At 38.0% G+C, this 144,179-nt stretch overlaps 5 protein-coding genes and 1 pseudogene across 5 annotated transcripts; 5 read left to right on the top strand and 1 right to left on the bottom strand.

Moving 5' to 3' along the window:
• Window positions 1–69,172: 69,172 nt before the first annotated feature.
• On the top strand, window positions 69,173–70,247 carry LOC110718064. Its single transcript, XM_021896867.1, has 2 exons — window positions 69,173–69,916; window positions 70,002–70,247. Exons 1-2 carry the CDS (start codon window positions 69,173–69,175, stop codon window positions 70,245–70,247), a joined length of 990 nt encoding a protein of 329 aa, XP_021752559.1.
• A 1,026-nt stretch (window positions 70,248–71,273) lies between these two features.
• On the top strand, window positions 71,274–76,950 carry LOC110718063 (annotated as a pseudogene).
• A 15,538-nt stretch (window positions 76,951–92,488) lies between these two features.
• Window positions 92,489–96,905, top strand: LOC110717914 (wall-associated receptor kinase 5-like). The gene is made up of 3 exons (XM_021896703.1): window positions 92,489–93,475; window positions 94,796–94,963; window positions 95,608–96,905. Exons 1-3 carry the CDS (start codon window positions 92,518–92,520, stop codon window positions 96,828–96,830), a joined length of 2,349 nt encoding a protein of 782 aa, XP_021752395.1. The 5' UTR covers window positions 92,489–92,517; the 3' UTR covers window positions 96,831–96,905.
• Window positions 96,906–102,272: 5,367 nt separating this feature from the next.
• Window positions 102,273–102,842, top strand: LOC110718062 (zinc finger protein ZAT9-like). The gene has a single exon (XM_021896866.1). The coding sequence runs from the start codon at window positions 102,273–102,275 to the stop codon at window positions 102,840–102,842; it is 570 nt and encodes a 189-aa protein (XP_021752558.1).
• A 32,860-nt stretch (window positions 102,843–135,702) lies between these two features.
• On the top strand, window positions 135,703–136,086 carry LOC110718061 (phosphopantothenoylcysteine decarboxylase subunit VHS3-like). Its single transcript, XM_021896865.1, has one exon. The coding sequence runs from the start codon at window positions 135,703–135,705 to the stop codon at window positions 136,084–136,086; it is 384 nt and encodes a 127-aa protein (XP_021752557.1).
• Window positions 136,087–142,188: 6,102 nt separating this feature from the next.
• LOC110718060 lies at window positions 142,189–142,767 on the bottom strand. The gene has a single exon (XM_021896864.1). The coding sequence runs from the start codon at window positions 142,765–142,767 to the stop codon at window positions 142,189–142,191; it is 579 nt and encodes a 192-aa protein (XP_021752556.1).
• Between the last annotated feature and the right edge of the window lie 1,412 nt (window positions 142,768–144,179).

Below are 144,179 nucleotides of genomic sequence, written 5' to 3'. Positions count from 1 at the left end.
AGTAAGTGTTTTATTTATTCATTTATCTTAATATCAAGAGAAGCGTATAACAAATAATATTTCAAACGAATAGTAAGGATATAACAAATATAATTGTGTTAATGTTGGAATCTTCAATCAAGTGCCAAGCTTCGTTATTTGATAGCATTTTTTTTCACACGGTCCAAATCACCGATACAAAAGCCTTGTAATTCTAACACTCATTTTCTCTAGCTATAATCACACAAATTTCTTGAAAAGCTTAGCTTTTTAACAAAACAACAACAACAACAGTAGTAGTAATAATAATAATAATAATAATAATAATAATAATAATAATAATTAATAAAAAATAAAAACCAGAGCTTTTAAAAGAAATACAAAGAAATACCGAATTGACAAGTATCTAAACTCCTAATTATATGAAATAATTATGGGCGATCGATCAATATTTCGGACCAAATATATCATAGATAGAAATATGAGAATATAATTCTTGAATAAAATTAATACAAATATTGTTTCGGGGTTTTTTTGATGTCCTGCAGGAGAGTTACAAATCTAAGACTGACCTCCGGACGCCTGTACCTGCAAAATAACGGAGACTCCTATTGATGGGAGCTCCGCCTCCAACGGTCAAGTTAGAACGCGTTTGAGGAGTTAAATGCGGAAAGTAAAGAGTCTCCCTTGGGTTTCAAGAGAGGATCTGCAATGTATGATTGCTCAGTTTGGGATGTCAGGTAACTGACGAGTTCTCTACTTTGAGAGTGAGAGTAGGTGAGAGCGTCTATCAGATGTGATATGAAGCTCCCTGAATGTGTTTAGAAATTTCTGAATAGGTGTTCCCTTGGAGGAAACACCTTATTTATAGTCTGGGAGACTGTGCCCAATACTAGGTTTCTGGGAAACCTAGGACTGATTGGGCTTGCCTGGGAAGTTGGGCCGTTTGCAGGCTGCTTTTCCTGACAGGTCTTTCTGTCTTCCACGTGTCGTGGCCTGATAGGTCTACTTTGGACCTCTTACGAGGTGACACGTGGCAGACTCTGATTGGTCCACGTGGAGGACACATGGCAACACATAATTGGTCCACGTGGCGGGGAAAAATTCCCTAATCATTTGCCCCTCACAGGGGTGACATGGCGTGCCACGTGGCGCCTGTGACAGGTGTCACTCTTTCGATTGGTTAACGGTTTTTTACCGTTTTTTTTTTTTTACCCTGACCTTTGGAATTCACCCCCCTATAAATAGGGAATGTCCAAATCATTTGCAATGATTACCATCATTTTCAGACAAACAAAAACAGGACGCCTGCTCTCCCTTTAAGACATCCGGCTGTTTTGAAAGAACGACTGTTTTCAGGACCAACCGACCTTCAGGCCGACTGTTTTTGTAACCTTTTTCAGACGCTCCCAGACTTTACCAGGTAACCGCCTGTTTCCTTGCACTTTTTCCTTGTACTTTCTGCTTTTCTATTTTATTTTTTCGAAAATGGTAGCCCCAAAGCACCCGGCACGGCCTAGGTTAGTGATCAGCCGGTCACCGGGGACGGCTGAATCTAGAACTAGGAGTGCCGACTGCCCCTTGATGGACCACCCTTTGCGAACTAGGAGTCCGACTGTCTCTGTGTCTGTGCAGGACACTATGGCCAGGACGAAAAAGACCGCAAGATACTCAAATTCGGACGGCTCTTTTTTCTCTCGGGAGGAGCTCTCGGACCGGCCGCATGGGACCCCAAGTACCCCCAGTGATTCTATTTTAAGAGAATCAGGGGATGAGGTTGAGAATGAACCCTTATCAATAAACATATCTGGGCAGGCGACTGATTTGGCCGAGAGCTCGAGTGACTCGGAAACGAGCACCTCCAGTCGGCATTCTGCCGACTCAGAAGAAAAGCACTCTCGCCTGCATGAGGCGAGAGCCAGTCACGTGACCGAGAAGGGGGACGACTGGGCAAATCCGGCTGCCTCTCGAAGGGAGTCGCACACCCCTTATTACTGCCACGTTCCATCTGGAAGGCGCAAGACCATGCTTGATAAGTTGGCAAGCATCAGGCCGACTACTTTATGGGCGGCGATTACATTTTGTCAGTACCGGACCCAGAAGATACAGTCGTCTGGCCAGAGGCGGCAAGTTACGGGGACGAGTGCTTTGGCTGCTATGAAGCGGCCATCAAAGCTGGCCTAAGGTTTCCTCTACATCCGGCAGTAGAGAGGATTTTAGACGGCTACCAGCTGGGCCTTTGGCAGCTTGCCCCTAATTCATGGTTTAACATTTTAGGGTACGTGGTCGCCTGTGAAATGCATGGGGTGGACGCCAATTTTGAGGCGTTCGCCCATATGAATTACTTGAGCCGGACCCCCAAGGCAAGCGGTACCGGATGGTACCAAATAAATAGCCACAAAGGCTACATGATGACTATGGGGAAAGAAAACAAATGGAAAGACTGGCGCAACACTTTCTTCATAGTCTCAAGCTCCAACAAAATCCAAAATAAAAAGTACAACAGGTGAAACCGGAACCCACCTTATTTAACAGGCGGTGGTTCGGACCTGCCGCCTGTTCCTCAGCAAGCCATGGAAGAGATCCTATACCGAGAATTCTTCAAGGTTTTTATCCAGGCGAACTCTGATACAGGGGTTAGGGAGTTTGTCCCTAAAAATTACATCCCCAAGTACAAATGGTTGTACGATGGGGTTTACCTGGCCGCCTGTGGCTTGAGTGCTGAGATGCCGAGAGGTAGCTGGCCGCTTCCTTTATGTACCCTGCTATACTTGTAATTTTTTGTACAATTCTTAACTATGATCCTTTTTCTTGCAGACCAAGCAATGGACAAAATCTCGGCATCCAAGAAAGCCGCCGCCCTCCTTCGCGCCGCTGTGCTGGGCAAGCGGCCTACTGAGGAGTCGCCTGCTAAACAGGCGTCTAAGGTGAGCATTAATCAAACTAAGCTCTTTTATTGGTTACCGCCTGTATGGAAGCTAATTATGTTCAATGTAATTTGTAGGGAGCCGGTCCTTTTCCTTCTTCCTCATCCCAACCAGCCGCCAAGGTCAGAAAACAGGCGGCTGGAGACGAGGCCTCTCCCGGTGGTTCCAGGCGGCAGGCTGGTGAAAGGCAGGGGCGAGCCCCCTTAATTGGAGGACGGACGCCGTCTACTCCAGGGAGCAGTCGTCCTCCCAGGGAGGGCACCAGAGGTAAGATTAAACTTGTTCCTTTCTTAAGTGTGCCGCCTTCTTTTGAGAATAGTCGTCTGACTTTTCGGTTCTTAACAGGCGCCCTTGAAGAACCAGACTTGGTTCAAATGGCCAGAGCCATGCTGCGAGCCATCCCTACCGAGGAGAAAGACGTCGTCAAGGGAGTCGACACCCTGAACCTTGAGGCTATCCTCGCTCTACTCGCAGAGGTAATACTTGAAACAATTTACCCTTGTTTGACTCCCAGCCGTTTGTTTTTTGACGACTGTTCTTTTGATCGAGTGCAGTCCATGCTGCGAGTATACGGCCTGCGCAAGCCTTTGAACGACAAGAACAAAGAGGTAAAAGCTGCGAAGGCCATGGCCGCCTCTGATTCTGATAAGGCTATGTTTCAAATAGCACAAAATGAAGTCCTGACCACTGACATTCTGTATAATCAGGCGTCAGCCACTTTCAGGTCAAGCGTGACCTAGAGGCGGCCAAGAAGAAGATCCAGGATCTTGAGAAGACCGTCTCTGATCTTAATGAAGAGATGGCGACTCTCAAGCAGGCGGAGCAAGACGCCAAGAATCTCCGAGAGCAAGTTGACAAGCTCAAGGGCCGCCTGACCACCCAAAAGGCAGGCCTCACTCAGCAACTAACTGAGAAGGCCGAGAAAGAGAAGTCGGCTCTCGTCCAAGACATGATGGAGGACAGTGTTGCCATTATGAAGATGACTTGGGCGGCTCTTTTTCCTAACGCCGACTATGAGAAGTGGCACCGCCAATTCGTCGTCTGCTGTGATGATTTTAATAAGCAGATGATGGGGGAAGCAGGTGGCGAAGAGGAGGCAGAGGGCGAGGAGTCCGACTCCACTTCAGGGGAGTCGGACCACGAAGAGGCGGCCGGCGAGGAGGCGCAAGAGCAGGAGGGAGCAAACGCTGGAAGGGAGCCGTCCCGGTCAAGGTCCGAAGGACAGGACCAGGCGGCTAATGATGCGCAGCCTCCTGCTTAAATTTAAGCTTTATAATTCAACTTTTCTCCGGCCTGTGTGCCGCTTGTTTCATTACCCGATCGAGGGGTCAGGGTGTATTGACAATTTACAATCTTCAACTCTTTAGTCGGCCGTTGGCCGTCTGTTTTTATATATATCCGACTATAAACAGTCGGTTTGTTTTGAATTTCGTCGCATACTTATTGTTTTTGCCAAGTACTTTCGCCCTTTCATGAATGTTTTGTATGCCGAATGTTTTGCCCCTGAGCGACTGACGCCTGGTTTTTGAAAGGGAGATAGGTTGACTGGGAATTTTCGATACGTTAATATTTTGAGTCAAAGATATTCCCTGATGCCCCAAACCAGGCGATTAGGCGGTTTAAAACTGTCGTTTGGTTTCGCCCAAAACCAGTTTGACTTGTGTTTATTGAGATCAATCGGCTTGAAGACCATGTACTTATTCTTGGTGCAACTTCCTACTTGGGGTTTGTGTTAAAAAAGCGCCTATTGGGAAAGTTTTTAAACCATCTTAAGCAAGGACGTTCAAATAGGAACAGTGGCCGGCTGCCGCCTGTTCTGGTGAATAGGCGGTAGTTTTGGGCCTTTTATGTTGCATACGGGTTTGAATTAGTCATAAGAGACTTGGTCAATCTTTGCCAATGTTCTGCTTGAACAAGGGAACAAGTCGGTCTGTGCCGCCTGTTTCTAGTTTGCAAATGTTAGGCTGGTTAGTGTCTTCTTGAATAGAAACAAAAACCTAATTGTTGTCGCGGGGGACCGAGCCAACTCTTTATGAAACTGCCGCCCAAAGCCGCCTGTTTCAAAAGACAGTCAGCTAATTAACTGGTAGGGTTCTTGTAAGAGTTGGTAAATTTTTGTTGAGTGAGTAGAAGAAGCAGGTAGCGTAGGCCGCCTGCTCTTCTTTATTCGCCAAGTGTTGCTTGGCTTTTTACTTAACTTAATCCGACTGTATTGTCCTAAGCAATTACGAGTCGGTTTCTGACCTAAGACTTCCCTTCCGCATGTTTTATGTAGCTGGCGGTTCGTCATAGTCTCATAGCAAACGAGTGCGAGATGTCTTGGAGGACACTCGGTAGGGCCGTTTGTTTTAGTTTATAGAGCAATGTGCCACCCAAATGGGAGATGCTCTCTGCGACGAATTTCATCCGGATGGATGTCGCCGGACGCCTGCTTTGTTTTGGGACAGACGTATTTATTTAAATGTTAGGGGATCATTCGGCTATGAGCCTTAGATTGATCATCTGGCCTGTGGCTTCAAAGTGTTGCTAGATTGATCATCTAGTCTTGGGAGTTTTTACTCTTTTGAGTTTGACTGATAAGTTTGCTCGCTAGCAGGCATCTCGTCCCATAGGGAAGAGTAAGAGCCGGCTGTTAGCAGGCGCTTGCCCCATATAAGGGTCTTGAAAAATCCGACTGAAAACAGGCGGCTGTCCCTTAGAAGGGACTTCATGGGCCGACTGTTTGCAGGCGGTTTGTTCTACCAAGGAGACTTGGAAAAAATTAGTAATATAATTGCAAACTTTATTGATGTAAGTAGAATTACAAAATTTACAAATCTTAGAAGTAGTACTTTTTCAAGTTGTCTACGTTCCAAGTTCTGGCTAGCTGCCTGCCGTCTGGTGTTTCCAGACGGTAGGTGCCGCCTCTTATTTCTTCATAGATTCGGTAGGGACCATCCCAGTTAGGGGTCAATTTCCCCAGCTCGTTGGCCCTGCCGACTGCTTCCATTTTTCTAAGTACAAAGTCCCTTACTTTAAGGGGTCGCTTGTGCACCCGCCTGTTATAGACTCTCGTCATTTTCAGACTGTAGATCTCATGGCGCAAGGCTGCATTGCCCCTACGCTCTGGAAGTTCATCCAATGCTAGGCGCATGGCTTCCCAGTTGGCCTCCTCGTCATAAAGCATGACTCGGAGAGTCGGTTCATAGTGCTCTATTGGTAATACAGCTTCTGCTCCATAGACCATGAGAAACGGTGTTTCACCAGTCGCCCCTTTTTCAGTCATCCTGATGGACCACAAAACATGTGGTAGCTCGTCAGCCCATAGACTGCATGCTTTTTCAACTTTCTTTTTTATACCATCAGAGATCAACTTGTTGAAGGCCTCTACCTGGCCGTTTGCTTGGGGACGGCCGACTGATGAAAAGCAACAAGAGATTCCTTGGTCCCCCAACCAATTTTTGAGAGTAGGCGTCTCAAATTGAGGCCCATTGTCAAAGACCATTGACATGGGAACTCCATACCGAGTGATTACATTTCTCCATATAAAGGAGATGACATCTTTGGTCTTGATTCCTTTGACTGCTTCAGCCTCTACCCATTTAGTAAAGTAGTCGACTGCTACCAGTATATATCTTCGGCCGCCTGTAGCAGGCGTATAGGGACCTAGTATGTCCATGCCCCATTTGGCGAATGGTATTGGACTATGGATAGCCGTCAGATCAGTAGCCGGACGATGGATGAGCTTGCCAAACCTTTGGCACTTGTCACAATTTTTAACCATCTCCATGTCGTCTGTTTCTAGGGTAGGCCAGAAGTAGCCTTGCCGCCTGGCTTTCCTTGCAAGTGCCCGTCCGCCTATATGAGAGGCGCAGAAACCAGAATGCAAGTCCTCCAGGACTTCTCGGCCTTTTTCTGGGGTAACACATTTCAAGAGTGGTTGTAGATAGCCCTTTTTGAAGAGTTCCCCTTGATGAATTTCAAAGTTAGATGCACGCTTTTTCATTGCAATCTTTTCTGAGTAGTCGTCCGGTAAAGTGTCGTCGGTTAGGTATGCCCGGATGGGATCCATCCAGGTGGAGCTGCGATCAAAGATTCCAATAGGATCCTCCTCAATGCTTCTTTTTTCAATTGTCTCCCAGAAGACAGCTCTCGGTGCATCACAGGAGGCGGATGATGCAAGTTTGGAGAGGGCATCCGCCTGGTTATTTTCAGACCATGGCACTTGGCTTAGATTAAATTCTTCAAGTGTCCCGGCCTGCAAATACTTGATCATGGCCGGATGGGTGGCTTCATAATCACCGTGGTACTGGCTTACAATCAGCTGTGAGTCAGAACAGGCGTCTACCTTCCTTGCCCCAGCCGCCTTGCACATGCGGATTCCGGCCAATAAGGCTTCATACTCGGCCTCATTGTTTGAGGCTTGGAATTTGAAGCGCAATGCATACTCGAACTTGTCCCCTTCAGGGGACTGGCATATGACGCCTGCACCGCAACCGGTTGTTGTGGAACTTCCGTCCACATAGACCTTCCAGACTTGGTCTGCATTATCAGGAGCAAGCGGCCTGGTCATTTCAACAATGAAGTCGGCTAGCCTGACCCTTCACCGCTTTTCTTGGCTCAAAAGTAATTTCCAAGCTTTGAATTTCAATCGCCCATTTTATCATTCGGCCGGACGACTCCATGGTCGTTAAGGGCCGCTTGATAGGTTGGTCAGTGTATACTACAACCGAATGTGCCAAGAAGTAAGGTTTTAGCTTTTTAACTGCCATGTAGAGGGCCAGGCCAAATTTCTCAACCATGGGATACCGTAATTCGGCATTTTTCAACACATGACTGATGAAGTAGACAGGGATTTGGCAGCCGTCTTTTTCAGCAAGGAGAACAACACTGACCGCATGATCAGAGACGACTAGGTACATGTACAACCATGAGCAACAAGCCTTGGCAAAGAATGCAAATGTTCTTTCAGTCTTTGGAAGGCCGCCTCTGCATCCGGCCCCCATTTGAACATAGCTTTCTTTTTTATTGCCTGGAAGAAATAAAGGCATTTGTCGCCTGATCGGCTGAGAAATCTTCCCAAGGCCGCCAGGCAACCTATTAACTTCTGGACTTCCTTTACAGTACGGGGCGACTGCATGTCTATGACCGCCTGTATTTTTTTAGGGTTCGCCTCTATCCCCCTTTGGTCAATCAGAAATCCGAGGAACTTTCCAGACTCGACACCGAAAACACATTTTTTAGGATTAAGCATGACATGGTGCCGCCTGAGTGTGGAAAATGTTTCTCGGAGGTCTGCCAGGTGATCCGACTGAAGCTTGGACTTAACTATCATATCATCGATATACGCCTCCACATTTCTTCCAATTTGATTAAAAAAGACAGCATTGATCATTCTTTGGAAGGTAGCAGGCGCATTCTTCAGACCAAACGGCATCACCGTATAACAAAATAGCCCCTGATCAGTTACAAAAGCCGTTTTCTCTTGATCCTTCTTCCATAGGGGTATCTGGTGGAACCCTGAATAGGCGTCCATAAAACTCATCAAGGCATGGCCAGCTGTAGAGTCGACCAGGCTATCAATCTTTGGGAGAGGATAGCTATCTTTTGGACATGCCTTGTTCAAGTCCGTGTAGTCCACACACATGCGCCAAGTTCCATTCGGCTTCTTTACTAGGACAACATTGGCAACCCAGTCCGGAAAGTAGCATTGCCGGATGAATTTAGCTTCTAATAGCTTTTTCACCTCGGCGGCAGCCGCCTGGATTCTTTCCTCACCATGGTTCCTTTTCTTTTGCCTTACAGGCTTCTTTTTGGGATCCACAGCGAGTTTATGTACGGAAAGATCCGGGCTGATGCCTGGCATCTCGTCTACTTTAAAGGCAAAAATGTCTTTGAAGTCCTTCAAGAGTTGGTGCAAATTTGCACCAAGTTCAGCAAAAGCAGTCGTCCCAACCTTAACAGTTCGGTCAGGACGAGAGTCATCTAGGACAATGTCCATGTGTTCTCCAGCCGGCTGGGGACGAAGTTCATCCGGCCTCTGTCCGGGCAGTGACTGCTATATGTCTTTTTTCTCGGCCACCTGTTGGCTGAACTTCCTCTTTTTGCCAGCTGCTGTTGCAGCAGGCGCTGTCTCTTCACTGGTGCCGACGGCCGCAGTAGACTTAACATCAGAGAGATAGCACTCCCTGGCCATTTTTTGGTCTCCCCGTAGGGAGCCGACTGTTCCGTCATCCCTCTCAAACTTGAGAAGCATAAGAGATGGAATGATCACAACCTTGGACTGATTTAGGGTAGGACGCCCCAAGATCATGTTGTAGGCCGTCAGTTATTCAACAACTAAGAACCGGACCACCATATGTCGTCCCTTTCCCTTCTCGCCCAAGCGGACAGGTAAGTCTACCTGTCCTACCGGGTGTACTACACCACCTCTAAATCCCACCAAGGGATGCAAGACCTGGTGCATACTCTCAGATTTGTACCTGAGCTTTGTTAGGCACTTGAGACTGATGAGGTCCGAAGAACTCCCAGTATCAATGAGAATGCGGCCGACTCTTTGGTTGGCCACTTTACATTCGATGACCACGGGGTCATCATGCGGTCTTTTGACCTGTCCTCGGTCCTCTTTAGTAATTATGACTTCGGGGAAGGGGTCCTTGGACGCTTGTCCCTCGTCTACTGAATTAATGTCGAGGCCTCGGATATAGTCCTTGTTACCCCGAATGGTCGGACCACCTCTAGCGAATCCGCTTGCTATAGTGTAGATCGGAGTTTCATCCGTATCCGAACTATTAGTAGGGCTGGGCTTCTTCTTAGGAGGCTCCCTAGAGTTTGTTAGCAAGGTAACCTTGGACCTGAGTACATAGGACTTGAGTACCCCTTTATCGGCCAGTCGGTCCAACAAACGCTTGAGAGTATAGCATTCGTTGGTGTCGAGACCAACATCCTCATGATAATGACAATATTTATTGCGGTTCCGACTTTTAGCAGAACCCTTCATAGGAGCCGGCTTTTCAATGGGAACCCGGTCCTTAATCTCCATGAGGATGGAGTAGCAGTCCTTATTAAATTCGTACTTGGGGGAGTACGTCTTTCCCTCCTTTTTCTTCTGGGATGGCTGTTCAGAAGGCTCTGCCACCCAGACTTGTTTTCTTTTCAACTCTTCTTTTTTAGCCGGCTGCTGAGGCCGACTCTCTTTCTTGTCGGACCTCTTTGAGTCCGACTGTTTTCCGACATTGCAGAGCTCGGTCGCCTGTATATAAGCGTTCGCCTCCATCAATGCCTCTTGGAGGGTAGCAACCCTCTTCCTGACAAGGTCGGCCCTTGAAAAAGTCTGTATAGGCTACCTCATCGGACAACCCTTGAATCTGAATTCTCATCAGATTGAAGCGCCTGATATATGAGCGCAACCCTTCCTTTTCTCCCTGCTGTATGGTGCCTAGATCAAGGCTCGTTTTCTTAGCCGGGATGTTCATTGAGAAATTGGACGCAAACAGATATGCAAGCGTCCTAAAATTGTTAATGCATCCGGCTGGCAAGTTGCCGAACCACTGCTGGGCAACTCCCTTCAATGTGGCCGGGAAGCATTTACACCACGTGGCGTCGTCCAACCCTTGTAAATACATAAGGTTGGTATAAGCCATTAGGTGGTCTTTAGGATTGGTGGTACCGTCGTAGGTGCCTACCAATACATTTTTTACTTTGGCCGGTTGTGCGGCCTCTGTTATTTCCTTGGAGAAAGCCGTAGGCTGTTCCCCAAGTCTCTGCAGCCGAAGCTGCCAGTTCAGAGGCTGGACTGTAGGTGCCGCCTGTCCCCCAAAAGGAGTAGGCTGCACGTAAAATTGTCCACACGGCCCGTATGGCTGGTGAGAGACATACGGGGCTGTCTGGTACATTTGAGGAGTAGATTGGGCGAACGTGCCGCCTGTCTGACCCCCCTGGGGTAGATTGGAATACCTCATTGAGGTATTCTGAAAACTATCATTGAAGTTTGCCGTGGAGGCCGACTCTGATAGTTGCATATTCTTCTTTTGCTGGATTATCATCCGAGCATCGGAATATGTTTTCTTGGAGCCATCCGGCTGAATATGTCGGATAGCTTTTCTGTTTCCTGGCGCAGGAAAGTTGAGTCTGGCCAAGATTGTGGAGGGCTTCGGCCCTACCCTTGGTTTTGGGTAAGGAGTCGGCTCTCGATCCTTGACCAGTTTTCTTCTCCCTGAATGGGAGGCCTTTTTGGCTGACTGCTCCTTGGTAAGAGCAGCCGTCCGCTCAGCAATGAGATCCTTGATTTCCCCTTTGAAACTTGTCATGAGACTCATGAGCTCGTTTCTGGTAATAGGGGTGGATCCCTCGGCCTCCTGGTGATCAGTCGTCGGGACGACTGTTCCACTGGGCCTGGCCTGGCCGACGGTCCGTTCCCTCCTTTCGGTGGGGCGGACACGCCGAGTCCTTAGGGTCCCGTCAGGTGCCGTGTGAGTGACGACATCATAGTCGTCATCGGTGTCCTGGTCGGAGGTGACCAGGACGTCGGCCAAAGGCCGCTTCTCACTTAGACTCGGTACAGGTTCTTGTGAAGTCATCTTAAATGTACTCTCCCCACAGACGGCGCCAAATATTTCGGGGTTTTTTTGATGTCCTGCGGGAGAGTTACAAATCCAAGACTGACCTCCGGACGCCTGTACCTGCAAAATAACGGAGACTCCTGTTGATGGGAGCTCCGCCTCCAACGGTCAAGTTAGAACGCGTTTGAGGAGTTAAATGCGGAAAGTAAAGAGTCTCCCTTGGGTTTCAAGAGAGGATCTGCAATGTATGATTTCTCAGTTTGGGATGTCAGGTAACTGACGAGTTCTCTACTTTGAGAGTGAGAGTAGGTGAGAGCGCCTATCAGATGTAATATGAAGCTCCCTAAATGTGTTTAGAAATTTCTGAATAGGTGTTCCCTTGGAGGAAACACCTTATTTATAGTCTGGGAGACTGTGCCCAATACTAGGTTTCTGGGAAACCTAGGACTGATTGGGCTTGCCTGGGAAGTTGGGCCGTTTGCAGGCTGCTTTTCCTGACAGGTCTTTCTGTCTTCCACGTGTCGTGGCCTGATAGGTCTACTTTGGACCTCTTACGAGGTGACACGTGGCAGACTCTGATTGGTCCACGTGGAGGACACATGGCAACACATAATTGGTCCACGTGGCGGGGAAAAATTCCCTAATCAAATATAATGAGCAAATTTGATTAACAAGAAATAACGGTATGTTTATACACAATCTTATGCCGAAAATATAGGAAATTCTCAACGGCGGCCCCCAACTTCTGTTACGCACGGTAACCCTCTTTTTTTTGGATTATACAAAATGACACTACTTATCTTTTTTCTCCCAATGATGAAATTAATGATGGTGTTTTAACATTAATAAAGTAAATCATGGTTAACTTTTTCCACCCAAAAGTCAAACAACGGTTATAAAAATCCTTTATCCCTTAATTCCCCCAACTTCCTCCATTGTTGTCTTCTTCGTCATCCAAATTTACGCAGCCACCATGGGAAGAGCTCGTACAATCAAGTTTCGCTACTGGAATTGTTCATTTAAGCGATTTCTGGATGTGCGTTTTTCTGACACACGCTTTAATCCAAACAGGCCCTACTACAAATGCAGTAGCTGTCACTTTTTTGCATGGGTTCCTGAGAAAATATTGTGAGGATTGTTGATGAGGTCAACTATGAAGGTTATTTCGATGGCTTTGGCAAGAAGATGATGAAGATTGCAATTGGGATGTTTTTAATTTGGTTTTTCTGTACTTTAATTAAGTGAATGAACTTGTAAACCCTACATTGATAATTTGGGGAAAATTAGTTGAAATTAGGGTTTCATGTAAGGGCAATTGGGATGTTTGTACTTAGTCCTTAACAATCTAGGTAGGTGAATGATGTACTGATCATCCTAATTAAATAAAAACAGAACTTTGTTCAAATTCAATTTCTTTTGTTTTGTTGCTTTGTTATTCAATTGTATCAATGAACTATAACAAATCATGGCTGGACACAATATAAACATAAAGGAACAATACTTGGAGATTAAAACTTAAGCAATTGTTCACAATCCAAACTGATATTTCCCAAAAAAATCAGCTTCTAGTGCTATTTCCATAAGATGCCCTGTTCCTCCCAAAATACCCAAAATAAACTAATTCAAATACCCAAAAAAATCAGGTTGTAGTGTTATTTCCTTAAGATGCCCTGTTCCTCCCAAAATACCCAAAATAAACTGATTCAAATACCCAAAAAAATCAGTTTCCAATGCTATATACTTATGCTATTTATAACCAACACATTCATCTACTAAGGCTGGGTTGAGAACCTAATTCCACTAAGCTTCCTCATTTTTGGAGCAGGCTGTGAATAAGACATGGGTCCTTTGCCTTTAGCCTTTGGAGAAGCTGAAGCAGCAGTGCCTTTATCCTTTGCAGCAGTAGAAGCAACAACAGCTTGTTTCCCTTTACCCTTTGTAGAGGCAGAAGCAGCAACAACTTGTTTTACAGTGGGGCTTCCTTTACATGTTGTTGAGTTATGCCCATAGCATTGAAAGTTGCTACACTTAATGGTTTTGCTTCTCTTGCCCTTCCTTTCTTCATCTTCATCCCTTCTTCTCTCTCTACAAGGCCTGCCAACTCCTCTTTTCATGGCAAGAGGTTCAATTTTAGGCATGTCAAAGTCTAGCCATTGATCACTGTCAGGGATGGAGTTGATTCCATCATTATATGCAACTTTGTACCTTCTCACAGAGTACCATTCATGTACAAACTGTTTTGGATCAAGCCTTGCATGCAAGATGGCTCTCATGCCATGCCTGCAAGGAATTCCAGAAATCTGCCATACCCCACATATGCACCTTTTTTCAGCAAAACTGACAGGGAGCACTGATTTTCCATCAGTGATCTCATACCCATCACCATAGGGTATGCCTTGCAACACTTGGACTCTTGATTTATCACTTTAAGTCTGGCCTTGATTCTTGGACATATATCATCATCTATCTAGTCTGCAGAAGCTTGCTTCCTAGTGCACATCCTGACCATTGTTCGTTGTTCTCTTAATTCCTAATATTAATCACCACAAATGTTCATGATACATTCACCAATATAGACACATTGCATATACATAACAAAGAATATGTTACCTTCTAACAAAGTCAGAACAAGTCTTGCTCTGTCCATACCCAATGTGGCATTAAAGCTTTCCACAAAGTTGCTTTTGTTTACATCACATTTGATAGCCTCATTGAATTTGTGCTTGGTCCATGTTGATTGGTCCCCAACTTTAGACAACCATATCAAAGCTGCTGGATTGACCTTCTACAGCTGTTGCATGGCTTTCTTGAATGTGAACTCAGATTAGGCCCCACAAGCCCTCCACAACAAGCTTAAAATCAAAGGACCAGGGAATGGTTTCTTCCAATTCTTTACCAGGTGCTTGCAACAATATCTTCTTCCAACCTTTGGCCACAACTTAGTTAATGCAGCATCAATACCCTACACAAAAAAAGACAAATGTAAGACAAAGAAATGCTCAAGGAAGTTAACAAAGAAAATTGAGGCTAAGTTTCATACCTTCTGTGTGTCTGAGATAACGCGCCACTCATCACCTCTCCCACTGTCTTTGAGCAAGTTCTTCAAATGCCACACAAAGAACTTCCAATTATCTGTGTCCTCAACTAATACAATTTCCCAAGCAAAGGGGAATAGCTCATTGTTTACATCCAGTGCTACTGCAGATAACAGGACAGCACCATAATTCCCCTTTAAGTGAGCCCCATCCACACCTATGAAGCTCCTACAGCCAGCTAGCAACCCATCTATATAGCCTTTGAATGATATGAAGATACTTAGGAATTGCAGAGGCCTGTCAATATGATCTTCAGGTGTCCAAGCACAAAATGTAGAAGAACCTGGGTTTGTTGTTCTCACCATTTCACAGTATTCAGGAAGCTGGGCATATGAGATGTTATGACCCCCATTAATATCCCTCAGAGCCTTTGACCTCATCCTGTATAGAGTACTTGCAGACATTTGTACTCCATATCTTTGCCAGAGTAACTGGTTTAATGATTTGGCAGGGATATCATTGTTAGCTCTTATATCCTCAAGCAACACTCTTGCAGCTCACTTGGTAGACAACATAGGATTCTTCACCTCTAAACCAGAACAAGTGTGCTCCATGTTCTGAATGGACTTGACTGCCCATGTGACCCCATCAGAAAGCCTAGATGCATGCAGCCTCCACTCACAGTTACTTGCAGAACATTCAACTGTCCAACTCAAATTATATGTCTTGAGCACAACTATAGAAAAACCACTTTGTATGCAGTAATCCCTCACAACATCTCTCAAATGCTGTTTATCTGTGAATAATTTCCATGGTTTGATGACAATTTTGTCAAACTCCTCATCATTGTACAACTCTCCATTTTTTTACAGTTTTGCAAAGTAATCTTCAGCTTCATTGTCAGTCTCCCACATAGGGTCTTCCCAAAGGTCAAAGTTGTCAACAACTGGTTCCATATCATCTTCATCCATATCATCTTCATCTTCATTTCCCTGATCTACATTATCATCTTCCTGATCTTCATCTTCTTTAGAATCTAATTCACCACCATCCCTTCATCCCCTTCATCACTCAGAATAGCTTCATCTCCACCCAAACTCACAGTAAGTTGGTTTGATGGCTCAGATGCTTCATTAGAACTTGTTCTGATAATCAATCCCCTCCTCCTAGCTGTAGTCCCTAGAATTCATTTACCAAATGTGCTAGATGTCTTAGAAGATTTAGAAGATGTCACTATCTCCCTAGAGGGCCCTGAAGCTTGCCTTGTGATAACATTCATCTCAGACAAAGGTGGTCCAATCACATCTATCCTAGCTTCTGTCTGACCCTCACTTTGGAACCTTTTTCTTAGACTTCTTCTAAGTACCTGGACTGGTTTGGCTTGTTCAATAGGTGGTAACCCTAATTCTTTCCTCATCTCCTCTTCTCTATTCTCATACCTCTCCCTAGCTAACCTCTCAGCCTCAGTCTCTATTGCGTTCTCCAGTTGCTTCCTATACCATGCCTTCAAGTCTCTTCCAAGTCCACTATGCCATATCCTACCTCCTGTCAGCTTGACAGGTGGTTCTTCCCCCCTACCTCTCCCTCTAGGTCTTCCCCTTCCTCTTCCTCTCCCCCTACTCATGTATTCTTGTTCTTCCATTTCCCTCATCAAATCAGCCCAGGTATCATCACTAGGTACTGCATTATTTATTTCAACTATAGGGTTTTCAACAGGTTCACCATCACTTTCCTCATCAACTTCATTATCCCCCTCATTAACAAGTTCAGGAATAGTGTTTTTAATAGGTTCACCATCACTTTCATCACCAGCTTCATTATCTCCATCATTAACAGGTTCAGGAATAGGGTATGGAATTGAGTCTATAGGTTCTCTGACATTGGATGAAGTGTTTCTCCTAGGGGTTAGTTTCTTAGGTCTCTCAACATCTATCACAGGTTGACTTGAACTACCCTCTAACTTCCTTAGACTTCTCCTAGGGATTCCCTTTTCAGGATCACATTCTGTCGTACCCAACTGTCCCACACTTTGTTTCAATTCAGCAGCTATCTTACTTGCCCTCAAACGTTATATAAAAATTAGGGTTTTAGATGCATACCTGAACTTCTTTTTGGCAAGATGATGTAGAAAGATTCGACCTTTCACCGAGTACCCCCGATTCTTAGCCTAAACTTGAATACCCTAGTTGCAATTTTTGAACACCACTAGAAATAGGTAGATTTCCGAGGGAATTTTTCTAACGGACACAATTTTCGTCGGAATTTTCGAATTTTCTGGCTGAATTTCGATTTGTCGGCAAATTTCGCCAGAAAAGGTTATTTCCGACGGAAATTCCCTCGAAAAATTTTCGACGGACTTTTATTTCCTCGGAAATTAAAATTTTCGACAGAAATTTTCGCTGGAAAAATATGTCCGACGGAAATTTCCGTCGGAAGGTATGATTTCCGAGGAAATAAATTTCGTCGGAAAGCTTTTGAAAAAGTTAAACAATTTCCCAAGTGATTCTGACGGAATTTTCCGGCGAAAATTCCGTCGGAAATAATTTTCCGGCAGAAAATTCCGTCGGAAATTTTTTTATTCAAATCGTGTTTTTTAGATCCAGAAATCCGCCATTATTCCAAAACTGAAAAACAGAGAGAGAGAAAGAGGAAGAGAGAAAGGAAAGAGAGGGAAGTGCCCTCCCCTGCTGGTCGCCGCCACCGCCAGGTAATTCGCAGTTTCCCCTTTATTTTTTCTTATCAAACCCTAAGCCAATTCTTTCGCAGCCACCACCGCTGGTCAGCCACCTCCAGGAAGCCGACGCACCTGGACCACCTCCACCACCACCGCAACGGTAAGGGTTCTGAATTTGTTTTTTTTTTTTTTTTTTTCTTTTTACAAATTTTCGCAAGCCAATGTAACTTGTTTTCCACCACAGCCACCACCGCCGCCAGCTCCACCACCGCCAGCTCCGTCGCCGCGACTTCATCCACCACCTAATTCCGTTTGTAAGCCCTTCTAACTCCCCTCTTTTTTTATATATACAATGACTAAAATGAATCATTAAACCCATTTATGTTTATTTTAGTTTTAAATTTTGTGTAGGATTTATACAATGCATGTTAGTTTAGTTAGTGTATTTTAATATAATATACTTAATTTAGTTTAGTTTTATGTAATGAATGTTAGTTTAGTTTAATATTATGATATGTGAATTTGGTTTGGTTTAGTTTAATATGATGTATGTTAGATTACTTTAGTTTAATATAATGTAGTTTAATTTAATTTTATTTAGTTTAATATAATGTAGCTTAGTTTAGTTTAGTTTAGTTTAGCTTTATATAATGTATGTTATATTGGTTAACATTATCATGTTTAAGTTTAGTTTGATTGTGTTTGATTTGGTTTATTTGAATATTATGATGTTATGATATGTTAGTGTTGTTAATATAATGTATGTTAGTTTAGTGTTTATATTTTGTTAATGAATCATTTGCATAATCATATGCCTAGATACCCGTTCAAGGCATACACATTAGGAGTATGTCTTGAATAGTCCCTGGTTAGGACTGTCCTTGTACGCTATTTCTCACTTAGGTGATGAATGTATGCCTTGTTATTGATTCCAGGGAATATCTTGCGCTGTCATTTCTCTACAATGTTCTCTGGGTACATATGAAGGTGTGTTTATTCGCCTACATCGTGTACTGCAGGGAAATGCTGGCGGATTTTCCATAGAATTGAAAACTTGGCTTACATTCACTAGTGAGATTAAACGTATAAGGATGGGTTAGGTTGGAGTGATAAGGACCATTTGGAAGCATTTCAAATCTCATTTTCATTTCCATAACACTTTGGTGGAAAATGACATACGCTTTATGACTAATGTGATTATACATATGCGTGAGTTGTGTAGAAGTTGTAATCATGAAACGAACAGAACGTAGCTGGATGTATGAAAGGAGGGTTGGGCAAAGTATTAATCCTGAGTTCGTGAAAGGGGTTGATGAATTCATTCAATACGTCAAAGATAATCTCGAGAGTAGTAACCCGAACCAAGTTAGGTGTCCATGTGCTAAATGTAAGAACAAACGACTTTGGGATCCGGAAACGGTAAAAATCCATCTGTTTCGCACGGGTTTTGTCCCTAATTACTATGAGTGGATGTGTCACGGGGAAGGGTTTCCGAGAGTTCCTGAACGGCGGTCCAACGAACACTGTGACATGGTTTTCGATGCTTTTAATCATAGTCAGGACCAAGGGCATTTAGAGCAAGCTAGTGTTTCATCAGAGGAGGAGCCTAATGCACAAGCTAAGCATTTTCTAGATTTGTTGAAGGCTTCTGAACGGCCATTATACGAAGGGAGTTCGTTGTATGTGCTAGAGATGGCCGCTAGAATCACTAGTCTAAAGTGCGAGTATAACCTGCCCCACAGATGTGTTGATGGGTTTGTTTCTTAGCTCAGTGAAGCAATTCCTAACAACAACCATATGGCCGACACATTCTATGAGGTGAAGAAGATTGTGAAGGGCTTGGAACTGCCTCATGAAAGGATTCACGCATGCCCGAAAGGATGTATGTTGTTTTGGAAGGCTGATGCCCATCTGTCGACATGTAGGGCATGTGGCAGCGACCGATACAAGCAGACTTCCAAGGGTAGTGACGTGCCTTTGAACGTTTTGTTTTACTTCCCGATCACACCCAGGTTGCAAAGGCTCTTTACAACCAAGAACATTTCGGAGGAAATGACATGGCATTCCAAAAATCCCCGAGTTCAAGGCACAATGGCACACCCTAGTGATAGTGAATCTTGGAAACACCTCGATAGTTGCTTTCCGGAGTTTGCCTCCGAGCCTCGTAATGTTCGGCTTGGCTTGTGTACAGATGGTTTTGCTCCCCATGGCAAGTTTGGGGGACAATATTCTTGTTGGCCTGTCATTTTGACCCCTTACAACCTGCCTCCTTCAATGTGTATGAAAAGACAGTTTATGTTCCTTTTGTTTCTCGTTCCTGGTCCTAAAAACTCTAAGGGAAACTTGGATGTGTACATGCAACCGTTGATTGAGGAGTTGAAACAGTTATGGGAAGTAGGCACGCATACGTACGATATAGCAATGAAACAGAATTTCACTCTTCGAGCAGCCATCCTATGGACTATTAGTGACTTCCCAGCTTATGGTATGTTGTCTGGTTGGGCAACATCTGGTAAAAAGGCTTGTCCATATTGCATGGAGAAAAGTAAAGCATTCTGGCTCGAACATGGTTGTAAGGTTTCTTGGTTTGATTGCCACCGCCAGTTCCTTTCGACTGATCACCCATTTCGGAAGAGTAGGACTGCATTCTACAAAAACAAAGTAAAAAAGGGTGCACCTCCACACATTATGTCAGGGGAGGAGTTGTGGGAATGTGTGAAAGAACTTCCGAAGGCTACAGATGGGCCCGAGTCACTTCAACGCCTCAGAAAAGAAAAGAAGGGGTGGTTCAAGCAAAGCATCCTATGGTAGCTTCCGTATTGGAAGCATCTGCGTATTCGTCACAACTTAGATGTCATGCACACTGAAAAGAACTTCTTTTATCAGTTAATTCACACTGTAATGGATGTGAAAAAACATATGTGTGACACGACATCTGCTCGAAATGACATTGCCAGATATTGTAAACGTCCGCAGCTTCATCTTCAGGAGGATGACAGCGGAAAAGAGGTCATGCCTAGGGCTCCATTCGCTCTTGACAAGGCTCAGAGGAAAGTTTTGTGTGAGTGGGTAAAACAGCTGCGATTTTCCGATGGTTATGCCTCCAATCTGACCAGATGCATAGACATGCAAGCATGTAAGCTACACGGAATGAAAAGCCATGACTGTCACGTGTTCATGGGGAGGTTGTTGCCTACTTCTCTAAGGGAATTGCTCCCAAGCCATATTTGGAATGCAATAACAGAGATCAGCCAATTCTTTCGCGATTTTTATTGCTATACAACATCAGTTGGTGACATGGAGCGATTGGAGAAAAACATAGCTGAGATTCTTTGCAAGCTTGAGAAGGTCTTCCCCCCTGCATTCTTTAACTCCATGGAGCATTTACCTATTCAATTTCCATATGAGGGGAAGTTATGTGGTCCTGTTCAGTATAGATGGATGTATCCCTTCAAAAGGTAAATCAAAGATCCATGCTATTCATATTTCTTACATCAAATTCAATGTCATTTCGTCTTTATACAATTACATAACGATGATTGCAGGTTCCTCAATCATTTGAAACGAAAAATTGGAAACAAGGCTCGAGTTGAAGGATTCATTTGCAATGCTTATATCACCGAAGAGATAGCAAACTTCTGCAGTAACTACTTTCAGGCGACGGTTGACACTAAAACACGAGATCTCAGTCGTAATGTGAATGCTGACGTGGACTCCACAGTGGACGACTCTGAAATTCCAGAGTTGTTCACGGAGGATAGCGGTCGTGTGTCTAATGAGGGAAAAACTCGTTTTTTAGATGAAAAAGAACTCGAGTGCGTGTTACGGAACACCGAGATTCTTGGTGAATACGAAAGGTAGAAAATGTTGATCTTTGAACTGTGTTCTGGATTTGTGAACAACATAATAGAAAAACAATGTTGATTTACTTTTTTTGTCCTCGTAGGAAGTTCGAGGACTACATTCTTAGTAGTCGACCTTATATGCGTAGGGAAGAAGTAACGGAGAAATGCAAAGCTGAATTCTTCGATTGGTTTCATCGCAAGGTGATATAAATTGTCTAAATATGACATACATTATGATTTAATATTCCTTGCTATTCAATTTACTCAATTAGGGAATTGTGACTGTTATATTCTAAACGTGGATAGGTTGTTGAGGAGGACACAAATTCTGATGTGCTGCGAGCATTGTGCATGCGCCCTTTCAAGCGTGTTAGAACTTGGAAGCAGATTTTTGTCGGTGGCTTTAATTTCCATACACATGCCCATGGCAAGCACAAATCTATGATGAATTATGGCGTGTGCGTATCAAGTGAAGATGGTGGAGAGTACTTCGGCATTCTAGACGACATTATTGAACTGGTCTACACTGGTCTCGAAAAAGAGTACAAGACTATTTTGTTTAAGTGTAGTTGATTTGATTGTGGTAGGGGAATGAACATACATGAACAGTACAAGCTTGTCGAAGTGAATCATACTAAGAAATACCCCAAGTATGATCCCTTTGTTTTATCTTACCAAGTGACTCAAGTGTACTACGCATCATACCCTAGCCTGAAACAGGATCGAGTTCAATAGTGGGTTGTGTTTAAAACAGAAGCAAGGTCAGTGGTGGATGCTCCGGTGGACTTAGAGTTTATGCAGGCACCATCTCCACGAGTACATGCATCTCTTTGCCCGCCGAATGATATTCTAGACTACGTCGTGGATGACGATGATGAAGATGATGATGTTGGTTTTATTGTCTCAAGCGATGAAGATGATGAATCTAGCATCAACTCTAGTGATAGTGACGAGGATGATGATATCGATGTATTATTAGATGATAGTAGTGACGATTCCAGTAGTGATAGTAGTGATGACATTAATGAATAGGAGCTGGTTATTACTTTCCTTCTTTCAATTTGGTTGTTATTGTAAAATAGACAATGGTCTTTTAATATGATGTCATGTTATCAACAACTATTTCGGTGAACATGGCTAGCAGTACAGACAAAGGTAAACGAGCAATGGAGCCCGACTACTCGGATGAGGACATGGCGAATGCACATGATTTGGGTACTACTCAGGTATGTATGCTTTCTATATTGATTATATCTTTAGTTGTATTCAGCCTTATTTCAGCCATAGTCCAATCTCTACATTTATGCACCATTATTTCAAGCTTGTTCCTAGTTAGCTAATGTTTAATAATGATACTCAGGTGCCCACTTCCAGCTCACCACGAGATCAAACGCAGGAGCATTCTACGAAGCCAGTTTTAGACCCACGAGACCAGGGTGGCTGAATGAGGACGTCCACAAGAAAATGATGGAAGTTGTTTCCAGTGATCCTACTTTCAAGAAGCGATCGGCCCAAAACAGGAAGAACAGGAGGGGCGGCTCAATGGAAAATCCGGTTAAAGCTACCCACTATCAAGGGTCGATATCTGCTGTACAACATGCAAAACGGATGGTAAGTTTGTTGAAAAGACAGATAAAATAAAATAGAATTGTGTACTACTGTGTGTAAAGGTGCTTTAACATTGAATCTTAATCATTTTCTGCATGTTCAACCAAAGGTAGCGAAGAACAAAGGCCAGCTCCCGACAGCTCCTGAGCTGTTTCTGAAGACGCACTTCTAGGAAGTGCCCAGGAAAGGCACAGTTCCAGCCAACGCCAAAGCACAACAAATTGCGGTAATAACTTCAATAACACTTTGGATTTCAACTTGTGTGATTTTTTTTGGGTTTTGAATGCATGTACACCTATAACTACCTATAAAAAACATGTTAAGAGAAAGAAATGGTTCATTTGGTAAGAAATGTAGGATATAGGCAAGGAATAGGTCACATAGGCCTCAGTTGGTCCATTTTCGGTCCAAATCGTTCCCAAAACTTTGTTCTGTGATTTTTTTTGTGTTTTCAATGCATGTACCCCTATAAACCTATAATATACATGCTATGAGAAAGAAATGGTTCATTTGGTAAGAAATGTAGGAAATAGGCAAGGAATAGGTCACATAGGCCTCAGTTGGTCCATTTTCGGTCCAACCGTTCCCAAAACTTTGTTGTGTGATTGTTTATGTGTTTTCAATGCATGTACACCTACAACTACCTATAATAGACATGTTAAGAGAAAGAAATGGTTCATTTTGTAAGAAATGTAGGAAATAGGCAAGGAATAGGTCACATAGGCCTTAGTTGGTCCTTTTTCGGTCCAATTCGTTCCCAAAACTTTGTTCTGCGATTGTTTTTGAGTTTTGAATGCATGTACACCGATAACTACCTATAATAGACATGTTATGAGAAAGAAATGGTTTCATTTGGTAAGAAATGTAGGAAATAGGCAAGGAATAGGTCACATAGGCCTCAGTTGGTCCTTTTTCGGTCCAGTTCGTTCCCAAAACTTTGTTTTGTGATTGTTTTTGTATTTTCAATTCATGTACACCTACAACTACCTATAATAGACATGTTATGAGAAAGAAATGGTTCATTTGGTAAGAAATGTAGGAAATAGGCAAGGAGTAGGTCACATAGGCCTCAGTTGGTCTTTTTTCGGTCCAAATCATTCCCAAAACTTTGTTCTGTGATTGTTTTTGTGTTTTCAATGCATGTACCCTACAACTACCTATACTAGACATGTTATGAGAAAGAAATGGTTCATTTGGTAAGAAATGTAGGAATTAGGCAAGTAATAGGTCACATAGGCCTCAGTTGGTCCTTTTTTGGTCCAATTCGTTCCCAAAACTTGGTTCTGTGATTTTTTTTGTGTTTTCAATGCATGTACACCTACAACTACCTATAATTGACATGTTAAGAGAAAGAAATGGTTCATTTGGTAAGAAATGTAGGAAATAGGCAAGGAATAGTTCGTATAGGCATTACTTGGTTCTATTTTGTTCAGAAAGCTGAATTTAACTTACATCTTTGTGCACCTTTTCAAATTTGTATCTTGTAGGAGGCCTTTTAGAAGAAATCCGAAGAAGCAAGCACCCAAGGGATTTAGAAGACTCCAAATGAGCTGTACTGGGAAACTGTAGGTGGTCGCAACAAGAAGGGTCGTGTGAAGGGACTTGGCGAAGGTTCTGAGCTGTATTATGCCAACAGTAAGGGTACATGTTCCAAGTCTTCCAAGCATTACACGCCTTCCCTTCTTTCCCAGATGCAGGAGCAGGTGGAGCAGAGGGTGGAGCAAAGGGTACAAGCTAGGCTCAGTGAAATGGAACTCGAGATGGAGGCTCGATTGGCTGAAATAGAAAGGAAAAACTAAGAGAGGTATGAAGAGATGATACGTCAATTCTCCAACACCGACCAATGTTCCAACATTCCGATAGCGGTGGTGCAGGGCAAGGTACTCCGGCTGTAGCTTAGAATTTGTTTATATTGTATGTAGATTTATTTAGATTATGTTGTATAGTAGGACACTAGGACCCAATGTATATATTATTACAAATTAATATATAAAAGTATTTAGGTAATTAAATTATAAATTCAAATTTATTTTAAATTAGGTGCAGGATTTATAGGCTACGAAATACAAATTAAATCGTTTAATTTGTAAAATAAAACAGGACTAATTCCGATGGAAACAACATACTTTCCGACGGAAAATTTTATCTGAAAAAACCTCTTTCCGACGGAAAATGTCGTCGAAACAGGTCCATTTCAGACGGAATTCTACCGTCGGAAAGTTAGGCTTCGAAAATTTCGTCGAAACGTTATTCGTCCGACGGCATATTCCATCGGAAAGTTATTCTTCCGACGGAATATTCCTTCGGAAATGGGCCTGTTCCGACGGAATCTTCTGTCGGAGATTTAATTTCCGACGAATTATTCCAAGGAAAAATCCGTTGGAAATTTGCGACGGACTGACGTTGAAAGTCAAATCCTTCTACGACGGGTGTAATTCCGTCGGAGATTCCGTCGAAAAAGTGTCTTCCGACGGAATTTTCCTCGGAATTCCCCAAATTTCCTACAAAGGGTTTTGCGAGGGATCGTTTCCGTTGGAAAGGCTGTTTCCGACGGAAATTTCGCTTAATCCGACAGAAAAATTCCCTCGGAAATCTGCCTATTTCTTGTAGTGGAAATCAAAAAAGTTTGAATCCCCTTTTACTTTACCCTAGAAGAAAAATGACTATCACCGTCTATTTTTGATGATATTATAGAGTTTGCATTCAATGCTCTGCGTTTTTTTGTGTCACGATGAAAATTTTGATGGAAAAGGCACCGGAAGGAAAAAGATGAAGAGGGAGAACGAAGGAGAGAGAGAGAGATAAATGGAGGGAATTTAAATCGGGTGGTTGGGTGAAATAAAAGGGGGCATTTTTGTCATTTCGCTATTTTGGTAAACCATGGTTTAATTTTATGTTAAACACCATCATTAATGTCATCATTGGGAGAAAAAAGATAAGTAGTGTCATTTTGTATAATCCAAAATAAAGAGGGTTACCGTTGGTGCGTAGCAGAAGTTAGGGATCGTCGTTGAGAATTTCCCCGAAAATATTGAATTTCTATGTATTGTATGCTAAATTCCAAACTAATTACTAATTAATAGCATACAACAACTCATTTGTATTCTTGATAACCTACTTGTTCCATTTGCTACATTTAAAAAAGAATAATCTCTAAGCTATTATATTATTGTCTCTTCTCAAGAACACTTAGAAGAAGAATTGGAACACGTACTGCGACGGCCTTAGAGAACTAACGACTCCTTTACCTTCGACAACCTTTGCGACAGTTCCTTTAAAAAACCAGCGATGAACTACCGGAAGCCTTGATGGTCAACTGCGTCTTCGTTCTTTGTGAGCACTTCTTTAAAGATTTAAGTTTTTTAACTATGTTTGATTTATGACCGGAAGCCAAGGGTTTGGTAATACTCTTTCGAGTTTTTAGGGTATTTAGATTTTGTGTAGAAGATATCAAGGGTTTAGTTATGTGTTTGGAATCACTAAAGAAAGATTTTGGTATGTTGACAAATTTTGAAGCTCGGATTGTCTTTCCGGGTTCATTCAACGATGGATAAACAATGGTAATTCTTGCTAATTTCAATTCCACGGACTTCATTGTGGTTAGAAGAATTTTGAATCGGGAAACAGAAAGGAAAAAGAAATCAATTATGAATGAAAAAAAATGAAGGTAGGTAAAATGGGAGAAATAAATTGACAGGGGTAAGTTCATTTATAAGGAGAGGTAATACATTACTTGTAGCTAAAGTTACTTTGGGGTTTGCGCCTAATTATGTTAAGTTTTTTTTTTTTTTTTTTTTTTTTTGACACAATATCAAGTTTTTTTTTGACAAGATTATTAAGTTAAGTTGGTGTAACTAGAATTGGATTTTATATGGATAGAATTAGAATTGCTCACTTAATGATTTGTATCAAATCTATTTGGGTGTTTATCTCAAAGTTTTATAAGTTACAAATAATATGGATAATTTAAGTACTACTCGATTTTAGTGTTTTTTTTTTAATTATTTTTTTATTTTTCATGTTATATATGTTTGTCTAATTATTAGCTTTGATTATCATCCAGTTAACCGTTAAAATCTTTGAAGATCATTGACTACCAAGTTAGTTGGCTTTATTTAACAATCTGAGATTATTCCTTGTTCATTACTAGAGCTTGTAAAAACTGACACGACACGACAATATGACACAAACCGAACACAAAAAAAACGGATTAGTGTCAAGGATTTTCGACATGTTTAATTAAACGGGTCAACACGACATGACACGTTTAATTAAACAGGTTAGGTTAGTGCTGAGATTTTCAACACGAAATTAACACGACCCAACCTGTCTAATATAAAAACCCAATAATTTTTATGAAATTTTTGATCAATATTTTGAATAAGACCAATATTTTTCAATTCAACACGACAACACGATACGAACCGAACACGAAAAAAAAGGGGTTAGTGTTAAGGGTTTTCGACACGATTAATGAATTGGGTTAACACGATACGACATGTTTATTAAATGGGTCGGGTTAGTGTTGACCTTTCTTAACCCGTTTAATTTCCGACACGAAAACAAACACGACACGATACGATTGCCCGGTCTATTCATTACTATTAGCTTTTCTTATGGGAAGGATGTGGAGTACAATAAGAATATAAGATGACAGTAAAATAAGTAACTTTACATTTATACTCGCATGGAATACTAACCAGGCTAAAGATATACATTTACATAGGACAATTATCACTGAATAATAATTTTTTTTAAAAAAAGGAGCGAGATAATAACGTATTAGTATATATAAAGCGCGAGCTCAACTGTTTAGAGCTCCCCTCTTGATTTTAGGTAAACCTAGGATTGATTCTCATCACATGTCCCGGCCCGTGGCTCTCTAAACACAAAAACATATATATATATAGCACGAGTAGTTTATAAATTTATAATTTCACCACTTCTACTTTTTATTAAAATATAACATAGTTTATTTTTTTAATTGTAACCGTTTGACGGGACACGCTTGTTAAAACACATAATTGACCAGCAATATCTTTGATTTTATATTAGCCTATACTGTATAAATATAAAATGTTGATGTTATGAAAGTTTATATTGTAACTGATTCAACAACATATTACATGACAATTTTGTTTGTTAGATATTAGTTAAAAATGTAGAATAGTGTAATTCTCCTTGAGTTAGAGTATCCTCATTAATTAATATATATAGGTATTTACAACCTAATTATGAGAACCTTAATTACACAAGATATATCTTTACAGAATATTAACTAGATAATATTAACCTTGATCTCACCGAGGGCTACCTTATTGCGCACAAAATGAATGTCCATCTCAAGATGTGTTTGATACGTTGGTGTTGTACCGGATTGCAAGACAAGTATACTGTAGAGATATTATCACAATAAATCAAGGATGCCCGTCGAATAGGGCAATGTAGCTCGAGAAGTAGTTTCTGGAGCCAACAAATTTCGGCAACAACATTAGCGACACCTCTATATTCTGCTTCGGCATTGGATCGGGACAAAGTGGCATGTCGTTTTGTAGACCATGAGACAAGATTATCACCCAAATAAACACAATACCCTGAAGTGGAGCGCCGTGTTGTCAGGCAGCTGCCCCATTCGGCATCTGTGCAAGAAATAAGTCTCGTACGAGCAGAAAGATATAAATGTAGGCCATGATCCATAGTACCTTTGATATATCAAATAATACGCTTAAGAGCGTTAAAATGAGGTTCCCTAGGAGCATGCATGACTAAACAAACCTGATGTATGGCATAAGCAATATCAGGTCTAGTGAATGTGAGATACTGTAGTGCACCTGCAAGGCTCCTGTAGAGAGAGGGAACCATCATTGGCTCACCATCGTGAGGCCTAAGTTTTGACTTATTGTCGACGGGTGTAATAACCGGTTTGCAATTGTCCATCTTTGCCCTGTGAATAATTTCCTTTGCATACTTACTCTGACAAAGAACCATGGAGTCCTTTGTTCGGCAAACATGAATTCTCAAAAAATAACTCAGCTTTCCCAAGTCAGACATGGAGAATTTGGACTTAAGAAGAGCAATGATATCACACTTAAGTGATTATGAGGAAGCTGTAAGAACAATGTCATCAACATAAAGCAAGAGATATGCAACATTAGCACCATGTTGCAAAATAAAGAGGGAATTATCACTTTTGCTGCACACAATGCAAAACCAATCTGCAAGAGATAATTAGAAAACCGTTGATACGAAGCCCGAGGGGCCTGTTTAAGACCATAGAGAGATTTGCGAAGCCGGCAAACATAGGAAGGAGCATGGGGATTGACAAATTCCGAGGGTTGATGCCAAATACGATCTTCTTGAGGTCACCATGAAGGATTGCATTTTTCACTATAACTGATGAATGGGCCAATCTCTACCCATAGCAATACTCAAAATCATACGAATATTCGCCAGTTTCACCACAAGACTAAAAGTCTCATCATAATCAATACCAACCTGTTGAGACTTGCCATTCACAACAAGTCTCGCCTTGTGTTTTTCCAATTCACCATTTTCCCTGTTCTTGTGTTTAAACAACCACATGCATCGAATAACATTCACCCCCTCCGGTCTTGGAATAAGATCCCAAGTATGTTGTTTAGTAAGAGCACTAAATTCCTCATTCATGGCGGCATTCCTATTATGGTCAAGCATGGCTAATGTCGGGTTTTTGGGTAAAGGTAAAATAGCATGAACCGTGATATGTGTTTGTCTTTCGGATTCGGCTTGAAGATGCTACTCTTGGCTCGTGTGGCCATAGAGTGCATGGGATGATTGAGGAATGGGCCTTGGTTGTGAAGTGTGTTGGACCAGGGTTGGGCTGGGAGGAGTGCCGAACTGTATTGTTGGGCTTGTGGGAGAGTTGGGCGGACTGGTGTGAGATTTAGGAGATGGCAGAAGGGTCCGCAGGTGGGTTGCGGTTTGCAGGCCTTGGCCGCGGCCCACCTGCGGAGTAGGCTGCCCGTTTTTGTAAGAAGGAGATTGGGGGGGGGGGGGAGGGTGAGCTGGTGTGTTTGGGCCGGTAGGTGTGTTTGGGCCAGGAGGGATGTTGGCTTGCATGAACATTGGGGTGATAGCATCAGAACTTTGTGAATCCAAAAAATTATAATTCGATATTTTGATCTTTTGAAGATTAAAGAATGGAAATTGGTCTTCAACAAAGGTGACATGACGCGAAATTATGGTTTTGTTAGATGATAAATCATAACATAGATAACCTCAATGATTAGATGGAAATCCCAAGAAAACACACGGCTTAGATCTAGGAGCAAGCTTATTAGGCGCAATGGCACTAATATTTGGGTAAAATAGGCATGCAACCAAAAATGCGAAGGTGATCGTAAGTGGGTACACAACGATATAAGACTTCGGTTGGAGACCTATTTTGTATGGTTGTGGATAGTAGAATATTAAGGATATAAGCAACCATACAAACGGAATAAACCCAAAAGGAAGGGGGAAGAGAGGCATGGAATAGGATAGTACGAGACATATTGTTTATTGTACGAATAAATCTTTCGGCTTTGCCATTTTGGGAAGAAGTGTTTGGGCAAGAGAAGCGAAAAACCATGCCATTATCTGCACAGAATTTATGAAAAGGGAATTTACCGAATTCACGACCATTATCACATTGAAATGGTTTTTCCAATCAAGTTCGTTTAGACCATTATCAAGTTCTAGAAAATTAGAGCATAAATATTGTGTGAATAATATCAAATGGAGAAAAAGTAACTGAAGTAGAATGCTTAAAAGGATGTCGTACATGTTTTTCTAAAGGACAAGAATAGCAAAAATGAGAACTATTTCTCTTATTACAATGAATGAAATTGTTTTTCCTAAGAAATTCAAAAACTGGGTCGCCGGGATGTCTAAGTGTTTGATGCCAAGTTAAAGGAGAAATTGCAGCTAGGGATAGATGACTATTGTTTAGGGGTAAAAATACCCCTGGCAGATGGGCCTATGCTAAAGCGACACATGTCCCTAAGCCCATCAAGCTCCTCTCCCAAAGCTCTATAAATGCAAATCATTTGCATCAGTTGCAACACAAAAAATTTTGGAGAGAGAGGGAGATTCATTCACAGCGAATTCACATTGGATTCATGATGAATATTCCTCCAATCCTCAAATCAGAGAGTGAAACACTCAAATTTTGAAGTTGCCTCAGGCAGTCCGAAAACATATTTACTCTATCTAAATCAGAGAGAAACCTTTTACTTTCTGCACTATTCACTTCGTACGCATTCCAACTTGATCGTAGGAGGCGGAACTCCCCCGGGAGTTTCGTTTGTTTTGCAGGTACGGATAGCCGGAGGTCAGTCTAGGTGTTGTAACTCTCCCGCAGGACACATAAAAAACCCCGAAACATTTGGCGCCATCTGTGGGGAGAGTACTTCCTAGATGACTTCTGACTCTGTACCGCCTGCTGAAGGCACACAGCCTATGGCCGAGACCGAGGTCCGCACGGACCGAGACTTCGTTTCCCTGAATCAGGGAAAAGGAAGGTCATCCGGCAAGAACTGCCGGATGGGTCAAAAAAGACTACTCTGACTCCCGGATTTTCATCCAAGAGAAGAGAAGTCACTAAATGTCTGGGTCGGCCATTACGTCGATTTACCCAGACAGTTTCCGCAATACTTTAATGAAGTATTCGGAAACAACCCGAGAGAGTCAGTCACGCGGCATTACCGCACGTACTGGCCCACAGATTATCTAGCCGGCATTGTATGTGCCTCAACAACCATACTTGCCTTTTGGAGCGCTATGCATGCGGCCGGCCTTCTTCGGAGGACAGGCGGCACAAAGCGTCCAACATCTGGGCAGGCAGCTTTGTCTGCGGAAACTTGTTGAACAACCCTCGTGTTCTCCAAGGAAGTAACCTTCTGGTGCGAGAGCGCTAGTCGGCCAAATGACAGGCGTCATCGAGCCTGCTGACACGCACAGCAGGCGCCATGAGGCTTAAGGTTCGAGGCTGCAGCCGTCATAAGGTCAAGCTTGCCCCATAACTATACAGGCAGCATCATGCCACCAAGCAGCCTCTTAGTCAGCCGACATGCTCAAGCCTGTTGGCATGCAAGAGATAGCTAAGCTGACTTAAGGAAGTTCGAATACTTTCAAGCCCTGCTATATGCAGGCGACCTTAATGCTAAGTCCAAAGGGCCTTTCCATGTTTGTGGGCAGGGGCTGCTCGATACACAGTCGTCCATAATGTCACGGGTCATCTCCCACACCAAGGATGGGCGTCAAGAGGGTCACTAGGCAGCAAGGCAACAATCGGGGCTAGGGGGCTTGCCTTGGTGCTCAGGTAAGCACTTCCCCCTAAAGAGCTTTATATTGCACCTTGCTTAGAATCCTAGTGAACACCCACTTGACAGTAACACAATAATGGGTCGTTTGGAGACCCAAATGAAGTCCAAATGGGCCCAAATTCGGGGGTCCACAGTATTTTGGGCCAAGGAAGACGATGGTGGTGTCAGTTTTCCAAGACAAGGTCCCGAAATACGAGTTTTGGCAGCAGGTAGTCCGGAAAACGCTAGATGCTTCTAGAAGGTTCCGGAGCTATCTACAAGGTTCTTTTGAAGGAGTATTCTAGAGGGAATGTCTCTAGAATATTCAAGGGTTTTCATGTACATAGTAGGAGTGTCTAGGGTCTTCTATCCATGTGCATAAGTGTTGTACGTTCTAGAATGTTCTAGGGTTGTCTTGAACATTCTAGCTAGGGAAGGATGTAGAAACCTCCATGTAGGTAGTTCCTAAGGAGGTGGGAACACTCTAGATGTTGTAAGTCTAAAACCCTCCATTTGAGGAGGTTAGGAATTTTCTAGAGAAGCATGTAAGTAGGATGGAGCACTATAAATAGGCTCCAAGGCTCATTTGTACATTCAAGTGGAGAGATCAACAAGTTAAGAGCTATAAGTTGTGAGCAATACAAAAAGCCTTTCTTAAGCACTTGTGTTCTCCTGCAACTCAATCCTTTCCTTCCAACACTTAGAGAGTGTGAGGAAAACTAAGGCACGAGGGTGCCAAGTGAGTGATCGGGCATACCAGCAAGGGTGATAGCTTGGGTGCTCAATTGTCTACGACACTTAGTCGTAAATTCGGACTAAGGCACTAAGGGTGAGTGCTTAGTTCAACTGAAGGGGACTTGTTAGCACAAAGGGATCGTGCTAGCAAACTTATACTAGCAGCACAAGGAGTTGTGCTACGCGGGCACAAGGAGTAAGTGCCAAGGAGAAAGCCTGACTCGTCTTACGACGGACTGTAAGCGGGTGGCGCACGGTGCGTGACTAGGGCAAAGAAGTCGGCACGTGACAATAAGCTCCCTTGCAAACAGACCATGCACCTTCATGAGGAGGGCATCCGGCCGCTTCCAGTTGGTGAGGGAAGCTAGCTATAGTCACCCCTTATCATAGGTGAGGGAAGCTATTCTTGAGCAAATAATAAGCATCAAGTAGTACATCCGGTTTTGTACTCAAAGTAGTACATTCGGCCTTGTACTCAATGTAGTACATTCGGCCTTGTACTCAAAGTAGTACAGCCGGCCTTGTACTCAAAATAGTACATCCGACCTTGTACTCAATGGGTACATCGGGCATCCAGCTAATAAACCCAAATGAGCATATAGCCGACACTCTCCCTAACAAGCATGCAATTGCACTCAAAAGGGGCAGTCGGCACACTACATGCCCAAGCTTAAATGTCAGCAACAAGCGGCATCATACGCTCGGCATAATGTGGTATATCATAGAAAGAAGCCGGCCTCATGACTATAAGAGTCGGTCAAGCACCTTGGTTGAGCCAATGGGGTCAGCCGGCACCTTGCTCCAGCTGGCACTTAGAAGGTAGCCGGCTGTGTTTTGATACGTCAAACAAAGTCAACCTTTGAGCATCCGGATATGCCCAGTCTCTGATCAGGCGGCAGCCGGATTACCACTCTAGTAGCACAGTCGGTCTTCTACACAAGTAACACAGCCGGCAATGTATAGTGCCGCCTGGGGTAGATCACGGCATGAGTGTTGTTCAAAGATGTACGCTTGTATAAATGTGCAAGTTATGGGATGCATGTAACAGCCCAATCGCTGAGCAGTGTCATGGGTCCCCTCAGTAAGCATACAGGCGGCATTACTGTAAGCTGATCATCATGTTTATGATTTTGGTATTTAATCATTATTATGATTTTGATATTGTAAAAAAAGGAAAAAAAAAATATATGATGCAAGAGTCAAGCCGCCTAACTACCATTTTGTATATATATACAATGTTGGTAAATAAGGAATCAAGCGCTGACTTTATACTCATTACATGAGTAGTGCTTGCTAGCCACAAGTCACTTTGTCCGACTAGGTGGCGAATCTCCATGTGAATAACCCAACTCACCGCATCCAGCACGAAGAGGTCCGGCTGTGGGTGAGTGAGCTGCTGCTACTCCATGTTATTACCAATTCTCAAAGCATCCGGCATGGATAATCAGCTATGTGCATGCGGCATAACTAGCCGGTTGTATTATCAACAAGCCCAGCTTGCATTATCGTGCATAAGAAACGGTTTTTGCGTGATGAAGATCAAGGAGGGCAGCCGGTGTTTGAGGATGATATCGAAAACCGGCTGCATCCGTGAGTGGTCATGAACAAACGGAAGACTAGAAATCACACAAAGCCTTATGATTATAGTTCTCAAGCGACCATCATGTGTAAGTAAAGACCGAATGGAAGCAAGCTGGCAGCGAGTGTATGCTATGCGTCTTGCGTAATTACTCACCGAGCATCCGGCAGCCCTTTAATCATCAAGCAGCCGGCCAGTTTATATTCGAACAAGCCGGCTGTGTGTGTGTCTGCTACGCAGGCTTTGTGAGCTTCAAAAGCAGGTGGCACCCCTTATGATTAAGTTTAATCCGGCTGTGTGCATGCGAGATAAGCAACGTGTGGCTGGAATTATCATACATGAGCACCACGGTTCTAATGCTGTTGCTATCAATAGTCACAGCCGGTTCTAGCCCAACCACCATGCATCCGACCAAGAGGCGATGACCGGTTGTATATATGCGAGGAGAGCCCTGAGATGTCCGAATGAGTGGCGCATGTGTCACACCAATCTCACCGGCTGTGTATACATGGGATAAGCTACATATAATCGACGTTATCATGCGTGAGCATCGCGGTTTTTGCGATGTTGTTATCAATAGGCCCAGGCGGTCTTATTTCAGCCCCAAAGGAGTCGGCCATCTTGTATAATCAAATGACTGTAGGAGTGGCGCATAGGTTGCAATAATGAAACTGGTTGCAAGTTCAATACAAGCGGCATTATACATGATCGACTCTTAGCTTAAAAGCCGAGAGGTCGAGATGCGAGTAAGACATCCGGCCAAGGTGCCAATTATCATGCCGAGAGCTCATGTGAAAATGGCTGGACAGCTACTTGGTCGAAAGGCCGCATGGATGTTGTTCAAGCCAACAATTATCATTATTATGATTGTATATATAAGAATATAATTTTGATACCAAAAAAAATATTAATAGTGAGTCGGCCAAATTGGCCAACTACACTTATATAATCCTTTAGTGATGAGCCGACTCATCATTACCTAAGGGTGCCCCCATATTTGTATGTACATGGCAGCTAGAAAATTTTATTCACAAAAGTCCACTAGTTCATTAACTAGTGGAGTGAGATTTTCCATCATCTTCATTTGTAAAATATAGCTGCTAGCTTGCTTTTTACTGTGGTGGCCGACACTATGCAAGTGACATTTGACTTTGCTTGCATTAGGATAGCCGGCACTTTCAAGCTACTCCACTGTTTCTTTAATAAGCTTCTCCCTATTAACATAGGCGGCAAAGCTCCATTTGAGGGAATCTGCGAGCTCCATGTTAGCAATAACTCGAGTAAAATATCATGCTTGAGCATTTTAATTATTGAAGTTGGACGGCATCAAGTGTTCCACCTATGAGAGCCTCTTGTAGTAGGGGTTTGGCGGCAAAGAAGGGTGTGGGGTATTAGTGCCGTCTCTAGTTCTATGCTATTTAAAAGAAACCAACAAGCCTCCAACTCCACATATACAAGCGGCAATGCAACGTACTATGCGCCGAGGTCGATATGAGGAATTGAAGCCCCAACCTTGCATATACAAGCGGCAAATATGCCGACTCAAGTTCAGCCCGAGAGCATAATGAGAATGGTGGCATTATGATTGATACTATCATAAACAGTAATAATGCAATTATTTCTCAAAAATACACTCATGTAATCAGTGAGATACGTGCGTCAAGAGTGTACTCATGCACTTCCTACATTTGGCTGACAAGGGTGTGAAGCTCTTAAGAAATGCCAAGCCCGTTTGCTTGGTAGGCCGCATGAGTGTTGTTCAAGCCAACAAATATCATTATTATGATTATTAAAAAAAAAAATGTTGGAAAAGCCGCCTAACTGCTCTACCTTTTTTTATGTACATACGTTTTGTTGGAAAAAGAAAGCATGCAGCACTACTTAAGCATATATTATACATGTGAGTAGCATATTACTTAAGTATATATTATACAGTTGACATATGACATGCAGAAAGTACTCAATGTTGTCCAAGCTAGCAAGAGAGCTCGATTAGGAGCTTAGTTAAACGGCATACCAGCACTTTAAATGTAGGGGCTGTCTATAATAAGTTGGGTGGCGCATGAGCCACGCCATTGAAGCCGGATGTGCTAGTTTACTATGCAACGTCGCATTCACATCTAGCTATGCACTCGGCAAGAATAATACAGGCTGTACGTGGTCGCGATGAGGGGTGATGGTCAAACGGTCACCTTTGGTCTTCCAAAGGGCAGGCGGCAAAGATACCACCTGGTACTTAGTAGAGACTCGGCATTATCCCAGCCATGCAGCAGCCAGCCACCTCTAACCCACGTATCCAGCTGTTTAGTTCAAACGCCCAAGCAATGGGAGTTTAACACGGCTGGCTAATAGCCGAGCAACCGGTTGTTGATGGGTCCTTGCTTAGTGTCACGGTCCGGGAGTTTGGACCCCGAAACGTGCGGCGCGCTCTAGCCTTTTGGCGGCAAGAACGGCTAGCCTTGAGCGGAAGAGGGGCTTGTGAGCACAAATCAACACAAGCGAGCAATAGAATCTCAGGAGCACTCACGTCTATCTGGGCGACGGAGTGCGGGTGGTCGGGGCTTGTGACGGCCGGTACTTCAAAGCGGGCACAAGCGGGTCCGAACCACGAGTTCTTAGCGCATCAAGTTGGGTTGGAGGGGAGCTAATATGCAAGTAAGACACAATATTTATAAAGGTCTAACAACAAACAAGCATAAAAGCAAGGCAACACTTGGTAGAAGGCTTTAAGATTTCATTAATCATTCGCCCTCTAAAGAGCTTTAAATGACATACAAGGAGAATCCTTAGTGAACACTGATCTGACAGTAACACAATAATGGGACCTCAAGCTAAGAAAACATAATCTAAACTCTAGGAAAGCACTTAAATGGAATCTAATACATCAAAAGGAGTTGGATTCTAACATCCTCCCCCACTTAAGCTGTCGACGACCTCGTCGACTTACAAAAGTTACAATCAAAATTAGAAAACCCTAAACTATCTCAAGTTTCGGATGCGCCGTTGGTGCGGCTATCTTCTGGAATCTTATCTGACTCTTGAGCTGGATCTTCTTTGTTGACGAGGAGCTTGTCTCTGGAGTCGCTCGGCTCGAACATCTTGTTGAGAGCTTCATCTCTAAATTTCCTCCTGGTAGTGGAATCTGTTGAATGAAGGGGGACAGCTGCTTCCACCATCATCTGTTGGGGAGCTGCTTCCTTGAGACTGTGGTGGAGAGCTTCAAGTTGTGGCTGGTGCCTCTTGGGTGACCATTTTCTTTGTAATCCCTTGCGCGCGCCCTGCGTTGTTTGCTCAACCACTGTTTTTCCTCCCTCTTGGGAGGTTCTTCTTTGGTGTCTCTTTGGTGTCTCTGGGCTCGTCGCTCTTTGCTTCAAACCTTGTGACTGATTCTGGTTTTGGCGGGTGTGTATCTGGGATGTTGCCAACTCCATGGGCTTCATCTCCCGCTTCTATGGGTTTTTGGTGCGAGCTTGTTTCTTCGATGTTGCCTTCTTCTCAGGCTCCATCACTCGCATTGCCGAAAGATATCGGACTTCTGGTTCTTCTTGAGGTGCTATCATTCTCATAGCACTCAGGCGTCGTATGGAACCCATCCTATATGTGGGCTCCTCATCGCTGCTAGTCTCTTTTGTGGCCTCCTGAACGGACATTGATGACAATCTCTTTTGGATCTTGTCAAGTTCTTCTTTATGCTCGCAATCCCACCATTTGTGTGGACCTCGACAAAGTATGCAGTTTATTGTCCTTGTGTTTTCCGAGGATGCGCCGGCCCTCGAGTTTCCTGAGTTGTGGGAGGGGGTAGATGTTTGTCTCTGGGCATCACCTCCTCCACTTCTTCTATGATATGTATTAATGGTGTTGGACGATACTCGTGAGTCGTTCTCTGTACCCTTTGGAGAGCTTGGAGACAGACTGTTAGAGTGTGTTGACGTCCCACTTGAATCCTTCTCGGATTGACGACCCTTCCCGACTGAGTAGTCCATCAATCTCTCAGCAGCACACATAGCAGCAGCGAGGGTATTAATATTCTGCCTCAAAATCTCTCGCTGCGCCCATTCCTGTAACCCGTTGACAAAGTTAAACACACGATATTTCTCATTCATGTCTGTGATGTCCAACATTATCGCCGAGTATTCCTTAACATAGTTGCGAAGAGAACCCTTCTGGCGGCACTCTTGCAACTTCATCCGTGCAACAAACGTTGTGTTGACGGGGTAGAATTGTTCTTTGAGTTCCTCTTTGAACTCCGCCCATGTATCAATCTTGATCCTTCCTGCTTCGATGTCTGCGTGCTTGGTGCGCCACCACAGCTTAGCATCTTCGGACAAGTACATGATGGCAGTATCCACCTTCTGATCGCCACTTAGTTGACATATTCGGAAGTACTGCTCCATGTCGAAGAGGAAGTTATCAACTTCTTTCGCATCTCTAGCGCCACTGTAGTCGCGAGGTTTGGGCGGCTTTATCTTCGCCGCACCAACACCCAGTGCGTCTCTGCCCACGCGCGTTAAGGTAGCACATTTCTCAAGTGCTTCGTCGGCTTTTCCTTGAACAAATTGCAATTGTTCGCGGAGGGCATCTCTGTCAGCCATCAGTTTCACAATTTTGCTCGGCTTGCTCGTGTACAATGACTTGGAGCTCAGCCCATTTGTCCGCCTTCTCCTCGAGCCAAGCGAGCCTTTCTTCTACGAATTCCATCTTCGTGTAGCCCTCCTTGGTGCCTACACGGGTTGCTTGCGACGAGGTTTGAGCCTCGGCTCTGATACCAACTGTCACGGTCCGGGAGTTTGGACCCCGAAACGTGCGGCGCGCTCTAGCCTTTTGGCGGCAAGAACGGCTAGCCTTGAGCGGAAGAGGGGCTTGTGAGCACAAAGCAACACAAGCGAGCAATAGAATCTCAGGAGCACTCACGTCTATCTGGGCGACGGAGTGCGGGTGGTCGGGGCTTGTGACGGCCGGTACTTCAAAGCGGGCACAAGCGGGTCCGAACCACGAGTTCTTAGCGCATCAAGTTGGGTTGGAGGGGAGCTAATATGCAAGTAAGACACAATATATATAAAGGTCTAACAACAAACAAGCATAAAAGCAAGGCAACACTTGGTAGAAGGCTTTAAGATTTCATTAATCATTCGCCCTCTAAAGAGCTTTAAATGACATACAAGGAGAATCCCTAGTGAACACTGATCTGACAGTAACACAATAATGGGACCTCAAGCTAAGAAAACATAACCTAAACTCTAGGAAAGCACTTAAATGGAATCTAATACATCAAAAGGAGTTGGATTCTAACACTTAGCCAGTTGTAGGTATGTGGTTTGAGCCTTGAGCTCTCCGACTGAGTGATCAATGAGCAATGATCAAACCAACGCGGCTATGCATGAGAGTATTCTTTATATTCTTATTATAAGAAGGGTCAAGCGGCATATAGCCGGATGACCATGAAGGTTGAGCAAGCTAGCTCACTTCGTAAATAGCCAAGCGGCATGGGTAGGCATCAATGATCAAGCGCTATGATTGTTGCGAGCCTTCACCATGCATCACCTTTGACGTGTCCAGCCATCACCATGCATCCGGCACAATTGTCGATTGTATGGACGCTCATTTCAACGCAGCCATAGTGCATGGGTTTGTCCGGCTGTGTGTACGAATTATGAGCCATAAGCTATCCGGTTGGGTAATGCTTTTGCCGCAGCCAGCTAAAACCAAGCTCTCGACCAGCTCTCACAAAGTATCCAACATGAATAACCGGTTGTCTATATACGAGGCGCACTACCATGCGTGAGAAGCGACTCACAAGTAACTCCACCATCAATAGGCACCAAGCCGGTTGTATGTGTGTTCTTTGCGTTTGTACTTGAAGCAACCCGAGCAAGATAGTAGCAGCCGGTAATGGCGCATGTACATGGGTTAATAACCTGAATGCAAGAAGCTAGATAAGCTCTTTACTTCGAGTGCATGCAAACCGGCTGATATGATTTATGTAAGCCATGATTTAAGTTAATCATTATCATGATTTTTTAAATCATTATTATGATTTTTTTTTATTATGATTTAAGTATCACTTTCATAATTTATTATTATAAATGTAGTGCTGCATCAAATCATGTACTACTATATCATTATTATGATTATCATTATCAAAAAAAAAAAAAAAAATTATATATTGAGAGCCGGCTGTGGGTGCATCCTTGCTAAGCCGGCTGCATGTATATGGTTTGACCCATGAGCTGTCCGGTTGGGTGATACTCTTGCTACGCCTACCCGCTCGCATATCATTTGAAGTCGGGCTATCATTATTATGATTAAAAAATAAAATAAAAAAACCGCCTGTACATATGCGAGATGAGCCTAGAAATTTCCGAATGAATGGTGCATGTATGCATTACGCCATTAAAGTCGGCTGTGGTTCAATGGTCAGCCGGTGCAAGCATGCATGAGTAAGACGATTTTTTATACTCTCAAGGAAGGGTCAGCCGACCTTTCTGAGATCAGACTGAATGCAATGCCGAAACCGGCTGTGGTGCGATGTTATCAAGCCTCCAACCCTGCATATTCAAGCGGCATTATCATGTGTCACAAACCGGTTGTGGGTGTGTGTATCAACATGATGCCCAGCTAGTAACTTCACATCCAGCTAGAAATGCAAGCGGCATGGTAGCCGCATGGAGCTATGTCAAAGGGAATAGACATCTCCACCTCCGAATAACAAGCTTGAGAGCCCATTAAGCGCTGGAGCAGGATTGGATCTACGCCGGCTGAGCTTAGGCAAAAAAGCCGCGAAGAAAACGGTTGCCCCAGAGCTCTAAGGGCCAGCCGTCATTGAAAGTAGCCGCATGTATATTGCATGAAGTCTTGCCTCATGTATAAATGTTGCCAGCTGTATATATATATATACACCCGAGTCATGCACTGACCGGACAAGTGGCTCCTATCTTATCCCATAAAAGCCGGCTGTATGCATATGGGCTGAAGCCGAGCAAAATTGGGTTAGGGCCTTGCCGGCTGAATAAGCCGTCTGGGGTGTCATCAAGCAAAGCTTCAGGGTGCCGCCTGGGTACCTAGCTAGCAGCTGGCGCGGAAACCCGTCTGTATCATCTGAGATAAAAAATGTTTGAGCTCAATTGCTCGGCGTCTCATGGTCGTCTAACGCCCTCAGGGGCTCGGTATCATAAATCAGCAAGAGGCATCTCAATATCGTCTAGCATATTGACGAAAATCCTCCATCCGAAGGTACCATCCTTATTATTTGATTTTCAAAATCGCCTTCTGAGTAGGCGTAAGCTAAATGCTTTATTTCCATTATAATTTGCAATATCCCGGCCAGGCAACCATTTGTTTTACATAAATTATAATGGAAATAAAGTCCCGTCTGTGCAGTCGGGCACCCATCCGTTTTACATAAATTATAAAACAACAGTCCTATCAGTGCAATGCACAGCCGGGCAGCCGGTTGCCATTAAAAAGCAGACGGTGTTTTCTATCTATTGTGTCCAAGTCCCTATATGAAACATACATTCGGGCCGACGTTTTCAATTGTGCAAAGCACAGCCGGATACCCATCCGATCATTAAAAGTCCCATGCGTAATACGCATCCAGGCACCCATCTAAGTAATACTTAGATTTTTAAAATTAACCGTCTGTCCAAAAAGGCAGGCATCCGACGACTTGAATTTGGCTTCAGTCGTCGAAGAGAACATCTCCCTTCCGGGTGGCACATTGTTCTAGCGATCATAACTCAACGCCGGTTGAATGATCCGTGGAATTCAAGATGCAGACGTCTATTACCCAAAGGTAATACAGACGGCGTCTAAAAACTTAAAGCCCCAAAAGTAGTCGGCTTTCAAGGAAAATCCCTACAGGGGCAAGCACATAATTTGCCCAATTATTTTAAACCGTCTGTCCAAAAAGGCAGACATCCCGCGACTTGCATTTGGCTGCATGCGCGCAATCGTCGAAGAGAACATCTCCCTTTCGGGTGGTACATTGTTCTATCGATCAAAGAGGCCAGTGGCCAGATAACATTGAGCGCTTACCCCCCCTGCTCGAGGGTCGACAGTACGCCTAGTCTGGGGCTATCAGCGGGGCTAAAAGCAATAAGGGTCGACATCAGTCTAGCTCAGCGGCAATCATTATTATGATTTGATTAACTTTGAAAATATCATCCCGATCAAGGTATCAAAATTTTCCAAGTTAACCAAATCCCTCTTTCATTGAACTAGACCAATACCGACCAAAGAGGCTCAAGGAGTCTCATTTTCGAAAGCAGCAATCCCTCTTGCAAGAGAGATTACTCCTTCCAAGGGGCTAATGTTTAGGGGTAAAAATACCCCAGACAGATGGGCCTATGCTAAAGCGACACATGTCCCTAAGCCCATCAAGCTCCTCTCCCAAAGCTCTATAAATGCAAATCATTTGCATCAGTTGCAACACAAAAAAATTTTGGAGAGAGAGGGAGATTCATTCACAACGAATTCACATTGGATTCATGATGAATATTCCTCCAATCCTCAAATCAGAGAGTGAAACACTCAGATTTTGAAGTTGCCTCAGGCAGTCGGAAAACACATTTACTCTCTCTGAATCAGAGAGAAACCTTTTACTTTCTGCACTATTCACTTCGTACGCATTCCAACTTGATCGTAGGAGGCGGAACTCCCCCGGGAGTTTCGTTGTTTTGCAAGTACGGATAGCCGGAGGTCAGTCTAGGTGATGTAACTCTCCCGCAGGACACATAAAAAACCCCGAAACAACTATTGTCATGAGTAGTGGAAGACTTTGAGAATGGATATAACTCCCCCACATTATTGCACCTTGCTAGAGTTGTCCCTGTATGAAGGTCCTTCACAGAAAAACCGAAAAGGTCAAACTCAATAGACAAAGTATTATCACAAGTGAATTTTCTAATAGAAATTAAATTTTTAATTATGTTAGGAAAATATAGGACATTCTTGAGGTGAAAAGAAGGGTTAGGTGGGGGAGGGATGGTAGAATTGCCATAACCATAAATCAGAATGTGTTTGCCATCACTAACTAAAATATATTAAAGCAAACTCAAATTAAACAATTTAAAAATAATATCCGAATTACGAGTCATATGAGTGTCGCCCCCGTGTCCATGTACCATCCATTGTCGGGTGGTTGCAAGCTCATGGAGCTGTATGCTTGGCCCAACTTCGTTGGTGACATAAGCTGGCCATAACTGGACTGCATCTGACTAGCATAGTAAGCCTACTGCTGTGGAGGGCGAGGGCCCAACACAGATGGTTGTGGGCATTGCTGCTGGGTTGGCCCGATTGGGAAGGGGCAGGGTGAAGAGGCCCAGTTGCCTTGCTGCTGAGGTGACCAGGCGGACTGGGCTTCCTACTGAGGGGTCTGCCATGGCGGCCCAGTCCCTTGCTGTTATTGGTTCTGATTATTGTTCTTGCTGTTTTGACCCTTCCCACGGCCCTTGGGTTTGGGATTGGTTTCGCGACCACGGCCGCGTCCCTTGCCACCACCACCACTACCACCGCGTTGCTGGTTGGCCGGCGGTTGGTACGTGGTCTAAGACGGTGCTGACAGGGCTTAGGCTACAAGGGCGTGTTGCCCTTGGTCTTCTTGCTTCTTTTGTCTAGTCTCCTCCAATAAAAACATAGATCGTGCCGTGGTAAAGCTCAGGGTCGGTTTGGATTGGGAAACAATGGCAGCCACGGTACCATATTCACCCTTGGTGAGACCCGCGATCAATTGCATAACCATCTTGCGATCGGAGACAGAACAATCAACATTAGTTAGTTGATCCGCCAGAAGCTTGATTTGCTTACAATAATCAGACATGTTCGCAAAGTGTTCAAGTTTCGTGTTTGAGAATTGCTCCTCCAAATAAACTGCTCTAGTATGCTTATTATCATGAAATAATTCCTCAAGATGGGTCCATAATTTTCACGAGCTGTGGCACCCGATTTCATGATGGATTGGACATGGTCTTTGGAGATGGTTCCATAGATCCATTGCTTCACAATAGCATCCAAACGCTTCTAAGTATCATCATCAATCTCCTTCGAACGAGAAACGGTAGCATCAATATGGTCAAGAACATTAAAAGCACATGCCTGAATTTGAAAAAGCTCAACCCGTGTAGCATATTGAGCATCTTCTTGATCTAAGGTGACACTCATGAGATTTTCGATACGGCAAAGGATGGGTGGAAGGTGTTGATGGAGGAAGGAGGAGGTGGAGGGGGGAGTATCATCGCGTGCCATGGATGAGGAAGGAGCGGTTGGTGATTGGTGATGGACAGCTGTGATTGATCACGGCTAGGTTGAAGGATTGTTTAGGGTTTGCAAAAAGAGAGAAAAGAGAAAACCCTATTTGGAATCTAATACCATGTAAAATAGTGTAATTCTCCTTGAGTTGGAGTGTTCTCATTAATCAATATATATAGGTATTTACAACCTAATTATGAGAACCCTAATTACACAAGATATAATCTTTACAAGAATAATATTATTAAGATAATATTAACCTATTATCTATCAAAAAATACAAGTTAAAGACACTAAATAAAAAGCGAAAAAGTCAAATTATTACAATTTAAAAAAAAAAAAAAAAAAAAAAAAAAAAAAAAAAAAAAAAAAAAAAACAGGAAATATAATTTTACAACTTATCACCTAAAATTCTATCCAAACTCTCATGCGACGGTTATATGGAAATATAATGGGCACGTTGAAAAAGATCTTATGTACAATGAACCACCCAACTATACTTTTACAAATAAAGGAGGTTTAATTTTATGTGATGTAGTTTTATATGTATTAGATTCGAATTCGTCCTATTATATTCTGTAGATATCAATTATTTATTTATTTATTTTTAATTATTTTTATTTGACAATAAGAAGATCAAATGTTTTCTAATTAAAAAATAATAGTTAATATGATTGTTGTTTTGTCTAGACTCTAGATGTATAGTATAGTTGGAGGCAATGGCTTAGAATAATGAACAAAAGTTTAATTATAGTAGTTCGTCTTTGATATAGTTTAGTTTAAGATATTAATGATATAAAATTTACATTGATAAGTGTGAAAATCTTGACGTTAAGTTACGATTAAAGAAAGAACGCAGAAAGTAAGTGTTTTATTATTTTTCATTTGGTACCATTATAGTTTGGGCTTTTTCATTTGGTATCAACTTTTATTTTTATTCCAAATGGCACCACTACACTTTCGATTTATTTTTTACTGTAGCATTCCATCAAATATTTTATGTATTTTTCGATTTAGTTGTCATAAAAATTGATCTGTTAAGGCTTTAAGAGGATGTTTTTTAACCCTTAGCCGCCTTAAGGTTCAAGTTTGAGGTCGAAATTAGCAAAAGACGCTTAAAATTCTTGATTTATGAGCAAGAAAAATGTCTCGCTTTGTATATTTTGATTTGTTTTGCGCAAAAAAAAAAAATGTTCGGTTAAAGTTTAAGGGGTCATTATAACCTTAAAGAATCAAATTTGCATTCGAAATTACCAAAAAAGGACCAAAATCCCCCCAAACTAATGTTATATTAAACGGGATGCTATAGTAAAAATAACTCAAAATTACAATGATACTAAGTAGAATAAAAATAAATTATGAGTACCAAGTGGAAAAACCAAAACTATAATGATATCAAATGGAAAATCCCTTTTTACTAACGATATCCTAATATAGTACAATGGTATCAATTGGAAATTATAGAGTTAATTAACTTTTCTTTTGACTTTTTTAAGTTTTTAAGAATGAATATTTTTATTTCTTGGCTTTGACGGTACTTTGGTGAATTATTGATGAACATTTTGACGGTTTCTTTCTGTCAATATATAGGGAAAAAAATTGAGTAATAACTTCTAATTTTAAGGAGTTCGGTTTAAATTAATCACAAGTAGATTGATCCTAAATGACTTAATTAATTGATCCTAAACTTTAGATTAGTCTAATAAGTTCTCAAATTTATTGATTATAGTTTTTATTAGCTGGTCCTAAGTAACATTATATCATTATTATCTTAAACTAATTAAGCGGTGATTCTATAAAAACATTCCATAGTTAAAGGTGAAATATTCCTAGATCTCTAATACAAAAATTATTTCATACATGAATCTCTACTACATTATTGCATAACTATGGAAAGTATTTCACAGTTATGAATTGCGGCCACCGCTAGTTTCCATAGTTATAAATGTGTTATCCCACATTAATAGAAGGTGAAAATACTTAATTAACTATGGAAAGTTCTCAAAGTGTTAAAGGTGAAATCCGCAATCAAGTGCCAAACTGCGTTATGGGCCTGGATATAGCAATTTTATTTTACACAGTTTAAATGATCAATGCAAAAGCCTTGTAATTCTAACACTCATTTTCAGATTTTCTCTAGCTATAATCACAAAAAAATTTGAAACATTTAGTTTAAAAATAATAATTTAAAAAAAATTAAAAATAAAAAATAAAAGTAAACGCATACTAAAAATTCAAAGAAACCCGGAATTGACTAGTATCTAAACTTCCAAGTATGTCAAATAAATATGGGTGATCAAGCTTTCAGACCAAATATATCATACATGAATAAAATTCATACGTGCACATAAACTTTGATTAATGAATAATTTTGATTAATTAAAAATAGCGGTATGTTTATACAGCATCTTATGCCAAAAATATTGAATTTTTATGTATCTATTGTATGCTAAATTCCAAACTAATTACTAATTAATAACATACAACAACTCATTTGTATTCTTGATGACCTATTTCTTCCATTCGCTACAATTGAAAAGGAGTAATCTCTACTATATTATTGTCTCTTCTCAAGAACACTTAGAAGAAGTATTGGAACACTACGCTCGGCAACGGCCTTAGAGAACGACACCTTTACCTTCGGCAACCTTTGCGACATTTCCTTTAACACAGCAGCGATGAACTACCGGAGGCCTTGACGATCAACTGTGTCTCCGTTCTTTGTGAGCACTTCTTTAAAGATTTAAGTTTCTCAAGTATGTTTGACTTGTGACTAGAAATCAAGGGTTTTGTAGTACTCTTTCGAGTTTTTAGGGTATTTAGATTTTGTCTAGAAGAAATCAAGGGTTTGGTTATGTGTTTGGAATCAATAAAGAAAGATAAGGGTTTGGTTATATGTTTGGAATCAAAAGTATTTGGAAGAACTTTATTATCAGATATGGGTGAAAATAAAAGACAAGTATCTCCCAAGCAATTAGATTAGATGAGCTTGGTGTATCGAGATGGTCAGTATATAAGTAACGTTCGTTGGTTTAGGGTCCTAATTTTGAGTTCATCATCCTCTGTAATATTACATGGTACAATTCCTCCAAAAAAAAAATTACATGGTACAACTCAATATAAGGTCCCGTTTAATTCACTTTATTTTTACTTCATTGAAATTATTTTTATTGAATTAAAATTATTTTTGTTGAACTTAAATTATGTTTACTGAACTTAAATTAATTTTATTGAATTGAAGTTATTTTTGCTGAACTGAAATTTTTTTAATCTTAGATGATTTTTGGCTTTACCACTAGCAAGATTAGGTGATATAATTCTTTAATGTTATTATGTTTGAGCATATTGATGTAGAAATTATTATTATGTACTAATATTTTTTTTTTTTTTTGCACACCCGTTTTTTATTTTCTTATGCAATAATAAATTCAAACATTAGTTCATTAGGGCCCTTTTTTTTATTTTCGCCCAGGCCACCAAAATCTCAGAACTGGGCTTGGGTAGTACTGTTTTTAATTTAACAAGGTGGATATATGATTCAAACAATTAAGGATATAAGGGTGATGAAGTTAGGAATATTAAAAGATAGTGAAGGAAATCATACCAGGCCATAAGCTAGCTAGCTAACTATCATATAATATTAGTCACGACTGGTTGATAAAGATAAAGAGATCTTCCTATAAATATTGGCATAGCAAAATTAGGACGCTTCATGGGTTAAGTCACTAAATAAAATGTTGATCGATGTTGTGAAATTTAGGAAATTTTGCAAAATAACATCATAAAACTGTCACGATTTAGATTATAACACACACACACATGCACACACACACACAAAACTTTTATTATAAGACCACAAAAAAAAAAAAAAAAAAAAAATCGAAAAATTGGATTTCACCACCACCTAACTTTGCCATCCAAAAAACCTGTTAAGTGGGTCCCACACTATATACATGTCAACTATCTATTGGATTAAAAAAAAAGAAAAATTCAAAAAAAAAGAAAAGAAAAACCCAAAAATCCTAACCTAGCCACCACCCCCACCACCGACGCCGGTTCCCACCGCCGTCACCCCTACCCAGCCCCCATCGTCATCACCCCAACTCAGCCCCCTCGCCGTCTCCCCTTCCCAAAACCATTGTCGAACCGCCGAAATCGTTGCCGAACCACCGAAACCCCAACCCAAACCAGCTCAGTGGACAACAGCAACTTCACCCCCACCACCGTCGCCAAACTCCTTTTCCGTACCCAAAACCGTCGCTGAAACCCTAACCTACACCCATACCCGAACCCACAAACCGCACCCTACTCCTCTCACCCTGGCCTTACCCCCAAATTCGTACCCAGAAACCAAATTGGGGCTGAGGTTACGTTGGGGTACGGTTGGGCTGGTTTCGACGGTCGATGGTGGTCTGCTTAGCTGGTTTTTTCAATCGAGCACTACTAAAATGAGCAAATGCAACCCCTAAAAACCGTTAAATAGGGTAAAAAACTGTTGTTATAGACCTATTGCAATGGTTTGCATTTGCAGCTGTTGCTTTAGGTTTAATGCAACGGTTATTTTAACCTAATGCAATGGTCCTATGCCATCAACCATGAACTGTTGCATTAGGGCCTAATGCAATGGTTCTTTAGAAATCCTACGGACCATTGCAACAGACCTAATGCAATGGTCTTTTAGTTCTAGTGCAACACCCATTACTTTCTATAGAACCATTGCATTATTATTATTATTATTATTATTATTATTATTATTATTATTATTTAATCCTCGTAGTTAATATAATAATTAATAAAATTACAAAGAAAAAATAATGTAAACAAAATTATATAACAACCATTTTATTTTCTCTAGAAAGATGTATATTCATACATTAAGTAACTTTACATTGATATTTGACTTGCAAACAATTCCATACCCAAGATGTTTATCTAAATAGTTCACAAAATATTTACTAGTATATAAATCTATATAAGGACATTATAAAACCTAATTTTATAGGTATCTAATTGTGAAACAATATTGTCATGAGGGTGGTCGGCTGGGATGGGGTGACGGCGGTGGGAACCGGCTTCAGTGGTGGGGGGTGGCTAGGTTGAGATTTTAGGGTTTTTCCTTATTTTAAAAAAATTTTCCTTTTTTTTAATCTAATTAATAATTGACATGTGTATAGTGTAGAGCTCACTAATGGTTTTTTGGATGGCAAAGTTAAGTGGTGGTGAAATCAAATTATTTTTTGGTGGTGTTATAATAAAAGTTTTTTTGTTTTGGATGTTATAATCCAAATTGTGACATATTTTTGTGGTGTTATTTTGCAAAAAATCCTAAAATTTATATATTGTAACTAATTCTACAACATATTACATAACAAGATTTCAAAGTCACTAAATAAATAGTGAAAAAGTCAAATTATTGCAATTAATTAAAAATAACGACTCTCTCTCTCTCTCTCTTTTTTTTTTTTTTTTTTTTTTTTTTTTTTCAATTTACCGAGAAGAGGAAGTATACTCTTAGTTATATTAGAATAGTTGGAGTAATTAAGACCACAAGGTGCAGCGCTGAAAAAGATCTCATGTACAATGAGCCACTCAGCTATACTACTCTTATATGTAGAGGAAGTTTAATTTTATGTGATCTAGCTTTGATTGATATATGTAAAAAAAAAGGAAATATAGTATAGTAGGAGGCAATGTGTCACAGTCCGGGATTTTGGGCCCCGAAACGTACGGTGCGCTTTAGCCTTTTGACGGAAAGAACTCTAGCCTTGTGCAGAAGACGGGCTTGTGAGCACAAAGCAACACAAGCGGGCGATTAAACCTCAGGAGCACTCACGCTTATTTGGGCGACGGAGTGCGGGTGGTCGGGGCTTGTGACGGTCGATACAATTCGTAAAAAAAAAAAATAAAAAAAAAAAAATTTTTTGATTCAACTTTGAATTATCTTCTATTCAATTTTAAAATAAATTACAACAAATTTAACCAGAAATTAAAAGTAATTAAATCAAATGAAATTGGAACAAAAACTAACCAATTTCCAAAAGTACCTGATATCGAACTTCGAAACACCAAAATTGAACTTCGAAGTACTCCGATTCAACTTCGACTTCTTCAAATTCAACAAATTCAAGCAAAAAAATACAAATAAGTAAGAAATTGCAACAAAATTAGACAAAAGAGTATGAACTTCAAAGTTTCGCAATAATACCTAATTTTCGCCAATTTTTGCTAATTTTCGCGATTTTTGTTTCGAAACTGAAGAAATGTAGATTATAGAACGTGAATTGTGCTTATATAGAGTTATTAAGCAGTTGAAAATTGCGGTTATGGTGGTGTTTCGAAGATTTTGAGCAGTTGAAAATGGTGGAGGAGATAGAGAGAAGAGAGAGTAAATGGCGCCTGAAATTTTCGTGCCTCATTTAATTTGTTTGAATTAATTTGGGCTGTTAGATCGCACACCTCTTCTCTTAGATCTGACGGTTCAAATTAGTTCCTAGTTCCTATTATAGGATTGGTTCTCATTATAAGCTGGTCCTAAATATATATATATATATATATATATATATATATATATATATATATATATATATATATATATATATATATACACACACACACACACATTCATATACATACACACATATACATATACATATATATATATATATATATATTCATATACATACACACACACACACATATATATATATATATATATATATATATATATATATATATATATATATATATATAATTTAATTATTTAAATATCACAATAAATTCGTAGTGAAATTGTATTGTGTGAATAATGTACGTAAAACTCGTCCTATTGTTGCAATACAGAAAGCTAATATATGGCTATATACATGTGAAATTTTAGATGACAAACCCTAGTAAATTAAAAATATATTATGAATATGTATAGGCGGCTCATTTGTCATCATTACGTACAAACAAAATTAATAAACAACCTTAGACGAATTTGTTTTATTATTATTATGCATTAAATTACTATAATACTAAATTAACCTACAATAAATTTGAACAATCTTCCTAATAATGTGGGTAGAGTTCAATTTTCACTCTATCCAATTAAAGGATCGACAAAGCTAATTTTTTTAAAACTAAGATGCGATCTAATCTCATTATAAGTAAATATACATACATGTGGAGTATTAAGTGTATAAGGGAATATCCTACGAACAAAAGTAATAATAAAAGAATCAAGGAATTTGAAATCTATTGTATCATCACCGGTCAATGACCACCGCCACCAGGACTTGGACCAGAAGACAGTTGTTCAAGCCAATAAGACATAGTAGATCTTGCCCTCACATAAATCTGGCTATGATATTCACTGGCGACACCACTATCCTCGGACAATAGCCTTCTAGCATGCGCCGAAGAAGCAAGGCCAAAAAATGCTAGCAAGACAACCAAAGTGAACAAAACAAACCTCTTGTTACGATTGTTCATCATGTTCAAGCTCGTTGTTATGCAATAATATCTATATATGGTATATCTTTAGGTAGGGAAACAAACTTGTTGAATGTAAGAGTATGTTTGAATTAGTTTTTGGTGAAATATGAATGTTATGTTACCTTGAGAGTATTTGTAGTAGTAGTGAGTAGGTGATAATCTTAATATACAACATACAAGTATGTATAGTATAACGTTGAATGATACAAAGTATAAAATTGGACTTAAAATTAAAGTCATAAGATGGCGGCTTTTATTTCTTGTTGACCAAGAAAAAGTCAAATATAATATTCTATGGTTTGGACTTTGTTAGTAGGTGTATGATCAAAGCTATGAGTTCAGTTGTTCAAGCAGGGAGGCAGACGGATCGTTCCATGAAATGACACGGTTGCTGACTTGTTTTGACGAATGGGTAATCTAGCTACCACAATTTATTTGGGCTGAGTTGAGAGTTTATTGGATTAAACCATTCCTAGCAAATTTGTGAATTGAGTATTTTTTTTTTTTTTTTTTTTTTTTTTTGAAAATTCTACACGGCGGCCTTAAGTATATAAAAATTCTACATGTTTTTTTGCATTCTCTTAAGTGACACTCTAGATTTTCATAATTAAGTATAGTGACCTTTTTCTGATTTTTTGGCTAACCATTGGTTTCTTACTAAACAAACTACCTAACCTCCTTCCCAGCCACCAAACCTACCACCCTCATTACCGCCAGCCACCAAACCCATCACCCTCACTGCTGCTAGCCACACCCACACATGCCCATCGCCACTGCCCCCTCCCTAGCCTTACACCATCGCCAACCCCCAACCTTGTCATACCCCACCGCCAGCCCCAAGCCAAACCTACCCACCGCCAGCTCCGATCCAATTTTACCAACCCAATCACGAAAACTACCCCTTTTTTCCTCAGTCACCATTCGAAACCCAAAACCCTAGCCACCACCCTCGAAACCCCAACCCAGCCATCGTACGACATCAAAACCCTAGCCACAAAATAGTGAAAAGTCCGGCCGCCCCTACCCCACCCCTCGAAAAGGCTGGCACTAGGGTTTCAAGTGTGTGAGGAGGGGCAGCCGGACTTTTCCAGCAACTTTAAGGGGTTTTTCGGTTGGTGGGGGCTGAGGTTACGGTGGTTAGGGAAGGGGAAGGGGAAGGGAGGGAGGTCAGGGTGGCACCGGCGTCGAGGGAGGGGTGTCTAGGCGCGCCGGCGACGTGGGCAATGGGTTTGGCAGGTGGCTGCTGGATGGTGGTTTTTTATTTTTTAAATAATTTTTATTAATTTTTTTTAATTACTTATGGTTAACCAAAAATTAAAAAAAGTTAACCAAAAAATCAAAAATTGGGCACTATGCTAAGTGACCCCTTAGCTGCTCCATCAGTGTGTTGAGGCAAGCCCAGTCCATAAGGGGAGCTATCCAGCGAATAAATATCTCACTCCTTGGCTTGCTACTACTCCCAGCAGAAAGGGCAGGGCGTCTGCCTGAGAGTGCATCCCAGGTTGAGTCAGTTTGAGCCCTTATAAAGGCTCCCACGTCAACTGGAATGTTATTTAAATTCCCAAATTCATGGCAATTACGCCATCTCCAAATCCACCATAAAGCAGAAGCAAAACAGGTAGGCCACTTCTCTGAGTGAATAAGTTCACCTCCCTTCAAGTTTCTTATCAACCAACCTTGCAAGTTACCTGTGTAAAAAGAAGGATATTATGCAGTACCTCCAATGCTTCTCCATATATCTCTTGCTGTTGGACAATCTCGTAGCAGGTGGAGTAGGGTCTCAACCATGTCTTGATTACAGCGCTTGCATCTAGGATCATCAGTGAGGTGCCTTAATTTCTTATTAGCATTACAAAGCACACGGTGATGGAACAAAAGCCACAGAAAAACTGTGATGTGTTGTTGCACAGGAGCTAACCAAGCTAGATCCTATTTTGTGTCTTTAAGGGTCATATCATCCTCCTTCATTATACTCATAGCATATTTATTGTAGAAGCTTCCTGATCGAGGTATATCCTTTCTAATAGCGGAGATCTCCCAAATTCGGATCCTCAGCTATTTTATGAGCTGCTATACTTTTCAAAGTAGAGAAGGGAAGGATTAGCAATTAAATCCCACCTCCAGCCCGAATTAGTGTCCAAAGCTCTTCAACAATAGCCCCTTCCATTGAACTAGGAATAGGACCAATAAGCATCTCACGGAGAGGCACATCAGTTGCCCAGTAGTGATCCCAAAAGAGCGTAGAACGTCCATTCCCAATAGCCACTGCCGAGCCTTTTTTCAGCCACTCTACATTGTCAGTAATCCCATGCCAAGCGTTAGACATGTTTTGCGTAGGGACGAACATATCTATATCACATCTACCTTTACAGTATTTGTGACGAAGGACCCTTGACTATAAAGAATTTGGCTCTGCGAGCACTCTCCAACCGAGCTTGGTAAGAAATGCTAACTTTTCTTGCCTAGCAGATTGGATACCAATTTCACCCTTTTCTCGAGGCAATTGTAATGTTTCCCACGACAGCAGATGGATACAACTCTTTTCTTCATCACCTCCCCAAATAAACCTTCGAGCTTTTTTATCAATGCTATCACAAATCGATCTAGGAATTTTCGCGGATTACATGGAGTAATTGGCTATGGACGTGACAATAGATTTGGCTAAAGTAATGCGCCCTGCAAGTGATAAATATTTTGATTTCCACCCAGTCAAACGCCTATCTATTTTTTCACAAAGGTGCGTAAAGGTCTGCTTCGTCACTCTACTAGTTAAAGTAGGCATCCCCAAGTAAAGGCCCAAATCATTAGTGATCTCCATCCCTAAGGCTCCCTAATGTTGCCCTGCTCCTCAAGACTGATATTGCGAGAGATATACAGTCGTGATTTCTGCAAGCTCACACGCTGACCAGAAGCTACACAGAAACGATCCAAGGAACTCTTGATTATCCCTGCTTGATTAGTTGTAGCCTCGGCAAAGAGGATCAAGTCGTCTGCGACGAATAAGTTCGATAAAAGAGGACCTCCCCTACTTGCGTATATTGGTTTCCATTTGTTTGCCATGATCGATTCTTCGATTACTTGGTTCAACCTTTCCATACACATAACAAAGAGATACGGAGACAAAGGATCTCCTTGTCTTATGCCTCGAAAAAGGGTAAAACGCCTAAGTTTTTTCTCCATTCCATAACACACTCATCGAAGGAGAGCTTACACATTCCATGATAACCTCAATTAATATGATAGGGAAATTAATTTCCAAGAGGGTATCACGGATAAACGACCACTTTAGACGATCATATGCCTTTTCAAAGTTGATCTTGATCATCATATAGCCCTTCCCACCTTGCTTTCTTTTCATAGTGTGCAAGACTTCCTGGACAATTACTATGTTATCACTAATCTGCCGACCTGGAACAAAGTTGGACTGTGAATCTGCAATAAGTTTTGGCAAAAAAGATTTGATACGGTTCACAATCGCCTTAGTGATTATCTTTTAGGCCACGTTGCAAAGCCCTATGGGTCGGAAATGATTCGCAGATTCCGGATTGTCTATCTTCGGGATCAGTACAATATATGTTTCATTCAAAGAATCAGGAATAGCCTTCCCTTCAAGCACATCTTTCACTAAAGCATACACATTGGGAGCTACTGTATTCCAATGCTTTTGATAGAAAAGCGCTTGGAATCCATTGGGCCCGGGTGCCTTGAGAGAACCCATATTCTTCACGACATACTCAATATCACAATTGGTAAAAGGCCTGTTTAGAGTGTTCCAGTAAGATGTCGAAAATTAAGAACATTCACTTGATGGAATGTCAAACGAGCCCTCCTGACCTTCTTCTGTATAGAGCTTACTAAAATACGAGACCACTTGATTTTTCACTTGATCCTGATCATGTAACCATTGCCCTGCATCATCCTTGATGGCCACAATTTTATTTCTCCACCTAACCATTGTGCTTAAGTGGAAAAAGGTGGTATTGCGGTCACCGTTTTGAATCCAATCAATTCTCGCTTTTTGATACCAAAGGAGTTCCTCTTGGTTCAACACCAAATCAAGCTCCCTTCTTAACTTTGCTTCAAGTTTTAACAGGCCTGATTTTCTACCACTCGAGAGCTTAGATTGAATTTCCTTAATGCGAGCCATGAAGGATCTTTTTTCGCTAAATATATTATGGAACACGTCCCTATTCCATTTTTGCGCATCTAGAGGAGCAAAACCGTTGAGGAGATGAGCAACGGACAATGGTCTGATTGAATCGTTGGTAGGTGCTTGACTCTTGCTTTATCAAACCGTAAACCCCATTCAGCATTACACAAGGTTCTGTCAAAGACGTGCACTTCTACGAGTCTCCATGGAATCCCCTTGAGACACGTATGGGAGAGTCCTGAAAATTCAACTTCGATAAGTTGATTATGTTCCACCCAATGATTGAAACTTTCACTCCTTGTAATCGTCTCAGCTCAACTGAAATTCCTTTCCAAACTAAAATGAGTGTCATTGAAATCACACGACAACAGCCAGGGTTTGTTGTTTTGTCTTTACAAAATCCAAGAGTTCTCTCCACAAATCTTGTCTTTTGGAAGGGTCAGGGCTGGCATAAGTAGAGGTGAAATACCATGGTTCTTCACCTTGTCTAGTAATCACCACAGTAATATATTGGTTCGATTTGACAATAAGGTCAATTGTAACCAATTCCAGCTTCCAGTAAACCCAGATGCCCCCACTAAATCCTTGAGCGTCAACACGAGTGTGACCATTATAGCCAAGAATTGAAGCAATTCTTTGGGCATGATCATCTCCCATATGAATTTCGACCAAAGCAAAAACCAAGGGTTTGTTGATGCGGATTACTTCACGAAGCACCGTCACAATCGACTACCAGCTCCTTGAACATTCCAAACCATACATGTGATCGGGAATGCATTGTTATCAGTCAATTGTTTGTTATTCGTAGAAACATCGAATTAGGGAATTTGGAATTATAAGCATTAGAGATGAGCTTAAATGCTTCGTTAAATTTCCATGGTAACTTCAAATGACCACCAGTTCCAGTGTCTCTGGCATCGACACCATCCATGAGTGTATCTCCATCTCGAGTTTGTGGGTCAGGGGGCTTGCTAATTCCCAAATACGGCTCCGTGGGGGGTTGTGACACCAATTATTTTCTCCGGAGGGATAGAGAGTGTGACTCTGTTCGGGAGTATTTGAGACATGAGTGATGGAATCAGAAGTCAAGCTTGGTGAATTTGACTTTTGGATGCGATTTTGGGAGGGAGTAGTATTGGCTTGGGTGGTAGCTTGTGAAGGGCTTACGGTGTTCTCTTTACCTTCTGTACTGATATTAGAAGATAAATTTGGAATACTGTTTGACACCTCATTAGTTTTATCTTGAAGGATAGTTTGAGAAACAAAATTATCTTTTTTCCTCATCTCTTTCCATTGTTTTGAATTTCCATGATTTTTGCCTTGTGACAGGGGAATTGAGATATCTTTGCCCAAATTAAAGGAAATATTATTAGATGGAATATTTTGTGCTTGAGAGTTGAGAAGATTTGCCCAAATCAGCTGTTTCAACATAATTTTCACCCAAAGCTGAGTCATTGCTTTCCAAGATATCTTCAGTTGCCTTATTTTTCTCCAAATTTTCCTGATTATGGTCACTAAGAATTGAATATCTAGAACCTCCTCGGTCAACCTTCTGACCTTAACCATCCTTTTGACTTTTGTTTGGTGGCTGCTTACCCCCTCCTGGCTGTTTGACCACCCTCTTTCGTGGTGGGGGTTTCTTCACAAGCATCCAATCACCATAATCATGTGCCTCCACTGTTGGTCAAATTGCATCTTTAGGCAAATGAAGCTCTGCCATCCTGTCTTGATCCCCAGGATTCCCCTTAATGGATTTTTCTCCAAAGTAAGCTTTGTTGGCAAACTATTTACCAAATTAGTTGTGTGGCAAAACTATTTCTTGCTTCCAGGGAAAAACGCTGTCTCGGACAGCGTTTTTGCCCTGGATTTTTTTTAAAAAAAAATTCAATCTGTAAAACGCTGTCTGGGACAGCGTTTTACTCTTTGACTTTTTTCTAAGAAAAATTCTTAGTTTCTTTAAAAAAAAAAATGCAAATATACATAAAACGCTGTCTGAGACAGCGTTTTATGTTCTTTTCTTTTTTAACATAAAACGTTGTCTGAGATAGCGCTTTATGTACAAACATAAAATGCTGCCCCACACAGCGTTTTTCTGCTGAGTAAAAACCAGCACATTGCAGGCTGCAGCCATAAAGTCTGCCCTCAAGATACCATCCCTAGCCTTCAAACAACCACCACCACCACCAACCCCTACCGTCCTACCACCGTCGACCACCACCAACCACCACCTCCCGCCACTTTCGACCACCCTTATGCACTTCAAAACACTCCAACAACCCCCTGCAACACTACAACCACCCCCACCACCAATCCCAAACTTACCACCACCATCGACCACCACCAACCACCACCTCTTGGGAGTTCCATCCACCCTTAAGCACTTCAGAACACTCCAAACACCCCTAACAGCACTACAACCACCGTGAACCACCAAAGTAACCACCACGGGCTATCCCTTCTACCCCGTTTCTCATTATGGAGCCCAAATGTCAACAGGTCGATATATATCGCCCTGGAAGGATCTATTTTGACTGACATAAGTCCGATTTGGACAAATAAGGAAATTAAATTTCAAACCACACACAGATTCATTAAAAAAACATTCATTATATTAATAATGTAAGTGTTATGTACATCATTCTACAAAATCGGGCTACAGGAAATAAATCACATAATAATATCTCGACTCAGTTATTCGGGGTAAAGGTTCTGTCTCCTGTGTGTTGGCCCTCCATCTGACACGACGCCGCCTGTAATGTGTAATGGTTGTGAATGGGTCTCGGGGCGGTGGGGGAGTCTACTGGCTGGACGATGGACCCTCCTGGGTAGGGGTGGGCGCAGAACTGTGGATGATATAATCCTCTGCGTCTCTGGGTGACGTAGGATCACCTCCACAGCTACTATGACTGAGCCCGAACTGTTAATGGACGGAGTGGCAATCATGGTCATCCCGCTGGCTGACGAGATAGCCGTGACCATATCTCTGTAAGGTAGCCATGCCCATATCTCGTACCCGCTCGACCTGGGGTCTGGTGGGTCCGTCTGCAAGGGCGATTGACAGTGCATCAACCATCGCCACCATATCCGCAGCCTACAGTAATCATCGATCAATCAGTTGTATGATATAGAAATTAAAAAATTGATGAAAATAAGTAGAATAAAAGAAACTCACATATCCGCTAATGACGTCATACGCTGGATGGTAATGTGTGGATGGTGGTGTGTAACTGGGGTTGATGAAACGCCGTGTAATACGCATGTACCACACCATGTACGGATCGTGGGGATCCATAACACCCTGCATCGGATCACCTCCAACGACGAACTCCAGTCGTTGCGTCCACAGCTCAACGAAACGCCAATGCTCCAGTAACCAGCTTGTCTCCCCATTTCCCCGACGGTCATTGCCATGAAGGCGTACACTAGTGTCACACTGCTGGGGGATAGGCTGGCGTAGTCCAAACTACCTCATGACTCGGTCAGGTAGGTGATTCTCCACAACCTCGAAACAGATCAGGGGGACCCTAGCACGCCACTCCGCCTGATGGACCAGCAGATGTGCAGGCATGGTATCTACCAAGTCAGGTACATACGGATCCCATGTCATTTGCAATAACATAGCAACAGTAATATCATGAAAAGGTTAGTCCGCAAATAGTATTCACAGTACAAAAATGTTTACAAGTATCTTTTAAGTTATCACATGGTCCTCGGTGAGGCGTTCTAGGGGGTCGCGATAGTATGGAAGACCCCTCGCCGCATGCGCATGTGTCAGTCTGGGGACCACCCACCTAATACCGAAAAATGTTTTAGTTTATCAACTAGTATAATAAATGAAGTCTAAAGTAATGACAACTGTATCGAACCTGCAACCGTACGCCTCATCAGGTGTACGGAGCGGTGGAGCATCGTACGCCTGGTACTGGTCGTCACGGTCCTGCTCCCCCCGACGATGTCTAGCAGGCCTACCTGGTCTGCCTACATGGATATGCTCCCAAGCCCAGAACTGGCACACAAAAATACAAAACTAGGTTTAGTATAAACTAGGTAAGTGGCTTTTGAAATAGGTTGTTGGTAATTAATTAGGTGAGTTACCTGAAGCACAATCAAGGGACCTCTGATCTCGCTAGAACCAAGGTAGGATGGTCTACACAGCTGGCGATACAATGTCGCCAAATAGGCACTACCCCAGCTATAGCCACGGATATGATCCTAGTCGTGGTCTAACAGTTGTAGGTAAAGGAGCTGCAGATGGCTCCCGCTCTTGTTCCCGAACAACACGCCCAAGATAAGAAAGAACAAGTACGCCCGAGCGTATCTCTGAACCGTGGCGTCATCAACGCCCGGAGGCAGCTCACTAAAAGTCTCGCGTAACCAGGCGGTCCTCAACCCGGACCCCCTGATATCGCCGGGACCTGGCTAAACCCCGAGAACCCGAGCTACCAAACCAACGGGATCGACTAACGCATGTCCTGTCACCGCAGTCCCATGCATAGGAAGGCGCGTGAGTATCGCGACATCCCGCAACGTAACGGTCCCCTCCCCAACAGGTAGGTGGAAGGAGTGCGTCTCCTGTCTCCACCTCTCCGTGAGCGCAGTGACAAGCGCTTGATCGATCTCCCTGAACGCCATCTGATGTAAGCCACCGAAGCCTGCAAACTCGACGTACGCCATAACAAGTGGATCGATAACCCATCCCACCATAAACCTGGCAGTATAGTGCCTGCAAACCAGATGCTGTGCTGGATCAACCTGATAAAAAATCGTTCGATCGAAATTAATATCACAAAGGTTTTGAATACCACATGCATAAGTACATGAACGGATAGATGAAATATTACCGTCTGGTCCCATATAGCAACGCTCCGATGTGTGTCCTGTAGTGTCAGCACAGAAGGGTCAACGGGTCCGGGCGTCCAATCTTCTCCGTCCATGATATCTGTATATTGAAAACGTTATACACCAAATATAAGCTGGACGAGTTAAAGGCAAAGACAGAAAATTTCAAACGACATCCAAAGTAGAAAATAGAAACGATCCAAATGTTACAAATCTTATAAACTCATCAAATTCTAATACAAAATAATTCGTCTTTCTACTACTACAACAAATATTAAATACAGACTTAGGTTCTATGTCGGTCTAGATGGACACGTTGTCCGGTTGTGACCCTGCTGGTGACAGCGGCTGCATTTGCTCGGGGGCCGGTTAGTCTCATCCATTTCATTGCGTATGCGCTTAGACCTTGGCCGCCCTTTTCCAAGCACAATGCTGCCGTCAGGAATGAGTTTGGGGCCGACATACGGCGTCTAGGTTGTCTCGCAGGGGATAGGCTAGAATTGTGGTGCGTATGTAATCATGTAGGCCTCCGATTGCAGCACCGGGTCCACCCACAGCCGCTCTGATAGTGAGTATGTCGCACAGACTGCTAGAACATGAGAACATGGGAGGTGGAATATCTTTGGTTTGTTGCATGTACACGTTCTCAAGTGAAAGTTAACAGTATGTTTATGGCCTCCTTTACTACCGAGTCGCTCTCCCCTTTCTGTTGTGACTTGGTAAATATGCAATCGGCGGTTATACGCATCCACTCTATGATATCTGGCTTTTGTGGTGTTCTTCTCCAGAATGACAGTGACCTTCGGGGGATATGCAAGTCCCTGTTCAGACCTAGCCTCAGAAGTTTCCCTTCTTAAAGTGAAATACATGTTAACTCTGTGGAAAGTTAACTCGACAAGAGACATGATCTATCGGGTTATAAACCAAGCTCCCTTCAACACATTGTTGAATATTTCAGAGAAGTTTGTAGTACATATCCCATATCTGCGACCAGCGTCATGAAAGAGAGACCACATAGTGAACGGGACTTGAACAATGTACTCCATTACCTTGGTACACGCCTCACCGATGAAACACAGATCAGCATGAAGTTTCCTTTCCTGCCTTTGGTACGCCGCAGCCTTGAACATATCTCTCATGTCGTTGCTTCGCACGTGAGTCTTCAAGTTAAAAGCTATGTGGCGAACACAAAACCTGTGATAGGCTCGCGGCTTGGTGAATCCAACGTTAGGATCATTCATTGCTACAATGATCCCAGGATGTCGATTAGATATAACACAGAGGCCATTCTCGTTGCGTGACATGAACCCGAATGCAACCCAGGAACCAAGACCAACTGGAAGTGTTTTCCCCTTCAACCACCGCAAAAGCTAGCGGAAATACTTGGAAGCTTGCATCCACACTTGTAGCAACCAACAGTTTTCCTTTGTACTTCCCGTACAAGTGCGTCCCATCGATGCAGATAACAGGCATACAATGTTTAAAACCGTCGATACAAGGACCGAAGGCCCAAAACGCTCGTTCAAACACTTCCATGTTGCTGTAGTATACACCGTCCACCAGAGCTTTGTGCTTCCATACGACACACTTTCCCGGGTTTGACTGTTGGAGTGCTTGCATGAAGTGCGGAAGTCTGCCGTAAGAACTCTCCTAATCCCCATATATTTCAGCTATTGCTTTCTCCTTAGCATACCATGCTCTTCGATACGGAACATCGAAATGAAATTGCTTGGAGATGAGTTCCTGCATGAATTCAACTTTCAAGGACGGATCTTTCCGCACAAAGGACTTCACATACATACTCTAATATTAAGGACGAATCCAAGTGCGGGTGATCAATTGATAGTACTACGGTGACACATTTCTCCCGGTGCGGGCCTTTGTACGTGATTAGGGTAAAGCCACGCGAGTGCTCACTTGATTTGGTGCCCCGTAGCATCCAACCACATTTCTTCTTGCACCGCAAATGGAGGACACTCTCATTCGATGTCACTGTGGTGTAGAATTGATTCCTCTGTATAGAATACATCTTCACCATTTCTTGAAGCATTTTGTTACTTTTAAAATACATCCCCTTCTCAAATTCTCCCCCCGGAACAAACGATGTATGGCTACCCGATTCAGCCCAATACTCATCAACTTCATAGTTCTCGTTTACCTGACTGAACAAGGGAACGGGAGTTCTAACCAAGGGCTCGCCAACTTCCATGTGTGCAGGTTAAACATCCATGGTTTGAAGTCCATCTTCCTCTTCTCCGCTCTCGGCCTCATCATTTTTATACACATCATACACAGACAATTCGTTATTCACAATAGTGTCAAGATGAACTGGCACAAGTTGAGACGGCGATGCTTGAACATCATCTTGCATAGGCGAATAACTATGCAATTGCATCGGTGAAGGTGTGACGGTGTTTGATGTCGAAGGCCCAGGTTGCCCCGGTCATTGCCACATATGCCCCCCATGTACAGGTGAAGCTATGTGAGAACTAAACGACATGTGAAATTGATCGTCGTGCATCATTCGACTGAAAGATCCCATCCCATATTCAGTTGATGGAATGTCGTGTGAGGGCACTTGGAAGGGTTGTGTGTTGTAACCGGAAATATATGTAGATTGTTGTTCTGGGAGAGTACTTTGTTGGGTACATATATGCACCATTTCTACATATATCTCAGTGGGAACACCCTTCATTGCAACAACGCTCCTTAAAGCTTTCAAATGCTTATTCGTAGAAACAGGTAACACTTGAACCCCATTGTCGGTCTCAAACCTCATTTTAATGTTTAGTTCAACATTCCTCGGGTTTGAACCAATACTACTATGAACCTCGTTCATCAAATCATTGAAAGTCATGTTCGGTTCAAGTGTTAGTGGTTCCATATTTCCCCCACTATACTCGACACGGGGTCCATCAAACAGAATTTCACCTCTCCACCGGCATAACAAAACTACATTTTGTGCAGCCATATTCTACACAACAACCAAAACACATTACACTTAAAGGCACTAAATCATCCCTAAATCGCCATATCTAAACAACAATATACAAACTTTTCAAAATAAAACAATTAGAAGCCCTAAATCAACAAATAAACAACAATGTAGGTTACCACAATCAACATTAAGCTCTATTGCCGAGTTCATGTTTGCTCAGTTGAAAATATATATTGATGAAAAGATGAAATTCGTTCTCTAGCCGAAGAGCCAATAGCGAATGAAATAATTATTATATGTTTTTTTTTAATGTTCATATGATTAATACGGTAACTTTAATATATTTATATAATATATTACTGAATTTAAGCTTAAGTAATCTATCGGTATTATTGTTGAAATAAAATTATTTAAAACAAATAATATTAAACTTATTTACGTATTAACAAATTACATTAAATTATTTATAAAGTAACAAATTACGTGTAACTACGTAAATATTATATTGCACATAGTTAACTCATACTATTTGCAATATAATATACAAGATAATATCCAAATTTAAGTAATGTATCAATAATTTGTGCCGTGTTATATGAAAAAAGTATTAGGCTTGTTAATCAATTTTCGAATAATAGTTTTTTTCTTAGGTGATTTGGAATGTGTAAACTTTGGTGGGAATTTCAAACTAACTCGGTCTATTTAATTAAATGTCTCATGTTATGTGATGACCATTTTAATTAAACATGTTGATAACCCTTGACATAAACCCAATTTTTTCATCTTCAATTCGTGTCGTCGTGTTAGATTTTCCTTACTCTATTCACAATACCTTAACCTTATTCAAAATTATACTATACAAATGAGGTTGGATGAAGAGACTAAGAGAGCTTTTTCTATTATATTTTTTGGCAAAATTAAATAGTTTATCCTACATTTTTGAAAGGAAAAATTGTCAAAAATAATACAAACTTTGAGCGGTCCGCCAAAAACAAGTCAATCTTTTAATTATTTCTGAATAATACAAACTTTGAGAGGTATCTGCTTTAAACAAGTTAAAACCGGTTAGTTACCTGGTTAACAGGTCATATGAGACACGTGGCATTGTTTTATTGGTTTGTCAGTTTAATTATTATTTTTTAAAATTTATTTAATGTTTTTAATTTTTTTAAAGATATAAATAATATTAATTTTATTTTACTTTTTTTATTATTATTAAAAAAAATCCACCCACCAGTTGTTCACCTCCTTCCCGCCGGCACTCCTCTCTCCCTCACCGGCCTCCGGAGACCCCCTACTTCAACTCCACTACCTTTCTTTCCCGCAACCCCCTTTTGCAATCCCCCACCCCCTTTCGCAATCCTCACTCGAAACCCTTCTCGCTGAACCTGATTCGGAAAGGGTTGGGGGGTTTGGCTAAGGTTCGTCGAACGGTGAGCGAGTGGGTTGGATAGGTTCTACAAGCCGCCGAGGATAGTGGATTTGGGGCTGGGTAGGGCTTTGCAGGTCGATCGGGATTAGGCATGAGTGGGTCAGTCTGTCGCTGGTAGGGGTATGGGGTTTGGGTCGGGCTCGCTGGTTTGGGTATGGGCGGAGCTGCGTAGGAGAGAGAGGGAGGGTTGTAGTGGGAAAAGGAGAGGTGGTTGGGACTATCGGGTTGAGGTGAAGGTAAAGGTGGTGGTGGCAATTGAGTGAGGGTGGTGGGAAAGGAAGGGAGGGGTGGAGTTGTTTGAATGGGGTCGCTGGCGAGGGAAGGCTGGGTGTCGGCCGGTCAACGGGGTAGGGGTGTTGTTGGTGGGGAGGGGTTGATTAATTTTGTTAAACATTAACCATAACTAAAATTTTAATTAGGATTCAATTAAGCTGTTAAACAAGTTTATAAACAAAAATAAAAAAAAGGCCAAATTAGAAAATAACATCTGTTAAAACACCATATTTTGATTATAACACCTAAACATTTCAAAGTTTTATTAAAACACCTGGTAAAAAAATAAAAATTTTGGTTTCACCACCAGATAACGGCAAATGTGTGTAGGCCCCACAAATTAGTTTACCCTCCAAATTTCATCGTCTTTAATTCGATTATCTCTCCTCCCATTGATGACCCAACTACTCTCCTTCATTGAATTTAGTCTGTTAATACTGAACATCCAAAATTACTGTCCACAATCAAACCCTAGGGTGATTTGAGTGGTTGAGAAATTGAATTGCAAGGGGAGGTGTCAGTATTGGAACGAAACAACTCCGCGAGACTTTGTTTGCCATTTTTAACATCCAAAAAGCTTGAATTTTTTCGTCAACAACAGCAGTAAGATTCCAAAACAGGTACCTTTTGAACCTTTTAAATTAGTTTTCAGCATCTGATGATGTGCATTATGCCATTTTCGTGGGGAATGTAGGGTAAAAGTAGGAACCCTAAGACTAGTATAATTGGGTGTGATTTACTTTGTGTACTGTGCGAACTTGTAATTAAAGTAGAATGTGATTAATTGAAGTATGAATTGGTGTAATTGGTTTATTATTTACTTGAATTCATTGATTTTGGTGACCTGTTGATTGGTTTGTCCTTGTTTTGGTTTAAATATGTTTGTTTTTGTTGATTAAAGTAGTGCGTTTGACTATGTAATGGGGTAAGATATGTTAGCTTTTGTTGACTTACTTTGCATCTGTTTATTGGGTAGATAAATGGCCAACAACCAAGAAGGATTAATTGATATAGTATTCAGAGTTGGGGGTGCTTTTGTTCCCAAAAGAGTGTCAAAATCAAGACATTTGTTTTGCTGGTGTGGTGGGTTATGTTATTGGAGGAGGGATGTGGTAGTGAATAAGATACATGTACAATATCTAAGGGAAGCTGTTGTGCATGGGTTTGTGCATTATAATGTCCATGTCCCTCCAAACTACAGACTGTGGTATAAACAAAAAGATAGGACCTTTAACACAAGGAGGAGGGAAATAGTAAATGAAGAGGAAGTGAAGGGGCTGTTAGAGACAGTCAGTGAGGAAGGGTCTGTTGAAGTTTTTGTGACTACAGATGAACCTTTAAGGCCCATACATGAGGTCTAGGCCCAGTCCACTCCAAAAAAGGCTGATAGAAAAGGGAAGAAAAGTTCAGGAAAGACTGTTCCAGTTAGGAGGAGCCCAAGATTTAACAAAACTGACCCTGATGTCAGTGAAAGGGAAGATTCTCCTAAACCTAGATCTAGACAGGAAAAGGTTAAGGGGATAGGATGGAATGAAGGGGTTTCTGCTAAGAGTGAGGGGGTTTTTGGTAAAGGGAAGTTGTTGGATAAGGGGAAAGGTAAAGCTATGTTTGAAAGGGTTTCTGGTAGTGTGAAGGTGTTAGATAAGGAGAACGGTAAGCTTGAAAGGGTTTCTGGTAGTGAGAAGGTGTTGGATAAGGAGAAGGGGAAAAAGAAATATGTGGCTAAAGGATTGGTTTTTGAGGATAGCAGTGAGGCTGGGAGTGAGGATGAGTATTCTTCTACTGATGGGAGTGAGATTGACATAACTTGGGAGCCTGGAGAGGAGGAGTATGACAATGGGGATGAGAGGTGGTTTGTCAAGAATTATAAAGAGATTTTAGAGAAGGTAACAAGAAGTCTTGGGAAGCAGTTTGGTGTACATGAGCAGGGGGTTGCCAAGGATCCTAGGTCAAGGTTGACAGAGAACTTGGATGTGAGTGAGGTTCAAGTGCAAGAAGAAATTGAGGGAGAATCAGATGAGCTAAGGAGCTTGGATGGTTCATCAGATGAAGAGGACAACAGTCCTTGGTTTAATGAGAAAACTGACTTCAGTAAGCCTGTTGTACTTGTTAATAGGCTTAAGTTCAGCAATGTCACTATTTTGAGGAAAGCTCTTAGACTGCATGCCATAGATAATAGGTATGAGTACTATTTTTTGCACAATGATAGTAGTAGGATTACTATTCAGTGTAGGAATAGATGTGGCTATAAGTTTGACACAAAGACAAGTAGAATGCCTTTGTGTATATGCAAGGGTGGAGTGAAGTGCAATTTCGAGATCCATGCTACTAAGTTAGTTAGACAGCAGACTTGGCAAATAAAAACAATGAAGTTAGAGCATAGATGTGTGAGAAGCAGGGAGAACAAGAAGGTCACTGTAAAGTTCATTGCAGAGAGGTACCTTGAGGAGTTCAGAACTAACCCAACATGGAAGGTTAAGCAAATCAGGGGTAGGGTGCTGCAAGACCTGGGGGTTGAAGTGACCTACTACAGGGCTTGGATGGCAAGGTGTAGAGCTAAGTTGATCATTTTTGGTTCAGCAGGAGAGCAATATGCAAGGGTCTAGGATTATGGGAAGGCTGTAATGAAATACAACCTAGGGTCTGGTTGTAATATGGTGGTAGATGGCATTGACCAGCCTGAGCCTCCCTTGTTTATGAGAATGTTTATTTGTTTGAGGCCTTTGAAAGATGGGTTCTTAAAGGGTTGTAGGCCAATCATTGGGGTGGATGGCTGCCACTTGAAAGGAGCTTACCCAGGCCAGATTTTGGTTGCAGTGTCCAAAGATGGGAACAACATCATTTTCCCTATTGCTTGGTCAACATGTGAGGTTGAAAACAGGGAGACTTGGGTTCGGTTTATGGAATCCCTGATGCAGAGCCTTGGGAGTGCAGATGGGTCAGGCTTCACCTTCATGTCAGACAGGCAGAAGGTAAAATTTCTTGTTTTTTTCCAGTCTTTATTGTGTCCAGTTCTTTATTCTGTGAAGTGTGGTAACTGTTTTTTGATGCTGTTAAACAGGGACTGGTGAAGCTCTATCTGAACTTGTGCCAAATGTAGAGACAAGGTTCTATATTAGGCACATTTGGGCAAATTTCAAGCTGAAGTTCACTTGATCAGTTTTCAAAGAGCTCTTTTGGAGTGCTGCAAGAGCAACAACACTTGTAAGTCTGCAGCTTAGCTTAGATGATTTTGAGGAGTTAAAACAATGAAATTGAATTGGATTTAGTAAGCTTAGATTGTTATGAACTTGCAATTCAACAAATACCAGGGTGTTATGAACTTAGGGTGTTATGAACTTAGGGTGTTATGAACTAATTTATTGAACAATGTCTTGTTGTGTAGCTTACATTGTTATGAACAAATTTACTAAACACTGGTCTTTTTGTGTTTGTAGCCTAGGTATCAGATACCAATGCAACAGATTAGGGAGCTTGATGAGAAGGCTTATGATTACTTGGACAAAACCCCACTCATCACTGGTGTAGACATGCATTCAGTGACAGTTGCAAGACCAACATGTTACTAAACAACATGTGTGAGACTTTCAACTCAGTTATTAGAGATGCAAGAGACAAACCTATCCTCACCCAAATGGAATGGATGAGGAGGTACATGATGAGGAGAAATAATGAGAAGTGGGAGGACTCCAAGGAAATCACAAGCAACATGACTCCATATGTGCATAAGTTGTTTCAAAGGATGAGCTATGTCTCAAGGAATTGCATTGTGGAAGCTACCTGGCATGACACTTTTGAAGTGCAACTGAATGATGACCAGGTTCTAGTGGACTTGGGGAATTGGACTTGTTCCTGCAATCATTGGCAATTAACAGGCATCCCATGTGTTCATGCCTTTGCATGCATAATGGATCAAAGAATGGATGCTGAGCAGTTTGTCCACCCCTATTACACTATGGACAGTTATAGAGCAGTATATGGACCTGCAATTCAACCAATGCCAAGCCCAAAGAACTGGGAGAGAGTGAACATGACAGAGCCTCAACCACCAACCTTCAAAGTGCAGCTTGGAAGACCAAAACAGAAGAAAAGGAAGCTGGAACCTGGTGAGGGAACATCTGCAACAGGAGGGGAGCAGGGATGGAAGAGAAGGAGGAGTCAGTGCAGGAACTGTGGTGGATTTGGCCACTATCCCAAGACTTGCAAGGTCCCACATGTACCTGAACCAACTGACCAGAGATCTGCAGGAAGGCCCCCTTTAAACTCACCATGGGTGGTTGAGCAAAGGAAGAAGAGTGAGATCAGAGCTGCTAAGAAGGTATCCTGTGGGACTTGTTCACTTTATTTTATATTTTGTGATGCAATTGGATGTTGATACTTGTTTATTTGTGTTTTAAACATAGAGTGCAGTAGGGGCTGGTCCAAGCAGCATTGGGAACAAGACTTTTCCCCAAGAGCAACCAGGCTGTGAACCATTGAGTAAGAGGAAAGGTTCACAAAGTCAACAAGGCCAGCCAAAAGCCAAGCAACATAGCACCCCCTCTTCCAGTCAACCTGAACCCACAAACAAAGACAAAGTTCAGCACACTGGAGTGCAGATAAGGAGGGCTAAGCTGCTAAGTTCCAAACATGCAAATTTGACTCAATGATCTTGCTGTTGTTTTTCTGAACTTAAGTTTTAGGTTGATACTTTGAACATTTAATTTTTCTGAACTATAAGTTTTGGTTTTAGGCTAAAGGAGCTTATTTTGTTAAATTTATGCTTTGGTGTTAGGCTTTAACTGCCAATTTGGTTAAGCAATGCAACTAATTTGCTCAATTACTTCAATGCAATATCAACTTTTTAGGTACTTGTTTAAATCATTCCTTCCAAATATGTGTACATTAGTTTGCAAAAGTGGTTCACTGCCACTTATAAACCATTACAAAAGCATTACTATTAATGTTCATGCCTTAGGACAAATTACACTTTAAGCATTACAAACCCCCCAATAACTAGCATCACTAATATGACCAAACTAATCCCAAAAGCAACACAAAGAACAGAATGCTCTGATCTTGCATTTCTTCCATGCATCTCTCTGTTCATCTTCTTCCTGTCAGAGTTTAAAGCCTTGCATTTCATCTTCAGCCTGTCCACTTCATTGAGCAAACACCTCATCTGTCCACCAAGATCATCAACTTCCCTTTTGTAGTCACTAATTTTTCCCTTCAACAGCTTCTTATCTAACAATAAATTGTTGATCACCTGTGTTTGCCAGGCTGTCCCATCTTGTTCATCCACCCATTCAAATGCTTTACAACCTCTACTCTCAGTTACACGATCATAGAACTTGCATGTTCTAAACTTCTGACCAGGGTTCTCCCTTGTCCAACTAGTAAGCTTCGTAAAGGGAACACCACACTTGCAATTCTTCTCCTTTGAAGGAGAGGAACTTATGAAAGACATCTCCTGCACCAATACGCCATCCACAATAAGTAAAACCATTCCTACTTTGAAAGGCAATACAATTGAACCAAGGGAATTAAACAATCAGTCCTACAAATTAAAACCCCCAATTTATGGTTCCGATGAACCCTAATTTCATTTTTTTCGCAAATTAGAGGACAATTAACACACAATGAACCCTAAATATGTACGAATTACATGATTAGTACCACATGCGAACTGAATTATGCACTTAATTCAACAACATAGATTGATTTACACCTCATTAAAGAAAGATGAATTAGGGGTTTCTGCAGTGCTATTGACGTAATTACCTGATTTCAAATCTTCCTCCCTCGAACAATGATGTTGAATTCAAACAATTTCGGCAATTTGATTGTAGAATTCGCAAAATGTGAAGCCTAATTTTGTGTAACCAGATCAACAGTTCACCGTTTGTGAAGGATATCGTAAATATATAAAGCACTTTGAAAAAAATAGCCGTTGCAGTGGGCCCAACTAATAGATCCTCTAACGTCATAACCATTTAGGTGGTGAAAACAAAATTTTAATTTTTTAGCAGGTGTTATAATAAAACTTTGAAATGTTTAGGTGTTATAATCAAAATATGATGTTTTATTAGGTGTTATTTTCTAATTTGGCAAAAAAAAAATTAACCGGTCAAATAGGTTGTAGGTAAAATAACTTGTTTAAAGCGGATACCATTTAAAGTTTGTATTATTCAGATATAATTGAAAGATTGACCTGTTTTTTACGGATCGCTCAAAATTTGTATTATTTTTGACAATTTTTCCTTTTTGAAATACTTTGTATAAAAGTATAAAAGTATAAAAGGCATAATCACACATGCATTTATTATGATAATATTGATTGACTAAAGCTGTAATACTTCTATCAAGTAGTGCATCTTATACTTACTATAAATAAATATTACACATGCATTATGATAATAATTGACTAAAGTAATATTTTCTTACAATGATTTCATATAATTATAAAACTAGCTAGCGAATTCAATTATCCAAATTGGTGAATTAATACAAATACAAGTTAATAAAGGCAATCCAAATAACAATGTAAAGATGAAAATTCTAAAGTTCATAAATTGCAACAAAAAAATATGTGTCACGATCTTACACAGCGATTAATATAAAACTAGCTAGCTAATCCAATTATCCAAATTGGTGAATTAATACAAATACAAGTTAATAAAGGCAATCCAAATAGCAGCGCAATGTTACGATGAAATTCTAATGTTCATAAATTGCAACAAAAATAATATGCGTCACGATCCTACATAGCGATTAACACATATGAGAATATGTGACAATCCTATATTGCGAATGACATGTATAAGAATGGACGATGAGGTGGTAGGTAAGCAAATAGGAAAGAACAAAAATTACTACTTCGTATATAGTATTAACTTTGTTTTTTTATTATTTACAATAAAAGAATATTATCAGTGAGACAAAAAAAATTTTGTTCGCAAGTAATAAGATTTAGAGGTAGTACATTATTAATCATGATGCGCACGCAGCAATTTAACGGAAGTCATGGTGGTTTCTCGTGATGTAAATCACATGGTTTTATTGATATTTTTGTAGTTGATTATGTTTTAATTGTATTGTAGATAAAGGAGTGTTACTATGAAGGTACTTTCGTTTTATGAGTGTCTTTCATGATTCCATGTATATTACGTAGGATTATTTGCTAATTGCTAATAAAATTTGCTAAGGGAAGTGTTATGACGTTGTTAAATGGAATATATATGATTATTATATATATTGTATCATCAGTCTGAAGTGGGTTTCCAAGATCAAGCGTCATGCTGATGGAAGTATACAGAAGTTTAAAGCTAGGCTCGTGGCAAAAGGTTACGCTCAACATCAAGGTATTGACTTTGATGAAACTTTCTCACCCGTTGCTCGTTTTGAAACGGTGAGAATTCTTTTATGTCTAGCTGCTAAACTAAATCTTCCTGTCTATCACATTGATGTGAAGTCTGCTTTTTTAAATGAGGAGCTAGAGGAGGAAGTTTATGTCACAACCTGCTGTTTTTATTGTTAGAGGAAATGATAACAAGGTGTATAAACTGAAAAAGGCCCTTTATGGGCTAAAACAGGCACCGAGAGCGTGGTATAAGAGAATTGACTCTTACTTTTTGCAGCATGGGTTTGTTAGGAGTGAAAATGAACCCACTTTAAATGTGAAAATGCATGAAAATGGTGAGTTCTTGGTTGTTTGCATTTATGTTGATGACATGATTTATTTTGGGTCTTCCGATAGTCTTGTTGCTGAATTTAAGACTAGTATGCAAACTGAGTTTGAGATGTCATATTTGGGAAGACTACAATATTTCTTGGTCTTGAGGTGAAACAAGTAGATGATGGTATATTTGTTTCACAAAGAAAGTACGGTAGAGATCTTCTGTTCAGGTTTGGGATGCATAATTGCAAGGCTGTAGCTACCCCAATGAATGCTAGTGAAAAATTACAGGCTGAGGATGGTACACAAGCTGCAAATGGAAACTTTTACAGAAGTCTTATTGGTGGACTAAATTACCTGACACATACTCGTCCTGATATCATGTATTCTATAAGTGTGTTGTCAAGGTACATGCATAAAGGCAACATTTAGGTGCAGCAAAGAGAGTACTTCGTTATATTGCTGGAACAATTGAGTATGGGATTTGGTATTCCAAGGATGCAAATTTCAGATTACATGGATACAGTGATAGTGATTGGGCCGGTTGTGTAGATGAAAGAAAGAGCACTTCAGGTCATGTCTTCAGTTTGGTTTCGGGAGCAGTTTCTTGGAGTTCAAAAAAGCAAGATGTGGTGGCATTATCTTCATCGGAGGCTGAATATGTTGCTGTGGGTTCTGCAGCAAGTGAAGCGGTTTGGTTGCGACGTCTACTTGCTGATATACATCATAAACAAGATGGTGCTACAAAATTATTTTGTGATAACAATGCAGCCATTGCACTGACCAAGAATCCAGTTTCTAATAGTAGAACAAAGCACATCGACATCCGTTATCACTTCATCCATAGCCTCACAGCAAAAAGGGAGTTAGATTTGCAATATTGTCCAACAAATGAGCAAGCTGCAGACATTCTGACCAAGGCTCTTCTTCAGCCCAAACATTCCTACTTTCGCAAGCTTTTTGGAGTCTGTGTGTTTGAAGCAAGAGGGTGTGTTTGACTATGCTTCAAACATTAATTAATTAGTTGCTATTTTAGTGCCTAAATAATAGTAAGCAACGTTAGTATTTGTTTTTAGACTAAGTCAGTAGTTAGTTGAGTTAGAGTTAAGACTGGACCATGTCTATCCACTCTATTTGTTAATTTCTTATTTCTAGCTAATTAGTTTTGCTTGATAAAGGCTATATATTGGCCTAACTTTTTTCTATTTGACTTATGAAAGAATGTAGTAGTAGTTTTTGGTTTCCCATTTTATTTGCTTTACTCTATCGGTAATTTTATTGGTGTCAATGATGAATTTGATGCTTATATTGTGGTCTCCTTTGCTAGTGTTACTCTTGTACTTTCGATTGGTGAGACAATTGAAGAAGTTACAGATAGCGGGTTTCTAGATACTAAACCTTCTCTTGCTATATCTTTGATTGGTAATGACTTTCCGATGCAAGTTCATCCTAGTGGTATTAGGCACGTTAGGGAAGATGGGCGTATCAACGAATGGAGAACCCCGGGAAAGAAGACAATTGTAAAGGTGGGGTATAATAGGCTTCAAGCTGTCATTGAATTGAGCGGGAGAGAGCTTATATACTTTGAGTTGGACATGACTGGTCAGTTAATGGAAGTAGAGAAGCATGAAATGCTCGGAGATGTGGCTTGTTTTGATATTTCCCTGGTCCCAAAAGGAAGACAAAGATCCCGCTTTTTAGCAGTAGGATCTTATGACAGTACTATTCTTATCCTGTCATTGGATCCAGATGACTGTATGCAAGTGTTGAGTATACAGAGTGTTTTCTCACCTCCTTTATCCCTCCTCTTCCTCGAGCTTCTGGTATCAATTGGTGGAGAGGACGGTGCTGATCATCCTGCTAGTCTTTTCCTAAATGCTAGTTTGCAGAATGGTGTGCTATTCAGGACAGTAGTAGACATGGCAACCGGTCAGCTTTCTGATTCACGTTCACGATTTTTGGGGCTTAGAGCTCCAAAGCTGTTCTTAGTTATTGTGAGAGGTCAACATACTATGCTTTGCTTGTCAAGTTGGTCTTGGCTTGGCTATGTGCATCAGGGACAATATCTCTTAACACCTCTAACAATTGGTACACTTGAATTTGCTGCAACATTTTCATCTGATAATTGTGCAGAAGGTGTTGTAGCTATTGCAGAATGGTACTTTACTAGCAGTTGGTACTGCAAAATCGCTGTAATTTTCTCCCAAAAGATCGTTTGATGCAGTATATATATTCACATTTATCGGTTTATTGATGGTGGAAAACTATACTTGAGCTTTTGCACAAGACCCAAGTAGAGGATGTCCCGCTTGCTCTAATCCAGTTTCAGGGAAGGTTACTTGCTGGGATTGAAATTGTCCTTAGGCTTTAATTATGATTGGTAAAGAAGAAGCTGCTCAGGAAATGTGAGAACAAGCAGTTTCCTAGCACTATTATGTCTGTACACACATACCTTGATCGTATTTATGTGGGTGATATGCAGGAGATAAGCACTTTTCTATTCTGCTGCTTTAATATCCTCATGTTCTAATCTAGCCTTTTCTTCTACTTTTATAATTATGAATATGCGCATTTGCTTAACTTTCTAAATAATAGTGATATATGTCATACTTTGTATTTGTTAGGAAAAAGCATAGATAGAAGGGGGGGGGGGTGAAAAGCATAGATAGAAGGGAAAAAGCATAGATATTTGCTTAACTTTCTAATTAACAATCTATCTGATCTTATGTTGTCAATCTTATTACTAAATGCTTTAAAATTTAGCATGGGAATAGAAGGGATTGAAGGAACAAAGTTAAATTCCCAGACAGTTAACTAACAGTTTTGTTTTAGTCTGGTCATTTCAGCCATTTATTTATAGTATTCACAATTTTTTGTTCTCCTAATTTTCCAGGCATTTTAATTTTATCAAGATATGACATGTTTCTTTCATCTAATTTGTTGATAATGTCATTTTTGCAGTCGTTCCATTACTGCAAGTATAGGCGGGATGAGAACCAGCTTTACATATTTGCAGATGATTTTTTTCTTAGATGGCTTACTGCATCACAGCATGTAGATTTCGACGCAATGGCAGGTGCAGACAAGTTTGGAAATGTATATTTTGTTCGGATGCCACAGGATGTCTCTGACGAGATTGAAGAAGATCCACCTGGTGGGAAAATAGAGTGGGAGCAGGGTAAACTAAATGGAGCTCCTAACAAGCTGGAAGAAATTGTGCAGTTTGATGTTGGCGATGTGGTTTCAACTTTGTCGAAGGCATCTCTCACTCCTGGTGGTGGAGAATGCATTATCTATGGGACTGTGACGGGAAGCCTTGGGGCCTTTCTCCCTTTTACTTCTCGTGCTGATGTCGACTTCTTTTCCCATTTGGAAATGCACATTAGGCAGGAGCATCCACCTTTGTGTGGCAGAGATCATATGGCCCACAGATCTGCATATGTTCCTGTTAAGGTCAGTTTGATGCTTCTTGTTTGTCCACTTATTTGAGCTTTTTTAATTTGTTCCTCATACATTTGCTTAACAACTTCGCTACTTTGCTGTATGAACTTATTTTGTAGGATGTGATTGATTGCGATCTATGTGACCAGTTCCCTACACTTCCCTTGGATTTATAGAAGAAGATTGCAGGGGATTTGGACAGGACACAGGAGTCCTGCGGAGATTCGGAAGAAATCCAAAATAAGATAATTTAAGGTTGATCACTTGGAAAGTCACTAGGTAAGTGGATCTTTGTATGTTAATTATATAATTCAATTAAGGTTTTCTGAAACTGAGGATACTGGTAGAACATTCTGATACATAACACTCGATGAAAGTTAGAAAATATTTAAAGTTCTATAACTGACTATGATTTGGTCATGTAAGATATGGGCTATATGCTATCTGTATTCTAGCCTTCATTTAGTTCCTACTTCCTATTGCTGCTAGCTGCTACCAATCAATAGTCATATTGTTAAGGTTGACCATTGTGTCACGATGAATCTGATACCATGTTAAAGGACCATCTCAACCAAAAGCTTAAGCTTATGGTTGAGGCCTAGGAATATGTTTTTATATATTATCACATATCATGATCTGATACATACAATTAGAAATTCTGTACAAAGTCAAATGGTGCTAACATTATTCCCTTTTCATAGCTTCATTTAAAAGATGTTTCAAGAGTTATAAGCGTATTGGTAGACTTGTAGACACCATCTTAGGACAAGTTTGAAACTTCCAGTAGAAATATAGAATGCATTCATTATTCTTGAAGATAATAATTATTTCACTGACTTATTAAGGCCAAAAATAAAACCAAATTTTCTAATCTCAAACACCTATAAGCGAGTTTGGCAACTTCCTTATGTTCAACTGACTCGTCTCTCACTATTATTAAGTCATCAAGAATGTTATGCAAGTGTTCTTCCTCTAATTTCCGAAGAAAAAAGTTAGCAAGAAATTTCTCACTGTCTGATCTATCATCAGAAATAGCTTTCTGCCTTGTCAAAATTTCGACAAGGACTAGACCAAAACTTTAGACATCACTCTTTAAATTAATTGGTTCATTGAAAACAACCTTGAAGCTCCAAAACCAGAAACTTTTGCCGTGTAATTTTTATCCTAGAGAATAGTCATGGACTTCATATCTCTATGGATGATTGGTAATTTGGTATTGAAATAGTAGTGTGCAAGTAGGATAATACCTCAACACAAATTATCTAGCGCTCGTGGTTTTTCTACTTGATTAGGGTTCAGAAGTTTTCCACGTAAAATTATCTTTTTTTATTATTTTTTCTTAGTTTTTAATTTTTATTTTCGAGTTTTTTAAATATAATTCCGCCAAAATTATCCTGATTCCTGTACAATACAATTCACCACCCTCTTCTATTGTTCATTTGAGTCAACAATCATATTTTAATAGCATGTGAAATAAATTTGCTTGAGAAATTATGAGACTTTTATTTAGAAATAATATATTTCCTCCGTATTCTTTTAGTTGCATCGCTTTTTCAATTGCGGACTCCAAAGCAATTTTTGGAGTAAAGAGAGATAGAGAGAAAAAGTAAGGAGGGTCCATATGATATAAGAGAGATAGAGAGAATTTATTAATTAAAATGAAAAGTAATGTACCTAAATTGAAATTTCATGTTTGGAAAGTGATGTATCTAGTAAAAAACAGAGGAAGTATTTAGGAGAAATGAGATAAGAATTTTGTTGTTCCTTCACAAAATGAAATTCAAATAGAGTTGGCCTGGTACAGACCCTCGTAGAGTCGTAGGCCTTATTTGACTAAACAATTACTCCGTAAGTGTTATAACGGATGCAAGAAATAACAAATATAGAAAAACACACAAATTTACGTGGTTCACCAATAATGTGTTGGCTACTTCCATGGGCAGGCGAGAGTAATAGTTTTATTGATCTTTGGAAAACAGAATACAGATTCAGAACAGATTTGAGACCAATCACAGAAAACAGATTGATTGTCTCTCAGATTTCTAATGTTATCTCTCTCAGATCTCACATATGAGAAATACATAAAGACTCTCAGATTTCTGAATAACACTCAATGACACAATCATACAGTTACAAATAACCCTAGGGGGGTGTATATAGCACTCCGGGATAAGATAGAAAGACGCGCCGAAAACGCTAACCGCCTCACTCCGCGCGCAACTCACAGGGTTGCGCTAACCTTCCGCGCATAACTTAACAACTGGCACACGCCAGCCGCACGTGAGCCCGAGCTCTCGCTCGCTGTCGAGAAAGCTTTCGCTCGACCCAGCCGCACCTAAATACCTCCGCGAGCTATAGCTCACTCGTCTAAGAGCTATAGCACCAGTTTCGTTGCAACCTTCAACCTTGCCAATGAACTACTAAGCTACCTCGGGAGCTACCGCTAACTACTCCTAGACCTGAAAACAGATTCAAGGCATACTTATAACAAATCTCCACCTTGCATGACTTGAATCCCCTCACAATAAAACTGATGTACCAGACGCATTGATCACAATGCTAGATCTACCATAAAACAAACGGATATAACAGAAAAACAAATAACCAGAGTCAAACTCTCCTTGCTCAAATTTGCATCCGCTAGGCACCAGAGCACTAGACCAGATTTGTCCCGTTGGGCACAGAACTATCCCCTAAGGGCTACTAACAGCTTCGAATAGTTTGTAAGTCCAAGCAACCTTAGGACTTACTCTACGGAACCTAATTGAACAGACGACTTGCCAATGCTTCTTCCTAGCACCAGCAATACCTTCCTTGGATGGCTCAGATATATCCACTTCTCCAGCAGATAGTGCAAAAGCCACCTTATCTTCCCAACCGTGCCTTTAGGGGAACCAAGAGCCAAACTAGGCTAACCCAGTTTCAACACCGAAGACCACGATGCTTTAGATTAAGACTCAGATTGTGAGTGTTGGCTGATCTTTCTTGGATGTGGACCATCATCCCCACCTAGAGCGACTCTATGATCCACCTGTTTCTCAACGCTACCAAAAACAGATGATGTGACAACACTAGACTCAGAATCAGATAACGTTGACCCTTGCAACACATACAATGTATCCCGTTTAACATCCTTTAGAACTACCTTTGAACCCTTGTACACATACAACCCTCCACATTCACCTTTGAAACAAACTGAACCCTTTTCTGTCTAGATTATTAAGAGAAATCAGATTCCTCGTGACTTGTGGAACATGCCTGGCATTGTTAAACATACAAGTTAACCATCATGTGTCCGAAGTCTGATGGACCCTATACCAAATGTTTTGAAGACTTCGTTGTTGGCCATAGTAACACTTCCATCAACCTGCTTGTCATTCGTAAATCACTCCTTGTGTGAACACTTATGATAAGATGCCCCCGAATCCGGAACCCACACATCAGATTCATGCGCACGCTCATCAGCAATCAGGACATAATCCTCTTCTGAACGGGTGTCTCCATCTGCAATATCTGCAGACTCATAATTTTCCTGTTGTCTCATCTTCTTGGGAGATTCAGATTTCCAATGCCCCTTCTCCTTATTGTAATTACAGACATCACTAGGTTTTGAATCCCTTGAAGATGTTTTCCTGGATTTTCTCCCCAAATTCCCCTGTCCATTACCATCATTGGCCACTAATCCAGCAGCTTGATCATCTGTACCTATATGAGACGCCTTATAGCACAACTCTATAGTATAGAGAGCAGATCTAACCTCTTTTAGAGACATTGTCTCTTTACCAATAATACAAGATTGCACAATATTCTCATATGACACTAGAAAAGATACTAACAGAATTAAGGCAGCATCCTCATCCTAAACCTTAGCATCAAATAACGCAATTCTAACAGAATAGTATTCAATTGATCTAAGTGTTCTCTAAGGGATGTACCTTCAGACATTCGCAGACCGAACAAACGTTGCTTCAATAGCAACTTGTTGGTTTATGGAACTCATAGGGTAGGTTTCTTCTTTAGTTTATGCTCGTTTCTTGACCTTTTTAGTTGTGTTTTAGGTAATAATTATTGATTTGCGTACTTGTGTGTTAGTTTAGATAAATGCAATTTTTTAATGGTTTTATTATCCTTTGTATGCATTTCTTGGCTAATCTCTCGCTTTCCGTTTTGTTTGACTTGTTTTTTAGGTGTGTCGGGTTTTCCAAGATTCATTTATCGAGGAGGAAACTCAAACATAACCAAGGAAGTCAACAATATCGAGTATGGGAAGTTAGAGCGCAAACAAATAAAGTTGGAAGTCAAAGCAATGTGTCTTGGGCAAGTTGCGTAGGCAAGATCATATGCTTTCCTAAGAAATTGTAGAAGATTTCAATCAATTTTTAAATGGAGAAATATATGTATTGGGAAGGCCACTTTTCTCGGCCACACTCCCCTTCCTTCCCAAGTAGCTCCTCGCACAAGCTTCACATCCAAGAAGCCCGAGCAGCAGTAGCATAACCGCAACATTGTAGAGCTGTCGTGACACGGTAGGTGGCGCCGTGACACGGCAGGTGGCACGACAACCTAAAAAAAGGGTTTTCTTGGGCAGGCTGATTTGCTTGCCCAAGCTGATCCTCCTACCCGAGCAGCCCAACTCGTATTTTTTCCGCTTTATTTGTTTACTTATAAATAGCTTTTGGCTCAACTTTTAGAATTTAGACTTCATTTTACTTACTCTCTCATATTTTAGCTTAGGTTGAGAGCTTCTCTCTCTAAAATAGGTTATCTTAGGAGTAGTTTTAAAGAGAGAAAGTGAGTGATTTCAATGCTGATTTGAGATATTCAAATGCAAGGGTGACAACTGTATTGAAGATCTTTTCAATAATCAATAAGCATATTTTACACTATCTTATCTTATTGCTTTGTTTATTTCATGTTTGTTTGATTTGTTTTGATGATTGATTCTTGATTAGTGTAGTTGTTCTTTATAATTTGTTGATCCTTGAATTCAATTACTTGTTTGGATTAGATGATGGATTGTAGTGAGTAGTTGTTTGCTAGGGTTGAGTAAAACATGTATGATTGATGGATTGAGATAGATTTGGGAATTTGAGTTGTTCTTGTGTTGTAACTAAGGGGGCGTTTGGTATAGTAATTTAAGAGGTAGGAAACGGATTCAATTAAATGTTTCCATTTCTAGTTGTTTGGTATGGGTTAAAAGTAACAATTAACGTTTCCGCAAGGTAACACAACCCCCCAATTTTACCCTTGACAAAAACTAGTGACAATCAAATGCGTTTCCTTACTCAATCATAATCTTCTCAAATTCATTTCCATTCCACTAGGATACCAAACATATAGTAAAGGTAACGTTTATCACTACCTTTCCCTTACTTATTTGAATCCTTTTTGTTTCATTTACAATGTTAATACAAAACACCCCCTAAATTGATTGATAGAGGTTTGCATGTTGTTTAGTTTGATTGGAGTAGCTAACCATGATGCTTAACTTGATTGCATGATAGAATTGATTGACATGACCACTTGATATCGATTTGATCATCATAAGCTGAGAATTTGATTATGTTTTTTCTTATTTTTTAGCACAAGAGAAATCTAGGTTAAAGAGTATAAGGATGATTAATTGAATGCTCCTAATTCCTCCTACTATTTGTCTTTACATTTCTTATATTGCTTGATTCCCTAATTAGCTTGATTATCATGAATGCATGTTGATCCTCATTCCCTAGTGTTTTATTTGTTTGCCTCTTTGTTTTGGTAGTTGAATAGTGTTACCTTTTCACCTTTGATTTAGACATAGCTTAGACATTTATTGAAAGCCTTTGAACATAATTATTCCTAGTGGTTTGACCCTAGACTTACCTCTATACTTGTATTTAGGTTTGTTAAGTGATTATAAATTTTGTTTGGCTCTAGGGAGGATTAGTCAATGACCTAGTTTTCCCTACATTAGTTAAAAACTTCGTCATGTATAGACTCTCCAGCTTCAACCATAAACCCAATGCGGTTTCCTCCTCCGCGTCCTCGGTGATAACATTATTTGCCTGACACAACAGGATTGTGGAGTGTGCCTTCTCCTCCAAGATTGTCATCTCAGTGGTTACCAGATCCGGTGACTGCTTATTCAGCGGCGCCCATAACCCTTGTTGGCTTAACAAAGCTCTCATCTTGATCTGCTAGAGACTAAAACTATTTCTCCCCATAATTTTATCAATCTTGACATTCAAAGCAGCCATCTTTTTCACCATTATTAAACCCTAGGCCCCGAACCTAAGCTCTTGATACCAGTTTGTTATAACAGATACAAGAAAGAACAATTATTGAATGTAAAATTAAAAAGAAAAACACACAGATTTACGTGGTTCACCAACAATGTGTTAGCTACATCCACGGGCAGGCAAGAGTAACAGTTTTATTGATCTTGGGAAAACTGAATATAGATTGAGACCAATAACAAAAAACAAATTGTTTGTCTCTCGAATTTCTAATGTTATCTCTTTCATATCTCATAAATGAGAAATACACAAAAGACTCTCAGATTTCAGAATAACACTCAATGACATAAGCATACGGTTACAAATAATCCTAGGGGGGTTTATATATCACTCAGAAATAAGATAGATAGAAGCGCAGAAAATGATGACCGCCTCATTCCGCGCGCAACTCGAGGAGTTGCGCTAACCCTCCGCGCGCAACTCTTTAACTTGCGCGCGTGGCTCCCAGTATTGCGCGCGCCTGAGCTCACGCTTGATGTCGAGCAAGCTCTCACTCGACCCAGCCGCACCTAAATACCTCTGCGAGCTATATATTTAATTTCGTCGCAACCTTCAACCTTGCCCACGAACTACTAAGCTACCTCGAGCGCTACCGTTCAATACTCCTAGACCCAAAAACGGATTCAAAGCATATTTCTAATAAATGTCCACCTTGACTTGAATCCCCTCACAATAAAACTGATGAACAAGACACATTGATCACAATGCCAGATGTACCAGAAAAAAGACGAATATAACTGAAAATCAATTAACCGGAAACAGACTCTCCTTGCTCAAATTTGCCTCCGCTAGGTACCAAATTTGCTCCGTCGAGCACCAGACCAGATTTTCCCTTTCGGGCACCTAAAATTCCCCTAAGGGTTACCAACAACTTCGAATAGTTTGTAAGTCCAAGCAACCTGGGGACTTACTCTGCGGAACCAAATTCAAATAGACGGCTTGCCAATGCTTCTTCCTAGCAGAAGCAATACCTCCCTTGGACAGCTCAGATATATCCACCTCTCCAGCAGATAGTGCAAAAGCCACCTTATCTTCCCAACCGTGCCTTTGGGGAAAGTTCACAAAGCTTACATGCCGACCAAGAGCCAAATTAGGCGGACCTAGTTTCAACAGCGAAGACTGCGATGCTTCATATTCATACTCGGATTGTGAGTGGTAATTGACCTTTCCTAGATGTGGACCATCACCCCAACCTAGGGTGACTTTATGCTCCACCTGATTCTCAACACTACCTAAAACAGATGATGTGACAACACCAGACTGATAACTAGACCATTGCAGGACATACAATGACTCCCATTTAACACCCTTCAGAACTACCTTTGAACCCTTGTAGACATACAACCCTCCACCTTCACCTTTGAAACTGAACCCTTTTATATCTAGAAGACTAAGCAAAATCAGATTCCTCGTAAACCCAGTGGAACATGCCTGACATTGTTCAACATACAAAGTTTACCATCATGTGTCCGATCGAATTCTGATGGACGCTATACGAACTGTTATGCAGATTTCATTGTTGGCCATAGTAACACTTCCATCAACCTGCTTGTCATTCGTAAATCATTCCTTGTGTGAACACTTATGATAAGATGGCCCCGAATCCAGAACCCACACATCAGATTGATGCGAACGCTCATTAGCAATCAGGAGATAATCCTCTTCTGAACGGGTGTCTCCATCTGCAATATCTGCAGACTCATAATTTTCCTGTTGTCTCATCTTCTTGGGAAATTCAGATTTCCAATGCACCTTCTCCTCATTGTAATTACAGACATCACTAGGTTTTGAACCCCTAGAAGATGTTTTCCTGGATTTTCTCCCCGAATTCCCCTGTCCATTACCATCATTGGCCACTATTCCAGCAGCTTGATCATCTGTACGTGTATGAGATGCCTTATAGCACAACTCTATAGTATGGAGAGCAGATCTAACCTTCTCTAGAGACATTGTCTTTTTACCAATAATACAAGATTGCACAAAATTCTCATATGACACTAGAAAAGATACTAACAAAATTAAGGCAGCATCCTCATCCTAAGCCTTAGCATCAATATTACGCAATTCTAAAAGAATAGTATTGAAATGAACTAAGTGTTCTCTAAGGGATGTACCTTCAGACATTTGCAGACCGAACAAACATTACTTCAATAGCAACTTGTTGGTTAAAGTCTTCGTCATGTTAGACTATCCAGCTACAACCACAGACCCAATGCAGTTTCCTTCTCCGCGACCTCGGTGATAACATCGTGTGCCAGACACAACATGGTTGTTGAGTGTGCCTTCTCCTACAAGATTTACATCTCATCGGTTATCGGATCCGATGAATTCTTATTCAACGGCGTCCATAGCCCTTGTTGCCTCAACAAAGCCCGCATCTTGATCTACCATAGACTAATACTATTTCTCCTTGGGAATTTGTCAATCTTGACATTCAAAGCAGCCATCTTTCTCACTAGAATTAAACCTTAGGCCCCGAATTTAAGCTCTTGATACCGATTAGATATAACTTATGTAAGAAAGAACAAATATTGAATGTTAAATTGAAAAGAAAAACACACGTAGATTTATGTGGTTCACCAAAAATGTGTTGGCTAGGTCCACGGGCAAGCGAGAGTAATAGTTTCATTGATCTTGGGAAAATAGAATACAGATTCGGAATAGATTTGAGACCATTACAGAAAATATATTCATTGTCATGTTAGACTATCCAGCTACAACCACAGACCCAATGCAGTTTCCTCCTCCGCGACCTCGGTGATAACATCGTGTGCCAGACACAACATGGTTGTTGAGTGTGCCTTCTCCTACAAGATTTACATCTCATCGGTTATCGGATCCGATGAATTCTTATTCAACGGCGTCCATAGCCCTTGTTGCCTCAACAAAGCCCGCATCTTGATCTACCATAGACTAATACTATTTCTCCTTGGGAATTTGTCAATCTTGACATTCAAAGCAGCCATCTTTCTCACTAGAATTAAACCTTAGGCCCCGAATTTAAGCTCTTGATACCGATTAGATATAACTTATGTAAGAAAGAACAAATATTGAATGTTAAATTGAAAAGAAAAACACACGTAGATTTACGTGGTTCACCAAAAATGTGTTGGCTAGGTCCACGGGCAAGCGAGAGTAATAGTTTCATTGATCTTGGGAAAATAGAATACAGATTCGGAATAGATTTGAGACCATTACAGAAAATATGTTCATTGTCTCTCGGATTTCTAATGTTATCTCTCTCAAATCTCACAGATGAGAAATACATAAAAGACTCTCAGATTTCTGAATAACACTCAATGACACAATTATACGGCTACAAATAACCCTAGGAAGGTTTATATAGCACACCGGAATAAGATAGATAGACACGCAAAAAACGCTGAGCGCCTCACTCCGCGCGCAACTCACGGAGTTGCGCTGACCCTCCGTGCACTACTCAACAACTAGCGCGTGTCAGGCACTCGCGACTCTTAGTTTTGCGCGCACCTGAGCTCTCGCTCGCTGTCGAGCAATCTCTCGCTTGACCAAGCCACACCTAAATACCTCGGCGAGCTATAGCTCGCTCTCCTAGGAACTATATCTTCAATTTTGTTGCAACCTTCAACCTTTCCAACGAAATACTAAGCTACCTCGCGAGCTACCGCTTACTAGTCCAAGACCCGAAAATAGATTCCAGGCATATTTCTAACAGTATGTTACATTTAAGGGTGAGCAAAGACCCAGAGTACCCGGTACCAGACCTGGAACCAGTTAGGACCCACCAGGTCCAGATTGGAAACTGGTCTCACCGGTACGAAGACCGAGTTCAAAATTCAGCAACCGGTTACAATCGATTCCGTTTCTAATTCTTGAAAATTTGGAACAGGTATCTAGTGGGTACCCGGAACCAGTTCTTTAAGTCATATGAACAATTGGGGAAGAAATGAAATATTAGGCTTTTTATTAATTACCAGCCCACTTTCTCACAACGAATTCCTCTTATAGGGAGTACTTATTGTGTTAAAACCGTAAAACTACTCTTCACTGGCCACCAATCCACCATCTTTCACAAATTCACCAACCACTACCATCCATCCCCTTCTTTTCTACCATCTGTCTTATTCAATTGATAGAAAGAGTTCATGTGGGAATAATCCTCATTCATTCCGTCATTCCCATCCCTACGGTACACTACCTTTCTTTCACTTAATAGATCTATCTGGCTTAGATTACTAGATTGTGGACATAATCCTCGTAGAGATGGAGTCATCATCTAATTCATTAACTAACCTTTTCCAATTTCTTAGATCTATATCAAATATTTTATTTTTTTTACGCAAAACAAAATCAGAACTTGTTATCCTCACAAGATCTCATTCATGGCAGCCAAGGAAGCCACCACATCAATGGAGAATAAAGATGGGCACGGGCCGGGCTGGCCTGCGGGCAGCCTAGCACGGCACGAATCTCGGCGGGGCACAACACGGCTCAGGAGGAGCCAGGCACGGCACGGTGGCCCGCCGGCATGCCGCTGGTCGTGCCACGGACAGGGTCACGCTTTTCCAGCACGACACGACACGAGCACGGTGCAAAGCCCGCGTGCTAGCCCGCGTGCCGGTCTGCTAGGGACGACTTTCGTGCCGGCCCGGCACGACCCGTGGGCCAACAGAAACAAACGGCTATAATGCCGTTGCCCAACAGCCATTCACGGCTAATTTTTTCCCATTTTCCTCCCCAAATTCCCTATAAATACCTAATTTCATTCACTTCCCAATTCACAATCTCTTCTTTTAATCTCTTATATTCTCTAATAATCCTTAATCTCTTATATTCTCTAATAATTCTCTTAAATTCTTTAACTATTATCTCTTAATAACGAAAAAACTAAAAGTTCGTAATCGTTATTAGTGGAAAGCGTTGAAGCATGGTTGTAAGATCTAAACTAATCTTTAATTTATTATTGTTGTTATTGTTATTGTTATAATTATATTAATTATTATTATTGTTATTATTATTGTTATAAATTTTGTTATTAATTATTATTATTGTTATAATTGTTGTTAGTAATTATTATTATTGTTATAATTATTGTTAAAATTGTTGTTGTTAATTATTATTATTGTTATTGTTATTTATATGGCATCACCTAACACAAACAACCCATCATCATCTAGGAAAGTCCAATTTGTCCGTGGTAATAGGTCTAGAGAATCACCTAATCCAATTAGCCCCTCAATTCCAAGTCCGACCAATGACCCCGGTCACGTCCCCCAAGATTTGATTAATTTAGGCACGATGGTTCTTCCGGTTTTCAATCATATAACATGAATAATATGAATATGCCCAATTTTCCACAAAACCAATTTCCACCACCAAACTAATCTCCACAATTCGGTCAATTCCCACCTAATTTCTTTGACCCACAAAGTTTTTATTCTAGCCAAGGTAGCCCACAAGATATCCCTAATGCTTCCGGTTCTACTGCTAACCAACAAACCCAAGAAACTACAAACACCCAATCCCCATACACACAAGACCAATGGTTAACCGAAAGTGAAATGGTTAATATTAAAAGCCTTAAAAGTGATGTTTGGAATTATTTTTTGCCAAATAAAGACCAAAAAAGAGCATAATGTAAAACATGTGGTAATATATACTCGGCACAATTCAAGTCCGGTATGGGACACTTAAGTAGACACACGAGAACTTATGAAAAACTAGCTACTGACCCAGCCCGATAAAAAATTTCCCAATTTCATCCACACGACTTTACCTACAACTATGAGAGGGATAGAGAAAAACAAGGAAAAATGATAGTACACGCCGAACAACCTTTTCTTTTCTCCGAAAGTGACCTATTTAACACTTACAATAACAAAGCATTACAACCCTACCATAAAAAAATCTCTAGGAAAACAGTTCGTTCCGCCGCCATGAAAAACTTCCAAGAGTAGAAAATGCGGTTACAAGACGAATTGAGCAACCTTAATTGTAGAGTGTCTGTAATCGCCGATTCTTGGGATAGTGGTTATAAATATTACTATTTATGTGTGACTTGTCATTGGGTAGATGATCAACAATTGTTGCAAAAATGAATTATTCATTTCAAAATGCTTGAATACCCCCACATCGGTATTAACATTGCTCACCACTTAATGGGAGCGATAAATGAATATAACCTTGGAGAAAAAAATCATGTCAATAACATTTGACAACGCAACCTCAATGACATATGCTGCTAATTATGTCAAACAAAGTTTAACTAATGTAATATTAGGCGGTGACGCACTCCATACTAGATGTGTTTGCCATGTTCTTAACTTATGTGTACAGGATGAAATTCGAGCAATTGGTCCATACTGCAACAAAATTAGAGATGCTATTATGTCTATTAATATCTCAAACATGAGATACGAGGAATGGAAGAGATTTTTTAAAACAACAAAAGATAAGAGCAATAAAAATCAAAACCGATTGCCCAACTAGGTGGAATTTCATCTATGACATGTTAACCAAGACGATTGAGTGTAAGAATCAGTTAACAATCTATTACAACAAAAAATTTCCAAACAATGCTATATATGAGAATGATTGGGTTAAATATGAAAGATATATGCAGTTCTTACAGTTATTATAACATGACGTATTGTTTTTCTTCTGTTTATAATCCTTGTGCTCATAACTTTCTTTCAAATGCATTTTTACTTGCCTAACTTTTCGCTGATCATCGAAACGAAAGTGATTATGATCGGTATCTTCCAGCAATGGAAACAAAGTGGCGTAAATATTATAGTGACATTTCCTTAATTTATATTTTTTCTTCAACATTAGATACTAGGAAAAAGTATGAACATACATTTATGTTAGTTGAAATTTATTTTCAATGCATGCATCTTGACGATAATGTAGAAACCTATAAGAGTAATGTCAAGGATTAGTTTTTTTCTTTATATAGAGTCTATGAAACTAAATATGGCACCCTTCCTCGCTCAGCCCCTTTTCAACCATCCAAAAACGTAAGTAAGAAGGCCAAACATTTATTTTCACAAGCTACTAACTTGATTTCAAGGTTTTCAGGTGATTCATCGATAAGGAGAACGCAAAGCGACATCTCGGAGTTGCAAATGTACCTGAGTTACGACTTCACCAAGGGCATGGACGACGACGAGATAAACAACCTCGACCTCCTTGCATGGTGGAAACAACAGAGCACGAAGCATCCAACTTTAATTTGGCGGCCATGGCACGAGACATTCTTGGTATCCAAGTCTCATCCATTGCCTCGGAACGAGCTTTCAGCGCATCCGGGAGGGTTTTAGACGACATAAGAACAAGTCTATAACCCGAAACACTTGAAATGTGCGTGTGCTTCAAGGATTGGTTAGATGCTGAAAATCACACACAAGACCGTTCTTACAAGGACAACGACTGCGAAGCAGAAACATCCGCCTCGAGCCATTCGGGTTCGGCTAGTTCCCAATCTATTCGACTAGCTGATGACCTTGAACGAGAAGATGAAGAAGAATAGATTACAATTTTTGTATATTGTACGATTTTAGTCATTATCAACATTATCATTGTACGATTTTTATCATTATCCAATTTTTATTTAATATCCTTGTACGATTTTCATCATTATTAATCATTGTACAATTTTCCCAAGTAATAATAATATGAAATATGCATTATTCACATCCAAAGTCCAATTTCCTTTTTTTCTCGTTAAGTTATAATTTGTAATAAATATAACAAAAACAAAATTATAATAATTAGTAATTAATAATACAAAATATATATAATAAATTATAAACATTAAACTATAAAAAAATAGACTAATACTATAAAAAAACTATAAACTAAATATATCTAAATATTAAATAAAAATAATAATAAAACATACACATTAAACTTAATTTATTAAACTTAAATAAAAAATAATAAGTTATAAGTTATAAACTACTGAAATAAATAAATAAAAAAAAAAGGCTAGCCCACCAGCACGCAGGCCAACACGGTACGAGCCCGGCTGGCACGGGGGTCGTGCCGTGTCGTGGGTTGGCCTGCTACTTTGGGTGGCACGGCACGACAGGTAAAGGTGGGCACGGTGGCACGGCATGGCTCGTCGGAGACCGTGGCCCGCCAGTCACGGCCCAGCACGATTCCCACCTTTAATGGAGAGCACGCCATTGTAAAGAACGAGAGAAGAGGCGGTAGTATATGGCGGTGACTCGAAGAAGAAGCCCAATTGTATATATCGAAAATTGTAACATATATTGGTAATGTGTATTTTTGTATTGGTTGGACTTTAGATCTAATTTTTCATCTCAATATTCAGAAATTTTCCGATTTCCGGTTTTGGAACCGGTTTCCAGCGGTTCCGGTTCCAAATATCAAATGTTGGGACCCAGTTGTTACCAGTTTGGGGTCAGGTTCCAAAAATCTTAGAACTGGTATTAACCAGTTCCAAAATCGGGTCTTTAGTTTAACAATGGGTACCCGGTAATACTCACCCCTAATTACAATTGTGAAGACAATACTCCTTTGGTCTCTCCTTGGATCCCAGTAAACCATTACTTTCCTTGAATCTTCGTGGCTCCTATGGCCTCCTTCAGTCCTCGAAATTTATGCTAATATCCTTCATCCACAAGGTAATCCTTTTCTCGTCAAAAAAGAAAAGAAAAGAAAAAAAAAAAAAAATTGGTAAGCCTTTTACCGTTGATTTTTCAGCCATTCTATTTCTATGTTGAATTTTCTCAATTTCCTTCCTTTATTACGGGGTCAACAAAATATCTTTAATAGTTTTTTGGCATTTATAAAAGTTATAATAAAATGAAAACTACGAAATATTGAATAACCTTTTAATATATTTCTTATTATGATATTAATTTAAGAATGTATGTCAAAATCATACATTGATCGATGATATTTTTACGTGCGACTTTAGCCTTATGTTATAAGGAATTCTTCGGACATCCCAAAACCGTATTGAAACTAATGCAACTAATGCTTAATCTAATAAATTAATGATCCTTAAGGACCTTAATGATGAACGACCAATGATATGCAATATTCTAAAATTCCTTTTTCAAAAATATTTGAAATTGTATGTAACGCTTCGGGGGCGCTTGTTAGCTCTTTCTATAAAAACTTTAACTATTTTACAGATTTTGCAAATGCTAATTATACCTTTTGTTAATGGTATATTAGTGAGTGTTGATATGAAAAATCTAATTAGTTTATATTGTTGCGAGTATTCAGTATTCATTACTAGAATGAATGAGACAGATAAAGTTAAGTTTATTGATCAGTAATTGCGAGGAAGTAAGCAAGAAAGCCACATGCAACCAACACATTGAAGGACGACCATACGTACATGACGAGTGACCCATGCAAGACTCACTAAATTGCATTGACTTAGTTGACGGGGTCTTCCAATTACTTTGGTCCATTCATTCTATACTAGATAGTACATTATTGGTATTCGTTTAAATGCATGTTATATGTCACATTGTCACACACTCACACTACATACCTTGCTATCATATGCCTAAGTAAACACAAAAAATGGTGAAAGGGGTATCAAGAAATTTGGGTTATTATAGGGTACTAATCTTTTTCATCGATATGATGGTGGCAATGTTGCCGTTTAGCCTCCAAATAGTGTCGGAAACAACTGTTTTTAATACTTCCTCACAAATAGCTATAGCCCTACCTAATTGCCCCGAAAAGTGTGGCGATACCCAAATACCATATCCGTTTGGTATTGGGGAAAATTGTCACTACAAGCATCCTAAAGATGGTATTTATTATAGTGTCACTTGTAACACAAGTACAAGTCCTCCAAGTTTAATTTATGGTGATAGCCTAGAAGTAACCAATATTACGCTAGAGGGTAATATCTGGGTACGTAACTTTGTTGCATACGATTGTTTTAATTATACAGAAGAAATGCATTATAAACAGAATACCTCTGTCAGAATGAATAGATTTGTTGTCTCAACCACTCAGAATTCACTTGTTGCAATTGGTTGTGATACTTATGTATGGTTCAATAGTGTAGGTATTACAAATTCATCAACACAATACCATTCCGGGTGCATGACTACGTGCAATGAGGAACAAGGAAATAGTGTGGGTAGTATGTGCTCTGGAATTGGTTGTTGCAGGGCCTTCATTCCAAATGGAGTGTACAACGTCAGCGTACAAGCCAAGAGTTTCTATAATCACTCGTATGTGGTAGATTTCAACCCATGTAGCATTGCTTTTGTGGTGGCAAATGATGCAATGCCCTCTCCAAAAGAGTATCTACCCAAAAATTTTGCATATGTTGAAAAATTAAAGCTTCCAATGGTCTATAATTGGTCAATTGGAACAAAAGATTGTCTCACTGCGCAAGCAGCCGAAGAGCCAGATTACATATGCAAGGGAAATAGCACGTGTGTTGACTTGCCGGACGAACGGGGCTACCGCTGCCAATGTAAGCCTGGGTTCCAAGGGAACCCCTACCTTCATGGTTGCCAAGGTATACTTTCAACCTATCCTTTTTGTAATCTTTTTGAAAATAATTATTCATTCCGTCCTTAAATAAATGCACACTTTCTTACTTCCTCTGTGTCACACTTAACAAATACTACTGTTTTTTTTTCTTTTCAATTTTTTTTTTTTGTTATTTTTTTAAAGTGTTATACCCTTTTCGTATCGTGATGAAACTCATGGTTAGTTCTTCATGCAAACCCACGACTACTTTTGTTATTACTTTTTTTTTCACATCCCTTATTTTTCATTTAATTATTTCATTTATAGTCTTATTTCATATATTTTTTTTTTATATTTCAACTACCTTAGCTCACCTACACATATTATATTAAATTCAATTAATTTACCTAAAATATTATACTGATAAAAGTGTAATACTAAAAAAAAAAAATAGATGGAGTATATATTACATGTATTTTTTTTAAAACTCGTCTTGTATACTATTTTGATTAGTTTCCAAATAATTGTACGATCTGTTACCTTAATTAACTAGAATTATTTTCCTAATCAAACTCATAACTATAAGTCTATAACCCATGTAAATGGATCCTACCACTAATTATCTCACTTCCAGTCTTCCACTTTCATTTTTCTTATATACTTCGTATATGATTTGGAATCCTGCCTCTGCCTCCATAAAATCTCTAACAATTTTCTTTTTCATCTAAACTTTCACTATCTATACATCAATCAACTGACACCACTGACCACCCTACCTTTTATTTCTCAAAAGTATGCGCCACCAAGCCAATAATTGAAGGACAATAATTTGAAAAATAAGGAAGTAATACTATGTATATAGCTTTTTTTTTTTTTTTTAAATACGTATGATATCTAATTCTATTTGTGGCACTTCATATTTATTATATTGGGATTTTTTTACCATATAATACATTCTAGTTGTGGCCCTTCATTTAATTTTGGGCAATATAGTTCTACTTTTTTCGTATGATGATGAAGTAACTCCTTAGTTAGTACCTAAGTGTTGAAATTACTATTAATTTCGGGAAATTTCTTGTTTCTCATGGGGGCATATTCGTGAATAAATTAATAAATTTTTCATTATTTTGGGCTCTATAAATAAAGTTGAATAAAGTTGTTGGTTTATTTTGTTTCTCACTATTAAAAACTGGGTCTCCCTCATTGATTTCCATACATTGAGCAAAGGGCCACAACTTATACGAAGTATTATGAAATACAATGTACTCTCTCTATCTGAAATTGTTTATCTAAATTTAAAATAATAGTCATTCGATATTTCCTAGTACGGTGACATAGTCGATTCTTTGGTTGATTTCTTATCCAGATATTAATGAATGTAAAGGAAAGCATTCGTGTAAATCACCAGCATTTTGCGTCAACACCGACGGAGGTTATGATTGCTTGTGTCCAAAAGGCTACAATCGCCGCAATAGTACAAATAAAGATCTTTGTATTCATAATACAGGAAGCATATCAATTATAATCATCCTAGGTAAGTCCATTCATCTCAATGACTTACATTGTAACAATTTCATTGATATTACAACGTACTCCAAAGTTAAATTTATGATACTGGAAAATATCTAAGGTGAATTTCACGAGATATTACTTTCTCCATCTCTAATGGTTGTAGATACAAAGACCATTAACATTATTAAACAAATTCTTTTAATACATTTGTATTGTCGGTTACAATATCCATGCCCTATAACGCTAGGCTTGAAATTTCAGTGGACTTATAAATGACTATCATAATATAATTTTTTTATTAGCTGATTTTGATTTATTTTTTAATGTCAAGGTCAAATATAAATCATATGTCTAAGTTTTAATTTTGAAATATTTTTTGATTTTTTTTATTTTAATAATTAATTAACAAAATTTAATTTTTATTATTACTAAAATTAAAAATAAATTCATGAATTAACTCTAAAAATATAAAATAAATAATATTAAATTTTAAAAATAAGAAGAAAAAAAAACATTTATAATTGTTTTACAATTAAAAATCAACTAATAAAAAATTAGTATAATGACATTCATTTAAGGATGACCACCATAGAATTTTTATATCAAAAGATTTAAATATATATTCGTTTATTAACCTCGTTATGCCTTTATCAATGAATGGTTTAGGTGTTGGAGGTGGCATAATTGCTTTCTTCATAGGTGCGTTATGGCTCTATTGGCAGCATGGGCAACGGCAAATCAAAAAAATGAAGGAGAGTTTCTTTTATCAAAATGGCGGCCACATTTTAGAGACTAAACTCAAAAGACGAGACATATCCATGGGAAGCATTGTTAAGATGTTCACTGTAGAAGAGATTAAGAAGGCTACTGATAACTATAGTGTAAGCAGCATCATAGGCCGAGGTGGTTTTGGCATGGTTTATAAAGGTATATTAACGAACAACCAAGTAGTTGCCATCAAAAAGTCTCTCAAAGTAGATTCTAGTCAAGTTGAGCAATTTATCAATGAAGTCATTGCATTGTCTCATGTCAACCATAAGAATGTGGTAAAATTATTAGGGTGTTGCTTGGAGACGGAAGTACCATTACTCGTGTATGAGTACATAAGAAATGGTACATTGTATGAGCATTTACATGATGAACATAAAACTCGTTTACTAACGTGGGATGTTCGATTGAGGATAGCTACAGAAGTTGCCGGGGTCTTGGCATATTTACACACTATGACTACTATACCGATTATTCATAGGGACATAAAGTCTATGAATATACTTTTGGATGAAAATTATATTGCAAAAGTTTCCGATTTTGGTGCTTCAAAGCTTGCACCAACAAATCAAGATCAGTTAGCATCAATGATTCAAGGAACATGCGGTTATCTTGATCCTGAATACCTTCAAACTGGTGATCTAACTGAGAAAAGCGACGTTTATAGCTTTGGCGTTGTTCTTGCCGAGCTACTAACTAGGGAGAAGGCGCTTTCTTATGAAAGAACAGAGGATGACAAGAAGTGTCTCACGTCTTATTTTCTTCGTAATCTTAAGGATGATCGCTTGTTGGAGATCCTCGATGACAACATAAAGAGTGATGGAGCACTAGTGCAAATTAAGGAAGTCGCAAATCTTGTAAAAAGGTGCTTGAAAGTGAAAGGAGAGGATCGTCCGACAATGAAGCAGGTTGCAAGAGAGCTAGAAGATATCAAAGAGATAGGCTCACATCCGTGGTCGGACAAACGTGGAGTACTACTTCAAAAAGAGAGTGAATATTTGGTTGGTGAGATACAAGTTAACAGCAATGACTACAACAACAGCATCACTGCTATGAACGATTCTTCTTCGAATAGTCAGAGTAGAGTTGTGTCATTGGTGCCTTTGAATGATGGGAGATGATCATTGTGCTCACAATAAGAATTTGAGGGATTTTTTTTTTTTAATGGATTGAATTTTAGATTGGAAGACATTAAACATAAAGAACCAATATTATTGAAATATTCGATTAGTATGTATAAAATTATCCATACTTGTGTAATGACATTCATATTTACTAATTTACAAAACAAAAATGACTAGCCGAACCGAACCGAAGTATCATCCCAATTGAAAAATACTCCAACAATCTCATTACATACAACTATAATGACCCAAATTTAATTTTAATGGATCAAAACTAACCCATACCCGAACCAAAAGTCTTCAAACATGACCATAATCTTATTGGATGATTTGGATCTAAATAACAACCCTATTTGTCACTTCTAAATGTATGTCTATTAGGTTAGGTCCCGTGTCATGCACGGTAATTTTCAATAACTACTCTATAATTATTAACTTTATATTTAAAAAAAAAATCTATTTAAGTTACTACTTTGTAAAATGAATTAATTATGAAAGAGTCTATTATTAGCAAAATAGATAATTTAAAATACACATATACGTATATTTATATATATTTCACTAACTAATTTATATCATTTCTTCTTTTAACCAAATGAATATCTTACAACTATGTATTTAATTCGTAAGTAGATTTACTTTTTACACACTATTAATCCATTCCCTCTTAAGCGGTATTTATTTTTCTTCTCAATAATCAACTAGCTTAGAAAAAAATTCGTATCTTTCCTAACAAGCTTTTCAAACATAATTAAATACAAAAATATTTTTTTAAAAAATAATCCTTCTTGCAAAAATGGTAAGAGTAGTATGTAGCACTATGTATGTCACAAATTATGCTAAGAATTTGATTCTTTTTTTTATTTTTTAACTTTAACTTATGGTATCAATATATATAGTGGAATGATATATTAAATTTTTTTAATATTTGATTTATATATAAGATTTGTTTCCTAAATACCTTTTTTTTTTTTTTTGACACACCAGAAAATGACACGTGTCATTGCTGGTGTGTCTTTTAGTATATAGTTACTGATACTAATTATAATAATTAGACTTGTCTAAGATTGTACTTGAATTTGCAAAGCGGATCCAAATAACTAGAGAAAAAGGAGCAAAGCATTGTTACAAATAATATATTGTTACATCCAAAATTTAATTCTTCATACTATACGTTCCTATAATTTACAATTTACATTTAATACTTCACAAAATACTGTTACAACAATTAATATTTAAGGACGTTTTACAAATATTTCTTTTTCTGTGCATGCTTTCTCTCTATCTCTCACCTTATCACATGAATCTCTATTTCTATTTCTCTTTATCTCTCCCTCATCTTAAAATCACTGTAATACCCCTATGTTGCAATATTAAGGGACATAGAAATTAAATCTCATAATTAAGGTCTTATACCCAAAAAAACAAAAAAATTAATAAATAAATAAAATAAAAAGGCATGCATTCTCAAAGAGGAATTTAGAAAAACAAATTATATGAAAAAATAGCGTAATAAATGTAAATTTAAACTATACCATTAACTACACAAAGACGTTATTTAATAATTTTCTTTGAAAGGAAGGCCCTTGCCATACTGATTTGGATAAAACTTATGAAGCAAAAAAGTCAGATTTGCTCGGTTTTAGGTTAGAATTAGGAAAAGAAAAATTGGGATAACAACACGCCACTATATCTTTGCTTAACAAAAACATCAAATCTAGTCAAAGTGGCATAAATAAATAGTGTAAAAGTCAAATTTTTGCAACTAAAACGAAGGAAATATAATAAAATTCGTAAGTTTTAGTTTGTTTTTGTAGTTGTTGCTAAAAATTTTAAATATCATCAGATACTAATGATAAAATTAATTTTCTTTTCCTTAAAAATAGGGACATTACTATTTATTTATTTTTTGAAGGCAAGGGACATCACTAGTTAGATTCTTCTAAACGTCTACTTTTCAAAATTCAAATTTAAATACATTTTTTACATAAAATGACAAATGATCAACGAAAATAAAAGGAGGGAGTATGGATGTACAAATATAAAGTTATGCCAACGTAGTATTCTTCAATTATTTGATACAAAATATTATTTAACTTTCATGCAATTAGAGAATTAAATTTGAATGTTTTTGGTACTAGTTGTGGTTTCGCGCGCTACGCGCGCGGCACCCCAATGGCGGTGATTGTTGTTGGTGGATACTGTCTTCGGTTTTTTCTACACGGTAATTCGGTTTGCGTATAGCGTGTTTCGTAAGAAGTTTAAATCACAAATTATGCTATACCAAAGTTGTATTAAATCTTATGTTAGTGATTATTATTCGACGAAACACGTGTACATCGTAGTCGAGGCAGACAACACTGAAGGTTGAACTTGTTAGCCGAGGTTATCAGTGCCGCATTTGAACTTATTAGCCAATGTAAAGATACGGCCAAATGAAGTTACTCATAATCTCTGAAAGTAAAGTTTAATTTAACTTTTTAGTAAAAATAATCTAAGAAAGTAGTGTATGTTGTGATCATGTTACAATTACTATCTTTGTTTGATTTTGTATTAGAATTATTCTTGAAACAATGTAAGAAAGTAATATATGCTGTTGAGTAATGCCGAAACTTCTAGTTGTATAGTATGACAGATACCTCGTCCTCGTAAGTATTTTGGCTTACCACTTGCAAATTAACTTCGAGCTGTTTTAATAAACGAAATGTTAAAACAATAAACGTTTATTAGTTCAGGAAGTGGCTTATGTGGATTCTGTCTTCGGAGGCTCCAAACAACGTTGACATTAAGCCGAAGTAATGGAGTTACTGTAAATAACCCAAAAACCCAAGGATAAAATGGTCCGCACACTGTAGTTACTGTTCATGAGCATAGGAATTGTTCATAAGAGAGAGGGGGCAAATTCTCCTCTTAAGAGTTATCTCTTATGAACAGCTCCTCTGCTTAGGAACAGCAACTTCTTATGAACAGTAAGTATAGTGTGCGCACCATTTCACCCTCGGGTTATTGAGTTATTTACAATAACTTCGTTGCTTTGGCTTCAGTTTCGGCTTTGCCTTTTTCCTCTTTTTTTTTTCCCTCTATTCTTCCTTTCTCCCTCTTCTTCTTTACTCATTCTGAGCTCCTTTTCTTTGCTCTTTCCCCTTTTCTCTCTATTTGTTTCACTTGATTCAATCTCAATTTCATTCTCCATACATCCTTATTCTCTTTCTCTCTCCTCCATGAGCAGCGTACATGCTCATTGTCAAAATCTTTGTATAAAATTTATTTTCCACCTTAGTTATTAAATTCTTCTACTCTAAAATGAAATCCTCTTTTTCTTTATTGAGTCCCTGAACTATTTCATCTTTCTCTGTCAAACTTCTCCATTATTGCTTCTGTGAGACCTCCGTAACTTTTTCAATTATGGTCTAAGGAGGTTTTGAGGGACAAATGGGAACGTTCGAGAGATAAAGATGAATTAATTTAGGAACTAAACAAAGAGAAAGAGGATTTAGTTATAGAGCAGAAGAATTTAATAACTAAGGTGGAAAAAGCCAAAAATTGGTTATCTAAATTTGAGTGAGACATAAAAAAAATGATGTTCTTGGATATCGAAAAGAGGTGCTACATTTACAAACACCCAGTGTGGGAGAATTTGGATTCTGATTTAGAGATAATGGACTTTGTTTTGTGTGTCATTGTTGAAAAGAATGAAGCTTTTAGGCGTAGATGGTGAAATAGGTGGAGACAGAAGATAGAGAAAACGGTGGCTTAAATAATGGATGAAGTGATTAGGTTAAGAGGAGTGAGAAGGTGAATTGGTGGAATGAAGAGGCGTGATTTGACAATTCGATGAATGAACACAATAAGTATTAAGTATATATGCATGCATCTGGCAATAGGGATGCGGAAAAACACTTCGAAAATTGGAAAGTATAAATATAAGAAGTTATTTTCAAAGAGTATTTTTCATAATCTTATCTTAATTGATAATAAGTATCTAAATATTTAGTTTGATATAGATATAAGAAGATATTTTGAAGAAGTATTTTTTAAAATCTTATCATATTTATTATATATACAAATTTTTTGTTCCTATTTATTGTTAGCTGTTATTTTTCTATTTCAATATTTATCAAATATCCTATTTTAAATTTCTAATTTGTTTTTTATCCTTTTATTTTTTATGGATTTCATATCTGATTCTTGATTATTAATTGCGATTGATTTTGACTATTATAATTAGTCAAGTGTGGTTGTCAATTAAAACAAAATAGATTTATTTAATTTAGAGTGTATTGAGATGAATTTAGAAAATGTAACTATTTTACTCAAAATAGATTGAGGAATAATTATTATGAAACATATGAGAAAAGATCCTATATAGGATAGATGTAATTTAATTTATGTCATTAAAAAGAAGTTTTTGAAATTAATTAATATTTAAAATAAAGAATAGTCGTAATGTTCGGATGTCATCTGTAAAATTAAATACCCGAGAGAGTTGAAAGAAGGGTTGTTCTTTAACTATCCGTCTGAAACATTATAGCCGTGATCCATTACAGCAGAGGTAAGATATGAATATTTAATTTGAAGAGAAAAGCTAATCAACACTTATTATGGATTTTGAACTACTTTGACTAAATCCCAAATCCTAAACCCTAACCCTAAACCTTACTTAAGAGTTAATTACTCGTAAATTAATTATATTATATTATAATTTTTCATGTTGTACTTGTTTAACACCTCTTTATCTTTATATATTTTCTCTGCCATCGTTACAACTTGTGGGGTACTATTACGCGGTTTTGTAAATGTATGATGAAAACACGAACTTGAGAACTACACTTACATTCTACCCCAATTTATTACTAATGTTTACATCTACCGAATGGGTCATTATAGTTTTTGTTGTTATACCTTGTTTGCCTTGGATAGTATCCCTGGATCTTATACTCAGTGCATTAGCTCAGTAATGGCAAGTGATGTATTATATATACAGCGATCGTGTTCCACGTTAATTCAACTTATTAGTGAAATAATCTAAGTAAGTAATGTATATAGTGATCATGTTACAACAATCACCTTTTTTTGTTTTGCGTTTGTTGTTTCTCCTCACTTAAAAGAAGATCGCGCTCAAAAAAAAAAAAAAAAAAAAAAAAAATCAAAGTAAAAAAAATGGTGTAAATCAGCTTGGCGGAGGAATGTTTGTCACTTATTCATACGAGCTTCCTATCTCCACCTTCTCTCTCATATTAATTTCCGTGCAAAAATACAAAAAAAAAATACACTGCATGCAAAGTTCATCCCTTACTCTTACAGATTTCTGAAAAAAAAAAAGTACTAAATTTATAAGTCTTAAGCTTTATTTATATTACTACAACTTTGAAATTCGATATCTCTCTTTTTTTTCTTTTGAAGGTTAATTACTTTGTTTCTAAAGAAAGAGAAGAAAAAATGGTGAAGCGTAGATGTAGACTTTGTTTTAGGAAGTTTGTAAGTAGGAGAGTTTTAGAAAGGCACATGAGGTCTCACACGCTTGATCAATCAGTGTCACACTTTTTACCATCGGGTGATTCAGAACACGTATTTGCGACTCATAATTATGATGAATTTTCGGTAGTTGAACCGATTGGGTCATTGTCACTTGTTACTCCAGAACATAGAGAAAGTGCGACGGAGTTATTTAGGAAGAAGAATCATCCTACTCGAAAACGAAGATCAAAGCGAATTCTTTGTATAGCGGCTTCTTCAACTTCGATCGATTATCGTCACTTTAATTGTCAACAACGACAATATTATGTCCGGGGTTGTGGGAAATCGAGTGTGGTTGATGTTGAATTGGACTTGCCAATTAGTTCGACCACGGAAGTTACTTCCGAGGAAGACTTAGCTTTCTGCCTTATGATGATGTCAAGAGACAAGTGGAATAGCTATGTTAGTGAGCGTTCTATAATAACAACGAAGAACAAGATGAAATACAAGTGTGTTACTGGGGGTAACAGAGCGAGTTATAAGAGAATTTGAGTTATGAATCCGAGCAAAGAGTTGATAACACTAACGAAGACGAAAATCAAGCGGATGACGGATTGGATTCGACGATGATTAAAAGGGTTTATGGATGTCCGATTTGTCAAAGAGTTTTTGCTGCTGGACAAGCTCTTGGTGGTCACAAAACGTCTCAAATTCTTGTTTCAAATAATGGGATTGTTCATAAGAATAACTCACGTGATAATAGTAAGATAACCAATATTACTACTCGTCAGGAATCGTTGCCGAAAGGCAAAGAGGGGGAGGTCATGAGCGTTCGTACCATAAAATCGAAGATGATAAAGAAGGTCTACGAATGTCCGATTTGTCTAAGAGGTTTTGCTTATGGACAAGCTTTTGGTGGTCATAAAAGGTCTCATCTTCTTGTTCCGGATAATGAGGTGGATCATATCAACAACTTATTTGATAATTGTAAGATAACCACTAATACTACTCGTCAAGAATCATTATCGCAAGACGAAGAGGGTAAGGTCATAAGCGTCCGTACTGTAAAGTCGATGATGATAAACAAGGTTTATGAGTGTCCGATTTGTCTAAGAGCTTTTGCTTCTGGATAAGCTCTTGGTGGTCACAAAAGGTCTCATTTTCTTGCTTCGAAAAATAAGGTTGATCATAACAACAACTTACTCGATAATAGTAAGATAGCTAAGAATACTACTCGTCACAATTTGATAGATCTTAAACTTCCCACCTATTTTGAAGATGAAGATGATTTAGCCGTTTCTGACGTTCATTTATGATCTAGAAGTTTAAAAAGTTAAAAGGTAATTTTTTTTTTTTTAAAGGAAAAAGATTAGTATTGTTTTGGGAGATCTAGTTAGTATTGAGAACAAAATCTAATTTGTTTATATCATACTTAAAATTTAGTAAATTCTAAAATTAGTTTTTCCATTTCCCCGAAAAAAAAAACAAAAAAAAATGTAAATATTGAAATTAGTTTTTCTATTTCCCTGAGTTTGAAAGAAATTTTTTTTAAAAAAAAAATTTGATTATTGGTCATAAACGACGTTGACTATTACAACCAGTCAAATGTTGTCGTCAGTTTAAAGAGTTGATATTTATTTATCTCATACCAGAATTAAGAATTTAATTAATGTTTAACTTTTTAAGTCAAAATAGATAGAGGAATATTATGTAACCTAAATTTCATTCATATTTGGCTTTAAATTAAATATGTCACGTGTAAACGTATTTAAAATATTTTGACAACATATAAGAGTTGTATATATATAGAGTTTTTCCTCAACCATAACATTCAAACATAGTTCGTGAATCTTAAAGATGTATAGTAACATGCCATGTCATACTGTTATCTTTGGAGATGCATGTAGACATAAAAAAAAAATATATTATGTATGATGTTTTTTTTTTCGTTTTTTATTTTTGTTTATTAATATCTCTATGAGTATTATTTTAGGTACTTCCAGAAGAATGGAATTTTCTGTCGTCTGAAGTTGGTACTACTGTGGAAGTCCTTCGAGGTCCTAATAGTCGTATATGGCATGTACAGTTAGTGTTAGTTAGTGAAGATACCAAAAGTATTATGTGTCTTGGTACAGGGTGGGCAAGTTTTGTTAATGAAAATGACTTGGTTGTTGGTGAAATGATGTTTATTTTATTATGCCGGTGATAGGACATTTTATGTTAGGGTTTTTTCTCCGGATATGGTTGAAAGATTCTAATATGGAACCTATGTTAAAAGTTCAGAATATTTGAATTTATGTAATTTTATATTTGAACTCGATGAATAAAGTTTTGTTAAAAGTAATTTTAAATTTAAATATGTATATAACATTGTTAAAATATTTTGTTGTATATATTTAAAATAAATGTTGGCTACTATTTTTTTTTTTGCCGAAGCTACTTATGGATACGGTTATCTTGAATGCATAAAGTTGTATATTTAAATAGTTAGCTTTGTCACCGGGTTCATTTGTATGAACGTTTGTAATTTTGGTCAGAAATTGTACTTTACAGTTGTTGAATTTCGGTAAAAGTTACTTGAAACGCTGAATCAACATGTTTCCGAGTGTAACGGTCTTGAGTCTTATATAATGATTAAAGCTTTGCCGAGGCCGACTGTAAGATTCTTTTGTCGATACGTTTATTGTTTTAATTAATATCTTGTTGATTGATATTAACTTTAATAAATTATTAGATAAAGTGGGAAGTTCTTCCCAAGATTGTCATCAACGACAAAGCAAACGCCAGCGTCTTTTGGGACGAACTTCAGTTGCTAAGAAAAATTATACAAAGGGTATGTATTATACTTTCAGACTATGATGATTGTTTAAACTGGTTAAGTTAACGTCCGAATACTGATGTAATATATTATGTGCTGTTATTTATTTGGTTTTTTTGGTCTTGTCTGGGTTTTGGTAGTTGTACCTCTTGCTGCATCAGGGCAAGCTCTACAAGATGGTCCTTTTATGCTTGATGATGCAGAGTCTTGTTTGCATTGTGCTGCAAAGAAATTCATGTACGAATCCCCACACTTTTGTTGCTGCAATGGACAAGTTGTGATTGCTGCTAATGAATTTCCTGATGAATTATGTCGTTTGTATATATCACAAGAAGAATATAATTTACTTCGGCTCACAAATTAAGTAATGGTGCTGAGTATGTGGTTGATGAATTATGGCTTTAAATTTATGATTAAAGGTTTGCCGAGGCCGAGTGTAAGATTCTTTTTGTTGATCAATATTTTAATCTTTTTTGCCGAGATGTACTGAATCATCCTTATTTCGGCCGACAACATTCAGTTGCCGGAATGTAGGCGAAGTTTTTCTCTTTAAGGTTTCTAAATCAAGGTAATCCAATGACCAACGGCATTAGCCGAGGTCCAAGCATAAACTTTTTTTTTGTCTTTTTTATTATAACATATATACCTTTTTTTTTCCGGTGGCCAACATGTAGTGGCCGAAGCATAGCCGTCGTTTCTTTCTGAAGGTTTCGGAATCAAGGTAATCCAGTGGCCGACGACATTAGCCGAGGTCTAAGCATCAATGATTCATAGTTGTAAGGCTGGAATTTTTTTTTTAGTTTTTTTTAGATACGGTAATTAGGTCTTTGTACAGCGTGTTTAATAAGAAATTTAAATTATAAATTATATTATTTCAAAACAGTTATTTAAAATATTATTTAAGTAAATAACACTAATTAAGGTAAATTGGACTCAGTAAAAGCAACTTTGAGCTGCTGAAACCAAAACGTTTCTGAGCTAAAGTGCCTTGGATAAATCGTGCCGTGCTGGGACACCTAATGATACATCCTAGCACACGTGGCAAGCGGGCTGGGTTATTACATGTCGCGGGGTAGTCTATTATTTTTACTATTAATTAATTAATTTATAATTTAAATTTCTTATATTAATAAATCAATTATTAATCTAAAAAAGGGGGAAACAACAATAATTATACTGCGTTGTAGCAGAATTTAGAAAGTTCTAGTTTCCATCTTATGTCATAAATAGGCTTAACTCTTGTAAGATTATTCATTCACAAATATCTTACAATGAAATTTCTTTGATTCTGTTTAAATAGTATAATTATATTATTTATAGTTCCTTATATTATCATGATTCTTTTAATTGTTTTTATCGCTTTTACTTTTATAATTTTTTTTAATTATCTTTATTATTATGAGTTGTTGGGGGTCAAAAGTTCGTGCCGCCCGCAAAAGAGCTGAATTTTAGGTATGTCGGCTGTGAATGGTATTAGATTAGTTTTGATTTTAGTTTAAATAGTAAAAGTAATGTATACAGTGATTGTGTTTCATGTTTGTTCAAATTATTAGTGAAATAATATAAGTAAGTAATATATATGGTTACTGTGTTACAATTATTACCCTTGTTTGTTTTTGTATTAGAATTATCCGTGAAATAATCTAAGAAAGTAATATATTATGGTTGAAAATTCTTCCTCGATATTATTACAGCACACAGCTTGCAGTCGTTGGGACCCAGAAAATGCAGCTGTAAACCGCCGAAATAAAAATATTTTCGAGTTCAAGTATTTTAGTTGTTATACAAAAGCTGAAGTTTTGAACTGCAGTTATGAGCTTTTTTGAACGGACGTCTAAAGCTTCATGTTGTGTCTAAAATATGATCTTCGACGCCGAGTTTTTTTCATCATTTTTCAGCTTAACGTCTTTAGTTGTCGTGGTGTCGATGAAGTAGTGCTAACATACGGAAGTAGGTATTTCGGATACAGATGTTACTTGTCTAGGATTGCGGTTGTTTAAAATTTGAAAGTAATGTATACTGTGTTTGTATTTCATGTTAATTCAACTGATTAGTGAAATAATGTAAGTAATGATTCAAAGTCCGATGGTAGTCGTTGAGGTTTAACTCATAACCATTCATTGTTAAAATGCTGGAGTAAAGTTTTTTTGGGTAGATTTGTTTAATTATTTGTTAATGGTATTTTTTGGTGATAAACTTCCGTCTACTCTGTAGTGATTTCTAATAACATTTACTGTTGTATGTGTTCTTAGAAAACTTACTATTAATTTAGATTCTCCAACAATCCTATGCTGGAGCAAAATGTTCTCGAAAACATTGTTTAAGAGACACTAACGTAAACAGTTTAAGACAAAATATAACTTCTAAACAAAGGTAAGCCATGGGAGAAGACAGGATTCCCAAGCAATTTGATTAATCTTATACCCCAGATTCTGGTTATATCATTGTTTTGGATCCTTCGTGGCAGCTTCATTACCTTCATTTGCACTCTGCTCTGCTGTTGTGAAACGGAGTATTTTTGGAGCTGTACTTTTGGCACAATCCAAGCTGCTCTTGGTGTCTCCAATGGGTGATGGAGTTACCGGAGAATGCTTGGTTCCACTCATGCGAGTACGGCAGAGCTCTGTCCATTCAACAGTTGAAATCTTTGAAGTGTTGACAATTTCAACATTGTCGATAGCATCATTACGGCTTCCATCTGATATAATAATACCTGTGAATAGAGACGTATACATATAAATTGTCGTGAGTGGCTTTTGAATATTGTACAGAGATTTATTATTTTAATGTAAAATATGTGGTAAAACAGGTACCTTTTGATGACATCGGGGTCTGTGGGAAATGTATTTCCGAAATTTTGTTTTTCCCTTTGTCCTTTCCTTCTAAAGTTGGTGTTTTATCGTGTGTAGATTCAACATTTAATTCTACTATATCAACCGCAGAACTCTCTTGGTGTTCTGTTGGCGTAAACTCTTCACCCTTATTCAAATTTGAATATTCAATTTCATTATTTTTTCCAACCGTCACTTTTGTTGGGTCTTTTTTAGATACATCTTCGTCGGTTCCAATAGCTTTGAGTGACCATTCCAACACGCCACTTGAACCAAGGGAATTGGATGGACCGAGGTTGAAGAAAGTGGATTTTTTGCGGAGCTTTTCTTCAATTTCTTGAAAGGTAACCACATCATCCTAGATAATGCAATTGAAATAAGCATACGCGTCACTAATTGATGTAGAACATTATAAGTAGATGTTTAAAAGCGGCTGACATTTATATGTAAAATATAATAATTGTATTATGTAAAAGAGTCGTCCAAAATCCTTCATAGATTTTATTTCAGCGGCGGATTTTCCAAATAATTTTTCCGTGTCATTATTGAACGATGCCAATGTTATTGAATCTGTTACATCAACCGCTTCAAATTTGAAAGCAACCCTGTATATAATTCAAAAATGGTAAAGTCATTAGCAAGGTATCTATTGTATAATGTGAATTTAATAACTGTATTTAGATATTTAGTTATAAAGCACTGTCAATAAGTGATACTTGATAACATCATATGTAATACTTTAATATATTTAAATCATATATCAGGGTATTATTAAATTCCATCTCTATCTCATTCCATAGAATTTGGAATTTAACAAACCTTGGACTTGAAATACAATTTCTGTTGTCACACATAATGCACGTGAATTGCCTCCCTTCTGGAAAGCTGCATTTTCTTCCACAGAAAGAACAACTCGTGTAGATAGACAAATACGTTGTCTAGAGCAGCATTTGGAATAGTTGCCTGAATCCAATGTCTTTCTTCCATTAATGCGTTTGCAGCCTGCATGAATGCATCGAGATGATATTAATACTATATGGTCCTATGTAATCACTTAACGATTTTGTATACCTTTTTTCCTTAAGTTCTTCAATTGTCTTCATGGATTGTTGTTGGGTGGAATCCCTTATTTGTAAAACTCTCGCTTGCTTATCTTGTAGTAGTTGTTTTTGGACAACTACCTTGTAAATATATAAAGTATCAGTGTCGAACAAACAGTCTCTATACATTAGTATCCGTAGTTATTATAATTACCATTCACGTAACATATTCGCCCTATCTCCTTTAGGGTCGTGAATAATTCTTGTAGACATGGTAGTTGACAAGGCAAATGCTGAAAAGCAAATGATATGTTAGCGTTTAAAATTCTAGATTAACATTAAGTAACTTGCTTTGTTCTCTAATTTTTTCAAAGGAGTTTGACCTCTACGAGGATTTTGTTTTAGTGCTGTGAATTCGACTACCGTGAATCTTTCGGCCCAAAAGTTAAGCGCATCACTCGCAGTCCCTGAGAGGTCATTCCATGCAGAGATAGTCAATGGCTGGTTATGTCTGTAACATAGGTAGAGTTTGTTAGTTAAGTATCTGTATAGACTGAATAATAATGTTGGAAAGCAATTTTATGGTTATTTTCTTTACGTTTGGTCTGTAATAACAATTTCTCGGACATAGCCTTGAGTATTGTATCTGGAGTTGATATGCCGTGCTGCTTCTTCTACAAATAATATCACACCCAATACATCTGTACATTTACCAAGGAAAAATAACATAAGGATAGTTATAAACTATCGTATCTTATAATTTGAAGTACGTACTATTATAAAGGGAATAACTAAAAACAAGAAAAGATCATCTATAATTCCAGGAAATTGTATAATTTAATTAGAAAGTTCTGTTATCAAAATAAGGTTTAAATTGTATACACATATGTGATAGAATATAAGTAATTAAGCATGTGTAGGATAATACCGTATCTTCCATCAGCAATTTCCAATTTCGGGATTGAAGCTATTGACTGATATTGTGGTTCTACATAACCAGTTTCAGGGCAAACAGGCTAAACAACTGTCCAGTGATTGAAATTAAGTTGATATGGTAGTTGATCATTGGAAGTACGATATTGATTTTCTAATGTCTTGACAGTTGCGTTAGAGATCTCATACTCTCCATTGTATGCAATGGCTTCATCATATGCTTTAACTTGATCTCCAAAAAGAGTGACACGTATCTTGTTATTCTAAAAAAAATATAGATATGGGTTATTAATCAATATATTGTCATTTATTTATAATGATATTTATTATATAGCCATCTAAAGACAACATGCATCATTTTATCGTCATATACACAGACATTATTAGAGAAATTAAAGTTTCTACAGTAGCAATAGTAATAGCAGTAACAACAGTAATATTTGTGGTGTCAGCCGAATCACTTGTAGCAGTTCCAACAACATCAGTAGCTGATACATCATGCACAGTAGCAGCGGATGGAACTACTACAGATGTATTTGTAGTATTTATAGCAGTATTAACAACATTTGATAAGTAGACACGTTGTAGTATTAACGGCCGAAACGTTATTGGCCGAAACATTTCTATTAGCAACAATTTATTTCAAAGGTACCAGTATTAAATAATATAATAATAATTTAGTATTTTGTGTATTAATGATACGAATGTGTCACAGATTAGTATAAAACCGAACTGGACTTAGGAAAACATGCAGCCGAAACTAAAATGCAAATCTTAGTTGTAAATACGATTACGTTCAGAATAAAAATATTTTCAGTTATTGATATAACGATCTAAGTACCGGCGGTAATCGTAATTGCTATTGCAATCGAGAACACTGCAAGAGTGTCCGTAACAGCGTTGGTGTGAAAAAAAATACCTCTTTTTTCAGTATAGAATACAATAATTGTGTGTTTTGTATATTAATGAAATAAATATCTCATATAATTGAGCAATTTGTATAATACTACGCTATAAAAGTAATATCATTACAAATAAGTAAAACGAAAAAAAAAGAATCATTTTATGATTTTTTTTTCTTTTTTTTTTAAAAAAAATAAATAAGTTTAAACCCGATATAATATAATACTCGTGATTAATAATATTCTTAAGTAGTACAATAACATGACCTGTAAAAAACATAATATACCTTTTCATCTAGTAAATATAATGTTTGAAAGATTGTTGCTTTGGAGTTGGAAGACATTCTTTGTCTAGCTTTTTCTACAACTTTCACTTTGACAGTGAAATTAATTGAATTAGGATTTAGCTCATCAAGATATACTCGTTCTGTTTTCATCCTGAACGTAAAAAAACGAAAAAAGTGATAGAAATATAATGTTTATACAAAATTTGAATACTCTAGCATTTTGTAGGTACTACTACTAATAAAATTCATGCATTTTTTATAAAATGAAATGCAGTAAACATGTTTTTTTTTGCATGAGATGTTTGTAATTTTGTATAAATAAGAACCGTATGAATAGTATATATGTTAAATGGATCAAGAAGATTAGATGTTTGTTTTTTTTTTCTTTCTATTTTCACCTTGTAATCCAATCTTCTACGAACACGGTAAGCTTTGTTGTAGATTTGATGGTTTTTTTTGAAACTGTTTTTAGGAGAACTGAAGTAAATTTCTATTTGTTTTGAAAAGTGCAGTTGATTATGAAGTTGATGTATTCCTATATAACGTAAAATGTAGTGGCATGCAAATGAATAAAACGTAAATCTTTTTCTTTTTTTAAAAAAATAGCAAAATTGTTGTTAAATATTTTGTAAAATACCAAAAATATTTAATTATTAAATAAGAGTAAAATGTAGTTATGATTACATTTAGAATAAGGTACATTTTTAAAATGGCAATTTCTGGTCATCTATCGTATTTTTTTTTAATAGTTAATTAATTTTATTCTATTACTATAGCTGTTTTTTCTTCAAAAATAGTAAATATCTTTGTTTCTATTTTTATAGATATTATTGTAAGTACTTTTAGAAGAATCAACTCTAAGAAGTTCTTTAAGTTCTTAATAGCAGTGCATGACCCATGCATGTCTTTAAGTTCCTAATTTGTATTTTGAAAATTGTTGGGAAAACTTTGTTGACGAGAATTTTGTGGTTAATGATTAAATAATTAATGTTGATCTTGCATTACCACCTCAATTAAGGTACAATGTTGGTAGAGGTGCATGACGAAACACCACAAAAATAAGCTTTCAATATCAAACAAAGTTTTCATATAGACCTTATTTTATAGGGTTAAATAATGTGATAAAGGTCTGAAGACTTGATAATATTGAACATGTACAAAAATTTGAGTAAATATAAACGTATGTAATTTTATATTTGAATTTTATTAATAAAACATTATAAGAGGTCGTTTGATATTTAAATATATATTTCACATTGTTAAAATATCTTGGGTTTTCATATTAAGTATAATCAATAACCATAATGCCCATTTCTATTAGCTGTTGTGTCGATTAATTATAGTGTTCTATAATGTGGTACAAATATCGGTGATTATTGCTATTTAATATTGTTTCGAGTGTTCTTGTTATATAATAATTACACTTATATATAGTGTGTTTCATAAGAATTTTGAATCATAAATTATGTTATTTCAAAGTAGTTGTTTAAAATCATATTTGTTAAATAATTAAACTAATTAATTAAAATATATTAAATTTTGAAATGATGGTTATTAAACAAATTAACCTAATATGACCTTTAGATTCTTCGATTTAAGTTTAACAAATTAAATAATTAAACTAATTAATTAAAATAAATTAGATTTTGAATGTTTCGTTGCAGTTAGATTTTTTTTTTTTTTTTTTTTTTTGTAAATCTCATTCTAATTTCAAAGTCTATTAAATACTATTATCGCATTATTCTTGCCATTTACATGCATATCAACACGTGTAATTTTTTACTGTATTCATTAAATTGTCGAACCTCATTGATTCACTCCATTTTTTCGTTTTCTCACTCATTTTAAATTGTCATTTCATCCATTATTCAAGCCTTTTTCTTTCTCTGTTTTCCTTATTTATACACCTATTCCACCTTCATTTCAACATTTAATTTTTTTTTTAGCAATGACGTTCAAGAGAAAATCCATTGCTTCTAGTTCGTCGTCTTCCCACAGTAGGTACTTGTAAATGTAGCATCTCTTTTGTAATACGGTTGTCGACAGATATATAAATCCTCTGATATACCTGTATTTGGAAAGAGATGCTATATTTCATGTACCCGGTGTGAGAGAATCTTATCAGCTATATAGTACCCTTTTTTTTTCTCTCTCTTTTTTTTTTTAATATATAGTTTTTTTAAACATGTATATTAATACTATAGTCAAATACACGACATTTCGTTTTTTAAATAATATGTGATAACCCTTGAAAAAAAAGAAAAATATGTAATAATTGCTGAGTATGGATATGGTCGGCTGTTATATGTATTTGTAGCTGTCCTGTTTCTAACAATGCTCTAACACCATTTTTTCTTTTTCCTTCTTTTTCATTTGTATCCCAACTTTTTCACTTATCTCTTTCTTTCAACTTTGATAAACAGTTTAGGAATGGCGAGCACTGATAGTACTGCAACTTTTGGAGAAGTTTTCAATCCTCCTGCGTGGAAGCCAACTACAGGGAACTCTAATAAAGAGAAAAATTTAAGTTTTCTACTGTATTTTGCTAGTACAACAAAGAAGATGAATAGTTATTTTGAGAACCTGTTGCAAAACACCACAAACATGGAGCTGAAATTTGAGAAAGGAGAATCGAGTAGAGAACCAAGTAGTAAAAGAAAGGGACACGCTAATGATGCCGAAAGCCACCCAAAAGTGATTATTATTGAATCATATGAAATTGGGGAAAAGCGTGATCTGGCGAACGAACTTGTATCTAGGGAAGTAGGTGAGAGCGATAAAGTGTGTGGTTCTAAATTCTGAATACGGGAATTGCAATGTATAAAAGAATAAGTTGTGATTAAAGTCTGGAGCAATGGATCTAAAATACAAAGGTTCATCTAGGTTTTATTTGTTTTTTTTTTTAAATTAGTTAAATTATAAGAACAGTTATGAAATAATATTTTTTTAATTTTTTATATTTAAATTGTTTTTTTATTAATTACCGAGGTTTAATGAAAGCGTTTCAGTTGTTAGTACCGTCTAAAAAGTTGTTTTGTACAGTTCAAATACTATTGTCGAGGTTTGTCGAAATTAATTCACCTCACAACCTTTGTTGTATAGTTTGTGCCGAAGATATTTGGAATTGTTGAAACCATCATTGTGTTATCGAGGTAGGGAATTTTAAGTGGGATTAAAGACGCAATGCTTGAAGGTTTAAATCTCGAAACAAAGTTTAAAGTCAACGTTATGGTCAAAATTGCATTTATATACATAAATTTTATAATAATAACATCATAAAGTTAATTCATAACGGGTATTTCAAAAATTTACCCGTATGATCTCCATCATATATTAGAGATATCATTTTACCGTTTCCATCAATTAAAACCGAACGGTAAAAAATTTTCAACTATTGTAATTTGACGAAAGCGTTATAGTAATCAAAGTTGTTTAAAAAGCAGTTTTGTATAACTCAAGAACTATTATCTACGCTTACTGAAATTTATTCTGTAATTTTCGGTCAACGCAAACACCATAGTCAAGATATACCAAACACATTTACGTATTGTCTATAATATCCGAGACATGTTCGGTTTTAAGGGCTTACGGATTCAACACGTAGTCAAGATTAAGAAACAAGACTCAGTAATTCAAGGTTAAAAACCGAAACGAAGTTTGTAGCTAATTACTATAGCCGGAGTTCCAAATTTATGCAATCATATTATAATATAATAAAATTAATTTACAAATATTACTTTTTAAATTTACCACACGATCAATTTTATATTTTATAGATACTATTTTACCCTTTCTATTAATTAAAATAAAATTACAATATTTTGGCGTACGCTGAGGTTTGCCGAAAGGGTGTACATAGATAGTATTATCTTAAAAGAGGTTATGGGTAGTTCAAATATTACTGACGATTTTTACCGAACGTGTTATCAATTTTTATACCTTAAATAATATCCAAAGATTTTGAAGTTTTCCTTTTTAGCTCGATTTTTAAACTAATACCTCTGATGTTAAGCATTCAGAATTCAAAATTTATAATGTTAAAGTTTTAAACCATGCGTTTTTTCCAAAAGTTAAGTTGTGTTATTAATGGTAATTATCCTGCACCATCGAGTGATACCGAGCTGTTTTTTTGGCCTAAATTGTATGAAAATCCAATTTGGATATAACTTTATTGGTTAGTAATGTTAGTTACATAGTATATAGTTGAATATTTGCATAAGAATCATTGCTATAAAATTTTGTTTTCAATATACAAAACCATTATAAAACACATTAGTATACAACAGTTACGTATTTTCTTTTTTTTTTTTACGTATAATTTTTCTTTTTTTTTTACCATTAGATTATTGTTTTCAACATGCTTTTGTTCCGTTCCTGAGCGTGTCTTTGGCTTCGAGATTGGCTGCGCGACTTGCGGATTCATAACACCTGCTATTGATATAGAGCTTTGTTCAATTGTAATTATTCAAACTGTTAACTATTTCCGTTGTAATTTTCCTTTTTGTAGAGATTTGGGTTCGGTGGACTTATTTCCGTGTGGTCCATTATTATTTTTTTAAAATGTAGGGAGCCAGATAAAAGGATAAACAACTAATAAAAAGTGATGGAGACAGAAATTACGAAAGATTACTATCAAAGAATGTCATCATAAAAAAAATAAAAATTTTAACAATTTTACATAAAATGTGACAATCATTCATAACTATGAAGATATTTCGTAAAACATGTGTTTCGGATGCCATAGTGACTTCCACGTTGTACAGCTAAGTGATGCTTCTGCTAAACTACTACCTGAACCGTTCCTCTTTATAATATGCTTAAAATGTGATAATAATTCACAATGATGAAGGTATATCCATAAACTTGCATTTCGGCTAGTGTGTTATCTTTCATGATACAAAGCAAAGTGGTCCTTCTGTTAAATTGCCTCCTGAACTATGACTCATAATCATGTCGCCCATATCAGTTGTTACGATTTATACTTATGCATCTCTTCCTTCTATAATGCATCAAGTCGAACCTCTACTATTGAGTACCAACTTGAGAGGCATTATCTTTGATCACTACATGCAATTTTTTTTATTTCAGCCACGAGAGTACTTTCTTAGGAATTCCCCCTCTCTCGTACGAACATTACCTTCTCTTATGAACAATAGGATCAGTGCCCGGACGGTTATACACTCGGCTTTTTGTTAAATTATTTCCGGTTTTGCCCTTATCCTTTGTATGAGGCTCCTTCCAAATTGATATTCCTCATGGCTCTAGGACTGAATAATTCATGATCATCCTCTGTTAGTTGTCTAAAGTTACAAGCTCCATATTCTTGAAACATTAGTAACTATTCATGATCATCTCAAAAACTTTCACATTGGGTACCTGTAAATATAGCATCTTTTTAAAATCTAATTACATAATCTTGGTTATTTCACCCTCTAATTTCGATGACTAATTTTCGGCTTTTTCTTATTCAGCTTTTTTTTTTTTTTTGTTTTTTTTTTGCGGAAGCTTTAGAAATAGAGGAATGGGGAAGTTCAAAGGAAAGAGATAAGACAGTTTAGGAACTAAACAAAGAGAAAGAGGATTTAGTTATAGAGCAGAAATATTTTCGCAAGTAAGATGAAAGAAACCGAAAATTGATCATTGGAATCGCTAAAACAATTTGGAAACTGTTATGTTAACAAACAACCAGTTTGGGGGGATTTGATTGATGATATAGAAATAATGGACTTTGTTTTGGGTGTTATTGTTACAAGAATGAAATTTTGAGATGTAGATGGAGAAATAGGTGCATAGAAGATAGTGTAAACGTTTGTTTAAATAATGGATAAAGTGATTAGGTTAAGAGGAGCGAGAAGATGAAAAGGTGGAGTGAAGACAATAAGTATTAACTACCGATACATGTATTTGATAATAGGGATGCATGAAACACTTTACACATTGGAAAGGTGCTAACATAAATATAAGAAGTTATTTTGAAAAAGAATTTAACAATATCTTATTGTGTTATTTTGGAAATTGTTATTTTGAAAAAGAATTTGGAAATAATGCAAAAACAGTTTGGAAAATGCTATTTTGAAAACGTAAAAACAATATAGGAATAACGTAAAAAGAATTTGGAAATTGTTACTTTGAAAAAGAGTTTACCAAACACTTTAAAATCTCTTTGGTAAGAAATTCATAAGAGAAAGAATTTGTAAATACTATTGTCGAGGTTTGTCGAAATTAATTCATCTCACAACCTTTGTTGCATAGTTTTTGCCTAAGATATTTGGAATTATTGAAACCGTCGTGTTATCGAGATAGGGAATTTTAAGTGGATTAAAGCCGCAGTGCTTGAAGGTTGAAATCCCGAAACAAAGATTTAAGTCCACGTTATAGTCAAAATTGCATTTGTATACATAAATCTTATAATAAAAATATAATAAAGTTAATTCATAACGGTTATTCCCAAAATTTACCACATGATCTCCATCATATATTAGAGATATCATTTTACCGTTTTCATTAATTAAAAAACTGAACGGTAAATTTTTTTCAACTATTTTAATTTTCCGAAAGCGTTATAGTAATCAAAGTTGTCTAAAAAGCAGTTTTGTATGACTTAAGAGCTATTACCTATGCTTACTGAAATTTATTCTACTCGCAAACTTTGAATTATAAGAACCAGCCGACGTTAGTTTGAGCTGCTGATTTCGACTCCGAGATGGAATATTTAAACTTAATTAGAATTTAAGTTATTTAATTTCATCACCCATATTTTTGTTTTCTTTTTTTTCAAATTATTGAATTATACTGTATAGGTGGGAGCACCTTTAACAGGTAATACGAAGCTATCATAAACCAATTTGATATCGTAAATCGATATACACGATCTTTTTTTCGCAATAACTTGAACTATCCTTTTAAAATTGAGGATTATTTTATTAAAAAAGAGGGAAATTTTGATTACTTAAAGTAAACTAAATTTATAATAAAACAACAAAGAAGGAAAATGATTACACCTTGTCAATCACGTAAATTTACCGATGGTGTGGTAATAATCAGCACTGTCTGGAAAATTTTCGGTCGACGCAAACACCGTAGTCAAAATATGCCGAACACATTTACGTATTGTCTGTAATTTCCGAGACATGTTCGATTGTAATGGCTTACAGATTCAACATGTAGTCAAGATTAAGAAACAAGACTCAGTAATTCAAGGTTTAAAACCGAAACGAGCTTGTAGCTAATTACTATAACTGGAGTTCCAAATTTATATAACCATATTATAATATAATAAAATTAATTTACAAATATTACTTTTTAAATTTCCCACATGATCTATTTTATATTTTATAGATACTATTTTACCTTTTACATTAACTAAAATTAAATTACAATATTTTGGCGTGCGTTGAGGTTTGCCGAAAGGGTTTAAAAACAGAGTATTATCTTAAAAGTAGTTATGGGTAGTTCAAATATTACTGACGATTTTTACCGAATGTGTTATCAATTTTTTATACCTTAAATAATATCCAAAGATTTTGAAGTTTTTCTTTTTAGCTCGATTTTTAAACTTTAAGCATTTAAAATTCGAAATTTATAATGTAAAGTTTTAAGCCATGCATTTTTTCCAAAAGCTAAGTTGTGTTATTAATGGTAATTATCCTGCACCATCGAGTGATACCGAACTGTTTTATTGTCCTAAATTGTATGAAAATCAAACTTGGATATCACTTTATTTGTTAGTAATGTTAGTTACATAGTATATAATTGAATATTTACATAAGAATCATTACTATAAAATTTTGTTTTCAATATACAAAACCATTATAAAACACATTAGTATACAATAGTTACGTATTTTCCTTTTTTTTTTTACGTATAATTTTTCTTTTTTTTTTTTACCGTAAGATTATTGTTTTCAACATGCTTTTGTTTCGTTCCTGAGCATGTCATTGGCTTCGAGATTGGCTGCGCGACTTGCAGAGTCATAACACCTGCTATTGATTTAGAGCTTTGTTCAATTGTAATTATTCAATCTGTTAACTATTTCCGTTGTAATTTTCCTTTTTGTAGAGATTTGGGTTCGGTGAACTTATTTCCGTGTGGTTCATTTTTATTTTTTTTTTAAAGTGTAGGGAGCCAGATAAAAGGATAAACAGCTAACAAAAAGTGATGAAAACAGAAATTACGAAAGATTACTATCAAAGAATGTCATCATAAAAAAAATTAAAAATCTTAACAATTTTACGTAAAATGTGACAATCATTCATAACTATGAAGATATTTAGTAAAACATGTGTTTCGGATGCCGTAGTGACTTCCACGTTGTAGAGCTAAGCGATGCTTTTGCTAAACTGCTACTTGAACCATGCCTCTTTATAATCTGCTTAAAATGTGATAATCATTCACAATGATGAAGGTATATCCATAAACTTGCGTTTCGGCTGGTGTGTTATCTTTCATGATACAGCGCCAAATGGTCCTTCTGTTAAACTGCCTCCTGAACTATGACTCGTAATCATGTCGCCCATATCAATTGTTATGATTTATAATTATGCATCTCTTCCTTCTATAATGCATCAAGTCGAACCTCTACTATTGAGTGCCAACTTAAGAGGCAATATCTTCAATCACTACATGCAAAATGTTTTTATTCCAGCCACCATAGTACTTTCGCAGGAATTCCCCCTTTCTCTTATGAACAATACCTTCTCTTATGAACAGTAAGAACAGTGCCCGGACAGTTATACCCTCTGTTTTTTTTTAAATTATTTCCGATTCTGCCCTTATCCTCTGTCCGAGGCTCCGCCCAACCTGATATTCCTCATGGCTCCAGGGCTGAATAATTCATGATCATCCTCTATTAGTTGTCTAAAGTTACAAGCTCTATATTCTTGCAACATTAGCAACTATTCATTATCATCTCAAAAACCTCCACGTTGGGTACTTGTAAATTTAGCATCTCTTTTAACATCTAATTACATAATCTTGGTCATATCAACCTCGAATTTCGATGACTAATTTTCGGCTTTTTCTTTTTCAGCCCATATTTTTTTTTTTGGGCGGAAGTTTTAGAAAGAGCGGAATGGAGAACTTTGAAAGAAAGAAATGAGATAGTTTATGAACTAAACAAAGAGAAAGAGAATTTAGTTATATTCAAAAACAACTAAATTGATCATCGGAATCGTAAAAACAATTTGAAAATTGTTATGTTAACAAACACCCAGTTTGGGGGATTTGATCGATGATATAGAAATAATGGACTTTTTTTTGGGTGTTATTGTTTACAAGAATGAAATTTTTAGATGTAGATGGCGAAATAGGTTCATAGAAGATAAAGAAAACGTTTGTTTAAATAATGGATAAAGTGATTAGGTTAAGAGGAGTGAGAAGATGAAAAGATGGAGTGAAGATCTATGATCTGACAATTCAATGAACAAAGACGATAGTATTAAGTACCGATACACGTATTTGATAATAGGGATGTGGGAAACACTTTACACATTGGAAAGGTGCTAACATAAATATAAGAAGTTATTTCGAAAAAGAATTTACTTAAATCTTATTGTGTTATTTGGGAAATTGTTATTTTGAAAAAGAATCTGGAAATAAAGTAAAAACAATTTGGAAATTGTTATTTTGAAAATGTAAAAAAATTTGGGAATTTTTACTTTGAAAAAGAATTTACCAAACACTTTTAATTCTTTTTTTACAAACGCTTATCTCAATTTGGTTTATTTGAAATTTCTATAAATGTGTTATCTGTGTAATCGTATCTTTGTTTTTTATAATTTCGTAATACATTGTTTGGCGGTCTTATATATGAATAATATTATAATCTCATTGATGAAATTTAATACGGGGAGATAATATATGTCATACTTTACAAATGTAGATATAACGGATTCTATAATGGTTTAATTTTAAATACAAGGGTAATAGGACATAGGTAAAAAAATTATTCACAAACATGTTCTCCTTAAAATAAACATGCAATAATTATCTCTTAAATACTCTATTAAATAAACATGTTAAATAAAAGCAACAAATATATTTGCTACCCAATTTAGTGAATAAATACGTAGCACAAGGGTCTAAGAAGTACATAATAATGTATGTTTTTCCATATTTACTTCACGTACATAACGTAAGAACTTTGTAGGTTATAGGTGTGTAATATGTGTGGGACACGGTATATACCACAAGGTTGCCACTACTCGTAATATTTTTAGAAAGGCAACTCATGCATTAAATAAATAATTAAAGTTCAAGTAATGAAGGCTAAAATAATTTAAAATTAATTTATAATAAAACGTAATCAAGGCATAATCGACGTAAAATTACAAGCGTACAAATTAATAGTTATGAGAAAAGGGTAATCAAGACTACAATTATAATTAATTAAAGACACAGAGCATCAAGGAGTGTCTGATCCTTGACTCATAATAGGTCTTTTCCTGATCGTCATTCGTGCATGGAGTCATTCAAGGCTAAACCCGAATCGAAGTACAGACTACCTTGCTCTATCCCCTCGTTCGAGATTAAACTGTCATCGCTCAATTGAACTTGTGGAGGCCATGCTTATGGTGGTAGAGGTGGTGATGGAGCCTGTAATTGTAAGCAACATCTAGTTAGTTAAATAACTTACATTGCACTACTTTAGACTCTAAATAATATTAGAAAACCGAACAAATTACCTGGAAGAAAGCATTAACAACTATTCCTTTTATCTCACTTGAGGCGTGTAAGAAGTTGCTCTTTAGCCTATCCTGTTTCCATAACGTCATAACACCACCAGGCCTTGACTCCAAACCACTTATCTCTGCTTGATATTCATCGGGAAGGCTATGAACAACTTCATTTGCCGCATATTTCCCAAGACAAGCTTCCAGAATGATGAACAAGATCGGATTATATTTTTCGTATAAGGTCGATAGATTTTCCATAAAGGAAGGTCTTGAGCAACCTCGGGCATTCCATATTAGAATGACTGACCCCCGATCGACCTCGCCATACTGTTCGCCGGTCGAGGAAATATGATCTGCTTTGTAGCTTACGCGGTGGTATCGTTTACGAATGGACCAACGATGGTTAAGATTAGATTTTAAGGTACAACTTTCTACATGGAACCTCAGATGGGTGGTAGCGGTGTCAACCGTCATCAGGTGGACGGTATCTGTGAAAGAGCCAACAAATATGCTTCGCCACATCGGTGGAAAGTTGTAATTAACTATGGAGTTGATATTAAGATTGGGCTTCAAGTCAATTACTTCCTCTATCTCAGATGGTACTATAAAAGGGGAGTCTGAGAAATATTACCTCTGTATGAGCCAATACAGCACGACACAGGCTCCTTCGTCATAACAACTTACTAAGTCCTCTATAAGAGGGATATGCCCCGGTTTCGGCGTGTCATCTTGTATCATTATACCATAAGTTTTGCAACACATGGATTGGAGGAGACGTGCTCTAATGCACTGCACAGGCTCCTCTATTCGATTATAAAAGTTAAAGGGATTCGTAAAATACTTTATAGAGCTGAGGTTTATTTCAGACACCTCCTTCGTTTATTTTTGGAAATACAATATAGGTTGTCATGGGTGGGGTAAAAGTTGATTTCTCGAACCATTATGACTCTCAGAATGAGTTTCAGCCATTTTAGTATCTTGTGGTTGAGGGAGGGAATGGAAGTGAGATGAAATGAGAATTGTAAGCCAGCGGCTGTATAGTGTAGATGAAAAAGTTAATTATATATTGATGAAATTGTTTTAAATTCTTTTTAACCGTTGCAATATTTTTCCAATGTACTTACCACTATCACCCATTGAACCGTAATTATGTACACCACCTTTTCATTTTCTCCTATCTCTTAAAACCGCTATTTTTTCCAAAAATTTAAATCTCTTTTTTTTTTTCCTTTTGTCTCCACCTATATCAGTTTTATCTCTACCTAAAACCATTTTTTTCATACCAATATCACCAAAAAGGAAATTCGTTGTCTTTAAAATGTCATCTTACTCTTGTGGGAACTTGTAAATATAACATTTTATAACAAAAACGATATGTTTTGATTTAAAAAGAATTCTATTTTAAATAATTTAATGAATACTATTACTGTAGTACCACATTTTTAACATCAAGTAAACATTCCCTAATTAGACTTTAAAAACGGATAACATAATTACAATTTTAAAGGTTGTTTTAACTGGAAATTAAAATATATAGTCCAGTTTAAAATGGAAGTTTTAAATAAATGTCCCCTAATTAAACTAATAAATCGTGCAACATAACTACAATTTTAATTTTTTTTTTGATTTGAGAAAATAAAATATACAATCCAATTTAAAACGAAAGTCTGAAATAAAAGTTATAATACCCAATATACATAGCAGTTAAGGAGGAAGATAGTTTTTTTTTCGTACCGTTTTTTAAAAAAAATTGAAGCAATTTTAAATAGCCAATCTACAATACAATATATAATCCATAGGTGTATTGAAATTACGTAAAATATAATATTTTAAAGAGTTCCGTTCGATTTTAAAGTTTCTGAACAATTTACATACAAGGCAAATACTTTACATATAAAAGCGTTTAACTTTCTTTGGGAAGTATAAGGCTTTGTTTTTTAAAAAATAAGTAATAATGGTTCTTTTTTAATTTGGTTGGCTTATATATATATATTCTCAGTTATCTTATTCTTAACACTGTTCTGCCATTGTCTTTTATGTTTTCTTGTTTATTTATTTTATCTATCTATGTTCTCTACTTTATTTCTACCCACCATTTTCCTTCAACCTTTTAAATCAAAAATAAAAACAAACTGGCGAGCACTGATAGTACCGCGACGTTTGGAGAAGTTTTTACTCCACCTACATGGAAGCCGAATGAAGGAATTTCTAAACAAGAAAAAATTTCAAGTTTTCTATTATATTTTTCTGATATAACAAGGAAGATGAATAGCCATTTGGAATTTCTGCAACAGTATACTGTGAAGATGGAGCCTAAAGTAGGGAAGAGAGAACCAAGCAGTAAGAGAAAGCGTGCCGATGTTAATGTTGACCGTCACTCAAAAGTAATTGTCGTCGAAGTAGATGGAGATAATAAAAAACCTGCACTCTGGAATGGGTTAATGGCTGCGAACGTTTCGAATAGAGAGAACGTTTGTAATTCAATAACCTAGACTCAAGAATTCCAATCGCAAATGAATGTTGATAAGAGTGATGATAACGACGACAATGATGATATTAAAGATAAAGATTGTAAGGAGAACGATTACGATGACGATAATGGTGAGTCCGATTCTGATCATGGAAATTACAACAAAGAAAATCAGAATTCAATTCAAGATTCTTATATGTATAAAAGGAAAAGACATGAATGAAATCTACAACAATAGATCTAAAATTTTAAATTGCAATAAGATTTTCTAAAATGTACGACATTTGTTAGATTGTTAAAGTGTTAATATTTGCTTTATTGTATTTTTATTTGTCTTTTTATCCTCGACTATATTGTGTTAATATCTTATTTGTTTTTAATGGCTCTTAAATCGTTCTGTTTAAAATTAAATGCTATTTTTCGCGGTATTGTCCTGCGGAAGTTTACTTGATCAATTTGTTTTTTAGATTCCAATCGATTTAAAACTGGTGTGTAATTTTTTTAGTGAGAGTTGTTACATTCGAAGATCGTTTACCGTTATGAACGTTAAATTGTTTTTCCTCCGAATTGTACGCTGAATGAAAAAGACGAAAGGAACAAAAAACAAAATCTTAACAATAAAGTACATGTAGAACTATAAAATATTTCAAACTTCTTCCCAAATTTTAATACACTGGCATTCTCTACACTATCATATCGACCCTTTAACGTTTTAGCAAACGATGATGTAGTAGGTTTGTCAATATTCTGAACTTGAAGATCAACTTTTTTTCACACCACCATCGTCTTTGTCCAAGACTTTGTTTCCAGAAAGCCGAGCAATCAAGGCAAGCTCATTAGGATGTGGATGCCGCATATTTGGGTGATTAAGGTCCATAGACCATTTTTCAGCCAAATCCCAATTTATATTCGGTGCAGCATGAATCGCAAGACAACGACCAGTTTTGAATCCATTTTCATAATTCTCGTTGTATTGTTCGTGGGTATAAATCTGGGTCTCCAACAACTCTTTGGTACCCTCCCACTCAACCTTGATTTTGGCAGCAGCAGCTTTTTCGGCTCGAAGCTGGTTTTCGATTTCTATCAGACTGATATCCTTAGCCGAAACTAAATCGTTAAGACGTTTGGCTTCAGCTTCAAGGTTAAATTGTGTTTGGTCAGCTTCTTGTTTGACGAAGGAAAATTTTTCATTCAATTCCTTAGTCAATTGTTCTCGGACGTCCACCTCATGCTGGAACTTCTGTTTTAGCAGAAGTTCAAATTCAGCTATATCTTCAGCTCCATAAGAGCAAAATAACTCTTCAGCTTGTTTAATATGAGGAAAGTAATACTGTTCTACATCTCGACAGAAGACCTGGAAACTTTCCATCATATCGTTCTCTCTGTTGTGATTTTCCGAAATCATAATTTCTATATTTTTCCTCGTTAGTTCTGCAACGTGAATTTGTGCCTTAGCTGCTTCGATCCTTTTTTCGAGCTCTTCGTTCATACCAGAGATAACCACATGATTATGAACAGCCTACATATTGGAAATACATACGTTAGCCGAGATATAATATTAAGATAATTTTAAATAAGATATATACGATTCAGTTATTTTAAAAATTTGGAAATCTGGAAAAGGACAAAAGAAACCATTCAAGCAAAAATATAGTTTTTTAATAAGTCAAACTAAGGTATTTAAGAATTTATTTTGCTAAACAGCCGAAAGAATTGCAGAGATTTTTTTAGAATTAGTAGGAGCCCACTAACATTTTTTCAAAACATCTGAGTAAAAGTGGTACAAATAAGTTACCTTCACCAGCATCCTAAAATTTTCGTATATAGGATCTAGCACTTGTTCTGATAGGTTGGATGCTCCAGCAGTAGCCTGGTTTGACCAGATCTTGGCTTTGTCTAACTCGGAGTATCCAGATAAATCTCCGAAAAACTTTTTAACAGGTTCTCGATTTTCTATCAAACCCTCCTTCACAGTATCTGGGACATATACAAGCATGGCAGATTCAAATTCCGTGTTAGGCCGAAAGGGTTTGATAGAGTCTGCAGCAGAAGTACGATGCACATCCACAAACTCATCGGCTTGCTCTTCGTTCTCCTTTAAATATTCCGGCCTGTCCTCTAAAATAACCACATCGTCATCTTGAGCATGCTGGGTGAAGGCATCAGTCTGTGTTCGGTTTTCTCCGGCAGATTGCTCTTCCACATGTTCACGAGGACAAGGCATCAGACATGGAATTTCTTGCTGCATTTCTTCTAGACGACTCCGAGACACGTAAGAAGCTGTAATTTCCTGCACGGTATCTTCGCCCGTGTCTTCAGCTATACGACGACGCTTTAACGATGGAGAGGACTCCCCTAAGGAAACTTGGCCGAAATTGACAACTGTCATGGTCTTTCTTTTCGTGGCCTCCTCTTCATATTTTTCGTCAGAAGAAAATTGATCACTCGAAGTCTCGTCATTCTGTAGTCGAAGTTGATTAATATGGATCAGTTGCTTAATTTCCCGTACTTCTATAATAAAAATAAAAGGGAAGGGGGAAAAAATGGAAAAAATCTAAGCGAAAGCTCAGACAGTCGGTTATTTACCCTGAAATTCATAAGATTAAAATGAATGTATTCCCGAGATTTAAAACTCAGTAAAGTTCTTATGAATTAGGAAACATAAATTTTTCAGGATAAAATTTTAAGCAAAACAAGACAAAAAACAAATTTGTATGTGCCGAAGATAAATCGTTCTCGTCGGAGTTGACCTTGTACGCAGTTTCGTTATCGAATTTAGGATTGCCGAAGTCCAAAGCAGCGGCATTAGCAACAGCTTTTTCTTCAATACCCAAAAGAGAAAATGGGTCACGCTTCAAGTACCAAGGCTTCTGCCTAGAATATTCATTTTTCTTGACTATGTCAAGATGAGACGCACGCAACCAAGGAGCTCTTTCAGAAGGTTTAATTATCGTAGGATTTCTCTTCGTTACTTTTCTGTCAACGGTTATTCCCAACAGTGTATAGTTTAAGCCGCAGTTCATTTCATTCAGTTCTGAAAATATTACGAGTCAAACATTGTAAAAAGATACAACAAAACGTCAAACATGAATTTTCGGCCATATACGAAATTCTTACCGCATTGGTATTTTCGGCTTAGACCAACAACGGCTAATATCTTCTCTTGGAAGATATGATGATAGCAGGGTAGCCAAGTTTTCGGCATGTAAAGTTCTCGTCCTCGTCTTCCAATAGGCAGTTTATCAAAGAGGTTTAGTAATTCTAAATCGTCAACCGATAACTCAGCCGACCGAATAACCGACATATTGTTGTCGGGCTTGCTTAAATATCTCGGCCCTCCAAAAAAGTTCGGATGTGCTTCCGCGTACAGAGCCCTCACCCAAATCCATTGACCCCTCCAATCTTTGTCAGAAGTATCGTTTGACCAAGTTGTCAGAATCCCTTTTCGAGATTCAATTCGCCACCATCCTGGGCCGTGATCAGCATTTGATTGTTTATTCATCACCAATTTATGTAACCGCTGAAACACATGAATGCTTGGGTTAAACCCATAAAAAATGGCAACCCATAAAAATGTCATGACCCTCCGAATGCTGACCGGTGTTAACTGGTACAATGAGATATTGTACCCATTCAGTACTTGGGTCACAAAGGGGTGGAGAGGAAATCTCAATCCAGATTGCAGTTGCCTGGTATATACACCAATATACCCAAGCGGAGGTTTATGTATCCTATCTTCAGCAACCGACATCTGACACCAATATCCATCCTCTTCGTAAATGCCGTAAAATATTTCTATATGCTCAGTAAAACGGTGCCGAGAATTTCCCGAAATCCACCATGTGTATGGAGTAGTAGATGTAAATCCCCAATTATCAATATGGCTGTCCCACTCTTCGGCTCCTCTCGGCAGACGACGAGGCCCATGCGTAGAACTACTTCCAGAGGTAGTAGGCATTTCACACTCTCTATACGACAGGGTAGCCAAGGGTACAGCTAAAATCGGAGTTTCAATTGTCGGTTCACTTTGATCGATTTTCGGAAAAACATCATTGTGACTAAGAGGTGGCATCCGCCCAAGTGGTCGATTACGTCGACCAATTGTAGGTAAATCTTGAGACAAGTTAGCCTCTTCCTCTTCAACAGATATGGGCCTTTTCCCAAAATCCGTTTTCGAACCATTGTTACGAAGAAATACAAAATCGGAATAGAAATTGCAGATAAACAAACAAATTCGAAGAAATTTTGGGGAAAATTACCTGTGGGAATTTCGGCACCCGCTAGTAATGAACTCCAAGTCGGCGGATTATGTATCAGATTCTGGATCAATGAAAGTTGAAATGAATAATTAGAATCGGAGAGGTAAAAACGCAATTGCAGTAACTGTGTTTTAAAGAGAATCAATTGCCGAGCGATAGAAAGAGTGCTTAATCACGGACAAAATAAATCCGATAGTTGTAGCGATGACAAATCGCACAATCTCGAAAGATATGTTTATAAATAAACGGCTACTGAGTTGCACAAAAAGTATTTATGTAGGAGTCTACGGAATCCGTAAGTTCGAGAGTTAATGAATCGTCCAAAAATTTTTCTAACCTTTTTTCAAGCACGTTTTGCTAAAAATAACTACCCACAAAACCTTTTAAATTTCTAATCACGTTCCTTAATGATGGTTAAAACGACCTAAATTCCAACTAATTCAAATCACAATTATCTATGTAAATCTATTGGACAGGTTATTTGATTCTAACTAATTCAGTACAGTTGAGTCAGTTTAAATGATTCGATATTAAAGCCCAATAATTATATTAGCTTTCCAGGTACATACTAAAGTATGGTCTAGTCCATTTAAAATGGTCAACCCATCCTAACCACACGACTCCAATCATTCGCATTTAAAAGGTGATATATGAGCCATGATCTGGGCCAGTTTTATGGTTTTTTTTTGTACATACTAACGAATAATTATCTCTTTTGCAAAACTTTTCACTCAAATCTCGCTGACCCTATATGTTAATTATTGTGATATTATGTGAATGAAAAGTAAAAATTAAATTAAACGACATTGATGATAGGAAAATTATGTCTCCATGTGTAAATCTAACAATAGTCTCCGTGTCTACACCTAGCATTACAATAAAAAGTATTAAATTGTAATCACTTTTAAGTAATCGTAAATAGTAGTACTTAGTAACCACCATCCTATATTCAGTATTTTTAAAAAAAATCATAGAATCAATTTAGGATAAACGAAATTATCAACTAATATGTCTTCTTCGTTAAACACAAAATGAAGTTTTAAATTATTAGGATGTAAAGTACAACAATAACACATAATCTGTAACAAAAGGAAAAAAAAATAATATTTTTTGTTTTTTTATGTCTTACAGGATATAAGTAATTCACTTTACCTACAAAAATCTAGGAGAACAATAATCACAGAATTAGCAACCCTTTTAACACAACCTTAAAAGTTAGGAAAATATCAGAACATTTGAGTGCAAATATTCAAGTTAAAATAAATTCTAATCCAGATAGTTAGACGTTCAACCGTAGTCGTTTTACCGACATAATATCAAAAACTAAGAACTAATAATATACAAAGAGAATGATGGGAAAATAAAGCAAAAAAAAAGCTAATAAAAGCATTAGTAATTTGAACCCACCAAGTTGAAATTTGACACTAAGGACGATTCCATGTAGCATATATAACGTTCTGAGGAAAAAAAAAAGGAAGTTACTAATCGGCAGCTGTCCACAGGCGGAAAATATAACCGCCGAACCAAGCATATTCTCAATCAAAAAATAAAAAGAGTTTTATGCACATATGGCCAGCTGAAACCAAAGAGGCAAAAGAGCAGAAGCGAATATTCAGTTTTCAGGAACATGTAGATCCGCAAGATTCTGCAGACGACTTCCCGAATCCCTATGTTTCAGCATTCACTACGTCAGTGTCAGGAACAGACGGTACGTTAGCAGCAGCAGATGACGCAGATTTGGAAATTTTGTCACCTTGTGGTTCATCTTCATCTTCACCATCGGGATCTTCTTCCAACGCTTCCTGTTTAGCTAACCGATTAAGCAAAGCAAGCTCGTTGGGGTGTGGATGCCGCATTTTTGGGTGATCAATGTTCATATACCATTTTTCAGCCTCGTCCCAATTTATATTTGGCTCAAGATGAATTGCAAGGCGGCAAGCAATCTTGAATCCATTTTCATAACCTTCATCATACTGCTCTTGAGTATAGATGTGGGTTTCTAGTTGCCGCATTGCATCCTCCAAATCAGCCCTATCCTTGGCAGCAGAATCCTTTTCAGCTTTAATCTGTTTTTGGGTATCCAGCAAACTTTGATCTCTTGTTAAAATCAAATCATTGAGGTGCTTAATTTCTGCTTTAAAATCAACCTCCTTTTTATCAGCCTCTTTCTTAACCAATGTAATCCTGTCATTCAATTCTTTAGAAATTTGCTCTCTAAGCGACGTCTCTTGTTGAAATCTTTCCTGGATCTGAGCTTTTAAATCTGTAACATTGTTAGCTCCATAGGAACGCATCAGCTATTCACCTTGCTCTATTTGAGGGCAGAAGAATTGCTCGAGTGCTTGACAGAAGTTATGTAAAATTTCTTTTGTCTGATTTAGTTTAGATTGACTTTCCAGAAGAGAATTTTCAACACTTCTTTTCGTCAACTCCGTCATTTCAGCCTGATGCTCCAAAGTTTCAAGTTTTTCCTTTAGCTCCATGTTCAAACCACCAGCAATTACAAGGTTATGAACGACCTGCATATTGGAAATTAAATAATCAGATAAGAAACAAACTCCCGGGCAGTACGAATTCAACCATTTAAATACTAACCTTAAAATAGTTGAAACGGTGATAAAAAAAGGAAAACAAGAAGCAAACAAAAAATGAACAAGTTACCTGCATCAGTAATTTGTAATTTTCGGCAATAGGATCCGGCACTCTATCAAGTGGTTCATACACCCCAACAGCAGCCCGGTTCGACCAAATTTTAGCCCGTTCTAGCTCCGATAGACCCGTTAAGTTTCCAAAAAAATCAATAGCCGGTTGTCGGCTCTTTAAAAACATGTCCCTGACAGCATCAGGAACATCCACAAGTGGTGCATAATCAAATCCCATCTCATTGGATCGAAATGTTTTGAATGATCATATTCCCGAAATGGATGGAACTTCTTCCTGGAGAGGCACTTGAACACATTTTACACCCTCCTTCAGACAATCTAAGTCCTTGTTAAAATTCTTCCCATTATCATTCACAACATGTGAGATTAAAGTATCAGTTTCTCTTTGAATATCCGTCAAGAAATGTTGTGACAAATGTTGGGGCTGATCATAAAACACAGATCTAAACTCCTGCTGAACCTCCTCTTCTCGATTATGGACAGAAGTAGGAATTGGTGTTTCTCGATTCAGAGCAACGAAGGAGTCTGGAGTCTTCTGAATCCCCACCTCAGATGAACCCTCATTTAACCGAACCCTCTTGGGAGAGGGAGACGATTCCTCTAAAGAAAACTGTCCTGGTCTTACAACAACTCGACCTGTTCTTTTTCTAGCCATATTATCATTCTGCAGCAGAAGAAAGGAGAGGTGGAAAAAAATGTGTTATCAGTATGGTCCAAAGAAAAACGGTGAACATAGACACACAAAATATAGTTTAACCTTGTATTTAACTAATTTATTTATGTGAATGAAGCAGATTACAGGGAAATGACTACCAAAATTATACATTCACTTCTTACTAAGTAAACAGACATAATACAGCAGCATTCGAATTTTTAGCTTCCTCAAGCAAAAATCTTTAAGCAAAAATCTTTAAAAGCAATTCATATCATGCATAACAAGGTAATAAACAAACTTGTGCTTACCAGAGCTGTAGACAATTCGTTTTCTTCTAAACCCGATCTTTTTAACTCCTGAAACTACTGTTAAATTTTCTGTTCTTACGACAACACCAACAGCACATGCAGCACCAGTAGCAGCAATTTCCACTTCGGGACCCAAACGGAAATATGGATCCCGTTTTAGATACCAAGGCTTATGTTTCGAATATTCTTCAGGTTTGACTATGTCTAGCTTAGAAACACACATTGCAAGGGCTCTTTCGGATACGGGTGTGACTGGTGGTGCACTCTTTGTCACACACCGTTCAACGTTTATCCCCAATCGTCTGTAGTTTAAGCCGCAGTTTGCTTCATGCAGTATTGGAATTCTTATAAAAAATGAAATAAGTTTTTTTTTTTTTTTCTAAAATAAAATAGAAAATAAAAACAATTAAACAGTAATAAACTTACGGCCCCAGCCGAATCCTTACCGGATCGGTATTTTCAGCTGAGGCCGACTGCAGCTAAAATATGCTCTTGGAAGATATAGTGATAACAGGGTAACCAGGTCGCTGGGAAATCTTGTCTTCGACCCCGTCTTACTATGACTTTTCTCCCAAACAATTTCAATAGCTGTATGTCAACGACCCACATTTCGTCGGGACCGGCAGCACACATGCTGTTATCAAGCTTTCTCAGATTTCTCGGCGTCCTGTAGTAGTTCAAATGTTCCTCTTCAGGCGGAGCCCTCACCCAAATCCATTGACCACTCCAATTTTCATCAGACGAGTCATTTGGCCAAGACGTCAAGAACCATTTTCGGGGTTCAATTTGCCACCATCCAAGACCATGTAGATTATCAAGTTGATTAACCGGCAACAAATCGTGCAACTTCCTAAATACATGAATGCTAGGTTTAAACCCATAAAAAAGGGTAACCCATAGGAATGTCATTATCCTTCGTATACTGTCTAGGGTAAGTTGGCACAACGAGATGTTATATCCATTTAGCAATTGGGTGACAAAAGGGTGGAGAGGGAATCTCAGACCAAACTGTAGTTGCCTGGTATATACCCCGACATACCCTAGCAGAGGTCTATGGATTCTATCTTTATAAACCGGCATACGACACCAGTACCCGTCTGTTTCGTAAATACCGTAAAATTTCAATTTGCTTGGCAAATTGGTGCTGTTCATCTTTCACAATCCACCAATTCTACGGAGCAGCATTCATAATCCCAGAATTTTGAACAGGATCATACCACTCTTCAGAACTCTCGGTTAATCCTTCGACTAATTCTCGGTTTCGTGACATTTTTCCGTAAAAATATCGACCCGAAATTAAATTTTAAAAAAATTAAACAAATTCAAATTAATTTCTGAAAAAATTACCTTTTATCTGATTCGTCGCCGGTCAAACCTGAATGTCGAAGTTTCTGAGACTTAGATAAATCGGAGATTCACAGGAATTTGAAATGAAATTTTAGTATTGGGAAGGAAATTAACGAATTTAAGGGTTTGTGTCTGTAAAAAAGTAACTGATGAACTGGGAAGACAAGTTTTGTAATACGCGCTTTTGAAATTAGATAATTTTTTCATTTTGATAAACCGCCAATAATCCCACAAAACCCCTACTGTTCACGTTATCTCGAAGAAAACTACCCACTAAACCTTTCAAATTTCCAATGGAACTCCTTAATTACGGCTCTAACTGTAGAAGCTATCTAAATTCCAACATTTTGAAATGGTATTTTTTTGTTTTTTTCCTCCTTTGTTGAATTGATTAAATCTAATATTTATTTTCTTTATTTTAAATCTGTTATAATATACGTTTAAATGAATAGCTGTAATTAACTATGTTAGATTATGAAATCACGACCGTTAAAAAATAAGTAAAATATGTAAAAAATTTAACCATACAGGAGCCTTATCTAACTATTGGTTACAAAGTTAATATCAGTTATTTATTTTAATCATTACTCATAAAAAATAAATATAAAACATATAAAAAATCGTACCATATAGAAACCTTATTCAACTATTGGTATACAGGGTAAATATCAGTTATTTATTTAACCAGATATGTTTGCGTATAAGTGTTAAATTGTTATTTAGTCTAAGCAACTTCAATTTCAAGAAAACCTCTCGTATTCTTTCTTCTGTTAAATTTTTTAAAATTTAAACCGTTATACTTTCTATTTCTGTTTTTTTTTAACAATAACTGCATATATTTTTTTTTCCTATTTTAAAAATCAAAATAATCAGAGATATTTAAACTTTAATCATTACCTCTTCCTTTTTTTTTTTCCTTTTTCAGTAGGCTTTAAAAGAACACAATTGAATGTACAGATTAAAATTCGTGAATACTGCTATTTCAGTGCCAATTTAATAGTACCAAATAAATATACACTAATTAAAGTAATAAACTGTCTATCATAACTACATTATTTGATTTGAAACAAAAAAAAAATGTACAGAGCAGTACAATTGGAAGTTACGATGGGAGGCTATCTTTCTATATTTATGGAGCAGTTAATAATGGAAGTTACTGTTTCGGGGTTTTTTAATGTCCTGCGGGAGAGTTACAATTCCGGTACCGGTATCCTTGCGCCTATACCTGCAAAACAACGGAGACTCCTTGTGGTGGGAGTTCCGCCTCCGACGGTCAAGTTAGTACTTCTTTGAGGAGTAATAAATGCGGAAAAGTAAAGGTAGGGAGATCTGGTTCCTCTAGGGGAGGAGTGATCAGTGTGTTTAGGTTCTCTAAGTGAGAGTAATTAATTGCTGAATACCCCTTTAATGAGTATTAATGAAGGTATTTATATGCCTTGGGATGCGTGTCAGTCCTAGATTTAGGTCAACCAAGAGCTGATTGGGCTCCCATAAGACTTTGGGCCTAGGTGGCCGGTTTTCCCATTTGGCATGGGGAGGCCACGTGTCGTGGCATAAGAGGTCCAAGGTGGATCGGTCAACACTTGACACGTGGCAGGCTCCAATTGGTCCACGTGGCGGACACTTGACAGAGCCTGAATAGCCCACTTGTCAGATGATGATTGGCAGGGAAAAATCCCCTAATCAGTTACCATTTTTTTTTTCCTTTTGTTTTTTTTTTTTTATTTTCTTATGTTTTGAAAGGAAATGAAAATGATACTAAATAACTAATACATTTGTATATTGATATTACATATAATAAGCAAGGTATTTTTAAAGTATACCTTTTCGCATTGTTTAAAGATTTTTTCACTGCTTGGTAATTCTTTTACGTGTAAAAGTGATTTAATTTTTTATTGGGAAATACAAGTTCTTGTTCTTTCAAGAATAAGTAATAATTGTTAATATTGGAAAACGATTGCCTATATATATTTGCAGTTATCTTATTTTTAACACCGCTCTGCCATTTTTTTTTTTCAATATTTGTATCTACTTCTTTCGTACTTCGTTTTCTCCATTCATTACTTTCCTTCAACCTTTTAAAAAAAAACAAAAGTGGCAAGCACCAACAGCACTGCGGCTTCTGGGGAAGTTTTTTCTCCAAATACATGGAAGCCAAACGAAGGAGATTCTAAACAAGAGAAAATTCCAAGTTTCTTATTATATTTTGCTAATATCACAAAGAAGATGAATAGTCATCTTGATTTTTTGCAGCAACATACTCCTAATATGGACCGAAATGTAGAAAAGGGAGAACCAAGCAGTAAAAGAAAACGGATGGACGATAATTTAAACCATCACCCAAAAGTAATAGTCGTGTCATCAGACAGTGAAATTTCCGATTCAAAAACCCAGACCCGAGAACTCCAGCCTAAAAGGAATGCCGTTGGTAACAACGCTGATAATGACGATGATATTGATTTAAATGATGATGACGACGATGAAGATCATGACGCAGATGATGATAGTGACGATGATGGCGAGTCTGATTCTGATAATGAGAATAACAATGAAGATGATCAGGATTCAGTTCAAGACTCTGATACGTATAAAAGTAAAAGTTGTGACTGAAGTCTACCACAACGGTTTCTTAATATCAAGGTGTAATTAGACTTTTTAGAATTTATGATATTTGCCATATTTTTAAAGCAGTGTTATGAAACAAATACGTAGTATTTTGAAACCTGCTTTATTGTATATTAATCTTTCTGCCTTCAACTATAATATAATAACATCTTATTTGTTTTAAATTAATGTTTTCCTAATCGCTTTGGGTTTAGAATATAATGTTATATGTTGTGATGTTAGGTTGTTCAAGTGAAATGTACTTGATCGATCTATTTTTTTAAAAATAGCATACAACTATTAACTGGTGTGTAGACTTATCAGTGGGAAATAATACATTGGAAGATCACTTATATTTTTTTCAATATAGAGTATACCAATGTATATCTGCCTAGTAATTCACTCGTTACATGGGAAGCTACAAAACTAATGTATATCTACCTGGAGTTTAATAGTTTGAATTCACTTGAAAATAACAAGAACTGTAAACTCTTAAATGACGGAAGTTTGAATTCGCCGATACAAAACTCTACAGCCGTGCCAAAACTACGTTAAACAAAACGCATTATGCAGAACAACCAAAACTGCAAACTCTTAATCGGCAGACGAACACAAGCGAAAACCCAATCGTCGAACTAAGTACAATTTAAAACAAAAATTAATACAAGTATTGTACACAGAGGTCCAGCTGAAACCTATAAGAGAAGGCAAAAGATTAAAACGAAATTCAATAGTCAACAAATTGTAGATCCGCAATACGAAGCAAACGACCACCCGAATTCCTATACCTCAGCATTCACTTCATCAACATAAGGTGTCGTTAAGGTTTCAGCGGCAACAGATAAGTCAATATTGGCGATTTTATCAATTCCAGGACCATCCTCTTCACCGTCCTCATCCTCTTCCAACACCTCTTCTCTAGCTAAACGTCCAAGCAAAGTAAGCTCATTAGGGTGTGGGTACTACATATTTGGGTGACCAGAGTTCATAGACCATTTTTCAGCTGCATCCCAATTAATATTTGGCTCTAGATGAATTGCAAGGCGACGACTAATCTTGAACCCATTTTCATAACCTTCATTATATTGCTCTTGCGTGTAAATACGGGTCTTCTGCTGTTCCCTTGCACTTTCTAAATCAACCCTATCCTTGATAGCAGAATCTTTTTCAGCTTGAAGCTCATATTGAGCCTCTGTCAGTTTAAGATCTTTAACTGAAATCAAATCATTTAGACAGTCTATATCCTTTTTCAGCTCACACTGTTTATTTTTTCAGCCTCTTCATTGATGAGAATAATTTCATCGTTCAGTTGTTTAGCCAGTAGTTCTCTGGCCGATACCTCTTCTCGAAACCTTTGCTGAATTCGAGCCTCCAAATTTAGAATATTCTTAGCTCCATAGAAATAGACGACATCTTCACTTTGCTCAATTTCAGGAAAGAAGTACTGCTCAAGTTCATGGAAAAAATTACGGAAAATTTCCGATGTCTTATTCAGTTGAGCCTGGCTTTCCGAAAATGCTTTTTCAACATGCTTCTTTCTCAATGTCACATAGATGATCGGCCGTCTTAGCTTTATTCCTAAGCTCCTCGTTCAAGCCAGCAATAATTACGTGGTTTTGAATAGCCTACATATCAGAAGTTACAACTTTGGCAAAGGAACACTGTATCAGCTATTATGGAGTCAGGCACTTTAACATAAACCATTTAAAAAAAGAACCGAGAAAAAAATAAACAAATAAATAAAGGCAAACGGAAGTAGAGAATGTTACCAGCATCAGCAACTTGTAATGTTCGGCTACGAGGTCTGGTACCTTTACAGCTGATTCGGAAACTCCAGCAGCGGCCTGAGTTGACCATATTTGTGCTTTTTTAAACTCGGATAGACCAGTGAAGTCCCCAAAAAACTCAACAGCTGGTTTCTGGCTTGTTATCAAGCTGTCCCTTACAGCCTTAGGGACAACCACAAGTGGGACAAAATCAAACCCCATCTCATTGGACTTAAAGGTCTTGAATGATTCCATACCAGAAACGGATGGTACATCTTCCTGGCGAGGCACTTCAACACATTTTTCACTATCCTTGAGATCTACCGAGATTTCCTTGGGATTCAGTACATTGTCATTATCAAAATGTATAATGAAAGCATCGGTATATCGTTCAACATTCTCAGAGAAATGATATGCCAAATGCTGGGGTCGACTAAGATTTAAAGGACAAAACTTTTGCTGGACATCTTCATCCTGATTCTGAACAGCAAAAGTCTTTAGAATTTCTTGATTCTGAACACGAAAGGGATCTGGTGAATTCGTTCTTACTATCTCGGAAACACCTTCGCCTTGACGAAACCTCTTGAATGAACGAGAATAATCCTCTAAAGGAAATTGATCTGGTCTAACAATAGCTCGAGCCTCTCTTTTTCTGGACATATCGTCGTTTTTTCCCTTTGCAGAAAAAGAAAGGGATAAAGACGCCTCCTCATGTACTGTTGTTTCTATTTCATCAACCTGCAACAAAGGAAAAGGACAGTGGACGAATTGTATTATCAATATGGTCCAAACAAAAACAACAAACACACACATACACGGTATATAAACTGGAGATATATCTAACTAATTTTAGCTAATAAAGCAAATTATAGAAGAAAGATAAAAAAAAGTTAAAACAGTCGTTCCTCACATAGTCACATATTAAACAATCATTAAATTACACATAACATGCATACCCAAGCCAAAATCTTGAGAAAAAATTTGTACTTCAAGAGAGCTCTAAAACATCACAAAGCAACAAACAAACTGATACTTACCGAAGTTTTCAATAACCCTTTATCTTCAGTATCAATCCCGACAATAAACTCTGATCTGTCTGCTATACCCTCGGTTCTCACAACTCCGTAAGCAGCGGTAGCAGCAATAGCACCCGCTTCTTCTTCTGGGCCCAGAGGGAAAAATGGATCCCATTTTAGATACCAAGGCTTCTGTTTAGAGTATATTTCTGATTCAACTATGTCTAACTTAGAAACACACAACGAAGGAGGTCTTTCAGACTGAACAATAACCGGGGGATTACTCCTCATCACACGTCGCTTAACATTTATTCCCAAACATCTATAGTTCAACCCACAGTTCGTTTCATGCAGCTCTGAAATACAAAAATAAAAATACTTTAATTTATAATTTGTTTCTTTTTTATTATCAGAAAAAGGCAATTTATAAGTGCTGATAGTATATTATTTTATGTAACATATGTAAAATCGGGAAGGCAATTGTGGAAATTAATAGTAAAAAAGCAAACATAATCATTCGGCAACTGTCGGAATTCTCACCATCTCGATATATTCGACTAAGACCGACTGCCGCTAAAATCTTTTCTTGGAATATATAATGATAGCAGGGTAGCCAATTCTCTGGAATGAATTGTTCTCGGCCCCGCTTCCTTATGCTCCTTTTCCCAAACAATTTCAGCAACTACATTGCTTCGGCTGACATATCGTCAGGACCAATAACAGACATATTGTTATCAGGCCTCCTCAGATTTCTTGCCGCCCCAAAATAATTCGGATGACTCTATTCGTAAGGAGCCCTCACCCAAATCCATTGACCCCTCCAATCTTCATTATACATGTCGTCTGGCCAAGATGTCATAAACCATTCTCGTGATTCTATTTTCCACCATCCAAGACCATGTCGATTGCTAGATGCATTATCTGGCACCAATTCATGCAGTCTTCGAAATATATGAATATTAGGGTCAAATCCATAAAAAAGAGAAACCCATAAAAACGTCATTACCCGACGAATACTGGCTGGGGTAAGCTGACATAACGAAATGTTGTAACCATTGAGCAATTGGATTACGAAAGGGTGAAGAGGGAATCTCAGCCCAAACTGTAACTGCCTAGTATATACCCCGACATACCCAGGCGGAGGTCTGTGAATTCTGTCTTCGAATACTGGCATTCGACACCAATATCCATCCTGTTCATAAATACCATAAAAAATCTCAATTTGCTCAGCAAACCGGTGTCGTTGGTTTTCCACGATCCACCAACTGTACGGAACAGCAGTCGCAATCCCCGAATTTTCAACACGATTATACCACTCTTCAGCACCCTCAGTCAATCGTCGAGGCCCATGTTTGCAACGACTTACAGAAGTAGTTGGCTCCTCCCACTCTTTGAAAGAGACAGAACCCACAGGTACTTGAAATACCTCATCGTCCCCCTTTTTAGTAATCACAAATCTTTTCACCAGTTCTTGATCGCGAGACATTTTTTGTCGAAAATATTTATTTGAAATTAAAATCACAAAAAAGTAAAAAGGTCCAAAATAAATCTAGAAAAAGTTACCTTCGTCTAGCTCGTTTCCAACCAATACTGAGCTTCGAAGTCTCTGGTACCACAATAAATTCCGGATTCACAAAAACTTGGAACGGAGTTTCAAAGTGGAAAGAAAAGTGGTGACTTCAACCGTTTACGCCTACAAAAATATAATTAGGAATTTGGAATAAATATTCCTTTTTACGATTTCCCGAAATTATATAATTTTAAGTCTCGATAAACCGCCAAAAATCCCACTAAACTCTCACGACCACGTTTTCACAGAAAAAACTACCCATTAAACCTCTGAATTTTTCAATCGCTCTCATTAATTACGGACCCAACTATATAAACTATTCAAATTTCACTTAAATGAAATTGCAACTATTTATTTATTTCCTTTGTTGAACTAAAACCTAACTTGTACTATATCTAAATTGAGTGTGAGAAGCTAATTGCTTAGGACGGTCGTTATCCAACCATTTGATAAGATCCAGTACCGCCAATATTCTACTTACTTTCAGCTGAATAGCACCCACCAGGAAATCTACGTTACATCCAGTGTAATATACCAGACGACCCACACTCTCCATTCTCAATCCGTACTCAAACCTGTGATTCAGTAAAACGTAAGATCTCAAAATTACAAGCTTCATATCCATGCAACATTATTAACTATTCATGATCATCTCAAACACCAGCAAACTCAGTTTTCAATACAACAAGAAGTTCTCTTACCCTTTTTTTTTTTCCTTTTTTTTTTCCTCTCTCTTTTCTAAACCTTAATCAAGCTTATAATCAACATCCAATCAACATCCAACTATCCTATACTATATAATAATTAATTACCCGTAAATGTGAAATAAAACACAATAAACAGTTGCAAAGAGATGATAAACAATATGAGACAACTACAAAATATGAAAAGGATGCTTGCATCTTTTAAACGAAAGGAAAAGGAGTTTACAAAAAAAACACGTATCATAGTACAAGAAATTTACGATACAAAATAGATAGTATAAAAATTAAATCAAGCAACACAATTTATCATGGATATTATTGCAACAAATAACGTTCTACAAATAACATTAAACAACAAACTAAATATTTAATGCTAGATTATATGCGAACACTTTAAAATATCATAAGACACTACATTTCTAACTGAATTCGTGGGATACCCTTCAGGTGGTTTGGTGGTATATATTACAACATTTTTAGCCTTTTTTGCCCGAGATAGAGCCACATACAACTGACCATGGGAAAAACATGGACGAGGAAGATATATGGACACTTGATTTAACGTCTGCCCTTGCGATTTATTAATTGTCATGGAAAAACATAATTTTATAGGAAATTGTTTTCTTTCAAAGGTGATGGGATACCTGCCATTTGCTGGAGGTCGTAAATTTGCCCGATGTAGAAAAACTGTTGTCCCTTTATATTGTCCAACAGATATTTCACAGACAATTATGTTCGATAGAAATCTCTTACAAATCAATCTTGTACCATTACACAGTCCTTCAGAAGGCATTATGTTGCATAACAAAATCACTAGACAATCCTTTTTAAGAACGAGCTCATGCGGACTCATTCCTCCTGGACAAAGTTTATTTATAAACTCTACCGGATATATATTGCACGTATCATTGAGCATTACATCAAAACTCTTATAAATTACTGTTTCTCCAGGAAACAGGTCAATTAAAACCGAATTAACCAAATCCACATCATCATTCATCGTAGTTAAAATTGCCCTATCCGCAAAGATATCCGATGTTATTGTACCTTCTTCAACTTCTGGAAATGTTGCATTTACAATCTCTAGAATATGATCTTTCTCCATTCAGATGTTGAATCATTCCATCAGGCAAACGAACATAATCACACTCATTTGATTGCAGTTCACCATTTCCAAGAGATAGCAAAAACAAACAAAATGCTAGGTCTTCACGAGCTCTTTGATTTTCTGTTAATCTAAACCTCTTCAGACATGTCCAAATGTATGAAGTCACTATGCTTGATTCAACAGCCTGTTTTAAAGACTTCTGAGGCACAACCGGTAGAACCTGTCTAAAATCTCCACCCAAAACAACAAGCTTACTACCAAAAAGTGATTTATTGTCACATACATCCTGCAGTAGCAAATGAAGAGACTGTAAATTTGCCTTGTTGGCCATAGAAGCCTCATCCCAAATAATCAAAGTGGTCTCTTTTATTAAATGCGCTAAACTCCCCTGTTTTGGCACATCACACGTAAAAGAGTTCTCGTGATCAATTGGTATTTTAAATCTAAAATGAGCTGTTCTCCCTAAAGGAAGATTTGATGCCGCAATTCCAGATGTTTCAGTAGGCAATACAATTTTATCCATCAGTCGAATTTCCGCATATAAACAATTGTATAGAAATGTCTTTCAAGTGCCACCCGGTCCATCAATGAAAAAAGCTCCACCTGTTTTTTCATGAACATGTTTCATTATACAATCGAATGCTTTCAACTGACCTACATTCAAACAGTCCTTTTTATTTATAAATTCCTGAGGAATTGCTGTATTTAATGCATCAGCTATATCTCTTGTTCTCCTAAAATCATCACCGACAGTGTAACATAGATGATCTAAACCAAAAGTCTTTAGCGATTTACCCAGGGATTCAAGATGTTGTTCTAACAAACTGACAATAAGCTGCTTGATTTTATCAGAACAATCCTTAAATTTATACCTAAAATCTTTTGACAACGCCATATAATATTTTTCCCATAAAGCAGATGGATCACTTGGTTGACAAAAAATCAAAACCGTTCAAAAAGTCATCTTAAAGCATCTGGTAACTGGACCTCTGCAGCTTCGGCTAAACATATGGATGCAGCATCATCATCTTCCAAAAGACCAAGTCATTTAGCAGTTTCCTTAAATGTAGCACAGCCATAATTATCAACTGTACATAAATCTGAAAAAGATTTTTCATTCCTAGTATGTAACAGCAGAAGTCGCAAAAAAAACATTCGCCTTCAGCAGGCAAAAAAAATGCTATCCTCCCAATAACAGTGACATCATTTTTCCTCTCAACCCATTCTTTTATTTTTGCATCCCATCGATAATGCTCTGGGAATTCACCATATAAAATATTAGTACCGCTATCAATTGCCGCATTCATTCTAAAATATTCCGTCAACGGTGTTCGTGAACGTTTTGAATCTCTAACTACCCGTCTGAGATTTTCACGAGGTCTTACAGCAATAGATTGCAATTCGGTAAATGTACAGGCAGCGACATAACAGGAGGATATATTTCATACAAATCAAATCCAAATATTCGGCATACTCCTTCACACGGGGAAACCCACCTAAAAGTAAAAGATTGTTCAATTCTCTGATGTAATACAAATTTAAGGCAAAAAAAAAACAACATAATACAAATTAAATAATCAACACCTACCTGCCAGTTCGGAATTGTTCAATTTCATCAACTTTATTTTCATTTGGAGTAGTAATCTTATATGAGATTCGATCATGCCCTTTGTAAACGTATTTGTATAAATACTTTACCGCTTTAATAGTTGAGCATACCTCAACATTCATATGGCAATCAAACATGAGCTGTAAATACGGATTATACGATACTACCCACCGATTATCTAACTCAGCATGTCTAATTTTCACCTTTTCACCCGTTTCTCTTCTCCTATACAGAGGATATCCATCTTTGTTGTTTTCTGACTCTAACATATAATTTTTTGGATACCCATTTTTACATACCAACTTACGCCCATCCCTTTTCATGCA

Source organism: Chenopodium quinoa, unplaced genomic scaffold (assembly GCF_001683475.1).
Source record: "Chenopodium quinoa cultivar QQ74 unplaced genomic scaffold, ASM168347v1, whole genome shotgun sequence".
NCBI classification, from domain to species: Eukaryota; Viridiplantae; Streptophyta; class Magnoliopsida; order Caryophyllales; family Amaranthaceae; genus Chenopodium; species Chenopodium quinoa.
Note: the sequence above shows the minus strand (reverse complement) of the source record. Positions and strands in the feature narration are given on the sequence as shown.

Coding starts and splice junctions, on each gene's coding strand:
- LOC110717914 (XM_021896703.1), top strand. CDS start 92,518: ATGGTGAAAGGGGTATCAAGAAATTTGGGTTATTATAGGGTACTAATC. Junction 93,476..94,795: donor CTACCTTCATGGTTGCCAAG/GTATACTTTCAA, acceptor TTTCTTATCCAG/ATATTAATGAATGTAAAGGA. Junction 94,964..95,607: donor ATCAATTATAATCATCCTAG/GTAAGTCCATTC, acceptor TGAATGGTTTAG/GTGTTGGAGGTGGCATAATT.
- LOC110718060 (XM_021896864.1), bottom strand. CDS start 142,767: ATGGATAAAATTGTATTGCCTACTGAAACATCTGGAATTGCGGCATCA.
- LOC110718062 (XM_021896866.1), top strand. CDS start 102,273: ATGGTGAAGCGTAGATGTAGACTTTGTTTTAGGAAGTTTGTAAGTAGG.
- LOC110718064 (XM_021896867.1), top strand. CDS start 69,173: ATGTGTGAGACTTTCAACTCAGTTATTAGAGATGCAAGAGACAAACCT. Junction 69,917..70,001: donor AGATCAGAGCTGCTAAGAAG/GTATCCTGTGGG, acceptor TTTTAAACATAG/AGTGCAGTAGGGGCTGGTCC.
- LOC110718061 (XM_021896865.1), top strand. CDS start 135,703: ATGAATAGTCATCTTGATTTTTTGCAGCAACATACTCCTAATATGGAC.